General features: G+C 47.6%; 2 protein-coding genes and 1 long non-coding RNA gene across 4 annotated transcripts; 1 reads left to right on the top strand and 2 right to left on the bottom strand.

The window, feature by feature from the left end:
• Positions 1-11,823: 11,823 nt before the first annotated feature.
• FAM83F (family with sequence similarity 83 member F) lies at positions 11,824-37,594 on the bottom strand. The gene is made up of 5 exons (XM_024579508.4): positions 36,742-37,594; positions 21,014-21,181; positions 20,380-20,501; positions 18,446-19,128; positions 11,824-12,765 (listed from the first exon to the last, which is right to left on the bottom strand). Exons 1-5 carry the CDS (start codon positions 37,234-37,236, stop codon positions 12,716-12,718), a joined length of 1,518 nt encoding a protein of 505 aa, XP_024435276.3. The 5' UTR covers positions 37,237-37,594; the 3' UTR covers positions 11,824-12,715.
• Positions 37,595-50,402: 12,808 nt separating this feature from the next.
• On the bottom strand, positions 50,403-113,807 carry GRAP2 (GRB2 related adaptor protein 2). 2 transcript variants are annotated; one of them, XM_024579537.4, is made up of 8 exons: positions 113,538-113,807; positions 72,145-72,236; positions 65,446-65,537; positions 61,636-61,755; positions 58,529-58,697; positions 56,594-56,782; positions 55,285-55,407; positions 50,403-54,599 (listed from the first exon to the last, which is right to left on the bottom strand). In XM_024579537.4, exons 2-8 carry the CDS (start codon positions 72,220-72,222, stop codon positions 54,420-54,422), a joined length of 951 nt encoding a protein of 316 aa, XP_024435305.1. In that variant the 5' UTR covers positions 72,223-72,236; positions 113,538-113,807; the 3' UTR covers positions 50,403-54,419. The 2 variants fall into 2 exon arrangements, with proteins under 2 accessions (XP_024435305.1, XP_045043099.1); XM_045187164.3 differs by lacking the exon at positions 113,538-113,807 and adding an exon at positions 81,842-81,906.
• LOC123478614 (uncharacterized) lies at positions 94,033-98,360 on the top strand. The gene is made up of 3 exons (XR_006653873.2): positions 94,033-94,171; positions 96,135-96,210; positions 97,451-98,360. It is a non-coding gene; the product is annotated as an uncharacterized lncRNA (long non-coding RNA).
• Positions 113,808-129,775: the final 15,968 nt, after the last annotated feature.

The following is a 129,775-nucleotide window of genomic DNA, read 5'->3' as shown; positions in this document are numbered from 1 at the left end:
CCTTAGCATCCCAGAGGCCGCTTCCTTGGTCGCGGACCCGGAGAGACGAAGGAGAAACTAGAGCATGATGGCGGCCGAGTTCAGTTGGCGCAACCATGGTCTTTTTTCTTTTTATTTTTAGCTCATTAGTGACTAGCCTTCGGGCACTATCCCCTAAGGTCCTTTCTCCATCCAGTACTTCCTAATAACGGAATGTATACGTGCCGGCTCCTTGATTTATCGCCTCCGAAGTGCTGAGTGTGGGCTGGTTATGCGTCATTGGGCGGTCTGGATGTCACTCCCTAGTTAAATCCTCGAACTATTGGTGGAATAGCAAGAAAGCCCGTCCAACAACAAGAGCCGTTGCCATTGGTTTGACTCCTCTGAGTTTTTTTTCCAGGCACCTTATTGGGCAAATAGGCTCGTCAGTCGGCTCTTGATTCGCTGTGCTACAGTTAATTGTTAGCTAGATAGCGTGGATTACTCTGGTCTTTTGGCCTATAGTTGACGACTATTGCGTGCCGTCTGTGTGCCAAATACTGCTCAGAGGCTTTTACAGGGATTATCTGGTTAAACCTGTGAGTTTTACATTCTCCAAATTTTACAGATAGGAGACAAAGGTGCCAGAGAGGTTGGGAAACTTGCCCAAGGTCACCCAGATAGAAAGAAGTTGGGCCCGGCATTTGGTCCTAGATCTGACTCCAGAGCCTCCTCTCCTTTCGTTGTACTTCAGTTCCTCTCTCTTAGCCCAGAATCATACCTGTCAGCCAACCCAACATCTTTGAAAAATTTCATTCAAAGCCCAATTTCCTCAATCAGTTTCTAGAAGTGACACTGTTGGGAACTAAAGCTATGAAGAGGTTTCATTGCTTCTGCCACATCCTCCTTTCCAGGGCCCATTCCTCCTCACCCTAAGATAAACAGTCTTGGAGCTTCCTGACCAGAAGCCCATCTATCTGTACGTTCATTTTCTCAGCTTTATAAATGAACATTTCTTCCATCCTTGAGTGCCAAGCCCACCTCCTCATCCCCACCCCATCTTTAGAGAGAATCCTCAAGAGCTGGAAACAAGGAGAAACCGTCTAAAAAGAGAGAAAGAATAAATTGCTTTACAAATAAATAATTAATTGCATGCAAAGGGAACAGCCCTTCAGCTCTTGGAAAGCTTCCAGAGTCACCCTGATGCGGTGCAAGACGTATGCTTTTGGCTCTTGGCCATTTGATTCTTTCTCTGTGGCAGCTTACAGCGAAGTGAATCCACTATTCCAGCCAAAGGAGGGCAGGATGCTTAGGACCCACTGTCAGAGAGCCTGCCTCAGCCTCTGGGACTGAAATGATTTCCAGGAGTACGGTGCTGGACTCTAGCCTGCATTCCTCCGTCTCAAGTAATTAACATTTTACCATCCCAAATCCCCATCTCTTGTAGCTTCAGTGGGATCAACGCCCTTGTTTCACTTCCTGATCCAAGCTGTTGTGTAACCTCATTGGCACTGCTTTAATAATAAAACAACCACCGTAACACAGTAATAATGCTCAACACTTCAAGCCTTTCAGCAGAGAAAGACAACACATTTCACAAACATCAATTATGATTAAATGACAGATATTCCTAGGACAACTGATGGCAGAAAATCATGAGTCAAATTCTAATAAAGGCCCTAAAATCCTGAATCCTTATAACCACATACACATACCTCACATTAACATTCCAATATGGGATTTTGAGCTAGAGAACAGAATGAACCAGAAGTGTTCAGGGTCCAAAACCTTCCTTATCTCTACAGTTGGTTGTTTGTATCTCCATTTTAACCCTTAAACTAGTACTTGATTTTATAGTCAATTGTTGGACACATCTGTCTCCCCCAACTCAGCTGTAAATTTCTTGAAAATGAATGGTTTCTTTTTCATTTTTGTCTCTCTTACATTGCTCTGATTAGTAAAGTTCTCCGAATAATAATTGTTCAGTAAATGAAACATAGCTGGAGGAAAATGACAGAACTGAAGCTGTCCTACTTCAGGCACATCATGAGAAGGCAGGGTTCTTTGAAAAGAGAATAATGGTGGGAAAAATAGAAGGCAGAAGGAACAGAGGAAAACCAAATAGGAGGTAGATTGACTCCATCAAAGAAGCCATAGAGATGAATCCAAAGAAGCTGAGCAGGACTGTTGAGGACAGGACATGGTGGACATCCATCACTAGTTAATAGGGTCTCCAGAAACTGGAGCCGACTCAATGGCACGTAAGGCATGTAAACACACACAAATGTTTATTCAGCCTGTTGGCACTTTCCTAAGGTACAAAGGCTACACAGATGAATAAAACACTTCTGCCTCCAGGGACCTCAGTCTAGTGGGGGTGACCAACAGGTAAACAAATCATCACAGTGCAGGTGGCTTGAAGAACATGGGAGGGACACAACTCAATCTCGGATGGACAGGAATGACTTCCCAGAAGAGGTGGCACCTACAAGGTGAACTGAAGGATGATTTGTGGTTAGCTACGTCAGAGACTGGCAGTGTGTGGTGACTTGGCCCATTTGCTCCCTGAGGGCAGGAAGCAGGGTAAGAATATCCAGGAGTGACCAAAGTTTCTTCCTATAACCTTTGTCTTTGAGGGCCTTTGGCTATCTGTCCGCCCCACCTCGTTGTACTTCTTCCCTCCCCAGGAGAAAGCAGGAGGGTGGAAATCCTGTCATGTTTGCCTATTCGAGAACAGGAAAATAATTTTCACATAAGATTGCTGGGGGTTTTTTTTTTCTGAACATAAAAATAACATTGAGTAAAGATTTCAGATAATACAGATAGTTTTACAGTAGAAAATAAAATCTCCCCCAAATCCCACTACTAGAGCCAACCACCATTAAGGAGAGTATCTCTCTGGACTCATTTATGAATAGACTCACACAGGGATTTCTTCCAACAGCAGGGTGTGGTTTAGGGTCTTGTCTGCACTCTGAAAGCTCTCATTACTCAGAACTGAAACTTTGGAAGGAACCTGTCCTCACTTTCTATACTTATAGGAGGGAAGCCAATAAATCAACCAAATATTTATTGTAGAGGATGATGGTTTTAAATTCCTGTTGCAGCAAATGACAAATCACCGCCTGTTACAGGACTTTGGGACTTGCTCAGCCTACTGCAGAGTCGGTGGATGGCAGGGGAAACAGACTGCTGTGCCTACTGCTCCAGGGCTTACCGGCACGCCATGGTGGCTGCAGAGTCCATCCATGCCTAGAAAAGGCAGCCCAGGTCAAACAATTGACATGCTAGGGTACTCTCCTATGCTCTTTATCACATCTTCTCTGAATGCTACTTGGAGAAAATATTTTTTGTTTGTTCCAACCCACCTGGCTTAGAGAGTAAAAAGACTTGTCAAGCCCCGCACACCTGTATACAGGCCAAGTACAGTGTGTTCTTGGAACGCTATACTATTCTTAGGGCTCTATATGTGGTGCTCTATGCAGCTGGCTTTTTGCTGGAGGGAAAGACAGATTTAATGAGTGATAGCTGCCTTGGATGGCTACCAAAAGTGCTCTAAGCCATTCCAAGCAACAGGCCTTCCTTTTTTCCCTTCAGCGAGTGTTCTGTGATCCCTGAACATGCTGGATAAAATCCAATGCAACAGGAATTTTCTGCAAACGATTCTGCAATGACCCACAAGCTTGGGATGACGTAACCAGCTGGAGCTGCTCCAGTCTGACTTCTGTGGCACAGGAGAACTCCCTCTACCCTTTGCACTGGCCTCTTATTGCTATGAGACATCTGAAGTGTTTGCAAAGCATTCTTCAATTCTCCCAAACGTTATAAACATGGGAAGATCCCTGCAGAGGAACCTAATCCCAAAAGACGAGAGAACAGGGGATAGCTGATACTGCTCACTAGGGCAGTGGGTGTGGTCACAGCCAAAGCCAAGAGCAGTGGGGGAGGGGAACTTTCTAGGGGGTGCTGATTACAGAGGACATGCTTACAAGTGTTTATTACATGTCTGGTAGCATTTATTGTGCAACAAAGCCCTTGAGACAAACTCTGTGCCACTTCTAAATCACCTCTCATTTCTTATGACTACACTTCCTGAAAAGCTCGGAGTGAAGCAGCAGATGCTGAACTGCCCCTGCGTGCTGGCCGATGCTAGACCCAGAGGAGTTTCCCAAGAGAACCAGGGGTGGGGGTGGTTAGTAATAGCTACCCTTTCGTGAACGCTTGCTGTGTGTCAAGACACTGTGTGAGGGCTTTACATGGATCCTGGCAGTTAATAGTCACAACAAATATGGTTTTCCCTATTTCCAGATAGGGAAACTGAGGTACTGAAGGGTTGGCTGACTTACTCCAGGTCACCACAGGTAATAACCTTACAGTTGAACCCTGGTAGTCTGGTCTGACTCTTGAGTAAACCCTTTTCCATGCTGCTGTGTTGCCCCTGAGATGGCCGTCTTAAGAAAGCCACAGTACTGCTGGGAGACAACCAGCCTCCCAATAAACTAGCCTTTAGGAGCCTAACCCATTCCTTTCCCTACAGACTCAGGGAAAGAAGAGCACCCTTCCTGGCTAAATTACTTCCCCTTATGGTCTTTCCTCCATTTCCTAATTGAGATCTGGCTCTCCTGCTCCCCCCAATCAAAATTCCTTCCTTCCTTCTTTCTTTCCCTCCCTCCCTCCTTCCCTCCCGTCCTTTCGTCTTCCCCTTTTCCTTCTATTTCCTTTTCTTAGCTCTAAAACTTGGGGCTGTCTCCACCATGGGTCCTCCTTCATTCTTTAAACCAGCTTCTAGCCCTAACTCTCTGTTGAAATTCATTTCTCTAAGTGCATCTATGACCTCTTGGTGGCCAAGATCCGAGAGACTTTCTCAGCCCTTGTTTCCATGGCTTCATACTATGTTTTACCCTGAGAATCTTCTCTTGGCTTCCCAAAATAGCCAGATTCCCTCCTACCTCTACAACTGTTCATGCCCTTTTTCATACCACCTCTTTCTCTTAGCTTCTTCAAAGAAATCTGTCCATTCTTCTCTCCTTATGTCACCCTTCTGGGGGCATGGGGGTGGGTTGGGGAGCTGGGTCGTCGTCCTGCCTTCCCCTCTAAGATTGATTTTCATCTCTCCATCTCCAGCCTTCTTTCTGCAGCCTGCCTGCTGTGTGACCCTGTGCAAGTCACATGAACTGACTGAGCTTCAGTTTCCTCATTTCTAAAATGTATATATATATTATATTTATATGTATGTAAATGTATATATGTATGTATACACTTATGTATATATATACATAAATGTGTGTATAAAATGTATATATTTATATATTCTAATGTTTTTCTAAAGTTTTTAAGCGCAGACTATGCCAGGCAGGACTAGCCACATAATCTATGGCCATGCAAAAGGAAAGCATGGGGCTGCTTCTCCCAAAATTATTAAGAATTTCAAGACAGCAGCAGCAGAGCATCGAACCAAATGTGCCTTCTGAGCCTCGTGGCACTGCGCAGGCTGCATGCCCATGAAGCCAGCCCCACTGCCAGGCAGTGCTCTAAAAACTGTGTACGTATTAGTTTATTCCATCTTCACAACAACCTGATTAGATATAGATGCGGAAGCTAAGGCAGAGGGAGGTTAAGTAACTGTCAAGGTCACAGTTTTCAATTGCTGTAGTTGAGAAAAATACCACCTGTCTGGTGGGCATTGTTGTGACATCCACACAGAGAATGATGGTTCCCTCCCGGGGAACCCTCGGGAGGACTCCCTGGTGGCCCCTCAGCTGGGCCACGTCTGTTCTGTCCTCAGTGAGTTTGCACATGCAGTTTCTGCCGCCCAGGATGCCCATTCTTCCTTCCCTGCGCTTCCATTCAAGCTCCTGTCCTCTCAGGGGCTTCTGGAGCAGAGAAGCCAGGCTGACATCTCTTCCCCCAAATCCTCTCAGGGCCCTGTGTGGAGTCAGGCCCACCCCCAGCCTGGCCCTGGGGATTATGCAGAGTCCCCAGAGTTTACCTTCTCAAGGCTCACTGATAACCAATCCTATAAGGCTAGTGAGAAAATTTTCTTTAAATCTTTCTACACAACATTATCATAGCTTGTGATAGCCCATCTCACCCACCAGGCTGAGGGGCCTTGAGAAGAGATACTATATTTGAATCTTCATTATGTCTCTAATACTTATAATTCTCTTGAAAGAATTCTTTTTAGTCTCTGGACCTTTTCCTGCAAAGTCTTGCCTCCTCCTCTCTTCCTCCATTCATTCCTTAGGTTTCAGCTCAGACATCACCTCCTCCTCCAGGAAACCCTCCCTGACCTCCACCTCCAGGTTGAGTTTAGTGCCTCTTCTGGGCTTCTACATCCCTGTGCTCCCCCATCATAACACTGCCTCCCTGGGTTCATCACCGCAACCAGGTTGTGAATGTCTTGAGGGCAGGGACCAGTTCTGTCTTATTACAGAGTCTGGGACACAGCACGTTCTCAGTGTTTGTTTGACTGAATGAATGAATGGCTGAATAAAAGTAAATGTCAAATATTGGTTAAAACTCCAGGCTCTTTGTGGCCCTCAGCACAGGGCTGGGCACCCAATGGATACTTATGAAAGCTTATGAAATGGTTGAAAACCAAGGACAACTCCATAATTTCTACTAAGAAGAGGCAGCAGTGTGGTAGGGGGGAGGATGGCTCGGGGATTCCTCTTGTCAGCACAGTGAGAAAGCAAGGATCCCAGGTGTACCAGTGGGGAGTTAGCACTGGGAATATGGGGGAAAGGCAGCCTGGGCCAGGGGTCTGCAAACCAGGGCTCATGGGCCAAATCCAGCCATATTGTTGCATGGCCCATGAGCTAAGAATAATTTTTATGTTTTTAGTGGTTGAAAAAAATGAAAAGAATAATATTTTGTGACGTGTGAATTATATTGAAATTCATGTTTGTGGCCACAGTGTCACTGGAACACGGCCACGCCTACTCGTTTACACAGTGTGGTTGTTTACTGTTACAGCAGCAGTAGTTGTGACAGACACTGCGCGTCTGCAAAGCCTGAAATATTTACTATCTGGCCCTTTACAGAAAACGTTTGTCCACCCCTGGCCTCTGCCGTCTTACCTGGAGGAAGAAGGGAATGTGCCACCAGCTGGCCACAAGGTGTCAGCATTTCACAGCAGTGGATTCAACTCTGTCAGCTCCTCTAAGAAACTACAGCTGGTACCTGGCGCTTCACCCTTCCCAGTCTGGCTGGACCCTCCATGGAGGGTGCAGGACTGGTTTGGGAAGTGCTGTGGCTTGGTGCAGATTGGCAGGCTTTTCTAGATATGCTTTCTTTGTTTTTGGTTTAATTTGTACTTTATATTTGAGGGATTCTCCAAACAAAAGTAGTTAATTTTACCCAAAACTATAAATCGAGAACAGTTTGTGGGACTTTTGCACAGCCAGGCAGGACTGTGGCTGTCTTCCACGCCTGGAACCAAGAAACCCACGGAGCCAAGGTAGGGACAGGTGTGCAAGAGGCAGTGTGGCTCATACATGGCACCTCTGGCCGGTTTTCTCCATCTTCTTTCAAAACGTGGTCCTGGATACTTCCTCTGGGTGGACAGCCACGTAGCCCTATATGCCAACTACTCATCATGAAAGTGGGAAGTACACAGGGAGGGAGCAAGGAGGAAAAGCCAGGAGAGACTGTCCCAAGAGGGAAATGATACAGCCCCCGATATAACACACCACCCAAAGCACCTCAGGTTACTGGGTTACTGAGCTCCTCCCACATGTCAGCCACCGTGCTAAGTGCTTTACTCCCCAGCGCTTGCCCATTCTGAAGACTGTCCCTAAGAGCACAGCAAGCAGCATGCCCCCACCCCACCCTAAGTCCACCAGCTCCGCCAGGGCCTTCCTCGCTCACCATGCTTCTCCAGGCCTACTGCACAGTAAACCTCCACTGAATGAACAAATGAATACTACTGCAGTGAAGTGCCTTTCCTTGTCCAATCCCTTCACTTCCAGGAAGAGATGAACCAGGGAGGCCACGCTGCACACAGGAAGTGAGAATCACAAGGCACAGTTCTTGGTTCTTAAGAGCACAGGATGGGCTCTCTCCCTTGCTGGTACCCAGAGGACCATGGCCTCTGTGGCCACACTGCCTGTTCTTGCCTTTTCCTCCTCCAGGCTTCCCACCCGCTTGCTGGCTTCTGTGGCAGGTTCTAGCTGGTCTCCTATGACATGACACCCGTTCCCAGAGATGCTTTTTGGAGGCTGCAAACAATGCCTAACTTCTAGCCACCTTTCTGATGAAAACTTGCCTCCAGCTGGCTGTCACTTGGAGAGGCCACATGACAGTGCTCTAGGAGGGTCTGGACAACCAGATTCTTGTCCTTCCCATAACTTGTTGGTTGACGTTGGACAAATTTCTTCACTTCAAGGTCTATCTCTTCCTCCCATGCTTTTGTGTTAGCCTTTTGAACAGAAGTGTGCGGACAGGGTCATCCCTGAGCAGCCTGGAGACCTGGGCCCACCCATGGAACGATGGGAGATGGAGACTGTCTACCAAGGACACACATTGAAAGAAGGAGCTTTCCCAGAGGAATGGGTTGGGTCCGGATGGACTTTTGATAAACCCTTACAAAATTAAAGAGCAGAGAGCAGAATCCTGTTTGGCTTCCATGTAGTCTCAGAATTCACGAACAAGACTGAAAGGGTCCTGATAGACTCTGGAGGCCCTGACTCCCCCCTTCCCCCAACATTGATCAGCCTGGTCTAGTCTATCAAGTGACTGTCAAGTTTTTAATCATTTAACAAATAGGTGTTAGGCAGAGACAGGCCCTCAGGCTCAGGAGCCCCAAGGACAGAATGGGCACGTACTGTGCCATTGGCAGCACATGCTGCCAGAGTGGGTACCAGGAAGCAGGGCCTTCCTCGATTCAGAGCTGAAAAGGCACAGGTTTGCAGGGAAGGTGAGAAGTTCAGGCCATCCTAACTTTTCTAGGCCTTCTGGAGGATGTAGCGATTACTCAGCCTCCGAACACTCTCCACCTGCACCCGCCACCTCTCAACCTTAAGGTGCATGTCCTTGCAACCTTGTTCTGGTTCAGCTCACTGAGCCTGGGGTGCTTGCTCTGCACCAAAGCTCCTGCCACTGAAATAGCAGTGCAGATGATCACAGTGACAGCCTCTGGGTCCTCTAGGCAGGGAGGCTGACTGGTGCACAGCCAGGTGATAAACTATATCCATGGTGCGTGGTAGCTGCTGAGGGGCCTTTGTGGGTGTTCACTCAGAGCGTGGTCCTGATGCTCCAGGTAGTGACTCTCACCTGGCCTGACTTGAGGAGTGCAGAAGACTCTGCTGTTGGCCCTGGCTGCCTTCTGACGTGGGGACACTGCTGGGCACACACGGTATGTCCAAGGATGTTTTCCATGCAGGAATGAACTGAGACTGAAGGAAGGGGACAGATTGGGAGGAAATGTGATAGGGTGCTGAGTGGAGCAAGGCAAGATGTGTATGTGTGTAAACACACCTGTTCCGGGGGGGGACCAGGCAGTGCAGAGCTAACAAGGTAACTGGAACAAAGACGGAAGATGCTATTAGGTCGTAGAAAGCACAGCCTTTGACAAGTCAGCTAACCTCTCTGGACCAAAGCGCGGTTTTAGGGGGGTACGCACGTGAAAGCACTCTGTGGCCCTTCAGGCTGCAAAGCAGAGTCATCCTTCTCCACTGGAGTGACCTGACTTCTTCCCTTCACCCTGGAGGACATTTGACATCTGCAGACATTTTTCCAAAGCACCAAGTACGGTGACTGGCAATAGTAGGCGCTCAGTAAATTAGAAAGAGAAAAGCAGCATAGTAAAAGGAAAAACAAAAAGCCCACTCCCTCTCTGGCCTGTTTCCTCCACATCCCAGGGCTGCCTTTTCGTCTAGACTTTCTATTAGGTTCTACACAGAGAGGGCCATGGTGTTAGCAGAGGCTGTTTTTGAAGCACCTTTGAGGGATCAGGGCTAGGACCAACCACACCTGAGGATGGACACCTGGCAAAAGACTGGGAATTTCTGCCAAATCTCAAGGGGAAGCCTCCCAGCGCCATGCAGGAGTCCCATGCTTCCTGTCCCTGAGGGGCGGGATCCAGGGTGGTGGCAACCCCAGGGACTCAGCCCTTGGGGACCTCTGCTCCTAGGAAGTCAGCCTTCCCAAGCAGCCACACCAGTTGTGGACACTCAACCCGCAGAAGCCAGACTCAGAAAGTGGGCAGCTTGCTCGTGGCGGTGGGGTGGGGGCAGTGAAGCCAGCCCCGCACCGAGTGCTCTCATCCCTGTTCCTCCCCAGCCCTTCTGCTGCTACCAGTCTTGTGCAAGCTGCTGCAGAGGAACCAAGGGCATGATCCACCCTTGAACTTGCAATCCAACTGGGAAGGCCAGATGTACCCTTGAGATTTGATGAGGGAATATTTCATGAAGTGAGTGCAAGCGCTGGAACAGAGGGCAGACATACTAAGAACTGAGGAGCCAAGAGGCAGAACAGAGTTGGCTTGTGCTCAGGCAGACAAAGGAACCTTAGGAGCCGCATTTTAGGATTTCAGGATCCCTGGCAATCTTTAGACTACTGTCTCTTCACAAGCACCTCAGGGATGGAGGAGCCCGAGGCAGCCTTATCCAAACCTCTATAAGGGGATGAGGAGGCTGGGACTGCAGGGTGGGGGTGGGGGGTTCCCAGGCCAGCACTCTTTCTCATTCCACTGTGTTCACCTCTCTGTTCCTAAGAAGGAAGTGAGATTTGACATTTGACTCCACCTTGGCACATGGAGAAGCTGGGCCAGGAAGGAGGCTTGGCTCAAGGCTGCAGTGACTTGGAACTTCCAATCCAGACACTCCCCCATGTCAGGACAGGGAGGGACCTGGACCTGCTCTGGGGCAGGAGAAGGGGAGAGGGAAAGAGGCTGCTTGTCTCGCAGAAGAGGCACTGGAAGCCCTCCCAGAATTGCTTGGGAACTGGTTCCTCCCTGGCCTCCTCCCATGTCACCAGAGTGGTCCCCTCTCCTCTTCGATGGTGATCTCTTTCCCCCATTGCAATACACCCACCTTGTGTTCCACTGTCTAGGTGACAGCTTAGAGCTGAGGTGCAGCACCACCGCATCCCCCAGTTTTCCATCTCTCCCTCCCTTCCCTTCCAGAATAAGCACGTGCCACATTGCCAGGCCTTGGTGCATAAGGAAGCACTTCCCAGAAAGTGTTTAATCCTCACAAAAGCTCAGGGAGGTGGGTCAGAGTCTGACCTCAGGATGAACAGAGGGAGGAGCCCTGGGAACCAGGTTATCTGCATCTCCCCCCCCACTCCCCCCCCCCCCCCACCCCGACCAGGTTCTTCTCCAATGACAGCACTGTGCTGTCCACTTCCTGCTCCTCAAAAGACCCCTGGTTCACTTCAGTGCAGCCAGGACCCTCCTTATACCAGCCTCCTCCCGACATCTGGGCCCCTCCCTCAGGTGCTGCTGGTGCCCCAGGATTTTGCAGAAGGGAAGACACAGGACGAGAGTTTGGTTCAAAAGTGAGAGGCTGAGCGCCAAGCGGCCTGGTGCATTCAAGGTTTTCAGGGCAGTGGCCCCCTGCACTCTCCCTGAGGGGCCCTGCTCACAGAGTCCACAATTCAGCAGCTTCTCTGGTGTGTATTCACAGACTCTCTCCTCAGGCACCCCAGTCACACAAGTGGGGTGGGAGCAGTGTATGATTTTTAGGCAGATCTCTGCCCTAGCATCGTGGCCTTAGGCCCTTTGGAGAGGCTGAGGGTCCTAAGCACAGCCTGACTTTTGGCAGGGGGCTAAGGCTGGTCTTTGGATATAATGTAACTAGAGAAGGGACCTAAGTCCTGGCTGGTGAAGGGGATTGCAGACCATCTCGGGCGGGGGGTGGGGGGGGGGTGGGGGGGGGGTGGAGGTGGGGAGGGCAAGTGCTCCTGTCCAGCGGGCCCAGCCTCCCACACCACTGGAGTCTACTCCTTGGCCAAGCTCTCTCCCTGCCTTGGGCTGCAAATCAAGGCATGTTAAGGGGAGGGAGCGGCTCCAGGGAAAGGCACGAGAAGAAACCCGTAATGGTTTGCAGCAGGCAACAGCCAAGGAGGCCTGAAAGGAGACCTCAGAACAAGGGCTAGTTGGCAGTGTCAAGTTCTCCCACTGTCTCCCGGTGAGACAGCTTCCCCTTGATCCATTCAGTCTAGTGCAGGAGCCTGCTGGCACCGACCAAAGGCCCCAGGAGCCAGTGACCTGGCTGACCTAGCATCTCCTACATTCAGTTCAGAGGCTAGAGCAAGACTGGATCTCTGGCTCAGAGCCCTGTCTTCTTCCCTTTATTCCACCAAACCTGGGGGTGGGGGGGCGGTTGGGGGGCAGAAGCACCAGGAAGCGCAGGGAAGGAGAAGTCAGGGGGCTGGGGCTGCCCTGGAGACCCTATCACACTAAGGTATAAAGATACAGGCTCATCCCATCTGGGGCCCTGCAGGGTGAGGCTGGCCCAGTGAAAGAAGGGGGTTGGGCATGAAAGAGAGTGGACACTAGTCAAGCTTCCACTTCATGTAAACAAGGAGGAGTGACCCCTGCCCAGCCACCGACAGTCTTGTGGAGGTGTATGACTGCCTTGAGATGCGGCAACTCCTCACATCTGGGATTCAGGGTCCTTGAGGCCAGGATGGAGGCTGCTGGGCAGGAGGACAGTGGGGGTCTGATGTGCAAACTGGTGCAGAGTTTGACCTGTGTTCTCCACAGGGCAGGACAGTGGGGCATCCACAGGTCCCGCCACCACTGGCCTGCAGCTCAGGAAATCACGCAGTTGCTGGTCTTGGCAGGACTGGGACTTGTTTTACCTGCAGAGACAAGGGACACAGGCAGGGAAGGATGTAAGTGAAGTGCTCAATGGACTTGTCTCCAGCCTCTGTCCTGCACATACATCCACACTGCCCACACCTCAGTGGCCGGGACCACATGATCAGGGAGGCAGATTTCACGTGCAGGATGGAGGAAATACATCTCATCGAAAGGAAGGGGAGAGAGAGCTATGTTCCTGCAGGCCAGAGAAGCACAGGTCTCCTCTTCCCAGGCCCCTTCCATCTACTCCCACTTCTTTATAATCCCCAGCAGAGGTTGGTGGCTTCTTTGGCTGGATTCCTGCTTTTGAGGCAGAGGTTGACACCTCTGGGCCTGCCTGCTATCCATGTTCTCCTGGCGCACTGGCTGCGCCTCTCCCAGGTAGAAGCTCTGAGCTCCATCCTGCCAGCTCCTTTCTGCACTGCAAGGGCCGGGCTGTCTCCCTGATGCTCACTCCGCCTTCCCACATCACTTCAGCTGTGAATTTAATTAAGGTGGCAGCTGCCTCTTCTCCTGGGCCATGAGCAAGATAGACACTGGACAGGCCTGAGCAGGATCCCTCCCTGCTGCCCTGCTCCATTTAGCCACTCCTTGGGACTTTCTCCAAGTCCAGCTGAGCTCCTTAGAGACTGTGCTGACAGCGTTTAGAGCCCAGAGGAGGTGGGAGGGGAGCTAGTGGCTGTGCCCCTCCCTCCCCAAGGGCTCCCAGGGTCAAGAAGCTCAGCCATCTTCCCTGGCGGTGCAGAGGCTGCCCGGGTCCCCTCACTGCTGCAATGGACACGTTGTCCCTGCTTCCTCTCCTCAGGGGCTCCTTTTACTTGCTTGGCCTACTGAGCAGATGCCAAGCTCCTCCACGAGGCAGCAGCAGTTTGGAGGCAGGTACATGAAACAAGCTCGGGATCGGGAGAGGGACAGGCAGGGGTGCGGAGCAGCCGGCTTCCTGAGCCTGCATGGCCCAGAGGGCAGGAACGCCCACTCTCATGCTTGTTTGATTAGGCTGGATGAAAGCCTGGGGAGACCCTTTATACCCGGAATTCATCTTCATGCCACAGACAGAGAAGCTGTTTCAGGGAACATTCTTTGTGCCCCATCGTTCCTTCAGTGCACGGAGACGGGGAGCCCATTATATGCAGGCATTCGGCCAGACTCTGAGGCGAATCAGACCTGCTCTGGTGAATAGGGAAGAATCCATGAACAGCCAAATTTTTTGCAAACTATCTGTAGCATGGATGCCCGGAGGAGGCTTATGAGAGAAAGTCACACTTCAAAGGGAGGTCACAGTGGAGTGAGCCTGAAATTGGGGCGGGAAGTAGGAGGAGTCAGTGTGAAGGAAGGGCTGGAGGGGGTACATGGCCTGGGGGAGGCGGGGATGCTGATTCGGATACTGGACCAGGACAAGGGGCTCTACCTTCCTTCAGGTTTCAGGGCTGCACCTTCCCCTTTTCTGGAATATTCTTCCCCTGGAAGTCCAATTTTCTCTCTCCCTCTCCCTCCATTCAAGTCTCTGCTCAAATGCCCCTCTGTCAGAGGCCTGTCCCAACCGCCCTTCATCAAAGGGCCAGTGCCCTCCCCGCCCTCTCTCTGCAGTATGGGGTTCACTCCACAAGGGCAGGGACTTTGCTTTTGTTCACTGCTGCATCGGGAACTTAGAACAGTGCCTGGCGCAGAGCAGACTTTGCATAGATACACATTTGTTGAGTTAAATGAACGATCGGGCAGTGGCAAGCTACTCGAGGTTTACACCAATACTAACAATAGTAAGTGCAATCTTGGCATCAATAGATGGTGACGTATGTGCCCTCACTCACCTAGATGGTGACGCAAGCCCTGGCTAGGCCCAAGAGCAACCAGAATGGCAGTGGGGTTGTCACACCTGCCAATGAGAACAAGGACGCCTGCCTCTCCCCTAGAGCTAGTGGGGTCAGTCCCTCAAAGGAGGCTCCCTTGGCTCCCCCACCTGTGCTATGTGTCCTGGACCCTGGCTCAGACTTAGAACCCGGGACTGCAGCTGGAGTCAGGACCCACGCTCCTCAGGAATGATGGTGAATTTTGAAATTCTGCTTTGACAAGATATCTCAAGTCAACTTAGCCAGGAACTGGGGACCCACAGGTCCCTTATGGAACTCTGAACCTCAGAAGCATGTCCCCAGCCTTCCATCCCAGATAGGAGAGAGATATGAGACCTCCAGCTTCCAGGGATGACAGAGGCGAGCCTGAAGTCCTCAAATCCAGGAACCTAGCAGCCACATCACCAGAAGCCAGGCCACACTGCCAGCCAGGTTGTCCTGTCCACGCATGAATCAGGGGCACCCAAGAGAGTTCTGGAAAGGGAACTGCCACTGGAGTTACCTCGAAGAACTCCAGAAAGAAAAGCAGGGGCCTGGGAGGACCTGGGAAGGTAGTGGCCCAGGGGTCAGCGTGGAGGACCACTCTCCTCTTCCTGTGCTGGTGGGATGCCAGGGGAGAGGTGATTACTAGCCAGGCTTCTGGCCCTTCCAGTTTCTAAAGACGTAGGGAAATGCTGCCAGCCCTAACCCTCCGGCACAGGCTTCATGCTTCATGCTGCGCCCTGAGAGGCAGCAGGCCATGCCGACTATTTCTCACTCTGGGACCATGGACACAGGGCTCGCCTCTTGTCTGTGAAGTGATGTCACCAGGCAGGAAGGTTGTGAGTTCTGTGTGAAAGCACTCAGCATCACGTCCACCCAACACAGGCGCTCAGCGTGTCTGCGCCTTTCTTCCCTCTCTTAACCGTGCTCAAGAGTGTGGGCCATTCCTCAGTGATTTCCCTGGGGGAGCTGGGAGGGGCTTCAGGATGTCACCTGGAACCTCCTTCCCCAGCCTGGCAGCCCCAAGGGCAGGGCCTTGTCCCAGAGCCACAATAATCTGCTGCTCTGGGGACCCTCCACATGGGAAACACTCAGGGCACTTGCTTAAACGCAGATCCCTGAGCCCAGCCCAGCGCTACAGAGCCCTCCCTGCATTTCAACAAGGCTCTTTGGGGACCACTGTTCCCTGAGGAAGGGAGCTCTATCCCAGAGGGCAGGTGTGGCGCTCCTGGATGGAGTCTCCGCCCAGGTGCAAAGGTGTTGAGTGCACCCAGAGCAGGACCAAGTTCTCAGCAGAGGGAAAAACCGGAAGGAAAAGGTGCTCAGCTTCTACCAGTAGAGGGGGCTGTGGGCCTTCATACCACCAGGTAGCACCACCCACCCCACCCCTGCAATCCCAGGCCTAAAGGAAGGGATTTCTGAAGGTCCTCCTCCCAATGACCACACTTGGATTTACAAAATTTGCATGTTTCACAACTATATACTTCTTATCAAGCAATTTTACAGACTGTCCGTGCTTAGCTTTTCTGTTTCTCTTTCACCCACCCTGTCACTAGCCCATGCTCCCTTCCTTGCCAAGAGGACAGCAGAGATGGGAAGGACAGGGTCAGAATCAGAGCTCAAAGGGACCTTGGGATCCCTCCCTGGCTCAACCCCCCTTTTCTGGACCAGGAAATGGCCCTGAGGAGGGTAAAAGGATGTGTCCAGCAGGCGGACAGCAAGAGCCTGTCCCTAGACGGGGGCCCTCAGGTAGTAGCAAAGTGATTTCCCCCCAGCTGACAACTCCAAGTGCACCAGGATTACTAGTGCCAACCCTTGTGTGTGTGTGTGTGGGGGGGGTCCCCATGCTGGCAGGAGCCTGACCCTCTGGCACACAGAGTCCTACAGACCTAGACCCTAGGGACTGAGAGGAGGCACTGAGATGCCCAGCCGGAGGAGAGAAGTCCCTGCTTCTTGCTCTGCCTTTGAGGGAAGAAAGCAGCAGGGAGAGAAAAGGTCTCGTAAGGGACTTGAATGTCGGGCCCTCAGGTGCTGGACGCTGACCCAGGCGGGCAGAGGCCTGCTGGACGAGGCCACTCTGTATTTCCTCTAAAGAATGAAGAGGAATAGTGTGATCTTGTTGGGCACCCCTTTATGTGACTCCTGAGTTCGCTGTCCTCTCTCTCAGAGTGCCGTACTCTCTCTGGGTGGCAGGCCCTCAGGAGTCCAGGGCACAGTCCAGGTCTACTTGGCCGGCTGCTGAGCACCATGCGAGTGGTGAAACTGAGCAGAGACTGTCCAAGCCATCCAAGCAGGGAACCGGATGCTGAGAGACTCGTGAAAGGCAGCAAGAAGGGACAAGACAATGGGCCTTTCGTTTCTATGGAAACAGCATCTCAGGGTGAGGGGTTGAAGGAAGAAAAAGCTTCCACTTCACCTCCATCAGGACTTGAGAAATGGCCCCTTTTGTGGTTGGGCTTGTCCCTCTCCCTCCCTTCGCTGCCAGGTGTTCACCATGGCAACCCTGCCTCCAAAAAGAGGTGCAAAGCAGCAGCAGCATCTGGTGTTGGGGGAGCCAGGGAGCCCAGGGGAAATGGGATGGGGCTGGTCATCCCCTGTCCTGACAGGACACAGGCCCTTGCCTGGTGTGAGTCCTCACCCCAGTACTACTTACTGTACCTGGGGACCCCTAAAGTCACCTCTCCAAGCCTCCACCTGCCACCACTGAGGTTGTTGTGAGGACCAAGTGAGAGAGAAAGCACCTAGTGAAGGAGCTCAATAAAGGCTTCTTGGCCAAACAGTGGCATAGCACTGGTGCTGTGCTGTGCCCACATTTGCCGAGACTCCCAAGCCTGTTCTAACTGTAAGAAGTGCGGAGTACGTCAGGTCTGTAGCGGGGATGTGGAGTGAGTGGAGGGGAAGAAGGTTAAGATTCTTGCACTTAAGCCACTCTCTACTAGGTCAAAGCTGGGGCTGTGGGTGATGCAGGAGTCCTGGAAGGGCTCAGGTTGCCCAGGGCACGACCTCAGGGCCTGCCATCATTACCTGGCTGGCCAGGGAGCCCGGGCTCATCGCAGCAAGGCCCCACAGCCACAGAGGGAGAGACCCACATGGAAACCTTTCAGACTCAGAGATGCTGACAGGAGAAAAGGCATCACCAGGCCCCTAAACCTGGCTGCACCGCCAGCCTCTGGAAAGGCCAGACTGGAAACTGCTCCAGAGAAAGAGAGAAAGGCCAGGACCTCAAGGGGGATCCCAGAGAAACAGCCAGAAAGATATCACTATCAGGAACAATCTCTCCCAGAGGTAAGCAGCATGGCAAACACCACTTATCAAATAAACACAGGGAGGAACCAAGGCAAACTATTTACAACAGAAACAAGGAAAGTGGGTCAGGGCGTTGGTGGGGCACAGGTGAGGGTGGGGTGTGTGTGACCAGGTTAGATCCTGATGACAAGGAACGAGCTTTGCTAGATTGAGCCCTAGGCTCAGAGGCAGGGCCAAGCCTTAGCCCTGACGCTCAGCTATGCCAGGCCTCTGTGGCTTCATTTACAACAGAGAGACTTTCCAAGCCTCTAGGCCAGACTACGCTATGCCCAGCACTGTCCCAGCACCTTATATCCTCAGAACGGCTGGGCAAGGCAAGCATCATTCTCCTCTTTCAGAGAAGAGGAAACAGAAACTCAGACCTGCAGGGGCCGGCCCAAGGCCACGAGGCAGATGAAAGCCAAAGCAGCGTGGGCAGTGAGGACCCTCTGACCCCAGACATCAGCTCTCTCCGGGCCAGCACACTGCCATCCTGCAGCTATGAGGCAAAGCTCTTTATTAAGGGCAGAGGCGAGGGCACCCTCGCCCAAACTGGGGGGCTCACCTGAGGCACCGGTACTGCAGCTGTCATTGGGCCTCTTTCCCGTCACAAACGCCACTTCAGCAAAGGTCTCAGTGGAGAGGGAGCTGGACATGCCGTTGGGTGCTGCAGGCCTCTTGGCCCGGCGACTGAAGACCCTGTAGCTAAAGCGCTTGCCCGCCTTGGCTGGGGTGGCCTCCCCATTGGCAGCTTCTCCCTTGCCATTTTGGGCGAGCTCCCCTCGGGGTCTGAGGTCCACATGTAGGTGAGGGACCACCCTGCCATCCTTCCGACGCAGCTCTCCCGAGGGTATGGGCTCCACAGGGGGCAGCACCTGCTCCAGCGTGAACAAGTCATTCAGGAAGGTCTCCAGCCGCCGGGCTGACTCGCCTCTGCTGCCCTCCTCCTGCCCCTCTGGGTTGGCGCCCTCCGCCCGCTGCCGCTGGGCAGCCCAGCGCATCATCTCCCCCGGTGGGTGGCGGCTGCCGGACACCAGGGCGTACTTGGGGTTGATAAGTTTGCGAGCCACAGTGGAGGAGTTAAGGCCCATCCTGCCTGCACCTCCTGCCAGGCCCAGCAGCTGGTACAAGTTCACCTCCTCAGAGATGGCGTACAGTTCCCGGAACTCCACATCGAAGGGCTCCACGTTCTGCCCCGTCAGGAGGAGGAGAAGGTTCCTGTCCATGTAGGAGGAACTCCAGGTGAACCTGGGAATGTGGGGACAGAAAAGCAAGGCTCAGGTGCCAGGCCAGTGACCTTGCTGCGCCAGCAGCCCCTGGGCAAGCCTATCCCAACACCCCGCTGTCCCCACACCGGCCTGATCTGCCACTGAGGAGGGATGCCTTGCTGCCTGGCAGAAGGCACTGCTGGGCCTTCGCATGGGGGTGCTGTCTCTCCACTGACCCAATCCCCCCCCACTTTTCTCCAGGACTTGGCCTCAATTGCAGAAAGCAGGCAGGGGGAGCCAGGCAAGGACATAAGAAGTCAGGCCTGGGTTCAAGCCTGGTGTCTACCCTGCGCGCCTTGGGCAAGGGGGATCCCAGGTGCACAGTCAGAGTTGTGGGGAGGCTTGAGTTGAGATAACATGTGTAATAAAATATTCAGCGCAGGAGCTGGCACAATGCACACACTTAATAAGTAGTCACTGCAGCTGCTACTGTTATTAATATCATCCCATTCCTTACTGGTTCTGTGCTGAATTTTTAGAGCACAGAGTGTCTGCAAAACCCCGTATTTTAAACAGGTAAGAGGACTTCACATCATTTATAAGTGTGTCAGGTGCCCAGGTCTCTTTTCTGCACCTAGATTTTCATTTACGTGGAGGGAAGACACCTGCTCAGATACAGCCTCTCATGTTCCTGGTAATTTACTTCTGAATCAGAATTTGGGAGACATTCCTTCCACACTACACCCTCATATTTCCTTCCCAAACTGGGTCCATTCTGCTTCCTGTTTGTCCCACCTAATAACTAGCCTCAAAATGCAACCATTCACCCTGACCCAAGTGGCTCCGTTGGTTGAGCTTTGTCCTGCAAACCAAAAGGTTGCGGGTTCAATTCCCAAGTCAGGGAACACGCCTGGGTTGCAGTCAGAGCGTGTACAGAAGGCAGCCAGTCGATGTTTCTCTCTCACGTCAATGTTGCTCTCTCTCTCTTTCTCCCTCCCTTCCCCTCTCAAGTCAAAAATAAAATAAAAGAAAATAAACCCAACTATTTGTTGTGGACCATGAAAAGCATGTGCTTATGTTCAACAAGAGTTGGCCCTCTTTCTGGAATAATCCAGTGGCCACAAAGTTTGAGGGAAGGGACTGAGCAGGACGTTCTTCTTTGCCATCAGGTCAGACAATACCTCTTAAACCCGTGACCACAGAGGCTCCAGCCCAGCCTTTTCCGGAATATGGACACTTCTTACAGTGAGTAAAGGCCTCTCCAGCCCTACTTGGACCTGGCCCAACTCACCTGTAAGATCCTGTGGCTACTTTTTCACCATCTACCATTAAGAACTTGGATGACAAGGTCCCCTTGATCTTCCCCATGGGCATGTAGAAGCCAACGCCTGTCACAGAACGGACACGGATGTTCTGTTGAGAAGAGAAGAAAGGTACTGTCACCCAAGTTGGGGCCTGCAAGGCTCTGAGCCAGGTCTGCAAGGTCTTTGCTGGGGCTCAGAAGGAGCCCTCCTGTCCCTGGGACCCTGCCTGCTGGCTCCTGTCTGCGCTAAGCTCTGCTTCCCTTACAGGTGGGGCCCCATTGAGGGAGCAGGAGGAAGTCAGCAAATCTTGCTTTGGGAATGGATAAGCTCAGGGTGGTTCCTGCCTGTTCCCAAAGCTCCCCAGAAGAGAAACACAGCCCTAGCTTTGACCTTGGACTGCAGGCTGACCACCCTAGGACTGGGCCAGATCTGCCTCCTTAGCCTCTGCAGGCTTGTATGGAATTTAGGGTTATCAGTGCATGAGACAAGGGTTTGGATAGAAGTGGTTGAGACCTTGATGTTCATCTGAGGCCCTGAACTGGAGAAGAGGCAGAGAAAGGGGCAGGGGCAGTCTCCGTCTCAACTCTTGCTCCCTGCACTCCCCACAGTGGTACAACTCACCCGGATACGGAAGTCGGCGAGCTCTAGGCCCTGACACATCTCCAGGAAACACTTCACACCTGCCTCGTCGAGGATGATGTACACGGGGACCCGGCGCTTAAACGCAGCATCCACAATATCTTGGAAGATATCGCCATCTGTGAAGAGGTCCATGACCACAGCGATGACCTGGGTGGGGAAGGGCACTGGTGAGGCACGTGGTGACTACACACCTACAGGCACACACCTTGGCCCAGAGGGGACCAGCTGGGCCTGGGGTAACTGGTGGCCAAGAGTCAAAAACCCCATCTGCACCTCTCCTGGGTTCTCCACATCCTCACCCACCTCGGAGCGCACATCTGAGCCCAGGAGATGGGCTTTCTGCCCTGGGAAACGCCTGAGGGTGTGGGCCATCCCTGACAACCCCACCGCTCCACCCGAAGGATTCTCTTCTCCAGCAGCTCTTCAGAAGCTGCATCGGGGGAGATCTAGAGGCTGAGGACAGCGGCTTGGGCACCCTATGGAGACAAGCAGGCTCAGCAAGCTGTGATGACGGAAAGGCACGGAATGGACGCCTTCCCACGGGCCTGCAGATCTGCTCCAACACCACTTTCTCTGCAGGCGCTTTGATCTCCCTGCATCCTCCCTGAGGGCAGAGCAGAGGGAGAAGCCCTGCTTCTGGGAGGGCCCATCTGGGCAGAGTTCCAGTGAGCTTGGACTCCCCTGGCCTCCAGGTGTCCAGACCATCCCACTCTGTCCTCAAATCAAGGTCGCTGCCTAGGACCTTTGACTTCCAAAAGTCAGTCCTGATTATCCATGCTGGAAAGCGAGATCTGCCTTTCTGACCTTAGCTTCCTCCATTTTCCCACCCACACAGCCCCCTGCCTGGCCCAGCTCCAGGGCAAGGGTTTTCTTGTTGGCCCCAAGCACCGTGCACGAGATACAGAAGAAAGGGCAGGCCTTGGGGTCAGAGAGATCTGGTGATATGACCTTTCCACTTAAGTGACCTTAGGCAAATCTTGGTGAGCCTCTTATCTGCAAAGTGGAATGCCCAGCACTTTCCCCATTAGGATCACAGATAACGTCTGGGAAGCATTGGACACAGGGCCTGGAACGGTATGAGTCCTCAATAACTGGTGGCTGCTGTGTGCCCCAGGTGTCTGCTAGTCGCTGGAACTGAAAGCCCAAACTCTGAAGTCAGACAGACCAGGCCTGGGACCAACTCGCTGCTGACTTGTCAGAGCCCTTGTTTCCTTGGCAGCAAAATGGAGCTAGCAGAAGCACCTCTCTCAAAGGGTTGTCATGAGGGCTTAGGCCGATAAACTGTGAAAGCACTTAACACAGTGCCCGGCACGCGGTCAACTCAGTATGTGGTGCCCTCCATGCCACCACTGTCTCTTTCATCACCACCTTCACACACGTGCCTTACCATTACTCCTGCCTCTAAAGAACCGCCCCCGACACCATTTACTCACTATTATTTAAGGTTCCTCCTAGCTCCGACATTTAATACTCGATCATTCATACAAGTAACATTTACTGAGCTGCCCCGTCAGGAGGATCTAAAGACAAGCTATAATCCCTAACTCTAAGGGCTTAGTCCAGTTGGAACAATAAGGGACTTGCACAAAATAAGTAAGACATAAGTTAAAATGAAGTAAATGCCTTTAAGAGATGTACAAATGCTATGTGATGTGAATTCAGGGGGCGGGGTGTGAAGAGAAGGAGGGAGAGAGGGAGAGAGATCTATTACTCTCAGTGAGGGGAGTACAAGAAAGGCTTCAGTGAGGAAGCTGAAACCCAAAGAATGGGCAACCTGGGGCACCCTGAGAAGTGAGCAGAGAGGGAAATTGGTTGATTCTTGTATGTGCCCTCACTGGGGATTGAACCTGTGACTTTGACGTATTGGGATGACACTCTAACCACCCAGGACTGGGATCCCTGCAAATTGGCAAGAGAAAGACAGGAAATTAATTAGAAAAATGGGCAAAGGATATGAATCAGCAATTCCCAGAGGAGAAACCTGAATGGCTAATAAATATATAAAGAGAAGCAGACCTCATTAGCAACCAGAAAAATTCAAATTGAAGAAATGAAAGGGGACCCTCATTTACTGCTGGGGGGAGGGAAAACCGGTGCAGCTATTCCCTAGAGCAAGGGAGAGATCTTAGTGGATTTAAGGATATGCGTAACTACAGTCAGCAATGCCACACTTGGCCTCGCAGCCGGGGAACCTCTGGGATCTTTGCACAGGTCTATGAAGGGGCAGGAACAAAGACATTCACTGCAGCTTTCTTTAGGATAGCAAACAGCTGGCAATGACTTAGATGTGAATCTCTAGAAGAAAGCATACAGTCAAAGTGAGGAACATACATGACAAAGTAGCAGACGGGAGCAATGAACTAGTTCTACGTACAGAACTTGAACGGTTTTCTTTAAAATGGGTGGTTTGAGTTAAAATGCTAGAGGATAAAGATATACAGCCTAATACCACTCACGTAAATAAAATAACACTGCATGTTTTTCAAGGATACAGACATGTCCAAGGACATATGCTAAATACATCAAGGATGGCTGCCTATGGAAGGAGAAGGAAGGGGAGGGAAGAAGCAAGTGAAACAGGAGGGGTCCTTCTATGGGTTGATGATGGCAGTAGAGCATGAAGTGAGGTTCACAACCAGCTCGGCGTGGGAGGTCCAAAGCAAACAAACACACATACGCAGAAACAAAGAGTTGGCCTGGAACAGTTCGGGGTGGGTACGGCCGGCCAGGTTGGGCTTCATTACAGGGGGTTGTAACAAGACACTTCAGGCTTCATTCCATCAGGACACGGCTTCCCACCATCTTGGAGGGCTCCTGACGTCTTATCTCCCAAGGCCAGAGTCCGTCATTTGCTCATTTCCGAACTCTCCACAGTGTCCAGCTTAAAGTGGACTCTCAATATATGACTGAGGATTGCCTGACTGGCTTATTGTGTGTCTGTATTTTATTCTGTGATTGAAAGAGCAGACAGGGGGACAGCTGCCTTGCCCCCATCTGAGAAGGCTGTGATATGAGAGGATCTCACACTGGAGAGAGAGAATCCCAGGGCTCTGGCTTTAAGGAGGCTTGGTCTGGGGAACCCTGGTGGGAGGCGGCCACCAGCCAGCTGTGTCACTGCCAATTAAACAGTGAACTATCTGTAGTGGAAAAAAATCAATTGCTCGCTGACTCCTGCAATCTCGTTGCAGAGAGGAGGTGATAATTACCCTCCCTCTTTGGTCTCCCAGGGCTCCTCTTGACATCCAGCTCTGTAGCATCAGACCTGGGAAAACCAGCTCCCCACTCCCTCTGCCCGGGTGTTTAATGTGCCACGTGACCCTCCAAGCCAAACCAAACTTCACGACTCCCGGTGTCAGTAGAAAATTGGGTTTTAAAAGAAGGACGTCACAGGTTCAGGACCAGGAGAGACAGATTTCATCAGGAGAAAACAGTCACTCCCTTCCCCAGGCAGGCTCACAGCGTCCTTTACTGGGTCACCCACTGATGTGCGGCACGGGGCAGAGAGGTTAATTCCAGGTGGCAAGAGTTTTTAGAAGCAGGCGCTGGCAAAGAGGCTCTGATGCTGTCATTTCTCATGGGGTGTTAGCTTTGATATCCTGCCGCAGTGAGGGAGTGGGAGAGCAGGGTGGGCTAGGGACCCTCAGAAGTCCCCTCTGTCATTCACCTTTAATTAAACTGCCAGCTTTTCAGGTTCTCTTTCTCCACTCCTTAATTACCATCAGATAATAATAACAATGAGGAAAAGGACTCCACCTTCCCCCACGCATCCCACGGCTCAAGACAGCCAGTGCGTGGCGCCCCTATGTGTTTAGATGATCCAGGCCAAACCTCAGGGCCCGCAGGCACCTGCAAAATCAGTATCCTCTGAGTTACCCACACCCACGGACCAAATCCAATCGGCCACTGAGTCGAGCAGCCCTCCCCGCTCCCCCGCCCCCATGCACCTCCTCCGGGTCAACTCCTTTCCGTTCCCAACGGACTGCTGCCGTACCTCAGTGCCCCCCCCCCATTTCTTATTGAACTTCTGGAATAGCTTCCTCACTAGTCTCCCCTTCCTGCTCCATCTTTGTGCTCCAATTCATTTTCCACAGCAATGATCCCACCAGAACAAGAGACCGATGAACCCCAGAGTCCCACGGCCCTCAAGAGAGGTCCAAACCCTTAACTTGGCATTTGAAGGGCCTCCTCTGCCCTTGTCTGCAGCCATGCAGATGACCTACAGTTACCCTAACACAGGATTTCTTGCCAATAGCGACCCTTCGGGGCCAGTAGTTTTTGCTGTGAGGGGCTGTTCTGTGCATTGCAGGATGCAAGCAGCATGCCAGCAGCAGCAACATCTCAAATGGTGACAACCCCAAAAATGTGTGTGGACATTACTAAATGTTTCCTGGGGACAAAATTCGCAGCATCTCCCCCACCCCCCACCAACATCTTTTGAGAGCCGCTACACAGTATCAGGCAGTTTTGAGCCCTTCTGTCCCTACCCCTTCCACACCCTTGGGAAACACCTATGCGTCTCAGCCAAGAAATTCCTCAGCTTCCACCCCCCAATAATGTCCCTGCACCCTGCCCACACAGTCTTCCAGGCAAACAACAGAGCTCCCTGACTCTGCACGCAGTGTAACATCTGCTGAAGGGCTCTGTCCCTTCCTGGGCTGTGGGCTCCTGGATGGCAGGGATCATCCGGTTTCTCTCAGAATCTCTGCCCTCTGGGGACACCTCAACCCCAAGCCAGTTCTCCATGTTTGTGGAATGAATGTCTAAATGGAGGTTGTTTCGTGCCTATTGTTTTTGTTTGTTTGTTTGTTTGTTTTTTAAAAGATTCCATTTACTTATTTTCAGAGAATGGAAGAGAGGGAGAAAGAGGGAGAGAAACATCAGTGTGTGGCTGCCACTCACGCATCCCCTACCGGGGACCTGGCCTGCAACCCAGGCATGTGCCCCGACCGGGAACTGAACCAATGACCCCCCAGTTTGTAGGCTGGCGCTCAATCCACTGAGCCACACCAGCCAGGGCTCCTGCCTATTGTTCTATTTGTAGGGTATGGATATAGGTTTAAAGTTATCTCTTTTATTTCATGAATGACAAGGCACTGGGGAGGAGAGAGAAAAGCGTGCTGAGCAAGATTCCGAGTTAGAGTATCTTGCTGGAAGGCAGAGTTGAAGTTCCTTCTCAAGGGTGCAGACAAGGGAAATGAAGTTGGTGCCTTTTGGGACTGCTGCCTGAGCCCACAGCTCTGGGATCTGTCCTCTCCACCTCTGCCCCACCCACTTAAGACGTTGAAGGAGCAGCCAGCCCACGAGTGAGGACAGTACTTCACCAAGGAGTAGCAGTCCACACCAAGGACATTAGGCTGGGAGGCAGGGCTGCCACTAGCAAATAGAGCAAGTGCCTTTGTGCAGATTACAGGACACTGTCCTCTCTGTGACGGAACACAAGCCAGTGAGTGGAGCATGGGCTGCATGGCGGCTCCACAAAGCCCCTTGGCTGGGCCCGCCTCAAGGGCCCAGGCTGCACCTCTGCACTTGGCCTCTGCACCGAAGGACATTCCAGATGTGTAGAATCTCAGAGCTAGGAGCAGACTTAGCTAGAGCCTAGTCTGGAGGTTAAGTTCTCCATCTGGGTCTTGGCAGAGGTGGGACTAAAGCTGGGCTTCTGACCTGAGTCCAAGCTATCACCCCCAGAGGATGGGGTCACAGCAGGCTCTGGAGTCAGGTGTACTCTGGCTAGGACCCCAGGCCACCTCTGGTCACACAAAGCCAAGATGCATTGGTAGAACTGCACTCTACCACCCTCTCTCTCACTGGTTTCCCCATCCCTGCTGACCTGCAGCTCTAGGTACTGGGGCGGGGGTGGCTGCTGTTCTGGCAAAGATCCACCCCCTTTTCACTCAGCTGCATGGTGGGGAAGAGCAAGAGGTCACAGGCCAAACCTACTCATTGCAGGGGTGTGCTGGTGACAGTCACTTCTTCCTGGGGAGGAAGTGAGCCAACCGAGGTGCATCCCTGCTTTCCCACTGATGGCCCATGTGAGCCTTGGGCCTGACTTGGACCCCCCATGCCTCCCCTGCCTACTCCCTACGCCTGCTGGGCGGTTCAGATGAGATCATGCCCAGGACATCCCAGGGGAAAGCTGTGCAGTTATGAAGGGCCATTAAACTGACTTGCTACAGAGGAAGGGTGCTAACTCCACACACCACAAACCCTAAGGTCCCTCGGGGTAGGGAGGGAAGCAGCTGGGCGATGTGGTCAGGCTGCTGCCTCCCAGAACAGCCACCTGTCTGGCAGCCCAGGGGAGTCACCTTGTCTGGGACCGGAGAGTGGTCCTTCCTGTTCCCATGGAGGCTAGTGCCAGGCTGGCCCCCGGCCTCTGAATCAGTCATCTCCAAGGGTGGAACATTCTCTGAGGGCTCAAGGGCTACAGGAACACTGAAAGGCCAGCGCATGAAGACTCGCCTGCAGTGGGGTGTGCCTGCTGCTGAACTGTGGATCAGAGCCTCATCCTCAGAGATTCTGACGCTGCAGGCCGTGAAAATGCATTTGCACAGTGCCTTCCGCTCAGGTGCAATGCGAATGCGGGTGGTGGATGGATCAGACTTGATGTAACCGCTGGTGTTGGGAGGAGAATCTGCCCTCTGGAAGCAGCGAGTCTCCCTGCTCTGGACTAAACCCATTTAGTCTAAGCCTGTTTCCTCATTTAACATGGGGGAGGGGGGTGACACCTTCACAGGGTTGTTGAGTTTTAAGCGAGATGGTGCGGGAGGCACTGTGTTCAGCCCATGGGGAGCTGTGGGTAAATGCCAAGGCTTCCCTCCCCTCAGACAGGGAGCCCAGAACAAAGGGTCATCGATTCAGAGGAGGGGGCATGAGAGGAGGGAAGGGAAGGGAAGAGCCAGTGTGGGGACACCGTGCTCCCAGGGAGCCGGCAGCCAGCGCGCAGACATAAAGGCAGCGAGGTTTTGCTTTTGCTCAGTACGGTGCCCAGCAGGCCGAGCCTGGCTGCTGACTGAAGGCTGGGTAACACCACTCGCCCAGAAAGGTCGAGCTTGAACTGAGTGAGGGGAAGGGCGGCCCAATGAAGGGAAGAGGAGTCCAAGCGGCGCGCTGTTGGGGGAGGAATGCTGGGCATCTATGCCCACACCCCAAGCAGCCGGCAGGCACCACTGAGAAAGCCTGCTGCTGCCCAGAGTAGAGACTGACAGCAGGTGGGCTCCCGGAACCTGCTGTGGGAGGATGGGGACAATTCACCTCTGGGGGGTGTGGGGCGGGGCTCTAGGTACACAGCAGAGACTTTCTTTGGTCATCAAGGCTGCAAAGGTCCCCATCTGAAGCATCACCAATTTCTGCACCAGGAGGGAGCAAATCCCCACAGTCCAAGAGCCCACGCAGTGGGGAGGGCCAACGCTGGAGTCTGGAGTCCCACACCGGTGCAACCACGGGTGAAACCCCTCTGATTCCACCTGAAAAGTGAGGCTGCCTCGTGGCTCTGGTGAGGATGCAGACAAATGCTGTGATGCCTAGAAGGAGTCTGGTGCCATGTGCACCCCATGGCCAGGCTCTGCCCTTCTCCGCCGACCGCGTCAGGCACAAGGGGGGTGTGCAAGGTCAGCTTGGTGGGCACCAGTTTCACAGTCCTGGTCGTGTTCCCTCTGGGAAGGTAGGTGGATCCAGTAACACAACCCTCAACAGGCTGTTCCCCTGCTGGCCCCCACTGCCTGCAGAATCAAGCCCTCGGCCTGGCTGAAGGCCCTCCTTGTACTTCCAACCCACTCCCTCCCTGGCAGACACTGTAAATTCTCCAAACACACCCGCAAGGCTCTGCCCTTCCCACTTAACTGCCACCACCCTATTATTGTGGGGAGGGGCGCACCCTTTCCCTGGTTTTACTCTTCCCTGCGGCTGTCCCAGGGCCCTGCTCTGTCCCCAGGCCCCAGGGCAGTACGTGCCCTTCCAGGGGTGCTTGTGTGCTCTGGCCTGTGTCCTAGCACTTAGGGGGGCGGGGGAGGGTGTGGAGGGCGGAGACCTGTCTGTCATTCCTTCCCTCCTGCACAGGGCCTGGCGGGCAGTAACTGCTTTAAACAGAATCCCTCTGCGGTAGGGGCCTCCCCTGGGGATCTGTGGAAGCATCTTGGACCAGAGCCCTGGCCCAGAGAGAGGCCAGAGCCATGACCAGTGGGGTCCTAGTGTCTGTTTGGGGGCCAGGCCGCCCCTGCCCCACCAGCAGGGCATCTGCACGTTGTTGGTGGAGGCTTCCTGGCCGTCTGGAGCTGTGTCACTCTGTTTAAGGCTCGCTAATTAGACACCATTAAACACCAAGCTCCCTCGCTGCATGGGCCGCCACTGGAGCCCAATTGTGCCCCACCAGGCGGCTTCCTCTCCCAGACCCCTGGCCTCAGAGCAGGGCTCGGTGCCCAATCCCGTGGGTCGTGCCTCCCCAGCACGCACCACTGGGCTCATCCCCCGCTGGTCTGACCCTGTGAAGCCGTCACTCTTTCCACTCACGCCCCAAACGAGGATGATGAAGGAGACCTACAGGGGGGACCCGGGCTGGCTCTCCAGAGAGAGAGAGAATGTCCCGAAGTGAGCAAGGTCAACTCATTTAGCCATGAAGAACCGTATGTGATTCACCAGGGAGTGAGCACGGGAATTCCTTTTAAGATCCTAGGCCAGCTTCTCCCTGCCCGATGGCGTGCTTCTGGGACGACTTTCCCTGCACTAAGTTGATGTTAATTAGTGAAAATTATCTAATGCAAGCTCATTTTAACATTAGCTTAAAGCTAAACATAATTAGGAAGATAAATCAACTGCTAAAAAAAATCCAGTGAAGATACACAAACGATTCTTAGGAACCGCTGCTGGTTTGGGTTACTGGCCTGGGGTTCCGAGCCCCGTCCAATACGGGGCAGAGCCAGGCAGGGCTCAGAAAGTACCTGCTGAGGTGTTTCCTGATGGATTCATCAGAGCAAGACAACTGGAGCTGGCAGTTTGCCTGGGAGTTTCTGAGCAGAAGCAAGGATGACTCTGTGGCTGCCATCAGGTGACAATACCGAGGAGGGGCTCCCCTGAGGCGGGTGGAGGGCGCAATGGGAGGCTCAGTTTGGGAAGGTGGTCAGGAAGGCATCGGAGTGAGGGTAATAGCGCGAATCCACGTGTTCCCAGGCCTCCGTCCCTGCACACGCCTGCCCGCTGCCTACCCTTTCCGTCTACACTGGCTGCTCCGGCTGTCAATTCCTGGTGCTTCTCTGGAGCTCGGTGGGAACCAGATTCAACTCGGTCCCCATCCAGTTCCACTACTCACTAGCAGAGCGTGCTTATCCTCTCCGACCCTCAATTTCCTCATCCGTAAAATGCATTATTGTGAAAATTTAATGAAATAATAATACATTCTTCAGGGAGGACAAATGCTGGCATTTAAGTGCTCAATAAATAATAGCTATTAACATACCTAGCTGTTCTGCCATTTATTTTCTTTTTATCTCCCCCATCAAAATTAAGAGCAGGGTCCACTTTCTATTCATCTGTATTTCTGGAATCTGGCACAAGGTGGGTCCTCAGAAAAATGTGCTGAGTGAACTACAAATGTGGGGCAGCCCGGGAACCCTCCTGGGCAGGGTAGTTAAGGACCCTCCCGGTCTCTCCTAAAGGTAAGGAGCCCTGTCCCCACCCCCAACCCCCCACCATCTGTTGACTCACTGCTAAAAACCAGGACAAAAAGGACATTTATGCAGAGGCTTCCACGTGCCCAGCCAGTACCGGGAGTGGCCCAACAGCAGGATGACCACCCAACTAGCTACACCAGGGTAAGTTCACAGATTACTGGGAACTTGGGCCAGAGGGACTAGTAATTAGAAACCCTCTTCTCCAGGGCTAAGATTCTGGGATCAGTAGCAAGTCCACAGACCCCAGGGATTCCAGAGAAGGGGAAGGAAAACAGGAAGGCAGCAAAGCTGACTGCTAATGGTGCCTGGGGCGGTGAGGTATTGGAGGGGCAGCGGGGGCGGGGATCCCTGGAGTGACTCAGCCTGGGGGTAGGGGAGCTCAGGACAGTGCCAGGATCCACCCTGGGCTTGTTTGTTCTCTGCTTTGCTCCCCCCACCCCCATGGGAAGCTTGCCCCAGAACAGGCTCTGCCTTGTATATATACTCTGAAAGAGGTGAGTCTCCTTGGTGCTGTGAGCTGCTGACTTCAAGACTTCACCACACCCCTTGGGCATGTGTACCCAGCTGCTCACCTGGATCAGCTGCCCAGACCTCTAACAAGGCTGCTAACCTGGCCAGGCATGCCTCCTGCCTGGAGCCTCTCCCCAAACCCCTCTGACCCTCTCACCCTACCCCCCACCTTATAGTAGGCTCTGCTGCCAGACAGCTTGTTCGGATGGCAGTTAAGGGGGCCCTGGGTGGTATGCAGTTCAACAGGGGACTTCACGAGACACTTGCTTCTCTAGAGGGACAGAGGGACAGTGGCCAATAGGAGACAGTTTCTAATCATTGAAACAACTCATTGACCTCCTGTGGACTCTGCAAAGGAGACAGAGAGGAATAAGGGGGGGTCTTCGCTCTTCCAAAGCCCCCAGTCCCCGAGGACTACATGGGCTCTCCTGCAGCCAGCTCCATGCCAGCCACACAGGGGGCACAAACAAGGAGCCACATCTGAGAATTTTAAAAAAAATCACTTTTGGATTGAAAATTTGATCGAGTGCCCAGAAGGAGGTGACATCTGAGTTGGGCCCTGAAGAAAAGGGAACAAACCCATCAATAGGCAGAGATGGGGAGGGCCTGGGTACGCATGCCCCTTTGTCCCCATCAACCAGATAGGCCTATTCCTCCCACTGCAACAGCAAAAACAGGAACAGCTCCTGGCTAATAAAAGCTGCCTCGTCCAGCAGTCCAGCGGCCTCCCTCTCCTGGGTCGTGCTTGTAATCTTTGTGGGGTCGTTGATAATGTAGCCCAGGGGCCTGAGGAAGCTGTGTCATTTCCCTGTTGTTGGTCTGGAGACAAGTCATTTCACCTTTTGGACCTCAGAGGACGTCTGTGAAATGAAGCTAGCACTCTGCCTTACAAGGTGATTGAGGCTCAAAGAAAATGGGGCGCAGATATGCAGAGGTCAAGGTCAATCTTGGGGGTTGGGGAGGCTCTGTCCCTGAAGCACAGGAAATAAACCCTCTCAACCCACCCAGCAGCCTCTCAAATGGATACTGCTGGTTCCTGGGTCACCAGGGAGCATGGAGGATGGGTGGAGGGCTCGGTGCAATCTCATTCTTCCTGCTGCGTTCAGACACGCTTGCAGACAGATCCTCAGCATCAAAGGTCCTGCCCTAACCGGGTTCAGGGACTGGGTTAGTGGCCCTCCTGCCACACCCTCTAGTCAAGCACTCATCATACTGTATCATAATGATGGCTTAGTAGACTATTAGGCTACTTAAGAGCAGAGGTGAGTTTAATATGTCTGTTCTTTACTGAAGTACTTAGCACACAGCTGACCTCAAAATATCTGCCCAGTGACCGTGAGTGTGCTATCCTTCCAAGTCAAAAGCCCGTCCAAATGAGACTTGTTGGAGCCTCTCCCTCTGCCTGCTTACGTATGAACCAAGAGTTTCCCAGTCTACACGTGGTGCTGCTGTCAGCCCGCCCCCTGGCCCTTACAATGATCTTAGCAGGCCAAGGAGCAGCAACCTCCCCTGGTCATTTCCGCCAGTGTGGGGCAGACCAGGGACTCATTTCTGGCATCCCGAAAGCATTCTTTCTGCCTGGAGTTTATGCTGACAAAATACAACATTCAGTGACACTAAAATAAGCAAATAACTCAAAGGGGAAAAAATCATAAAAAAACGCCAAACCCACCCCACAAGTAAACATGGCCGAATGTTTGAGTGCTGGCTCCCCAGTGTGACGGGGAGGGCCTTCGGACGTTTGCAGAGGCCCAGAGAGCAGATTAGACTGACGACCTCAAGGACCTCCTCCCATTCCCCATGGGTCCCACCTCCATACCTGCTGGGCTGTTTCCTCACTGGTCACTGCCTTCCTCACCTCTCCTCCCCAACCCCCAATCACATTTTCAAAGTGTCCCCTAGTTAGGCTCCTTTCTCTGAATCCCTGGGCCCAGGCTGGGAAGCCTCACTTGTCTGAAGCTATGGTGGTTAAGTCATAGCCTCAGAGCCTTAGTTTCTTGTTCTCACTCCGGAATAACCTCTTGAGAGTATTCTGAGGATTAAATGAGATAAATTACAAAACTCTGGCACACAACTGGACACGTATGCCCTCTGCCTCTCCCCCAGTCACCCTGTCTCTGCACTTGAACTATCTCACAGTCTGCCCCACCTGGCCTCACAGCAGCCGGACTCACTGGAAACAAAGAAACTTCACACCTCTGGGTGAAAAGGAAGGAGGAGGAATCTAGTAATGGCAATGAAGGGCTGCTTGCCAGTTGGACAAGTTGGGGTAAGAGTGGGGTTGGGCAGTGGTCGGAGGCATAGCCTTTACAGCAGAAGCTAGGGATTAGCACCTTTCTATAACCAGCCACGTGACCTTTGGGCAAGCCCCTTTCCTTCTGTGCCTCAGTTTCCTAACCTGCCCTACCTCCTTCACAGGGTCTTTGAGAAGAAGGTGCTATACAGGTGTGAGCCACAGTGAGGAAGAGTGGGGGCCCAGAGGGCCTGGGAGTTGAGTGGGCACCAACAGGGTCAGAAGCTGCTTGTTCCAGGGCTGTGGTCAGCTGCTTTGAGACCAATTTTAGGACCCCCACACCAGGCCCCACACAATACTCAGCTCCCACCAGGACAGCTCTTTCCTTCTGCCAATCAGAGCTGCTTGCTGTTTTGAAGCAAAAATCTCTTGCTCCTGCTTCTGAGCATCTTATGGAGAAATTATCCCTTCCAGTTTCCTTCTCTCTCCTTGTTTAAATCAGCAATTTACCTCCCTCAGGAAGCCCTCCCAGACGAAGCACATCCAGCCTCAAAAGCTCTTCCTTGGAGCACATCCCCCAGCATTTAACCCTTGGAAGGCAAAAGCCACAGATTATATCCTCCTAGGGCTAGCGCCTGACAGACATTAGGCACTCTGGAAATAACTACTGGTTAAAGATGTATGGATTGAAATACTGGGTGAGTTCACAAATGTTAACATTTCTGTTGTTAAATATTTAAAGAGTTTACAACATTCCACTACACAAGAGACTGTTGACATCTCACGTGGGACTGTAAGCCCCAGCGGGCAGAGGCCCTGTCTCTCCCTTCTTGTAACAGGTTGTGACCGGGCTAATTCCATTCAAGCTCCTTGGTTTAACCCTGCTGCACTGCCCTCAGACTGTGGGCCAGGGTGCCGTGGTCGGCACAGACAGACTTGAGCACAGCAAGGACGATGAGCCAGGAGCAGGTCACCGCAGTGGAAAGCCCCGGTGCCTAACTGGGCAAACCTGGGAAAACAAGGACCTTGCCCCCAGGGTAACCTCTCCTCCCTTAGCATATCGCTGGCCATGCGGTTTGGACCCCCCGACCTTTCATATCCCTGGTCGTGCAGTTTAGACGCCCTCACTTTTCCTCCCTAAAGATAACATCTAGGCCCCAGCTGTACTTCAGATCCAGGCCCAGAAAGGCAGCAAAATCAGACAAGCAATGCTATGGCTGCCTCAGGACCAGCTGCACTGACCGATGGCCCCCTGCCCTGGCACTGACCAGTCAGTGGAGCCACGACCCTGAAAAGAGCACACCTGGAAAACTGATTAATATTCTATTGAGATCCTCCTCTGAGGCCTCCCCTAAGATTCCCGCCTGCAAGAGAGAGAGAAAAACCCTCAGTCCAGAGGACCCAGAGCTGGCTCTTCCTCTGGGGAGCATGCCCACGCCCTTCCTTTTCCTCTCTCATTTCCCCACAGGCACGCACCTCCTAAATTCTAAGGGTCCCCATGAAACTTGCAAGCAGGGAGGCAATGAAAAGCGGCAGTTCCTCCCAGGCTAACCCCCTCAGCCTGTCTCCAAGGCTCCCTTTTCTGTGACTTCCCACTGAGCTAAAGCAGCCCTGCCTGGGCTCTCCTGTTGCTTCTTCTATGCTAAGTCCTTTCTCAGGACTTCACTGACCTGAGTGTGCATTGGCCGAGGCCAATAAATTCTTGCTTTACTGCACTTTGTTTCTTGACTGAAATCTTTCAAGAAGACAGGAACCTCGCCATGAACAGTCACAGTGGTCAAGAGCAAGGACTCTGGCACTTGAATCCTGGCCCAACCACTTACTAGCTATGCTGATCTTTGGCAAATGACTGTTCTGAATTCAAAAGCAAGGAAAATTCCCATTTCTCCCAGTTGTCGCAAAAAGCAAAGGAGAGAATGCAGGCACATGCATGCTAATAAACTGAGGCCCGTTAGTATTATAAGGCTTGACCCCAGCCCCCAGCTGTAGCCTCCTGCAAAATAGTCACCCACGTCCATTTTCCTCTGTTCAAACTTGCCTTTGTCTTTTGCAGAATGCAATAGACAAAGGCAGCTCAGGCAGACAAAGAGGAATTGCTTAGAAAGAGAGGGAGGAAACATGGACAATGCAAGTTAACCCTTCCTTCTGGTGGCCAGTCTACCAACGACCTGCTTCAGCACCCCTTCCTGGAAGAGGGGCTCCCCCAGTGGTCTTTCAGGTCAGTCTCCCCTCGCCAGGCCAGTCAGTCTCCAGAGGTAACCGAACTCCAAACATTTCCATTGAGTTGACTTAGAACAGTGCACCCGAGCCACTCCCGTTGTATATTGTGAACTGGACACCAAAGGCTATTGGTGCTTCTTAGCAAATCTTTGTGCGGGGAGGCAGATTTAGTAAATAAAAACACAGATGCCCATTAACTTTGAATTTCAGATACGTAATGGTTAACTTTATAGTATCGGTATGTCCCATGCAGTACTTGGGGGCATATTAACACTAAAAAATTATCTGTGATTTATCTGCAATTGAAATTTAATGACGTATCCTCTATTTTACCTGGAAACTCTACCCAAGGGCACAGAGCAAAGATTAAATCTCTGCCCCACAACCTACCAGCCCCAACCTGCAAGCATTCCTTCCTTTCAGCCCCCAAGCACAGCAGACTAGATAAGTGGGAGCTTTTCCTGAGCTGAAGTCCAGCAACCTGTCTTGTCCAAGTGCTAGCACTAAGCCAGGCACACAGTAGGTGCTCACAACACATTCCTCACTGATTCCAGGCTGCTTGAGCTCTAGTGCTGGGCCCAGTGGGGAGTGTAAATGGGCTGGGCCAGGCCAGCAGTGACCCAGCTGCAAGGCCAAGAACAGCATGGCTAAGATGGAGTGGGGAAGGCAAGCCACTGGCTTCCTGGGGCTGTTCTGCAGATCCTATGAGAAAATGGCCAGGGTTGTGTTTTGTGAATCCCTGGGCAGCACAGAGGCATTATCATGACCTCTGAGTGGCCCTTTTTTCCCACAGGGCCCCACAAGCCCACACTCATCCTCATGAAGAGAAACTCACCAGGGACACGACAGATGGAAGCCAATGCCTCTGGACCCAACGGTAATGGCTGACAAGTCCATTACTTTGTCATTCGCCAAACTCGGTCATACACATCCTCTGGGGCCTCACCACGGCCCCACGACATGAGTGAGGTTTCCTGGACCATTTTCCGGCGAGTGGTCAGGGCGGTCTTCCCCTGAGGTGGGGCCTGATCCCAAGGGACTGGTCATAGGGTCCCACCCATGAGGCGGCGGGGTACAGGGCCTACCTTCTGGGCCTGTTGGATCATCTGCCTGACCACCTGCTTGAGGTGGGGCGCCTTCTCCTCCTTCGGGGGGTGGGTGAAGAGGGTGACACGGCTCACACCGCGGTAAAAACCGGTGTCAGTCCAGCCCAGGTCCAGCGGGGGCACCTCGGTGTCGGAGCGGTCGGGCCAGTAGGCCAGGGACTCGCCGGGCTCTGCTGGGGCCTGCGGCGGGGCCTTGGCCTTGGCCTTGCTTTTGCCTCGGTTGGTGGGGCCGGCGGCAGGGGCGGGGTCCTCGTAGGGGCTCCATGAGGCGCGGAGGGCCTGGCGCTCCTGGCCGGACAAGAAGTCCCGCAGCCGTTCCTTCTTGACCCGCTCGCGGTAGGCCTGCTCGCCGCCGCCCAGCAGCGCCTCCAGCGCGGCCCGCCGCCGTTCGCAGTAGTAGAAGGCGGCCTGCGCCTCGGTCACCCGCTCGTTCACGTGGGTCTCGTCCAGGCAGCTCAGCTGGGACTCGGCCATGGTGCCCCGCCGCCCGCCTCCGCCCCAGCAGCGGCCCCGGTCCCACCGCCGCACCTGGAGCCGCCGAGGGGCGGGGCGCCTCACCTGGCCGCGAGGTGGGCCAATCGGCGGGGGCCGGGGTGCGGGCGCGGCCGTCGGGCGGGCGGGGAGGGGCCGCCTCGCCCTCCGCCTCTGCAAGCGCGAGCGGCTCGGACGACCTCGGGGGTTCCCCGGGGCCCGCAGGGCCTAGGCTTGCGGGGTCCGGCTGGGGTCGGGAGCTCCAGTGTGGGCAGGAACGTGGAGCGCGGCCGTAGGTGGACCCACGTGTGGCCTCCGGCTTCCTTCCACCTTCTGGCCCGACCCTTCTAGCTGGAAAGGTGGGATAGCTAACTCTTCCCGCTGCCAGGCCGAGCCAGAGACGCCCCAGGTGCACGTTAATCGCCCCGCCCCGCCCCCCACGGGTAGGCCCGGAGCACGTGCTCTGGTCGGGGAGCCTTTGGGGGCTGCGGGTCTGACCTCTCCCAGTTGGAGAGCCTGGGGGCCCTGCTGCTAAACCGGATTTTAACGGCTGAGGAGGGGCAGTTAGTGTACAAAAGCAAAATACTAATAAAACCACCAGCTCTCGGCCCACGCATCCCAGTTCTGAGATCAGAGGCTTCCCTCCAGAGGCTGTCAATCCAACAACTTCACCACGATAAAAATTTCTTAAACAAAACAAAACCCCACCAAAATACAGCAAAGATGTAAGCAGCCGCGGTGGAATTTCCCCCCATTTTAATTTGAAGCGGGGTGTGTGTGTGTGTATGTGTGTGTGGCAAGACAGGCTGCCAGAGGCCTGATTACTATATTAGTGATTCAAAATAGACATCTGAGCTCAAGGAAGAAAGCAACACACACACACACACACACACACACAGAGGACACCACCACTAACAGCCGCTCTGCTGTTTTCCATTGGATTAAACAGAATCTTCTTAATCCTCAACGTATTATTTTGTTCAAGCACAAAATATTTTCAGATCATAGCAACGAAGCGTTCACATTTCTCCCATTTTATATCGCAGCGTCTGAGAGCTGGAAGGCAATTTAGAAACTGGCCCTACCCCCTCATTTCACAGAGGAGGAAACTGAGGCCCAGAAACACGTGCTTTGCCCAGGTCTCCCTGTAAAGAGAAACAACCTTTGGGGTTCTATGTCTCGGAGATCTTTGCCCCACATCACAGCCACCTTTGTCCTTCTATTTCTCTTGTGGAATGACAGAATTTGATTTTAACTCCAGAGACTTTGAAGGGATCTCCTGCTGTTTCTGGGTCAAGGTTCCCTTCATGGTCTGAAAAAGTGAGGGTTAGACTTTCAAGTACAAGCAACTTTTGTGACAATAGTAAGTCGTGCCATCCTGTGTCAGCCCCAAGATCGGGGTGGTGAGCACTGAGGTACCTGTCACCTCACCTGTCTCCTTTCCTACTCTGGGGAATTGGAAGAGCATCACTCCTGGTAATACTCTATTCTGAAGTACAGCCAAATTTCACCTTTAGATTGGAGAGCCTTTAGTCTGTTTCCTAATGACCAGAGGCCCTACCAGATGCCAGACTCTGTGCCCTGGGGAGCAAGCATTTTCTCAAGGCCTACTATGTGCCTGGCACACAGTATGTGCTCAGTACAGATGTCTTTGAAAAAGAATGACTCTGGGATGTCAAGTGCAGCATAGGGAATAGAGTCAATAATATTGCAATAACTAGAGATGATGTCAGGGGGGGTCCTACCCTGACTTTTCAGGTTGATCACTTTGTAAGGTACCTAAATGTCTCATCACGAGGTTGCACACCTGAACCTGATATAATATTGTGTGTCAACTGTAATTGAAAAATAAATGTTAAAAAGAGAGAATGGATTAGGGCCAAGAGAAAGGAATGGGCAGGGAGCTGGGGGGACTCTGAGGGAAGAAGTAATTAATCAAGGAATTAATCTATCCAATGGGCTGTGGATAAGAAGGGCTTCACCCAGCAAGAAGGGACTTGAGTGGAGCCTAAAAGTGGGGAGGGAGTGAGGACATTCTATGCAGGGGGAGTTGAGACTGGGTCGGACAGAGCATCCTGCTGGTATCAGGCACACAAGGGGTCAGCCCCAGATACAGTCAGGGGCCTCATAGCGACGTTTTGGTCGCCGATGGATGTTGGTAGTCCCATGAGGTTATAATGGAGCTGAACGTTCCTGTAGCCTAATGTCGCAGCCGTCGTAAGGTCGCAGTGCAACTCGTCACTCGTGTGTTTGTGCTGGTGCCGGTACAAACCAACCCGCCGTGCTGCCAGTCTTATAAAAGCACAGCCCTGTCCGTTGTGTGCGGTGCGCAGTGCGCAGTGCTGGAGAAGGATAATGGATGACGATGCTACCACTTCATGCATTTTGCTATACTTTTTGTTGCTATTTTAGAGTGTGCTCTTTCTACTTTTTACAAGTTTGCTGTAAAGCAGTATGGTGTACCCTGCCAGCAGTAGCCTCATACAACTCAGGTTTACTGTCCCTGGATTGTATCATTTTCTCTTGTGTTCGTTTAATTTCTTGCTGTTCTGTACAGTCCCATGTAGTACAGGCTTGTAGCCCATACAGCCTCAGCTTGTGCTAGGCTATGCCTTTCAGGTGTGTGAGAGCACTCTGTGACTTTTGCACAATGATGGACTCCCCTGAGGCCGTGCTTCTCAGGGTACATCCCCATTGTCAAGCGGCCATGGCTGTACTTAACCCTCCGAGTTCACCTCTGTAAAAAGGAACAATAACTCCGACCTCCCATGACCCGGGATTCTGCATCCCTAGCAAACACCCCCCCCCCCCCCCCCCCCCCCCCCCCCCCCCGGCGGCCTGGTTGATAGACCACAGTTTGCATAGCGAGGGTTTCAGAGGCGGGTGAATAGGAGCGTGAACTTTAACATCAGAGAGTGCTGGGACGCAGTCCCGCTTTCCTGGGATAAGCTGTGTGTTCCTGGGAAAGTTACTTCCCCTTTCTGAACTTTGGTCACATCATCAGCGAAATATGGGCTATTTATATAGTCCTACCTTACAGAGCGGCGTGAGAAAGGAAACACGCTGATGGATGTCCATCACTTAGGGGAGTGTCTGGCAGCTGGTAAAAGGTAGTTAGTATTAAGGTATGGGAGGATGGGACTGGAAAAAAGAGACACTGGGGCCAAACTGTGGGGATCTGGGCTTTAGATCTTATTCTGTAGCTAGAAGGGAGCCACTGGAGGTTATTAATAGACCAACAGGTCATTTTAAAAAATAGTAGCAACTCCTATGTGCCAGGGACTGTGCTAAATATCTTATGTATCCTTCCAGTGAATTCATGTAATCTTACTAGAAAAATTATCATCCTCATTGTATAGGTAAGAAAACAAGCACAGGGTGGGGAGTGGGGGTGGAGGGATTGAGGAAGAAAGGGAAAAAGAAGAAGAAGGAAACTGAAGCAGAGAGCGGTTCAGTAGTAGCTCGCTCTAGGTCGCCCAGCCAGTGAGTTAGAAGAGCCAGGATTAGAGCTTCGACCATCCGACTCCGGAGCCTGTCTACCTACCCACCTTGTTTTACAGCCTGAGTGGAGATGCTGGAAAGGAACATTAGTAAAAGACAGTGTTCCCCTTGTTTAATTATTTACTCATTCAACACATATATGCCGGATGCTTAGCACAGTGCTATGGGTTACAAACCTTTCATTCACTTACCATGTTCTTATTGAGCCTTACTAAGCACAGGGCATGTCCGAGGCCCTGGGGATGCAGCTGCCAGAAAGCCACGTCCTTGCCCATGTGGAGCTTACACTGACATGGAACGATTAAGATGTGGTGTTTGCTCTCAAGGAGCACAAATGTTAAGTGACACAAATTGGAATCGAACAGAAGGTAAGAATCAGAGTAGAACACTTTATTAACAGTTCACACTGGACAAGATCTTTCTTAGCTCTAACTGATCGAAACACACTGTGATCTTTTTGTAATATTCCCTTTACCAATCACTTATTTATTCAATCAACATTATTGAGCATTTAATGTGTACTAGGGAACACGCTTGCCGCCAAGAACAAAATCAAGGACTCGGACCTGAGAGCCAGCTGCCCTGGTGGCTCCCTCAGTTTAGCTGGTTGACCAGCGAGGCTCCAGGCTACGGGGGTGCTTTGTGTACCATTGTCTAATTTGACTGCCCCAGTCTGGTGAAGTACGCTGTGAGAGGGATCGCTGTCCAGGGTGAAAGATGAGTACACGGAGGCTTTGGGGAAGGAGACTGAGGTGGTCTGTTCAGGGTTATCCGCTGACGAGTGAGAATGGAGGGATGCACCCATGCAGCCCAAGCCCGAGTGCGGGGCCTGCCAGCCTGCCACACAGCTGTGCCACACAGCTGAGTACTCTGTGTGTGCATCTTTGCTGAGATTCTTCCTTAAAAAAAAATCCTCATCCAATGAAGGAAGAAAGAGAGAAACATCAATGTGAGCAAGACACATTGGTTGGTTGCCTCTCATACTCGACTGGCCCCCGGAACTGGGATTAAACTTGAAATCCAGGTAGGTGGCCCGACCACAGAAGTCAAACCCGCAAGCTCCAACCAACTGAACCACACAGGCCAGGGCAGTTACTGAGATTCTCAAAAAGCCTTATCAGCCAGGAAAGGGATCCTATTAGGCTCAGGCCCTGTTGTGCCTGGGGACAGACCGTGAATCTCTGACATCCGAGGAAAGCCTCTGGCCTTCTACCCGTTCCTCCTGCCTTGGGTCTGGGGTTCCCCTAAGTTAGGTGGGGCTCCTCACAGTTGCATTTCCAACTTTTTCCAACTTTGGAGGCCACCTTGGCCAAGGTGACCTCGCCTTCCTGAGAAGCCGTGCCTCCTCCTGCTCCCTCCTCCTTCCTTGGCAGCCGCCTCTCCCTCCTGCTTGGGTACTTGGCTCTCATTCCCCTGCCTCTGGCCCGATGCACATGGCTGGCTGCATGTGCAGTAAAGATATGACACCTTGTAATTAACAGTAATTGTAGCTGTGTTCATTCCCCCACACGGCTGCTTTCCCAGGCCCTCCTGTGTAATGCGCGTCCCAAAATAGCCCACCTCATGGGAGGGGCTCAGAGAAGTTCCCCAGGGCTGACTTTTTCCCTCTGTGGCAACTGGCGTCCTGTGGGCCTGTTATAAAACTTGGGGGTGGGGGGTGGCTCTCTCACACCTGTGTAAAACTTGTGCTTGCTGCCCCTATTCCCAGAGAGGATTCAAGAAGGAGAGGAAGCGGTTACATCGGGCACTGTGTCTGCTGGCCTGCTCCCCTGTCCTGGAGAAAGGAACACACAGAGCTTCGTCCAGACCGACTTACCTGAGGCTTTCATGTCTTCATTCAGCAGGGGTTTGTTGAGCACCTATTATGTACTGGGCAAGTGCCTGCACTCCCAGACCTTCCCGACTCGGGGACAGCAAAGTCCCTGCTTTGTTGTATCTGCGGCTTTGAAAACACAAAGGCTCCTCTCCACGACCACATTGCAGCCTCCCAGGCTTCCCCAGACACCCTGGCTCCCTGGTTTTTCTGTGCCTCCCCATCACTCATTCTTAGTCCCCTTTGTTCACCCCTTAAAAGTCGGTGTTCCGGTCCTAGGGGCAGCCACACAGAAAGGGGAGTTCCTGTAGCCGCACACCCTGCAGGTGGCTTGAACGCCCTTTACACCCTCGGGGCAGAGGGCTGCTGACAAGCACCTCCTCCTCCCACCTGCAGGCAGAGCCAGGAACTGAGGTGTGTCTGAAACATTTTTAGACACTTTTAAAACAGCTCTGACCCCAAACAAGGGACCTGAGCTGGGCTTATTTATCTACTTGGTGCCTGCTCATTCCTGTCTTTGGGGACCAGAACCTAAATGTCGCGGGGCCCAGGCCCGGAGCACACAGCCCACTCTGGGGCAAGGCCAGAGGAGCTCACGCCAGGAGACTTCAGCAGACATACAGTTGCTCTAGGCCACGGGTGGAACCAAGGAAGACTTTGTGAAGGAGCTGACATTCTCCTGCCCTCACAGGCTGGCCAGGGTGTGGACAGAGGTCGAGAGAAAGGAAGGGGCATTCTAAGATGGAGGGACCTGCATGAGCACAGTCACCTATGAGGGACAGTGCAGGGTAAGGTTCAGGGCGGAGAGCAGCCCATCTCCACCCCCTGCTCCCACTCCGGGAGGCAGCTGGAACCCAAGCCAAGGATGGCAGGGGAAAGGCTTCTAGCGGCGTGAGCACCTGACCTGGCGCGCTGATGTCTAAGTGCAGACAGCTGGAGGTGGCCAGACTGGCCAGAGGGAGGAGGGGTGGCTCCCGCTGCTGCTCACGCCCCTGCCTGGCCCGGACTTCTCCCTGCAAGAGCCCCCGCTTTGTTCTCTGTAGCTAGGCTGTAGTTAGGGGGTTGTTTCTGTGTTGTTTGTTCATTTATTTTGATTTTATTTTTAAAATTTTAAAAATTTATTCATTTCTAGAGCGGGGGAGGGAGGAAGAAAGAGAGGGAGAGAAACATCGCTGTGTGGGTGCCTCTTGCACGCCCCTTACTGGGGACCTGGCCTGCAACCCCATCACTGGGAATCGAACCAGTGACCTTTTGGTTTGCAGGCTGGCGCTCAATCCACTGAGTCACACTGGACAGGGCATGTTTGTTCATTTAATTTTAGAATCCACATATAAGTGAAATGACGAAGCATTTGTCTTTATCTTATTTCACTTAGCATAATACCTTCTAGGTTCATTCATTTGGCAAATAGCAAGATTTTATTCTTTTTTATGACTGAATAACATTCCATTATATATATGTACCACGTCTTCCTTATCCATTCATTTGTCAGTGAATACCTAGGTTGCTCCCATATCTCGGCTATTGCAAATAATGCTGCAACTGATGGTTGCCAGACAGGGGGCGGGTCAGGGGAATGGGTGGAAAAGGTGAAGGGATAAAGAACTACCAGTTGCCAGTTATAAAAACAGCCGTGGGCATGTAAAGCACAGCATAAAGACTATAGCCCATAATATTGTAATAACTATGTATGGTGCCCGGTAGATGCTAGACTTATGGGGGGGATCACTCTGTAACGTATGTACATGTGTAATCACTATGTTCTACACCTGAAATCAGTATACTATTTTATGTCAACTGTAACCAAGAAATAAATTTTAAAAAAGAATCATTCCTTTATTTGGCCAACACCCTGAACACTGCTCCTTGCTGGCCATCACTACGGACAGCCACCACCTGGAAGAGGGCGGGTGAGGCCCAGGGAGGGGACCTCTTCCAAGATTGATTTACTCTATCAGCAAGTTACCAGCTTGATAGATGCAGAGAGACTGACTTACCCTGAGCAGAGCTGAATATAAGACCATTTCAAAGGAGAGGAGGACTTTGCCGGAACGAGCCCCTGCGGGTGGGGCGGGCTCAGGTAAAGAAGGCTGTCTCTGCCATCTGGAAGGCACGGGGGGCGGGGTGGGGGGCTGCCCACCATTGCCGGGCCCTGACCACGCAGCTCCTATAATTTTGTTTGCCTCTCACGACAACGCAGAGCTATGGCTCTGGTTCTCTAGAGCAGCTCGGAGAGGTGGAGTGACTTGTCCAGGCTCACATGGTCCATGGCAGAGTCTAGACAGGGACCCCATGGGTGCAGGACTCCAGGACGAGGCTGGGAGGCTTCGGAGTGCCTCACAGCACGACCAGCAGTGGAAAGGCAGCGTACCCAGATACCCTGGTGGTTCTCATTCCTTATGCACAAGGTATGAATTCCTCCTTCTGCTCCCAATCAGGGGGGCACTTGGCTGTTGAGTGGGGGTGGGGAATGATAGCTGATATGACTCCAGCATCCTGAGTCACGCTTGGACACACCCTCTTTGCTCTGTGTGTGTGTGTGTGTGTGTGTGTGTGTGTGTGTGTGTGTGTGTGTGTGGCAGTAGGGAAGGACTGGGAGTGGCAGAGACTTTTATCTGGACCTTGGAGGCAGAGTCTGAGGAGGAAGGTAAAAGACAGACTAGCTACTGGGGGTGGGATGAGGTCCAGCCTCTCTTCTGGGGTCACTGGGGCCACGTGTGGCAGTGGGCATCAGGTGGTGGCGGTGCCGTGCCGCCAGCAGCACCAGCGGCTGCAGCTGAGGTCATTGGTGTGGTGAGGGGTGCCTCACAGACGGGGAGGGAGCAGCGGCCTACAGAACCTGCAGATTCCGGCACGCAGACATCAGGATGGCAGCCAGTGTTGGGAAGCTTCAGCAGGAGGAGTCTGGATTCTGGGAAGGTGAAGGCCTGCAGAAGACAGGGGAGGGGAGGAGCCGGTCCCGCACAGGGCCCAGCGTCTGGGCTTGGACAGGAATCTCCTTATAGGAGCCAGGGCAGAGGGTGGGGCCGGGTGTCAGAACAAAGATGACATCAGGCAGCAGACCCCAGAGGCTTGTGCAGAGCCCCGCACTGGAGGAGCCAGGGCTGGCCCCAGTGACCTGGGAACCAGTAGACTCTGTCTGATAGGACAACACACTTTAGCAAGCCAGGGACCCTAAGGTGACATGCCATTAAGGGGACTTCCTTAGGAAGTCTGGATCTAGAAAAGGACCCAGGGAGCTCCAGGGACTCATGAATGTTGATTCCAGAACCTACAGAAGGGAGAATCTCCGTAACTTTTATCTGTCCTAATGGAGACGCAGGCTTGCTAGTTTTTCTGTTTTATTTCAAAGACAAATAACCCAACCCATCCCTTTTCTGCACCTATCTTGAGTCATCCTTACCTAAGAGGAGTCTGAGGGTCATTTAGTCTGTGCTGGCTGCATACATCAGCGGTTTAGAGTAAGAAGAGACCCAGCCTCTCCTTCGTTTTGCTGGTAAGGAACAGAGGCCCAGAGGGCTGCAGAGACTTCCCTAAGGTCCAGTAGCCCAGAGAGAGTGAGGCAGAATCCAGGCTGCAGAACCCCTGGGCAGCACTCCCTTTCCCCTGAACCCCCCATCTTATCTGGACTTGCCATGGTAACCAACCCTCCTTCAGCAGTGGGTAGCAAAGGCTGCCTAGCAGTTACCTAGCAACTCCCAATAACCAGGTCAGAGCAGGGGGAGGGAGGCACCAGGCGCTGCCCCTCCTGGGGAATTCTGACCTGTTGAAATGGGATTGCCCACATCAGAATGTGTCCACAAATGACCCTGGGTAGAGCCATACCTGGAAGAACCTGCGCTGGGGAGACTCAGGACGGGATCAGTGAGTTGTTGGGACTTGACACGGATCCGGCCGGCTGTCCCCACAGCAGACACAGGGCCTCATTATGTGCCGTTCTGGCTTCTGTGAATGGCATGGACTCTGTCCCCACTGACGTGCTGGCTCCATCTGCATGTGGGAATCCAAAGAAGAGGGCTCGTGGGGGTGGGGGTGGTGTGTGTGTCCAAGTTGGTAGCTTAGAGCAACTCAGAGGGGAAAAGCTGGGGAGCTGTGTGCCCTTACACTGCCATCTCATTCCTTAACTATCTCAAGAAATGTTTATGGAGTGATCTTGTCCTTTAATATGTGAATCTTCTAATATTCCCTGTAGGTTGGCTTTTGACAGCCATTGCCCACCACCACCTTACCCCCACCGTTTCTTTCTTGTGGGCAAAAGTTTGCCCGGGTTCCCAGGTTCTGTCTCCTGTAGGGTTGCACCAATCGGTCTAAGTCAATCAGAGTGGTCTTATTCTCTTGGAAACGGTTGGCTTAGGAACAGCATGTGATCCCGTCATTGCCAATGGGATCTGAGGGAGTGGCTGTGGAAGGACGCCTGGGAAAGGTTTTTCTCAGTAATTAGAATTGTGAAGGAATGCCTCTCTTCTTCATTGGACACTGTCAGTCTGCACGTGACGTCTGGAACTGCAACGACCACTGAGACATCCCTGACACAGGGGAAGGTGGTGTTGAGCCATTGAATTCGGCAAGCTGGGGACTGCCCTCCTTCTGCGCTTCCTGCATGGGATAGCAGTAACCCTTGTGTAGGATGCTTCCGGTCAGGGTTCCATTTTCTTGCAGGCAAAAGCCTCCTGACTGATACTCCTGTCCTCATAGCTTCAAGTTCATTCACTTTATACTAGTCTGAGCAGGGCCCTCAGTAGGGGCCTGGCCAAGGCATGGTATTAAAAGTAAAGGACCCAAAAGAAACCCTCTTCCACAATAAATCAAAGATATGACTCCTTGGTCCTTTATATCCTGGGTTGGAACTGAAATAGGACCTGCAGCTGTGTGCACAGCTTCTTGCAGGTATGGATAGATTTCTTCTTAATGAGCCCAAAGGTTTCTCTTATATTCCTGGTGTTTAGCTTCCTTCCTTCCTTCCCGTGGTGTGCTGGAGCTGGTTCTTACCCATTCCCAAGAGCCAAGGGTGCACATCTCTTCCCCACTCTGCGTTCAGCAATGTCACGTTGGTAGCTTGAAATCAGCCATGGTGGGAGGGTGTTCTTTCTTTCTTTCTTTTTTTTTTTTGAATACACTTAATTTTTTTTAGAGCAGATTTAGGTTCACAGCAAAACTGAGCAGCTGATAGAGGCTTCCCTATACTCCCCGTCCTCCAACATGCACAATCCCCCACATTATCAACACTTCCCACTAGAGTGGTTCATTTGTTGCAAACTGATGAGCCTATATCAACACATTATTTTCGCCCAAAGTCCGTTGTTTACACCAGTGTTCTTCTCGGCGGTGTACATTCTATGGGTTTTGACAAATGTGTGATGACATGTAGCCACCCTGATGCTATCATAGAGAATAGTTTGGCTGCCCGAAAAGCCCTCTGTGTCCCCTACTCTTCTCCCCTCCCACCCTTGGCAACCTTTGATCTTTTTACTGTTTCTTTAGAGGTTTTTTTTTTTCCCCAGAAGGCCATATAGTTGGAATCACGCAGTGTGTAGCCTTTTTAGATTGGCTTCCTTCACCTCGTGGCTTGCATTTAAAGCTCCTCCATGTCTTTTCATGGCTCAATAGGTCATTTGGTTTTCGTACTGAATGATATTCCACTGTCTGGATGTCCCAGAGTTTATTTATCCACTCACTGACTGAAGGACTTCTTGGTCGCTTCCAAGTTTTGGCAGTCATGAATACAGCTGCGATGACCATTCACGTGCAGGTTTTGTGTGGACAGAAGTTTTCAGCTCCTTTGAGTAAATGCCAAGGAGCACAATTGCTGGATCCTATGTTGAGACTATGTTTGGTTTTGTGAGAAACGGCCAAACTGTCTTCCAAAGTGGCTGTACCATTTTGCACTTTACCAACGGTGAACGGGAGTTCCTGTTGCTCCACGTCCTCATCAGCATCTGGTGCTGTCTGTGTTTTGGATCTTGGATTTTCTAAGAGATGTGCAGTGGTATCCCATTGTTTTAATCTGCGTTTCCCAACAACACACGCTGGTGAACATCTTTTCACATGGCTACTTGCAATCTTACATCTTCAGAGGGTGTCTGTTCAAGTCTTTTGCCCATTTTAAAATCGGGTTGTTCATTTTCTTATTGTTGAGTTTGAAGAGTTCTTTGCATATTTTGGATAACAGTCTCTTATCAGATATGTCTCTCACAAATATTCTCTCATTCTGTGGCTTGGGTTCTCATTCTCTTGACATGTGGTAGGAATATTTACACCACAGACTTGGCAAACACAACAAATTAGGGCTTTCCATCAGAGAGCCAATTGTTAAACCTTTACCAGCACACCAGTGTATTCAGGCACCTACCATTTATTGGGTGAACTGTTTTCCTTGCCCTCAAAAATATTCAGTCCAGTGGAAGAGGCAGGTCAATGAATTCCTGACTCTGGTGCGGGGTCCTGAGTCTTGGGACAGACACAGAGCAAGGATGCTACAGGAGTGTAAAGGAGGGGCAGCTGTATCAGCCGTGAAATTGGGATGGCTTCCCAATGCAGAACTTGAGCCTTGAGCTAAGCATTTCAAAGTGAGTAGCAGTTGTCTGGATCCATACTGCCCACTAAGGTAGTCAGCCACTTGCCTCATAAGGCTATTAACTCCCACTAGCCACATTGCAAGCACTTGACAGGTGCCTGTGGCTAGAGGCTACACCATCAGACCAAGCAAATACATCTGAGACAGTCCTATTGGACGAAAAAGTGAGAGAAAGGTGTTCCAGGCAGAAGCAACAGAACGGGAAGGCACGGAGGTCTGAGAACATGACTCATTCCAGGGAGGGGTGGGCGCTGTGGCTGAACGAACACACAGCAGTCAGATCACAAAGTGTCTTCAGTGCGAACTCTGGAGTTCAGACTCTAGTGTGAAGCTCTGTGGAGTCCCTGAAGGCTTTCAAACAGAAGCTGATGTCATCTGCTTTGCATGTTAATAAGGTTCTCTGGCAGCCAGGCTGATTAGAGGGGGCCACCCGGATGGCAGGAAGAGCAATTCTGAGACTGTCCCTGGGAGAGGGGTGACAGGCGTTTGCAACGAGGCACTGACCTGCCTGCTGGATGCAGAGAGAGGGCAGGGCCTGGAGATGGGAAGGGCCCACTGGCTGGCTGTGTCTGGTGCCTGCGAGGTGCTTTGTAATTATTCGTTGATTTAATGAATTAGTTCTAGCTGAGCCCAGATTGTACAAATGGGTGCACATCCCCTGAGGCCCTAGGTGGTATCTAGTACACAATTGAATAGGTAGAGGGGCATTTCTTTTCAGCTGGAGGGGAAAAGGGAAATAGAGAGAGAGACAGACAAAGGAGATGTAAGGGAAGGTGACATCCCCTGTCCTGTTGATGGCTCCAGTGACAAGGGAACAAGCTATGGTCACGAAAGACTGTGAGGGACCTCTTTGGGACCCAGGGACAAGAGCTACTCAGAGTTGGGTGCAAGCCGTTCTCCACTCCACCCCTTCCCTAACCCCTTGCCACGTGGACTGTGGGGCAGCTTTGGTTCCCTGAAGGATCAGGCGAGCTCACCAGCAGACACATGCAATACACAGCATCAAGAAAGACATCAGCCAGGAATGTTCAAGGCAGCAAACGTGGCCAGAGTAGAAGACAGACATAAGCAGACGGATACTTAAACACACAAGAAACACCAGCCTCCCGCTCTTGGACTCTCAGAAGTAACTAGAGATTTTGAGGGCAGGTGGCTAAAAGCTACTGTAACTTGGGCTTCAATGTTAATATCACCTAGTTTGCACCTACGGGTCTATAACGAAGGGAGCGTCTGGGTTACAGAATGAATGATACAGGTGACATGAGGTGGGTTTCACTTCTTCACTCATTTATTGAGCCTCCATATGCCACGCACAGTGCTGGAAGCTGGGCGCACAGCAGTGGACAGAACCGAAGGGCCCTGCCCCCAGCGCGTACAGTCTAGTGGTGGTACACGTCAGTCCAGTACCACCGCCCGTGTGCTGTTCAGGAAAAGCACTGGCAACCATGAGATGGTCTAATGGGAAGGGTTCCTTTAGATCAGGGGTCAGAAAAGAACAATTTGAGAGAGTGACATTTAAACCAAGACCTAGAGATGCACAGAAGTTAGCCAGGTGAAGAACAGGGGGTGTGCATTCCAGGTAGAGGGAATAGAAGGTGTGAAGGACTTGGGCAAATCCTCGGCCATCTGCAGGCAGAGAAATGGCCAGTGGGGCAGGGGCATGAAAGCAAGGAGGGGAGAGGCACAGGAGTGGGCTAGAGAGGGAGGCACAGGCCAGACCTCACAGGGCCACGTTGGGACTTTGCATTTTAACTCAAGTGCGCTGGGCAGGGGAGTGATGTGATCAGATGCCTATTTTACAAAGATTGCTCTGGCATCTGTGTGGAGAAAGGAGTGGGAACAAGAGGGTGCGCAGGGAGAAAAGTGTGGAGGCTGATACAGTTGCCGAAGAGAGAGTGGTGCTGGCACGGCTGCGGTAATGGAGAGAAGTGAAGGAACTGGAGCAGGACTTAGAAGAATTGACACTATGTTTTCCTCACGCCCTTTCCTTGCTATAGAGAAGCTGAAGTGTTGAGTTTAGACAAGACGAACAGCAGATATTTTCACCATGCCAATCTGTCCCCTGCGCTGCCTGTTTTGCTCTGGGCTAGTGCAGGTCTGATGATGTCACACGGGCCGTTCCCCTGCCGCCTAGCAAGCCTGCACCTGATGGGAATCAACGTTGTGTATGAAGATTTCCTGAGAAAGCTTTCGCAACCTCTGCTCATGTTTGAAATAATTACTGTTAGGAAACCCCTGTTTGTACTTCACCTGAATGCCTCTCACCCTAAAATTTCCTGACTCTTGATGGAGATGACGATGCTAAAATAATAAGTCACCTGGGCAAATGTGATGTCATAACGACAGTTCTGAATCACGCCTGTCTCTCCCACAGCTAGAGCAACCCACTTGTTAGCAACAAAGAAGATGCCCCAGAAAAGGAAACCAATTTAATTTTTGCAGCTCGCTTCAAGTTCTTGGCCCTTGCTACTCAAAGTGTGGTCCTGGACCCAGCACCCTAACTTCAGAGATGGGTAGAAATGCAGAATTGAACCAGGACGTACATGTCAACACACTCCCCAGACAATTCACAGGCACGTTTATTTTGAGAAGCACCCTGGCCTTAGATCGCCCTAAGGCTATCTAAAAGTGGGTGGGCAGGGGCAGTGCCAGATCTTTGAAATGCAGCGAGCCTCAGCAAGCAGTGAGGGAAACGGAACTGGTCCAACAGGAACTGGATTTTCTCTGGAAGTTCCCTGCTCCCAAGTCACACAGGGCATTTCCGCCGAATTCAGAGACAACGTGCTGTTTCCTGGCCGTGCGCCTGGCGAGCAGCGCTGGGTGGACGAGCCCCTGGTGCTGAAATGCTGTCAGGTGGGCAGCACCGAGTGGGTGCCCCCCACCCCCCAGACAGCACCAGAGGCCAAGCAGAACCAGCTGCCCCTCTCCCAGCATGGAGAGTTTGGTCCTTGTCCTCTTAGCTTGGTCCCTAAGGGCCCTTGTTCTCTGGGCGTTCAGGGTGACATCTGCTTCCTTCTGTACTGAGCCACGTGATGAGCAGGCTGTTTTAGCACCTCAGTGAAAAATACTCCCACAATGGCTTCTGGTGGAATAGAAGGCCCAGTTCAGGGGTCCTGAAAGCCCTGCCCACACTGTGGTCAGCCTGGGCAGGACCGGGACCCTGCCCCCACCCGGGCAGGCACCAGGCATAGTCTGCACAACAGGGGTCCTTGTTTTGTTACTGCTTCCTTGAGAAGTGTTTCAAGGCGTGAAATCCAGGCCAGAACCAAATCAGTTCACTCTGTCCTCACTGGGGCTGAGCCTCCCACATAATCGGACAAATGGATCGAGTTGGTGGGCTGTTTGTTTAAAGCACATGGTTTAGATATGGTAAAATCAAACATTAATGTTGGCTTTCATTTACCGTACCATGTTCGCATTACCTAGCACCAAACCCCTGATTCGGTCTCCTTTGCCTTTGTTCTCTTGTCTTCATTCCTGTGGCGACTTTGCCCCCTACCTGCTGGTGTTCATTTCTCTGCTCCAGTTCCTTCTCCCCACCTGCCTCCGCCCCTCCTCCCGGAGCCTTGTCTGCCTGCTGACTCCAGCATCTTCCTCACCTGTCCCACTTAACCTCTTGCTCCCTTGCCTCCCTTTGTGCCTCTCACACTGCTCCTTCATCTTTTGAAATGTCTTCTGGCTGCTAGATGCTCCTCACTCCCCATGCCCCCTGCTTCTCTCAGGCTCTTTTCTCTCCCTTCCTGAGACCCACCACGGAGTCCCTTCTTTTCCTGTTTTTCTCTGAAGGTGACGTGGGGATCAGAGAATCACAGAATTCAGAGTCAGAGAGACACAGCCCATGTTACGCTGACAGTTACTTCTGAGTCGTGAACTCTTTCTTTTTCTTATATCACCTTTGATGATGGCTGCCCCTGTCCCTCCTTAGAGCAGGAAGGGCTGGGGAGGAAGGAACAGACCCCCACTCACCCCATAGGCCCTCTCACTAACACTTTTATCCCAACCTCTTCTTTCGTTTCTCGGAACACTCACACATACACACACACACACTCCTAGGTGTCCTCGGTGCAGATGTGTGCCCCCAGGCTCCCCTATGATACTGAGCTTCCTTCTCCAGTGTCCCTTGTTCCTAGCCAGGCTAGTCTGTGCTTCATGCCCTCAGATGAGTGCCAGGAAACACAGTTCTATTTTGAGGTTCTAAGAAGTGACGGGGGTACCATGTGGCTCTTCTCCCCAGGTGCAGCTCTCGGTTTGGGGGAAGGTACCAGCAGAGGTCCCATGGTCAGGGAAACAAGAAGCTCATCTGAAAGCCAGGTCCCACCCAGGGTCATGTTCAACCAATCAGTCAGGCAATCACTGGTCAGTGCTCTTGGGGAGGGGGCTTCTCTATGTGCCACTGGGCAAAGCATCTTCCAAATGCAGAAAACCGAGAAGGAAAGCAAGTAGAGCCCCAAAGAGACACCTTTGTAACCATAGAATAATGACTCTAACATCCGGCACTCTTGGCCAAGGCTTCTCCAGGCATTTTACAGGATCTAGGATGCTACTTTCTTAGACGCTGGGGACATGGAGGTTACAGCCAAGTAAGCCACTGGGAGACTTGTGAAAAAATCCCTCCATTTCCCAGTGCTTGGCTCCCCATGGTGCCCCTGTTCCTTCATGTCAGCCACGAGAAAGGGGACTGGCCAAAGAGCAAGTCTCTTGAAGGAGATGCAGGTCCCGGCCTTGCCCGTCCGTCCTCGGGATGCCCGTGCTCCGGTCCTGTCCTCGCACCCTGGCCTCTCCAGCCCAGACTTGTGTGGCTACACCCTAATTCTCCATACGGCAAGGCTTGCCCTTGGAGAACAGGAGCGAAGCTGCCCTGCAAACCCTCGAGGGGAGGAGGGCTTGCAGGTAAGCCGGAACATGCCCTGCCAAGTCCAACTCCACCCTGCTGTTCTGCAGCCAACGCTGGGGTGTGGACCTCTGCTGAGCTGCCCGGTGACAATTCCCAGGACCAGGAGGAAGTGGTGCCGTCTTTAGAACAGGAAGAATTTCAGTTCCATTTCACTGCCCCCACTCCCCCTCCCCACCACCTTCTGCACCCCGCTGAGGGGAGTAGAAAAACAAGTATGAATATAAGCCTCCACCTAAGTTACTTTCACATCAGCTAATTAACCAACTAAACTGCCAATAAATTACTGTTATAAAATGTGTGTATACATAGGCACATGTGTGTGTGGATATAGTTCCAGCTTTTCTTCCTTGCTTCCTCCCTTGCAGGCAGCTTCGGCCAAAGCCTCTGGCCCCTCCAGAAGGGATTCATCGGATCATGGGTGCCACGTAGTTGGCGGGGAAGAGGCCCAGTTTGTTGTGCAGGCGGCCAGTCCACCAGGACGGGTTGGAGCTATCCAGGACCTCAACCACCTCTCCAGAGCGGAACCCCAGCTCGTCCTCCTCGAGGGCCTCAAAGTCGTACAGCGCCCGGGCCCACCGCACTCGCTGTTGGGGGAAAACAGAGGGGTCCCACTGAACTGGGGGCTGGCCGGCTGGCCTTGGGACCAGCGCACGGAAGAGACTCTGCTAGCTCTGGCGTCCAGACAAAGTCCTCCGTCAGCAGCCTGCCCCGAAGGCTGCCGTGTGGCTCTCCAGAGACATCTCAAACCCCGCCGCCGCTGAAAGTGGATGCCGGCTGCACAGCCGAGCATGAAGTTATCAGAACTCCCCAGGGTCACTCTGGAGACTCAGGACTTGGGCTGACAGACATGGAACTCTCCAAGCCCCTCAAGAGAATCCTTGAGAACTACTCTCCCTCCATCGACAGGGTCCTTCCACTTTCTTCAAATGACAAGCAGAATGGCAGCGTGCCCACACTAACAGCCCTCAGGACCAGCACCCCCGGGTCAGACGGCGCTCAGCGACCTCTCCACCGGAAGCAGAGCCGAGAAGTACGAGAAGAACAGGGCAAGGCCGCCAGCCGAATGAGAACCAGACTGGATGGTGCCAGGCTGAGACCAGCCCCACCCTGGGATGCCCCCCGCCCCCCCCCCCCACCCCGTCACTCTCTGGGTTCCCACCACCTCTATTTCAGCTCTGTGGACTTTGACGTCTCTCCCGGAGGAACAACCGTTTCTCTAATTACCCATCTGGCCGCCACCATTGACCCAGAGCGGGAGAGTTCACGTACCCCAACCACTTGGAGCTGCACCGGGTCTGTGTGTCTGCGGTGCATGAGGGCCGCGTTCATCTCGCCGCCCAGGCCTATGCCACAGTGCCCGTCGTTTATGTCAAGGCTGCCTCCGCGGCGATCCTGGAGACAGATGCAGGAGAGGGCCTGTCACCACACTGCCAGAAGCATCCCTCCCAGTCTCCCCAGTGCCCTGCTCAGATGCCATAAACACAGCCAGTGTTCCAGAATACTTGCTGATGGTGACAATAAACGCTAGGTGATGGCAAGAGGAGGAAGTGTGACAAAGGGACCTTCGATTCTGAAGGCAAAGATGGCGGCAGGTCTCGTTTATTCAATCAAGAACAGTTTAGCAGGAACCAACCATGTATCTAGTATTGTACTAAGCACTGAGGCTATGCAGCTGGAAAGAGAAGGTCCCTTGTCTTCGTGGAGCATCAGTTCATAGGGGAAATTATGCACATTGAAGTGATAAGTGAACAGAGAGAAGAGTGTCTACGTCTGCCTGGGCAATCAGGGAAGACTTCAGAGAGGAAGTGATACTTGAACTCCAGCTTAAAGGATTGGCCAGGAGAGGGCATTTCAGGCAGAGGGGACAGTTATATAAAAGCCTCGAAGGCATGAAAGAAGATGCAATACCCTTCTGTCAATAGGGGTAGTAGAGGTGGCATTGCTGGAGGAGTGTTTGTGTGGGGCGCAGAGGGAGGCAGCAGGAGATGAGTCTGGGGAAACAGATATGAGAAGCTCACAAAGGACTCTGGGTGCCCTGCTAAGGAATTCAAGAACAATGTTATCTGGCTATATTGTCCATCTCAGTAAGCTGCCTAAAATCCCATCTGGAACAAGGCAGGGAGAGGGGTGGATAACTAACGAACTAAATAAATAAATAAGCAAGGCTCCATGGCAGGTGTTAATCCGCTTTTCTTGTAGATCTCTGACGGCCAGGTGGGTTAAGCGGCAGGAATAGATTTGAAATTGTGCTGATTGGAAAACCACTGAGTCCTTGGAGGGAGAAAGTGTGCGTGTGCGTGTTCAGGCAGGCAGCCGTTCGACTCGTGGCTTCTTTGCCAAGGCAGTCTCCCTAACCTGTTTCTGCCATGTGGGGGCCCCGGGATCTTCTTTCTGAGCTTAGTGAGACCTGATGAGGCTGGGCCAGGCCAGCAGCCCCAGGACCACAACAGAGCCCCAGCATTCATTTGTTCGGGTTGTTTCCAGCATTGTGGGGCATTTTCACACAGGAAGTGGCGGTGGGAACAAAGTGTCCTGAGCCTCCAGGGGAAGGGTGCCCTGCTCCATCCTTCCCAGGTACCTGATGAAAATGGTGATGTTGCGTGTACCGCTGCTGCTGCTGTGGTGGGGCTGGGGGGTACTGCGAGGGAGGGGGCGGTGGGTGATCCGACAGCTTCCGGTTCATCAAAGGCCGAATTTCTTCTCCCACCGCCCCACTGAGCTGTGGGCCTCCCTGGGCCCTCTGGTCCAGGCTGTTGCTCCGGCGACCCTGGGAGAGAACAAAGATGATTGGATCCATCCTCCTCCCACATCTCCTGGCCCCACCTCCCCACCCCCCTTCAGGCAGCTGTTCCCAGACTCTGTTCATGACAGCTCTGAGAAGCAGCTGACGGGAGGGGGCAGCTTAACGAGAACCCATGGTTCAGGCCCTCTGCGTTCTCAGATTCTCCCGCTTTGGGGATGTCAGGTCTCTGGGTCACAGACTGACACTTTCCACATGGTATCCGTTCGGTCCATTCCCAGGGGGCTTGCTGTTGTCTGTGTAATCAAGCTTAGACATCCTATTTTACTGACATAATGCCACCCCTCCTTCCCGCATGTTGCCACACCGCTGGACCCCATACCCTCCAGATAAGCCCTGCTATTGCCTTTGCATGATTTTGAACTGTCATTTAGAGCCTGGTGAAAGAGACCAAAACACAACACTCTTGCAGCACCATGGAAACCAGGCCTGCACTGGGCATGATGGGAGGAGCAAGGTCTTCTTCATGCTACAACCGCTTCAGGAGTCAGAGAGAGTTATTTTTATTTATCAACTTAGAGAGCCCTGGGCTTAGTTACTACATGCCAGGCACTGTTCTAAGCACTTTAGAGAGATGAACTCATTTAACCCAGTTTAAGGCAGTTTTATGTTGCCTTTCTTATCTCTGCATGTACATCCTAGTAATTAATACCTCTGTCCACTTCCTGCTTAAAATAATTGGTTAACCTTTGTATTTCTTTCTGAACTTCTGTGTGTACTTGACGGGAACGCCCTTTTCTCCTTTGATTGTAACTGCTCAGGCTTAAAATCAGACAATAACTAGAAAGGGATGGTTTTCTTCATTTCCCCAAAGCATGTGTTGCTTTGAAAGTCTCAATGCCTTTTCAAAAAAACCCGGCCCTGGGATTTCAACTGTTCCAGTCAGTGCTCCTTCCGATACCTGTCTTCCTATACCATGTTATTTCCTTTGAAAAATATTTTACATATTTTGTGTGTATGCATGTGTGTGTGTGTGTGTGTTTACTTATGGAAGGCAAGTTAGTATTTCCTCCGAGCCTATTGTGGACCAGACCCTGCGGCAAGTGCTGTAACTATATTTTCTCATTTGACTGTCACAGCAGCCCAGGGATGGAGGTATTACATTCTCTCCATCCTGCAGATGGGAAAACTGATACTCAGAAAGGTTTTCTTCCCTGGGCTAGGTGATGAGGATAGCCGGCCATAAAATCAGGATGTAAAGCCAGGTCTGTCCCATGCATTTTCTAGGAAAATAATACTCTGTATTCCAAATTGTTCCAAGAGCAAGAATTCCAGGGATAGTTTTCTCCTAATGCCTGCTCCCCGCCCCAAATCCTGCCATAAAGCTCTAGCGAGGCCACAAACTGTGACATGGTCATGTCAGTGACAAAAGAATGGCACCCACAATCAGGGCTCCTGTGCACTGAGCGCTTTTGGTGCGACCGGGATGATGTGCGAGAAGGGGACAGGTCACTTCCAACCTTCAGCCATCCTACGAGGTAGATGTCACTATCACCCCAATGTTATGGAAGAGGAAATGGAGGATCGGAGAACTTTCCAAAGTCACACAGCCAGGCAGTGTTAAGCTATGATCGAGGCTGAGATCTGACTGCAGAGTTAGTCTACCTTTCCGAAGCCTCAGAGCACCTGCCTATCAAATGTGCCGTGGTTCCTGGAAGGCTGCAGCTGCCTAGTTTAGTCTCTAGACCGGGCAGGCTGGGCCCAGAAGCATACCGGGTCCTCTCGCGCTCTGTCCCTCAGGAAGATCTGCTTCTGTTTGGAGATGGAAGTTGTCCTGTAGTAGTCCACCAGCTTATTTAGGGATGGAAACTTCTCTGTCCATAGGAAGTAATTACCCTTGTTGTCTCTCATGACCTTGAAGTGCTGAACATCATCCTCGTGCCTAGAGATGAGGACAAATCCAAACTGTGTTACATGGTGGCAATGTCCCTGCCCTCAGGGTTGATTGCATCCAGCAAGGGGAGATCCTCAGGGCAGGACAGGAGAAGTGGGTGGCTCACTTATTACTGGGCTCTAGGGGCAGATCTGGGACAGGTCCGCTCAGGACACAGGCTGCGCTAGAGCAGAAGTAACTTGTCTTCTGACACTGGAGCCGATCTTTTATAAGAAATGTTCCAAGAGCTTTAAAGACTCTGAGGTCAAGGACCTTTTAACAATGTACCATAGCTAAGGGCTCTGCCAAGACTCAGGGGGAGGGGCTTCCAAGCGCTTGTTATCTTTCTGTTATCAGAAACACTTTAAACCAGCTCCTTCAAGCCCATAGACTAGTTCTGGACAGTAAGGCACTACCTCGAGAAATCCGTCACGCTTTGCTCTCTATGTAGATCTCTTGGTCTTGATTTATGTTTTGTGTAAATAAGGTTGCAAAGCATTTGGAGCTTTTGAGGAAAGAAGTATTATATAGAAGTGTAGAGTTTTAATTGGAAAGGACTTTGGAGATTGTTTATCCCTATGTCTACATGTTACAGCTGAGGAAACAGAGACGGAGGGCCTTGGTCAAGGGCACCACGGGTGAATGGCAGAGCTGAGGCAAGAACCCTGGGTCTCTGATTCCAGCCTGCCACACCGTGTACACACGCTGACTTCTTTTAGATGGGCATCCTTCGACACCAGCTGGTCTCACAAGTGGTTGGGCATATTGGTAGTGGGGGTGCAGACGTGGGATTTTACTCACTGGGAAAGGGGGCCCTGGGCCTTTATTAATATCTCCAAGCCATTGTCTTTAGGATATCAAGTTTATTTGTGAAATGGACATAAATTTATATCTAAAAATTAACTGACGTTAATCGTACCAATTGCCTGACCCAAAAAGTCAAGACTTTAAAGGGTGTTGGAGAGGAAAGATACCTAAAGGAGGTTTCTTAGCGGTGTATTGAGCGGTCTGTGTTCAGAGGGGACAGGAATTCTGATCGTCAGCCTCATTTGTGTGCTGGGCTCCGCTCAAGGCCAGGTGAACCATGCGGTGACCCTGCCGTGCTGCTCGGGGGTAGTGCCAGCACTCTGCAGTCACCGCGTGGCCTTCGCCTTGGTTTTGGCCGTTAACAGATGTTTTCTTCACTCGAACGCCACATGGCTTGACTCACAGCCATTACCCCTCACATTTGGGTGAGGAGGAGGAAATATCCTTGTGGTATAATTATTCATCCACCCCCTCTGGCTGAAGAACACAGAGTGAGAAGCATTAACCCTTTCACCCCCGTGAGCTGAGAGGGTGGATGCCAGGGTTGCGTTTGGTCACCGGCGCGATGGAAAGAGAGCGCTCTGAGAGGCGCGGAGAAAAGGCTACAACCCAGCGCCCCAGACACTGAAGTCCAGTGTTTCAGACCCTATCACATGCTAAGTGATGAAACCACAATTAGTTTCTAATTATCTGTGCTCGTGATAGAAAGCAGATGTACAAATAAATGAATTAAAATGACTCACTCTGGAATACATTATACTACATTTCTGCAGAATTTGTGGTAATGATTATGGTAATAATCACTGTACAAGAAGCTGCATTGCCTCAGTAGCAGGGGAAGACTCTGGCAGAAGTCAAGGCTGACCGTTTTGTAGAGTTTACTTTAATCAAGGAAATATAAACCGTGGTTTGTGGCTGAAGAAACCAGAGTCAACTTCATGCAAACCAAAGGCACCAAGAGATGCCCTTCTGTCTAACAATTTACTCGGTCCATTCTATAATCAGGGCGCTCAAGAAATAGGTTTGACTTGTAAGATTTATTAAGTTTAAAACTTCATTAATGAAGGCCTGACAAGCTTAGAGGTTGTGACGCATCAATATTGGCCTGACCTAAAACATACCATCACCCAAGCTGAGGACGAGAAAGGACAGTGAAGAGTTTGAGTGAGACTGCAAGGGCACCGTGCACAAGTCCAAGCTATTTGCGAGCACTTTAGGGGCACCTGCGCATACAAGTGTTTGACCCATTATTCATAAGTCCCTGCTATCTATTCCTTAAAATATCCATTCTTTCTAAATAATCAAGTGACCTCAGTTTATCACCTGAGACCAGATTTATGTGCTTAAAGCACCCAGGCTACATGCCTTCCAAAATATGCTGAGTAGCCCAGACCAGCATTTCCGGGCAACTGCCTTGGCCACCACCCTCCTTCACTGCCATCGGCTTTCATTCCTGCATTTTCCCATGTGGTCACCACATCTGAAATGTGACTGGCAGCCCCTGACATGCTGACCACACGCAGTGTGTTCAGACTTGGGGCTTCGGAGTGAGGGGCTGTGTCATGTGTGTGCCTGGACTGAGTCACTTCCTGCACATCAGAGAGATTTTGCTCTTAGGCTCCACCTCCGCCTCCACTCAGCTCCGCAGCCCTCAGTTGTGGGTGTCTGCCCTTCTTGCACGGTTGTCACAGCTCCACGTGTACCCTCCAGCAATGACCTGGGGCTTTAGTTTCTCTCTGACCCTGCTTCAGGCATCCATCAGTGGTGACAGGCTACACTGTAGATGAGTGTGGACAGTTCTTTCCGACCTCTTTCCACAAACTCTCATCGAGCACCTAGTGGGTACAAGGCACTGTTAAAGGTATAGAGGTGAAGCAGATAAAAATCCTGTCTTTCCAGAAGCACCTGGGCTAGAGCCGGGGGGGCAGCGCAGGTAAGTGTACACACAATTTTGGCCACAAACCAACCGATGTGCTAAGGAATTACATGCACGTGTTATGGGAAGGAAATGAATAGTATCACAGTTGGGAAGATGCCTGGGCCCTGTGGCCACCGTGCTCCTGAGCAATAGGTCATGTGCAAGGTGCCACCTCATGGCTTTGGCAGTCTGGGTCAGGGAGGTGTCGGGAATGGCCAGTACCTGACAGAAATGGAGAAGTCCCCCGGGGAGCTCTGGCTGGCCCGAATGATGAAGAAACCAACCTCCTTGCCCATGAGTAAGTTCTCTGCCTGGTGTCGCGAGAGGCCTTCGTGAAACCATCTATTGGGTGAGAAAAAACCGGAGGGTCTTGGTGAGATGCCAGAGTGACAGGAGGTGGAAGTAGGGGTGAGATGACCCAAAGGGAGACGCTGGGGTCTCTGCTCAGCAGGGAGCAGAGGAAACCGCTGCAGGCGGTTTTCAGGCGCTGCCAGTGCGATGCTCCCTCTGTGCGCCTGGGGAAGCCTCTGCAGCCCAGAAAGCGTAATCAGGGAAATGTGCCACCGCACCGAATGGGGCAGGGTGGGAGTCACTCCCTGCAGGAAGCAGCCTCCTGCTGGCAGCTGTGCGAGGGATGTTGCTAGGAAAGAACTGCAGGGACATCCAATGTGACAGGGGGACAGGGATCCCTTTAGTCCCTGGGGGCGGGCAGCGACCTGGCAGAGCTGGGAAGGGCCTTGGGCACTGGATCCCTGGCTAAGACCTCAGTGGCAGGGACTGAAGGGAGAGTTCCAACCCAGGGCCCTGTGCTCTTGCTCAGGGCATGGGGCAGAGGCTGTGAGGCACCGGGGGAGCATCAGTGCGGGAACCACGCCTACACAGTGGGCTCCTGGGCCTCCTCAAAAATCCAGGCTGGAATGAATCTTTCCTGTGGAAGAGAAAAGACTGAGGAGAAACTGCTCTCTCAGGGGTGTGGTGAGGGTAGCAGCCTCCGGAAGTGTTGCCACAGGTAGCCTGTGGCGTGTGGCATCTGAAAAAGGCCGGGTGTATTGTCGCCGCAAGCGTATTGCCATCGACATTGCCACCCCATAACTAATTGGCTGTAAGGCAATTTGACATAAAAAAAAGTTGAAATCATGAGAAATAAAAACAGAAAATTAACAAGGCTTTATTTGAATATGTTTAAAGTGAATGTAGCAGTACTGCGCAGATAGCTGATTTTAGCGTGTGGGTCATACCTAAGCCCTTGCCTCCGTTCTGGGGGACATGTGGGTTCAGCTCTGCACTCTCAGAGAGGGCCCCGCCTCGCCTCCCAGTCAGCGTGCTTCAAAGTGAGAACAATCTTTATCCTCCGGGAGAAGCGCCATTTCAATGCCACCACCGCATTTACTCTGGCTGTGCAGACCATTAAGGGGCTGGCGAAGGTTTACAGATAATACGGATCACAGATAATGCCACTGCAAGCCCTTGTCGATAGGAAAGAACGAAACCAAACTGACAACTAGCTTGAATGGATTATGTCTGTGGAAGGCAATTGATTGATTTATCAACGGAGAAATAAAACCAACTAACCAAACAAAAAAATCAAAATCAAACTGGCAACCAGTTATTTTCTTTTTTATGGCAGTAGATTCATCAATAAAGAAATGAAACTAAACCAGAGGGAAAATCCAACTGTCAATTGTCAACCAGTTATTTATCTTAAAAAAAACAACAACAACAAACTTGTGTTTAGCCAACCCATCATACCGGGAAAATGCTTGCAGCACAAATGCTTGCAGCAAAAATATCTATGGCAAAGAGGCAAAGACTCTACTAGAAAGTACCTAGAATGGAAAAGGGCCAAGCACTTCCACAGGGCCAGGCAAACAGTGGCTACAGCCTCAGGGCAGGAGGCCAGAAATTTCTCTCAACCACAGGAAAGCAAAACAAGTGTTTGCGGTCACTCAGGGCCAAAGGTGGGACTGGGTCCCCTTGCCCCAAGGTGGCCGTCCTGATTGCAGCCACTGGAAGGCTAGTGTGTGTGCCCCTTTAAGGTGAACGTCCAACAGGAATTGCCTGGATTCCTTTGTGAGCAATTCCTGTGTTCTCTGGAATCTGGGAATCTGAACAGACGGGGGTGGCAGGAGGGCTACCCGTATTCCAGACCAAGGACTGCCGGGGAAGGCTGGTTGGGCTCTGAGGGGCTGGAAGCCGAGGGTTTCTGGTGATCACTTGCTTGGAGATCCTGCCAGTGTATGTGCCATACAACCCTACGGGGGTCTGCGTAGGAAACCTAATGGGGATGGGACAAAGAATGGGACACATTCCACAGCAGCAATACCTCAAAGGAACTGTGTTAGAAGAGGCAGCAAGCAGTGATGGGATTGTTCAGAAAACACACATTTGTCTCCCAAATGGAATTTGATAAGTGACTTTTTTCAGGACTTGCCCAGCTGTCCACACATGACATATGAAGTGAGTGGCTAGGATTTCAATATTACATATCATTGCAAAGATATTCATTCATTCATTTAACAGCTTTTATTAAGCAAGAAGTGCTGGGCCCTATTCCGGGCACTAGGATAAGTGGTGAGCAGAACAGACAAGAAAAAGACCCCTGCCCTCCTGGAGCTTACATTCTCATGCGGGGCACACAGTAAACAGCGGAAGAGTTACAATACATTGTATGTCAGATGATGGTAAGAGCTGTGGGGACAATGAAAACCAAGAGGAGGGATGGGGAGTGGGGGAGGGACTTAAAATACCTTGATAGGGAGGAAGGAGATTAGGAAGATGAGGAGAAGAGCAGCCAGGAGGGTGTCCCGGAGCCAAATGAACACAGCGTTTCAATGGAAAGGAAAGGTCCCCACACTAAATTGTGCTGAAAGGATGGTTGAGAGCGGACCAGGGTCCAGTAGTTCACTGTGACCTTGACAGAAAGGTTTGCAGGGGTCTGAGGATTCTAGAGGGAGTGGGAGGAGAGGAGCTAGAGATAAGAAGTATAAACAATTCCTTTGAAGAAGTGCAGTGGTAGCTGGAGGAGGATTTGGGGTCTGGAGTTTTTTGTTTGCTTTTGGTTTTGGTTTCTGGTGGATGGGAGACATTGCAGCATTTTTGTTTGCCAACAGGAATGACTGAGCAGAGAGGGAAAGAAAGTTGATGTGGGGGAGAGAGGGTAGAATTTTTGCTAGAAGCACAGCCCGTTGCAGGAGGTGGGTGGATGCCGTGAGTCAGGTTGGGGGTGGGGGAGAGGGGCCTTTCTGGTCACTCCCACTGTCCCAGTGAACCTGGAAGCAAGGCCATGGGCTGAGAGTGTGGTGGGGGAGGGCGTACAGGTTTGAGGAGTAGGGGAGGTATGATTTCATCAGCACCAAAGGCCCAGTGGAGGTTAGTGTTTCAGTGGTCAGCGCTGGTTCACGGTGATACTGCTGCACTTCCCCACACTCACCAACACCACTTAGGTTTTCTAGCAAACTTTTGCTCTTTGGGCTAGTCCCTGACTCTTAGACAAGACTAGATTTCTATCTAACCCTTGTGGTCAATTCTTGAGACAACGAGATTCAATCTCAAATTTTCATTTCCTCTTTATGAAGGGAATTTCCCTCTTTCTCCCACTGACTTCTCTCTTTGGTGCAAGCATGGTTTAAGGACGGTAGAGAGTGTCCACGTGTCTGATCAGGGCCCAGAGCTGTTTGAGATCCCTGGTTAGAACGGAAGCCAGGTTGGGAGGTAAGTGCTTTGAAGTAGCAGCTCTTGAAGTGGGGTGGCCAACAGCTCTCCCACTGCAGTTCTTGGAAACCCTGTGATTACAATTATAGATGATTTCAGTTTATAAAGTTGAAATAGGCATATGAACACATGGTATAAAATTCAAAAGAGAGTGCAGTGAAATGAAAATCTCTCCCACCCCTGGCCTTCAGCTGTGTGTTTTCCTCTCCAGAGGCAACCATTTTTGACAGTGTCTTGGGTGTGCCTGGATAATTTTAGTGGCCGAAGAGGTAAGGGGCGTGTGTGTGGGTAGGCCCATCTCAGCAGGCTGGAAATACTTACTCAGGAAACTGGATGTCAATAAAATTCTTAGGCACATATCCTTCTTGGCTCCCGAGCTCTGCCTTGAACCACTCCTCCTGGTTACTTAAGATCTACATAGAAGAGAATAAAGGACAAAGACAATGTAGGGAGTACACAAAGAAGTAAAAGAAAGAGTCTGCAAGGCAAAGAGTGCCCTTTCGGGTTTAGAGAAAATAAACCACAGAAACCACACAGCTGCCCTAGTAGGGGAGCAGCAGGGTCATCTTTGGAGTTTAGCTTTTCTTGACCCCAAGCTATTTCTGTCCACCAATGCCACCTACACATGTGACCCCACCATGGTGTGGCCTCCAATACTCAGTACTCAGGGGCTTCCCTAAACCCCTTGCTCTTTATTTGGAAGTTCATACGTCCCAGACCTCAGCATCTAAGCTCAGCATCTGGGCTGATGGTGAGAAGACAAGAGTGGCCACTCCACATTTTTCCTTCTCTGCCAGGTAACTAGGAACCTTTTAAAAATTTAATTTGTTTTATTTTATTTTTCTTGAACAAGCAGATTAAAACTGAAATGTCCAAGTGGGGCCTGCTTCGAAAACAGTAACTCTTTGTGTTCACACTCCTAGTGCTTCACAAACAATTTGGACACAACTCAAGATATCTGGAATGCCTTTTCTAAACTCGCTTTTCAATCCAGGTCACAGACAAAACCAGAAGTTCTGTCTATTACTGTACGGTCCTACCTTGACCTTGATTCCAAATGTTATCACCTCCCTTGATTACTTGTCTAACTGGCCAGACTCGGCTTTCTGTGGCTTCTGGTTGTTTCAGGAAATATTTCACCATTAAAAAACAAATACTTGCCCATACCCCACTCTGGGAGTGTTTCTAAAATATGTGGCATAGACTTGAACAATAATTCAGAATGAAGATGGCAGAGCAAAAAGACGGAAAGAACCTTGATGATGTCATTGAGCCACGCAATCAGCCTCCCAGGATGCCACCTGCTTCTAAACTTTGGGTGAAAAATAATACACCGTTGTTACTGTTTAAGCCATATTTAGCATCCACTTCTTGTCTGAAAATGTCTAACTGAGAGAAGTGCTATGATGAAGCAAAAGCAGAGGATGGATAGGAAAGGCTGCCCGGGAGCGAGGACGTCTGGGTTGTCCAGGCAATGACAGGAGTTACCCAGGAGAAGCCTGATGTCAAAAAAACTACTTCTGGGATATGAGGAAGTGCACTGCCTTCTGGGAGTGAAGAGCCTCAGTCTGGTGGGAGTTTCGATCATGGTCCAGAGGCAGAGAGAGGGGGAATCGGGAACATCGGCCTTGTGGGCCACATTGAAAGTTTGGATTTTTATCTTGAAATCTATGGGGAGCCATTAAAGCAGAGAAATAAGACAGTAAGAGTCAGAGTTAAGGAAGAGTGTTGCATCATAGTGGAGATGGATAGGAAGGGTAAAGTCAGTGGGGTGGGGGTGGGGGGTACTGTAGGAGGAGAAACTGTAGGCATTGACTGTAGGCATCCAGGCGAGAGACGCAGGGGATCTGAGCTCAGAGGAGGTGAGGACATATTTTAGAGGAATCAGGAAGCAAAATGGGCAGGATTTCATGACTATTCGTGGAACTAAGGGAGGATGTGGGTTCTGGGATGGTTCTGGAGTTTTGGCTTGGGAGACTGAGTGGGTGGTGAAGACTTTACTAAAATAGAAAATAGAGGAGGAGGAGGAGCAGGTCTAAGGAAAAACTCCTGGACCTCAGATCGTGTGTGGGTGGGTCCAAGTTGCCCCTGGGACCATCGGAGAAGAAAAGCCAGTGAGCAGCGGGAGATGTGCGTCTGGACTCAGAAGTGAGGAAGGGGTTTTAGAATCATCGGAAAAGTGGGTGAAGTCGAAGCCATGGGTCCCCTGGGTTTCTCTCTCCCAGACATGAAAGGAGAATTAAAGAGAGCTAAGTAATTGAGAAGCAGTGACAGCCTATTTCCAATATCCCTCCTGAGGGGAAAGGACAGGGACAGCACGTTGAGTTTGGAATGAGAAGACCTGGTTTCTAGTTTGGCCCTGTCACTAGCTGCGTGACCTTTGGCAAGTCCATTGACCATCTGGAAAATGGGGACAAAAAGACGGGCTAACGCCCCCCAGAGTTGCTGTGCGGCTCTAAGGAGCCCTGTGCCTGGGATTCCTTTACAAAGTGTGTGCTGCTTTCCAAAATCCCAATTCTGCGGCATGTGATAGCATCACAAGGGAGGACCCCAGCTCTGCAGGACGCTGGAGGGTTTATATGTTCTTTAAAGTGTTCAGTACGCATGTTTTGAATTTAATCATTTGTTCTGAAGAAATAAAAATGTGTCCCAAATTTGAGTTCTAGAATTGCTGAGAAAAGAAAACTTTATAGTTTCTAACATCACATGTGACTGTTGCTATCGCTGAGGACATGTGGGTATGTGCGTGCTGAGGGGGTGGGGGGAGCAGAAAATCTAGGTCAGAAGAACTAGGAAGCTCGGCACCAGTGCCTGGTATGCACATACAGTGCCCGAGGACATTTCACTCCATGCCATCTCCTGGATTTGTGGCTTCGGAACTCCCTCCTACTGTCACATGGGAATTTGGAGTTTGGCCTGGGTGGCAAATGTCAAATAGGAGAGTGAGCAGGGATGAGATAAAAGAAGCCATTTGGAAACTGGCTTTTCACAGTAAGAACCACACTTTGTGCTTAGTTCTCTGACCTGAAACCAGCTGTAATTTTAGTAATCGTGGCTCACACCCATCTACCTCCTCCGGCAACTGAAAGATTATCTATCGCATGATGCTGGTCATTTCTCCCCACCACCTGGCGTTCGCTCTGCCCAAGACTGTGTTCCCAGGGAGGTGAATTTACAGGCTATTTTGGATGTCTAGAAGACAAGGTCTTAAAAAATCCATTTTCTGCAAAGAAGAGTATTTGGGGGGAGGTGGTTTCCTCCTGCCGTTGTTGGCACAGGGCCCCTGGCTTCCTGTTCTCATCTCTCCATCTATTCGGTTCCCCTATCTCATGTCCCCATCACGTAAACCTGAGCACGGAGTTCAGCCTAAACACATGAGGTTTGACACTTTACTGTATCTTAATTCTCACAGCGCTGCCTCCCAGAATACATGTGCGGGTCCCATGGCCTGAGACTGACTTAGACATGGGAAGAGGACAGAATGTGTGGTTGAGAGAATTTTAAAATTGGATGGAATTACAGCTCTTAGAGGCACAGCAGAAAAGTGAAGTGCTGAAGAAGTTAATGATGTAGGGCTAATCCTTGGTGCTTTTAGGTCCTTGTTTTAGTGGGAAGAAGTGGGGTTGAGCTAGACGCATTACAGAAGCAGCCAGAAATCAACTGGGTCAAGAGACATGTTTTGAGATGACTGACGTATCCAACTGACGCTGTGCGCAGCTGCAGGCCTGGGGTTTGTGGCAGACACGAGACACCACACTTCTGCCCTGTCAAATGTTTCTATCTCAGAAGCGGCAGGACCAAGTCCCTGGGCAGGAGTCCCCTGTCCGCCACCTTGTTCACCATTCTGTGCTCGGCATCCAGTGAGCACCTGCTGTTTGTACTTAGGTGCGGGGAATGCAGAGGTGAAAAGCTGGGGCCTTTGCCCTGGGGAACTCATAGTCTGGAGGAGGTGGGTTGGTGGTGAGCTGGGAGCCATCTCTGTACCCTCTAATGAAAAAGCCTGCTTAGTCTTTTAGCGCTGGAGGCCAAACACAAGAGAACATCCCAGGAGTGAGTTGCGGGGTCGGTCAAGAGATGGCTTTGAAAACATTTATGAGGCTCCTGGGGCATGTTACCCAGCTCTGGGGAGGGGGGAAGGGACTGACGCTGCACCCCATGGAGAGAGAGCCACAGGCAGGGCCACTGACTACCACAAGGCAGACATTCTGTGAGGCTTGGCCAGAGGGCCCCTCTCTGCCTTTCTCTTCATTGCAACAATTGCGATGCACAGACTTTGAAAAGAAGGAGGAGTTTGGCCTTCTGATGGAATTCCGAATGAGCATGCAGAAGTGCAATTCGACAATTCAAGGAATGTGTCCAGGGCACCTGTTTGGGGCTGTGCTTTGTGTTAGATGCTGGGAAGACGCAAAGTCGACCCCGGCATGGCTTTGCTCTCAGGGAGCTCACAGACCAGTGGAGGAAACAACCATTCATCCATTCACAATGTACTAGCGAGGGTCACCTTTCTGCTGCTGCAGCCACTGAGACAGGCCCGGTCCCTGCCCTCACAGAGCTCTGTCCAGCAGCCAACATGTAAATGACAAGCAGGATCCCATGGGGCAAGGGCAGTAATGCGAGGTGGATGTACAGGGTGCACGAGAGCATGGAGGCTTGGCCTGCCCATAAATATTGTCATATGAGGCGGGCTCGTGAGTGTGTTGAATGAAGGGTGTGTGTGTGTGTGTGTGGGTGTGTGTGTGCATGAAATGCTGTGAAAATGCTGAAGACACAAGGATTAATTTCCCCAGGGAAGTAGGGAGGGGGACTGGGAGGGTTCTGAGGCAGAGGTGGTCAAACGTATATGGGAGATGGGCATTTGGAGGAGGGGGGAAGCCTGAGAAAGGATGGTAGACGCAGTGCAATGTGACCCAGGGGCATTAGTACACAAAGGTGTGTGTGTGTGTGTGTGTGTTCATGTGTGTGAGCATGATGAGGTTGAGGTCAGATGGCTTAGATTTCAACCAACTGGTTATGGGGAACCACTGAAGGCTTCTGAATAAGGAAGTGGCATGACCTGATTTGTCGCCTAGAGAGATCCCTCCGGGAGTAGGACACCGCATGACTGAAGGAGGAAGACACAGGGGGCAATGAGGTCAGTCAAGGGGCTGTGGTAATACCCTGAACAGTCAGAGAGCTGGGGTGAGTAATACTGATAACACATGGTGGCCATTTACTGAGCATTTGCTTTGGGGGCCATTACTTCTAATCCGTTCTATGACCCTGCAAGAGAGAGAGAACCTCCACTTATAGAAGAAGATACTGAAGTTCAGAGGAGGCAGTGACTGGCCCCAGGCCACACAACTAGTAATCTGGGATTCCAACTCAAGTTTTATCTGGTTCCAAAGTTCCTTGCTCCTTTTTACTGCATCAGGCCCCTCTCCAGCAAAGAAGGGGGTTGCTCGAGAGATGTCAGGGGAGAAACATCTTTAGAGCAGAGGACAGCATTCGCGTTGTCAGACAGAGCGCCGTTCAAGTCCAGAAGAGGGACAGCTAGCAGTGTCACATTCTACAGGCGTTTTGGTACGGTCATTATATTCCACACTAAGGACATCATCAGTGGATTTGAAGGGAGAACTGGGGGGTAAAAGTTGGATCCCAGAGGGTTCCTGTGGAATGAAACCAGAAGGGGGGCAGTGGAGGCACCCAGCAGAGAGGATCCGTCCCAGTACAGGCAGCAAAAAAAGGAAAGGAATGGAAGCTGGATTGAGAAGCAGAGTTGAGAAGAGTTTTTTTTTTTCTTTTAACTTTTCTAGGAAACAGGGAAAACTTAAGCAAGATAATAGGTTCTGTTTGCAATGGGAGATGAGGAGTGGGAGTTGGCTCCTCCCCGACTCTAGAGCCCCATCTTCACAATACCCCATAAATTAAGGCAAGACTGGTCACCAAATGGCAGATCTCTTTGTGATCTTGGTAAGATCCCAGAGAAATTGGGATTTTTTCTGGGTCAGCAGTCCAAAGACATTTTGACCTTGAGAAGCTCCAACATTGAAGGCACACTTTTGGCAGCCACATTACTAGATCTTGCAAGGTGAGAACGGTTAGGAGGATAAATACTGGGGGTGTTCAAGTTCCAAACCAAGTCATCACCTGGTTCACGCTCCACAGACACTTTCTGAGTCACCCTCTCACATACTGACAAGGTTCTTCCTATAACAAACGTAATTTTTAGTGGTGAGACAACGGTGGCCTCAGTGCTACTGGGCTGGCCATGAGGGTTGCTGAGCGCCAGGGGTCAGGATATCTGTGGGTGCTCTGAGGACGGGCTGGGGGTGTTGGCATCACAGACTCCTCGTGCCCTCTTGAAGGGCTTGTGCTCTTTTGCACAAAACAGGGGCTAAGATGAAGAGTCTGTGAGTGTGGGCATGAAATCTGGGAGCGGTCCAAGGCCTCATCAGTTTAGCAAGTGGCCGCTATGACTCAAGTGCAGGCTGGGTATGTGTGGCCTTTGTTGAGCCCCGTCTCCTCCAGCTGCCTTCCCCAGGCTGTCTCCAGCTGCACCCTCCTCTTGGAAGTCATAGCCATGCTGGATCCGACAATGCTCATGAAACTCTGCACAGGCTTGCTCATTTCCAAGCTTTCGCTAAAATCCTGACTCACCTTCATTACACCCTGAATGATTGATGTTGCCACACGTGCCTACAGACCCATTTTTCAAGGTGGGATCGCTTGTCTCCTCCCCTGTGGTTCCCAGGCTCTCAGATAAGAACATCTATAACAGCCCTTTGGGTGCATTTGTTTCCCCCCCCAGAGACCTCGAGCATCTCAGGGCAAGGATGGCGGCTTATGCCAACTGGACTTCCATCACCTGGCCTGATAGCTGGCACACAGGTGCAGGAAGGAACCCTCCTGATTGAGGTAAACTTCTTTTTTGAAAGGAATGGTGTGTCGTTCTTAAGAAACAAAGGCATGGATTGTTGGATTAACTTGGTGAGCAGAGCAACCTAAACTCCCCATGGAGCCCCTGGGCCCCAGGTCACCGACCTTCAGGATATCTCCAGTGTGAAAACTCAGTTCATCCTCACCCGAGGCGGTGAAATCAAACTTGGCGATGGCTTCCATGTTGTAACACGAAGCTGGAAGAAAAATAATGTGGTCATTGTGCCTTTCTGCCAGGAGTAGGGTAGCCGAGCAGGTGGGGCTGCGTAGCACTCTTAGCAGTTGATAGGCAAGGGGTCGAATGTCTCCAGGACAGAGAGAGAGACACAGGCACACAGTGAGAACTTTTGTTTTTGAGAAGGACTGGAGCCTTTAGGACCTGCTTTCTGGCATCTTCCTCTGAATGCCTAGATGCCAGGAGCAGAAAATGAGAGGCAGACTGACTCTCCTTTCATCTCCCTTTGCCTGTCACCATTTCTGGGGCATCTCCATGTCTGGTTAATGAGGAAAAGACTCATCTCTAACTTGAGGCCTGAGGGGCTGGAAAGGCTGTTCTGTACCATGGTCCCAAGGCTGCCCCTTGGCAGCTGTATTTAGCCAGGCAGTGTTAATTAGACAGATGCCTTTGTATCCTTTACGTCTGAATCATTTCAGAGAATTGGACAGCGTAGGCCAGTGGGGAGCTTCAGGGCCTTCTGCATGGTTTGAGAGTAGAAAGCACTCTGGTTTTAGAGCTGGCAGGCTCAACAGGTCAGCTTCCTTATTTATTTTATTAATGTAGTAAAAGCCAAGTACATTTGAAAACTTTTCATTTTATTACATCTGAATTGAGTTAAAATATTGCCCCCTCCTAGTACTGGATGAGACCTGGAAGATAGATGGGTCAGCCTGCAAATGAAATGGAGGTTTTGGTTTTAGGGTTCAGTGGGGATACAAGAGAGAGCTGAGACCTGATTTTGTTGGTGAATAGCTGGCGATACGATTTTGTGCAAGTAATTAGAACTCTTGGAGTCCTAGTTTCCTCATCTGTAAAATGGAGGTCGTAATAGTTGACTAATAAGGATGTGAAATTAAATAATAGAGGCAAAATGTCATAGAAGATAAAGTTAAGTAGCATTTTTATTTTAAAATAATTTGGTGGGGTTAATTTATCCTCAGCAAGGGTAGCCTGGCTAACAGCAGCCCAAGTTTCTTTCCAATTTCTCTCATGTCCTGGAAACTTTTCTCAGTGACATTTGATGTTTGTTCTCCATGACCCTCAAACCCCTTGGCCCTCCGCTAAGACGGCTTACTGTCAGGGCGCAGTCTGGAAAGCTGTTGTTCTGTATTTATGTTTTGCAAAATTTGCCTAAGTCCCAAACCCTTTAGATTAGTAACCCCTAAACCTAATTGACTTTCAGTGACCAGTAAACTGGAACCACAATTGTCCCTTCAGTGGGGATTTCTGCCCAAGTGACCAGATCTGGGTAAATAAGGAAGGTGGCCACTGCTGGTCGGGTGCAGCGGCAGAAATCCGGGGATTAAAGCCGACTGCAACAGCGGTGATAGCGACGGACTCGTTTCCTTGATTTTCCACATTTGCTTGGTTGTCCAAAGGCAATTTGTAGACATGAATATTACTAATCCCAAAAATATTAAGCAAAAAATATTTCAGCAGCCAAAGTACAATGTCATCACTGTCTGAGCTTCCTCATCAGCCAAAACTACCCTCCCCCCAAAAGTATACTTTTTGTACACTTTCTTCAAGATCTGCCCATCTGAGGCACATTAAAATTTTTGTGACCTAGGATGACCCACTCCACAGGGAGGCATACTCTGCCCTCCTTAGTGAATGCTGAATGTCTTTGCTGATTTGATTCACCCCATTACTTTAACATGCAAAGCGCCCCCTAATTAAGGCCTTGCCTCTAGTTGGCACCACATTAAGATGTGGTATCTGTGGGTCACCCTCATGGTGTCAAGAGTAGACACTGGTGGCCTCAGGAGATCAAGTGTCAGGTGAATGGTCCTGAAAACCAACATCCCATTTCTATGCAAATTTAGCTTAATAAGCAGGAGGGAGACAAGGGGAGTGCCAATGCTAAACATATTAGAAAGTCACATAAATTAGAGATGAAAAGAATGTTAAAGGCATGCTCTAGATAATGACCTTGAGCTTGGGAAGCTATTTCTTATATTATGTGTGATTCAGATCAGGCCTTGGTTCAGGCTGGCTACAAGTCACTTCAGTAAAGGGCTGAGGCAGAAGGAGAGTTGCTTCTGAATGGTGGCACTTTTCTCTGCCTTTCCCCCAGGAGGCAGGTGGCACAGCAAAGCCAATGACACAAGCACATCACAGAGCTCCCAGCTTATGATATTAATCCTGGCTCAAAAAACCCAACTAAATAGGTCTACTCTTTATGAAATCACTTTGAAAATATTTGTTTGCATCCCATTTCCATTTGTGAAATGAAATCTGTTCAGAGGCTGTTTGGTCGGAGGAAGATGTTCAGGGTGAAGTGGGGTATGCTCTGTTTTTGTTCAAATCATAGAGCTTTGCAAATTCCTCGAATCCACCATTCTCTGCTTCCCTAATAGCAGAGGATGGTAAATGTGCCACCCCTAGGGGTCAGTCTCCTCTTTGATCATAGAATTGCATAGAAATTTAGATCCCATTCCTCTATAGCCATTCGTTTTTTTTAATCTTCACCCCAGGACATGTTTATTGATTTTAGAGAGAGGCACAAGGATAGAGAGAGGGAGGGAGAGACAGACAGACATCAATGTGAGAGAGAAACATCTATCTGTTGCCTCCCATATATCCCAAATGGGGATTGAACCTGCATCCCAGGTATGTGCCCTGACTGGGGATCAAAACTGCAACCTTTAGGTGTTGACACTTTAACCAACGCTAGCCAGGGCCATTAGTTTTAATTTTGAAAAGTTTAAAGTTGCCACCATGGAAAAAGAAAACTGAACTAATGTAGTTTATTCAGTATTTATCTGTTGTTTTGCAATCTATACCTTCCAACACGGCATACTGCATCTGGGAAGCAAAATATATGTGATGGAGATAAAACACAGTGGCAACAATTCCAAGATGGACAAGAGGAGAGAGAGTGGTCGTCTCTACAGTTCGAGAGCGCAATGGCACCTTCCTGATGCTGTTTGCAGTCACAGTGCTTCTGACCTCACGGGCAGACAAAGCCAGGGCCACCCATTCAGAGAACCTCCCAGATGGATTAGACATGCTTTTCCCGCCAGTGATCAGCTTTAGGAATGGCTAAAGTGCCACCTGCCATAGAAGGTGAGTGAGAAGTGACAGGATCCAAGGGCAGCGAAACCACCCCCACCAACCTCCCCGTACCTACCCCAACCCCGGGGGAAAAAGCCTTTTGTCAAGAAATCCCACCTCAGAACCATGCAAAGTGCTCCTGCCCCTACTGTTCCCTCTGCTTCTCACCAGCCCTCTGCCATGGTCTCACTCCCCCCCAGGGATTGCACGTAATATCCATTAGCAGCCCCGCAACACAGAGCCGCTGCACCACGAGGCAACCCCCACAGGACTTCCCAAGGCATGATTTTCTCTGCCCTTGCATTTCCATTTAAGCTTCTTTTACCAGCAAAAGGACCTGAAAAATATTCAGACTATATACCAGGAACGCTTACCTACTTCTAAAATACAGTCACCACAGAGGATGCAAACAGAAGCCATGAGACAGTCCTTTAAAATATCCTTCATTGGTGTCATTTACCTAGATTTGAATGCCTGTCACACATAATGTCAACACATACAGGAATTTTTGTGAAAATGTAGCTGATGAAGTGTCTTATCACCTGTATTTTCGAACGCCACTCTAATAACAGAATCATATAATATGAAATTAGTCAGATTGTGCAAGAAGAGCTCTTACAACAGAACTCACAGCTTTTCCCCCTCCTTCCTTCAGCAATTTAGTATCTAGAGCCATTAATAATTATTTTTTTAATCCAGAAGGTATATAGAAACATTTTCAGATTTTTCATCTGATTTGCTCATGCAGATGTAGTTCTATCAAAATACCTAGTTTTTCCTTCAGGTATTAGTTGCACAGGCAGACACTTCTGTATGTAGAAATTTTGATTTCAGTTCATTAAAAACTGCAAAACCAATCTGTATCATGTACCAGACTGATTTAAAATACAACTACATGTTTATTGGGAAAAAATATCCTTAATTGAAAGCCAGATTAAGTGAATGTGTTCAGAAACACATAGTTACCATCAAAATGGTGCCAGGCAAGAAACTTCTTGAAAGATGTCAGCTCCTCCTAAGTGGGCTATGAATAGCCAAGGGTTCTGTTTTATGCATCTCTTAAAAAGAGCAATTGCATAACATCAGAAAGCTGTTTGGAGATTCAGGCTCAGGACCCAGCAGAAGAGGGAGCCTAAACTGAATCAGTGACACCGCTTCCTATTTTTCTGGGGAGGGTTCTAATTTGAAGACTGTATATGACTGCCCCGGTTCATGTTGTAATTCAGTTAAGATAATGCCTCGGGGGGGGGGGGGGGGGGGGAGGGGGGGGAGGGAAGAGAGAGAGAGAGAGAAACACTGCTCCTTCTAAGTACAGTTGACTCCTGAACAGCAGGGGGGTTAGGGGTGCTGACCCCACACTCAGTCAAAAACTCGCATATGACTTTTGGCTCCCCGAAAGCTCAGCTGTCCCTCGGGACCCTGGGGGATTGGTTCTAGAACCCCACAGGTAGGAAAATCTGAGGTTGCTCAAGTCTTCTCACTGAAAGCGATATACATGGCAGGCCCTCCACCTCTGGGCACTCCGAGCCTCGGACTGAAAACAGTGTAGGTATTTATTGAAACAAACAAAAACAAACAAACAAACAAACAGCAAACCCATGCATAAGTAAACTGGCACAGTTCAAATCCGTGTTGTTCCAGGACCAGCTGTATTGCCGGCAGCATATTTATCAGGACATCAGCAACAAATGTAATTTTTATGAATTTGTCTTGTGCATGAAATAAAGTGATAGAATAGTGAGGAGTTAATATATTTTAGGGTTTTGGCTGTAGCTATGAGAGGAATTTGGCTAAAAATGTGAAGTTATGCCAACCATTGAATTTCACCTACGCTTGCACCCACGGCCTTTCTATTTGCCAGGAGAAGCCCCTCCTGGAGACAATGAGGGGGTGAAGCATCCACTGCCCTCTGCAACTGCTGGGTCAGCTCAGTGACGTTGCAGAAGTAGGAAACCTTACCCTGCCAGGAAAATGATTAATGATTACAGCTAAGCCTCACTATATACAAAAGATAAGTTCTTGAAAAGTTATTATGAATAGAGTATTTGTAAATGGAATCATATTAGCATGCATATGGAAGCTCATTGCATAAAAGAACCCTGTGGTGAATCCTTTTACAAAATGAAAGGAAAAATTGTTATGCAAATCCCTACCTTTTAATTTATCTCTTTTGGAGTCTGGGTTTTCCTGCACTGAGTCTTAAAACAGAGCACACCTGTACACCCTTGTAGCACCTCACACCCTGGGTTTTGTAAATATTAGTTTTCCCTCTTCTTAACTCTCAAAATCCTTTTAAAAGCCTCTCCTACAGATATATAATATTTCACTTGGAGTATAGACTAGGAATCATCAAATCTTTTCTGTAAGGGCCAGTGAGTGAATATTTTCGGCTTTGTGGCCATATGGTCTCTGGCACAGCCACCCCACTGTGCTGCGGTAGCCGGAAGGCAGCCGTAGAGGAAAGTAAAAGAATAGGAGAAGCTAGACTCCAATAAAACTGTATTTATGAAAGCTGAAATTTGAACATAATTTTTACATGCCACGAAGTATTATTGGTTTTCTGATTTTTCCACAACCATTTACAAATGGTTTTTCCATTTGCAAGATGGTTTTTCCTCTTAGCTCATGCTCAGAAATACATGATGGCTTGAATCTGGCCTACTGGCCATAGCTTGCCACCCCCTGGCATACGCATTTATACCTGTAATGTGTCTCTCCTAATAGTTTGTAAACTTCTTAAGGAGAAGGGTTGTAGCTCAGAGGACAGAGTGTGGGCTTCAGAGTAGATGGACCTGGATTTGAACCTGAGATGTGCCCTTTGCTTCCCAGGTGCCCTGTTTCTTCATCCAGAAGACAGGGGTAGCCACACTTACTGCATGGGTGTACAGTATGTTAATGTGTATAAAGAACTTGGCACACAGTAGGTATCCAATAAGTGCTAATAGTAGCTGCTATTTGTTCTTAGATGCCCTATAATACCTACCCAGTGTTTAGCAGGCACTTACGACACGTTTGCTGAGTGAATAAAAACATGATAAATGACCTGCCATCAGAGTTACAACCGTCATTGATTTCCTCAGGGAAGAAGGGGCAGCAGATAGGACCCATTTACAAGGATCAATTAATTTCCCACTCGAAGGTGCCCTGACTTCTCAGCAAACTCAGCCAGAGATAATGAAGTACACACCAATGCTAAATGTCTGATTTATTTAATCCAATAGAGGGCAACGGTGCACCCCAAACCGCCGATTCCATCTGGTAACTTTTCTTTGTATCTTGAAGCCCCACAACCTTTATCTAGACACCGATTGTCCTCATTGTCTCTTGTGCCTGCGAAGGCACATAAACTTTGACATTTCAAAGAGTCTAAAACCCATAAAATTCAGAATTGCTTCAATGGAAAAGATTGGAAACCATCTGCTCCTACACATTTCCTGATGCTTCAACTGCCTCTGAGTTTCCCGAAAAGGGGGTGCCTGTTAATCTCACAGTGACTGGTCCCTCACTCCTGCTTTTGATTTTAGGTCCATGGTTTCTGTTGAAACCCCTACAGCACGCTCGCCGTGCGTGTGTGAAGCTTATGGCTGTGGCTGGAGCCTTTCTGCCTTAGTTTATTTCAGTGTCCTGTCCTGATCAATGCCCGGGAAAAGATGACAAACTGAGGCAGAAGGGCTCCAGTTATACTTGTAGGGTTCAGATTTTAAAAAAAACACGCAGTCGGGGCTTCAACACAAATCATTAATCTCAAAAATTCGTAAGCATAGAATGAACAACTACCTATAATTCACTTGTCTGCTGCTGCTTAAACAGTCCTCTGGAAATGCAAACCAATCCAATCTGGAAAAGAAAGTGAAAGAAAGAAAGCAAAAGACGGAGCATGACCAAGAGACTGAGGGCTGGCTTTTCCTCATTTTGGGTTCTCATATGACAACATTCTTGCTCTGCTCTAAACCAGCAGAATCCTTGCTACAGCAGACCTCTTAATCAGCTGGCTGTATTAGACATGTTAACCTTCTCCCTGAACATCTAACAAGGCTTACACATTTTTTTTTAAACTGTGCTTGGTCTTGAATTACTTCTAACTCATCCTCTGAGATAGAGGCCCCCAAATGCTATTCTGGTAAGATCCTTTTTCTGGGCTCTCTGGAGACTCAGTTCTGTGGCCAGGTGCAGAGGGTGAGGTGGGAGTTGAATCAGGGAGGCTACAACCCTGCTTGCAGGTAGCCACGGACTTGGGAGAGGCCTTCAGGGGCCACTGCTTTAAATGATTTCCAACCAGCAGTTCCTACGCTTCTCTAGACCTTGGACCTCCCAAGTCAGATGCAAGACCATTTCTTTTTAGGGTCAGGATTCCAGGGGAATAAATGGCCTTCTCAGGAGGACCTGGTCTATTTCCACAGGTGCTCTTTCCGTGGGGTATAAACATTTCTGATTTTATTGCAACCAGAGTAAGTCAAGACAAGTGAAATACACCCTACCAAACCATATCTGGTTGGTTGGCTGAGATTTTAGTGCCCACTAAGCACCTCCGTTTTGTGTGCTTTTATGCACATGGGGCATTGTTACTTTCCTCTTATCCCCAGGCGACTCATTATTTCCTCTTCCAAAGCCCCAGGAAACCCTAAATACCCTGGCACAACAGGCAGGGGTGAACACGTGGAGCTAGAGGGTCTCTGAGGCTGGTCTGAGAACAGCTACTGCTTGCGCTGACCCGATGCCAGTCGTGGAGACCACAAGGTGGTGGCTGATGAAAGAAGCCTTCAGGGCGTTCCCCATCTTTCTGTGCAGGTGTGTCCCCCACCTGCAGTCATTCTCTGGCCACTTCACTTCTGAGGAAAGCAGCAACAGAGCCGTCCCTGGTGACAGGTCACTATCGGGCACTGGGTTTGCAGGTGAAACAGGGAACTTGGACAGAAGCGGTGTGCTGTCCCCTCCCTGGGCATCAGGCTCAGGCCAAAGGCCCCTTCGGTGAGGAGGGCTTCACACCCCCTGACCCGACTCTCTCCACCAGACCCTCTGTCAGCCTCCTAGGGTGTCAGTACCACCCTTTGGCCCCACCCTGAGATTTCTTCCTATTTTCCCAATGGGAACCATCCCTCCAGCTAGAAGGCACTTGGTTTCTAGGTTTGGAAGCCAAATAAATATATTTCAAAGACTTACAAACTTTATACGACTGGAGAGTCCCTCTAAATCCCGTATATCCTTATTTAATCAAATTGCTGTTCTGCAGGTCCCTGTCTGTCACTGCGGATTCGGGAGATTTCATTGGTCTCAAGGACGCTTCCATCTTTTTAAATTAGCTCCTCTTTTCCTGCTTAAGGTTTTTTTTTTTTTCTCTTCTGGGGGTGGGGTGGGGAGTGGGGAGCAGTATAGTGAGCAGAGGGAATAGAAGAGGAAAGAAAACAAATCAGGAGCTTGTCCCTGTACAGTTCCCCTCCCCAGCCTTATAAATTGAGTGATGTCCAGATGAAGGGTCATTTGCTTTTCTTTTTTCTAGTTTAGTTTTTAAAAACTATTTTTTGTTAAAGCATAGTTGACATACAATATTATATTCCTTGTTCTAATTTTTTATTACCTCGCTCTTCTTCAATCAACACCAGTCTGGCTTATAAAACATAACTTTTTTTAAAATTCAATGCATTTCACATAAACTCTTTACTTGTTTGTCCTCAACATTTTTGTGAGAAAAAGATCTTCTTCTTTAAATGTAATGTATACGTTCTATCAGACTCAAGCAAATCCTGCCCTTTTCTCCCTAACTTGCCACTCTGCGTGAGGCGAGGTTGCCAGCAGCTGTGGAGGTTCGTGGGGCCCGGATGTCAGAGGGGCCTGTTTCAAATCTCAAGTCTTACTTGGTAGCTGGGGAAACTGAACTTCTCCGTGCCTCAGTTTCCTCATCAAGAATCCCGTCATAATCCTCACCCCACAACATTGTCGGGAAGAGAATGGAGAATGCTCGGCTCTTCTTTGGTGTTCGACAGTTTAGCATGTTTCTCTAAAACATTTTTGCATCTCTGCTCTCTACCATCCTCTCTTGTAGAGGAAAAACTTCCTAGAAAGTGTATATCCATCAAGCATATACTCCTTTTCAGCTTTTCAAGCCCCCATTTTTCCTTATTCACCCTGCACTAGTGCCAGCGTCTCTCCGCTCACCACCGTGCCCTGACTGCAAAGCCATCGGAAGGTACAACCCCCTTGTGATCAAGACAGTCCAGGAAGAAAAGAGAGAAGATGCCGCTAACCAGAGGGAAGTGCAGAAGCGGAAGGCTGGGAAACAACACTGACTTGGCTTCTAGACCGTGCTGTCAGCCCAGAGCTCGGTCCCTGTGCAGCTGTCTTTAAACAGGAAGCCCTTGGGCAGCCACGCCGGGACAGCACACAGTGAAGCCTCACCTACATCCAGGCACGACTGGCTAAGACTAAGCTCCATGTACTGATACGGTCTACCACTATTATTATTATTACTATCACATTTAGAATTAATGTGGCATTCTATAGCTGAGAAACTGAGGGGAGAGAGGAGCGTACCTGTCTGCTGGCTCTTAAGGCTGTGCGCTCTGCTTCCACATGGGGCCTCTGCCAGTGCTAGCAAAAGGGCGCGAGTCCTGAGCTAGTTCAGGGTAACTACTAACTAGCTCAGGGCCCCCTGAACCTTCCTGGGTGCTGTTCTTCAGTCAAGCACTTGAAGGCAACAGTTCTCACATACCCACGAAATTCAAGCCCATTACTCCTCAGTCAAAGAGGCAAAGACTGTGATAAACTTGGCTGACCTCAGACCAGGCAATCATCTGCTTTAAGGCAATTGCAGAAATGGAAATGATCTCAGCTAATACACTTACAAGCTACAATTCTCTTCCTTTCCTTTCTGCTCAGTGTTCTCTCTCTCTCTCTCTCTCTCTCTCTCTCTGTTTTCTAACCTTTCCCACAGTCAACTGTCCCCATAATATTTTTTCAAGTTCTTTTTTTTCCTCCCCAAAACATTACTCACTATAATCTAATTAGGAAAAAAAGTATATTTAAAATGCTTTTGTTTTTGAATCTCTTCCACTTTGCTTGTTTAAGTGGCACCATAAGCAAACATCAATCCCACACAACAAAAGTGAAAGGGAAAGAGCGCACCGACCCTGCTGGAGCAGCTCCCTCTACCCTGCTCTGCTGCAGAGCTGATGGGGCGCTGGCCGTTCCCTCGTTTCACCCTTATTGCTTCCTGAAGTAGTGACAACTGTCTCCCGAGACACCATGAACCCTGCTGTCAACACCCCACCGTGAAAGAGACGTTAATCACACCCACCCAGAATCAGAGGTTATCTAATGAGCCCTATAAGAAGGGTGGGAGGGGTGGTGGACGATGCAAGAGGAAGGCAAGAAGGAGACAGACAGACAGACAGATAGATAGACATTTTGCAAATTTCCAGGCTTCATTTATTTTTTCACTTCCTAGTTTCTATTCACGTCGTGATTTCCCCTCATGCGTCAGCAGGATTTTATGGTGCCTTTACGTTCTCTTTCCCTTTTTGCTCCTTCTGTTCACTCCATGTTTGTTTTCATTGACTTTTGTGTTTGTTTCTATTGATTTCGGGAAGCATGGCTCGTTGATCATAAATCTGAAAGCCTTCGTGGTCTTGCTCCGTCGTCACCAGGGCTGGAAGGTCATTCGCAAACGCTGTACATAGGCTTGGTGTCCTCTCTCCTTTTCTTCACCGTCTGTGTTGCCTTAACTCTTATTTAGGTGAAGCTCAAAAGGGAACAGCAGATGACTGAATGACCACAACCACTGTAATCTTCTTGTCACTTTTTATTTATATACCCAAGCACCCATTTATTATTGGAATGCAGTCATTTTTCAGTTTGCTGGGCTTAAAATTCACAGACGTGGACATTAACCCATGTAACAGCGTCCCTTGTTTCCCCTGATATGTCTGTCCTGAAAAGTTGGTGATGATTACATTTTAAAATATTAAGTCACCCATAAAGGCACTAAAAAGCTGTCAATTAAAAGAATGACAGCTCAGATTACTTCCATCAACTGGAGATTTAGATCTTAATTTGAGTTTGTTTAAACTGAGGAACACCTGTATTTGCCTTGTTTAAAGTAGTTCTCTTTCTCTTTAATTGCCAGTTTTGATTTAACCTCTTCCCCAGGCTATTGAGTTGAGGGCCGTACAGCAAGTAGGACCCTCAATCTTAGGTTCCCAAAGTTGGAAGTGACCCCAAAAGTTGGTCCAGTCTTTCCCTAATTTATTGAGATGTCAGAGAATGGGCACAGGGAGGGGTGGAATTGGGAGGGGACGAATAACTTGGTGAATTGCTATAGTGAACCACTCTATATTTCACTAGAGCTCACTCTAATTTTCAGTCTGAATTCTGCCCTAAGAAATAAAAGCTTTGAATATATGAAGAAGATGATCACAAGTCCCGATTTCTTATTTATAAACTTAAATGTCCCCAAGGTTCTCTACAGCCTTCCATGTGAGAAGGTTTGGACCCCTTGCTCTCCTGGGCATTGTCTTCAGGTCGCATCATTGTTTCTCAATGTGCTTCTCCAAACCTGTTACCTAGAATGAACCCAGGGGTCTGAGCCGGACCGAGTATACTTGGACTATTTAATTACTCATCTGGACAGTAGATTTTTAATGATGTGTTACACTCTGGGCCATTAGGCAGTTCAACAGCTATGACAAAACCCCAAGCGTCCCCACTGTGAAGAGGCGTCAGGCCAGGCCTCTCCGCTTCTGCAGGGGGTTTTGAAAACCCGAACATGAGGCTCATATTTAATCTTTCTGACATTCATCTTGTTTTTGTCCTTCCCTGTTGGCAGTTTCTTCCGTCAGCCACAGTTCTTTCAGGCATGGATTTGTATTCCTCCCCTCTGGTTATCTCTTCCAACTCTTTTTTTCCCCACAGGCAAACTTAATGCCTTTTTGGTCTTTATTCCATAATAAATAGAACATGGGCTTTGGAGTCAGGCGGAGCTGAGTTTGGATGCTGACTCTTCCCTTCTCCAGCTGCGCAATCGTAAGCAAATTGGTTGTCTAGGAACTCAGTTTCTTACCTAAAGTCCCCCTCCAGGTTGTCGTTAATCTATGAATTGACCTACTTTGAGTATCAACTCCAAATATACCAGATTAAGTAGTTATCATTCAGCCTGCCTTCCTGCATTTTGTTCTCTAGGATATCAGGACAAATGTAACCAGATGCCTCGCTACACTCACTGCGTGTGCCTGTGGCCCTTTCCTTATCCGCCAGACTAATAACCCTCTCAGGAAGAAAATGCACCAGAACAGGGGCAGCTCTTCCTTCAGGGCCACACTGGGGAAAATGCAAAGTGGAAGGCATTTATCTTCTCACTCACTTTCCTCCTTGTGTGCTTTCTGTTTCCAACTTCTTGCGCTTTCCAGGCTATCAAGTTTCCTTTTGATATCTTTGAAATGGTCTGCTGTCACCTTACCTACCACACCTTATTCCCATCCTGTTCCTCCTACTTGATGGGGCCAGGACCCCTGTGTGTTGAAGCATTCCTTCATACACGTCCTTGGGTCATCTTCCCATTCAATTCGCCACCTCCCAGATCCACTCGGGACCCTCCTGTTGTCATTCTGGGCCTTCAGCAATCTGCCCCCATCGTGTCTCTCTGAACTAACTTCAGAAAACCACATACCCCATGCAATGTGCTTTAGTAAGTGGTTTCTAATTATTCTCCAAGCGCCCCATCGGCATCTTTGCCTCTGCGCTGGTGTTTCTGCCGCCATCTAACGCAGGCTGCTATGTAGAGTTGTGCAGGTTGCTCACTGTACGGGCCCCAGTTGAGACTGCGGTGGGGTTGAAGTCCACCTTCTATTCGAGCTGTGAGTCCTGGTATGGGACTGCATCTGTCTAAGTTAGGGGCATGCTTTTCTAACTTAAACAAAGGCACCTAGTTTAATTTCAAAACTGCTCCTTTAAGGCCTTACTCAGGACCTGCCCACTATACCCTGTGCTCTTGCTCTTTTATTCTTCTGGAGACTCAATGTTTCTACCCCTGGTGGTGCTATGGCCACGTCAGATGAGGTGGGCAAGCACATGGGCTTTTGGAGTCAGGCTGCCAGGGTTCAAATCCCAGCTCTACCGCTACCTCTATCTGGGTGACCTTGAGCAAGTGATTTAACCCTCTGAGCCTCCGTTTCCTCATCTCCAACACAGGAATAACAACAGTGCCTGCCTCATAGTGTTCTTGTGAACGATGTGTGAACTATGCATCTGGATGCCTTAGCATGGCGCCTGGCACACAGTGGGCATTCAGCAGTTGTTAACTTCTGCTCCATCGTGCACCGGTAGCTAATGACTGAGACACGCTGGGGCTCTCGGGAAGCACGGATGACAAAGTGCTACCTCACTAGGAGGCCTGCTGGATAAAATTCAACAGAATTCAAATACACAACAAATAGTTTTCTAGTATTTCTCAAACTTTGACCTTTTTGATGGAAATTTCAGTGTTAAGAATTATGACAAGGAATCATTTTATCTTTTCAACATCCCATCTTGATTTTTCCCTGCTGCCCCTTCACCTCACCCAATGCCTGTCCCACAAGTTCTCTTCCATGAAAACGGGGAAGTGGGCTAGCCCATGGCATGAGACCTGAGGTCCTGGAGTGAAGTTATCAGGTGCTCTTGTGAAGGTTACGGTTTGCACGCAGAAGTATATATTATCTCATTCACATATCCTATGAGCTTCAAAATATCCTACTTCCTTTCTCTACCTTTCTTGTTTTATTTGTTACTTTTAATATCGCGTAGGTCAAAAGGCGTCCTCTTACCAGTATGTATTCTGGAATACTATGCGTTTTGATAAGTGGGTTTTATATATTGAAATTTCTGTTTTTATAAGTGAATTTTCTTGTAATCTAAACTTGCAGTGAAGCAGGAACCCTCTAAACCCTCTTACATATTCAGATATTCCTCTTGTGATTACTCTGGCATTTCATGTTGTTATTCTCAAATTCACTATCTGCTTTCTCATATCTATAACTTGTCAAATTTTTCGATGCTTGGCATTTGCGCCACAGTAAAAAATTCCTGGGCAGCAGCCCCAGTAAATTATTAGTGCCATCACGTAGTCACAGGTTGACATTTACTTGTATCACCATGTATTTGTCCTGATGACAAATAATCCTCAAATCGGTTGCTGATACCTCGTCCTTTCTTTACACGTTCTGTGCCTTCCTAGAGCCTGTCTCTTCCTGGAACCACGGTGGAGGAAGTTACTAAGCCACCAGCAGTACCAAATGCGGTTCCGTTTTTTGCATGATTTTTTCTTTTTTAGAGTCTTTCACTTCAAATCCCCCATGACTGACTCCTTGCCTAGATTTTTTCTCTCTTTCCCAACTCTGTCTGCATGGCCAGGAAGCAGTGATTTCTCCCTGGGCAGGTCATCTTCAGGTTTTCTGCTGCGTGATTCCACAGGGCTCTCATGCTCCTTATCTCTCTCAGGAGTATCTCCTACACACTTCATTCATCTGCTCAACAAACATCTACTAGGCCCTTCTTTGTCTGGGGCACCGGGCTCAGCACAGAACTGCAGAGGGGACGAGAGGCCCATTCTAGGCCTCAGCTGGCTCGCAGTGTTGTGGGAAGGACAGATCAGTCGGCCGGACAAGTAAGATCGGTGTGATGATGGAGCCAAACCTCAAGTGGTTGAGGAGCCTGAGGGAATGGCTCCTCTCCAGCATGGATGGGCACGGGTGCAGGAAGGGCTAGGGGAGTTTCCCAAGTGAGGTGACAAACTCAGCCTTGCGGACAAGTAGATGGCATGTACGTCACAGATGGAGAATGGCTTGTGCCAGGAGGAGTAGGGGAGCCCATCTGGTTCATTGTGGCCATCGCAGACTGGCAGGGTGGGACTGGTGATTTGGGTGAGGGCAGGCCACGGAGGGACTTGTATAGTGTGCCAAAGACTTTGGACTTTATCCCAAAGGTGATAGGGAATAACTGAAAATTTCGATAATGCACATGTTTAATCTGGTGGCAGTGTGAGGGCCTGGAAGGCAGGTGAACTGGAGATTGAGAGACTATTGTAAGTAACCTTGGTTACAACTGATGGGGGCCTGAAACGTGACCGTGAGAGAGCACACTCTTTCTCCTGACACTGGGCCTTTGCACATGCTTTTATCTCCATAGCAAGTGTAAGAACCTAAGGAGTAAGAACTATTTTCTTATGCACCTGGCAGATGAGAAAACTGAGGCTCAGAGAGGTTAAACACAAGCCAAGGTTCACATGCATCAAGAAATGTGGAGCCAGGATTCAAATTCAGCCTGTGCACTGAACTAATGTTGTCCCTTCTCTTGCTCGACTCAGGAGGATCGCTGTGACTTTCTGACCAATTAGGGGTGACCGGAAGGCAGATAAATCTAGAGCAGCACTATACAACAGAAATATTATGAAAGTCACATATGTAATTTTAAACAGCCTAGTAGTACATTAAAAAGTAAAAGGAAATTATCTTTAATAATTTGTTTTATTTGACCCAACATATCCAAAATATTATTTCAACATGAAATTGGTGTAAAACATCATTGAAATAGTTTGTATTCTTTTTCTGAACTAATTTTGTGCGTATTTCACACTTATTGCACATTTCAGCTTGGACCAGCCGTATCTGAGGTACTTAACAGACATGTGGCTAGAGGCCGCACACGGGGCAGCGCGGACCTAGGAATGGCTCTCATACTTCTGCCGAGAGCAATTCGGTAGATGGCGACGACATTTTCAGAGATGAGGGAATATAGGAAGAAAAGATGAACTGGAAGGAATTTGAAATGTGAACACCTAGGTAGAGATTCCCAGTCAGGGGTTGAGTACGTAGGTGTGCACCTCAGCAAAAAGGTCTGAGGAGATGTATAAATTTGGGAGCTATTCTCACATAGGTGGTTGTTAAAACCCCAGGTAAGAAGGAACTCACAAGGGGAGATTATGTAGAAGGGCTGAGCCTTTGGAGACAGCAGGAGCGGATGGACGCCTTGTGTGTGTGAAGGAGTTCATTTGTAGCAGCAGGTGAGGCATTTCCCCTTGAATGGGAAGGAAGGAAGGACAGGTGAGTGAGCATGCAGAAGGTAAGTTTGTGTAGGTAAAGGGGGTGGGGAGAGGCAGGAAGTAGGACTTCTAATCAGATGTTGGCAGGGGTTCTTTGGGCTCACTCTGCTTCTTTCTTCTCTTCCATAGAAAAATGAGCCCTGGCTCTCATCCAACTACTCACAAATTCGATATGTGAGGAAGAGGTGAACAAAATGTAAATATTGGTCCATCGACGGACTAAAACCAAGATGAGCACTCATTCCTCCTAATTGCAATCCCATTCATATTTATTCTCTCTCATTAATTTTTTTATTTTGAAATAATAATAAATGTACAGGAAATTGCAAACATAGTATAGAGAGTTCCCCTGCACCCTTTTAGCCTGCTGTCCCTAATGGTGACATTTTATACCACCATAGTATAGTATTAAAACCAGTAAGCTGACGTTGGTATAGTACTATTAACTAGACTGCTATCTTCTCTTTTACCACTTCCTAGTAAGAAGTACCCCAAGTAAAAAGAACCAAATGATGTAAGATGTAATGTCCAACCAGATCAAGAGATTTGTGTGTGTCCGAGAGGTTTGATCCCCTTAACTAAGTGGCATGCATCAAATACAACACTAAATGTCACCTAAAAGCTCAGGCCAAAGAGACCATCTTACTGCCACATGCAGTTTGTACCATCATTACGTAATCAGACCAGGCTCTTCATTGTCTGTTTGGCTTTGTCTCGTTATGGAGAACAGCAGAGAAGAACAGACTGTTCTGTTCTTCCCATCAGCATTCATAACGAAGAGTGCGTGCCCAAAAGAGAGAAGCAAGGTGCCCACGGTTGCACTGCTGTAAAACGCAGGTCTCGCAGATGACAGGTCTCAAGCTTAGCTGTGACACCCCACTGTCCCTTGGTCAACAGCTATTTCCTACCCCCATCTACACAGCAAAAGGAATAATGGATTTGGAGGGAGTTAGCATTCAGATTAGTGACTTTGTCCAACTTCCAAATGGGGAGCATTTCACAGGAACCAAGAACCCCCAACACAACAGGCTACTTGATAAACGTTACAGGTTTAATCCAGCCAACTCACAAAACAAACAGACCCAGAGGAGGCAGGCCCACTCCTCAAAAAGCAGAATCGAACAGAAAGCCAAATTCTATTTGCTATAAGTCAACAAAAACAAATGAGAGAAAATTAACTCAACTTGGAGGGAACCGTGGCCAAGGTTCAGCCAAGGCGAATAAACCATTTATTAACGAAGTGAGAGAGTTCTTCTGTATTTTCACTGTAAGTGGTAATTTGTTAATGGGTAAATATGACTTTCTTTCTGCCTTGGAGATAAATGAGCTCTAGTTCTCAAAAAATAACATATCTGGCAAGACATGGGAGACAAAAAAAGAAGTGTTTTGTCCATAATGATCTGAAAAGCAAAGGAAATGCTTCTTTCTGGTAGCTGGGTGGAGAGCTTGGCCTTACCATTTCTGAGCAGCTGAAGAAGGAAACATTTAGCAGAAACAGGCTGAATGAGAGTGGTCAGATGTCTTCAGGCTAAGTGATCTGTACAGATGACATTTCTCTTACACGGGCCCCTTATTTATTTTGTGTATCTATAACTTCCCTTTTATGGCCACAAATTATATCTGCGCTACCAGTAATAAAACAGTTTTTGAAATATTCAAGAAGACAGGCTGAGAGCCATTGGCAGCTGTGAAGATGAACTGAAGGGAACAGGACCCAGGGAAGGGGTTCCTCACTCTGTCGTAGCCACTGGGAAGCACCTTCAGCCCTCAGGGGTGGAACAGAGGTGCTGAGGAAAGAAGTTGAAATCAACTCAGCTCTAGAACTGCTGTTATCAAATAGTCAAGGGTGAGAAGAGAAAAGTCACGTGTCTGATGGACCAGCTCTGCACTGACCAGAATTCAAATTCAGCCATGAGTTGAAATTCAGTCATCGATCCCTCTGTAACAGTGACTTCAGCCATTTGTTTGGGGGTGAATAGGTATTGCCTGCATTTTTAAATGTGTGCAGATGCTTAAACAAAAAGCATCCAGTCAGACAAAAATGCCACCAGATGGGACTTAAATGCCGGCCCTCCTTTCTCAGCTGTTGAAATGTGAGACAACTAGATGTGAGACATTCCTTCCACATCTAGTCCACTGCAGGGGACTATTTTTATTGGGCTCTTTCAACCCCAGCTCTGAGACACATCACAGATATCCCCATGAAAGTCCCACAAGTCCACAGTGAGATGAAACCCCGTGCCAGACAGACTTGCACGGACAGGCAGGCAGAGAGGGTGGCGAGCCCTGTCACAGCGCTATCCCAGCGATCACTCTGAGCTGCAGGTAAGCTAAGTGGGGGCGGTGTGGACGACAGGGCAGAATTAAAATTTGATCAAAGTGGCATCTGGTTTCTCTTCTCTATTCAGCTTTCGCAGAAACGAACATGAAAAAAAGGGAAGAAGCAAGGAGGAAAAATAAAGAGAGACAGGGCCCCTTCTGGGAAAAACCAGTTCTAGTCCTGAATTCTCAACTGTGCCACCTTAGAAAGCCCGCGGCCGCTTTAACAGAGCCCCGAGTGACAGACTCGCTGAGCCTGATACAAACTGGAGCCAGGCGAGGGGGGGGTGCGGGGGGGGGGCCTCTGCCTCAATCTTCCTGCTGTTTCCTTCCCCATTCTAATCACAATAAATATATTTATACTCACTTGATTATGTCAGCCAGACAATGCTCCCCTAATTGGCAGTGATCAGGGCTCCAGAATTGCTTGGGTAAACCTGCTGTGTCTCTATCAGGCAGAGCAATAAGGGGCCGCTAATGCCGTCCCCATTAACAATTTCCAGTGGAATAAAAACCAGTCCCCTGACTCCTGCATGGCAATGAATTTTCCTAACAGCTCCTAAAGCCAACCCTTGAGGAACTCAGACTTACATGAACCTGCCCAGCATAGAAAGCTTTGATAAATCTCCCCCACCCCCGGCTCAAGTGCACAGAAAAAAAAACATAGCCACTTCCTTCTGCTTGAGGTTCTTTTGTTCTTTTGCATTTTTTCTTTTTTTCTTTTAGAGGGCTTATGGAGCTAACTGTCATTTTTGGTTCTTGGGTCTTTGTAAATTACAGGGACATCTGGCATGCAGTTTACTGCATTTGCTAGCTCCGGTATGTGTGGTTATGTACGCAGTTCCTGCTGCGTGTGCGTGTTAACACCCTACATGCATAATTGATGCATGCATAATTTGGAGCTTGAGTGCATTGGTATATTTTGACATTTAAGGGTGACTACTGAGGTGCTGATTATAAGTAATTGCTCAATAAATATTTATTAAATGAATGAATGCACCAAGAAGACAAATGTCATTCATTCATTCAGCAGATGTTTAAATGCAAGTATGTGCCACGCACTGGGCTAGATATGGGGTGTTCAGTGATGCAGCCCCAGAGTTCCTGCCCTCTGGGAGCTCACGGCTGAAGGGCGGGAGGGAGGCAGGCGCATCAACAGCCGATTATAAGACATCATGGAGACGCAGTGATAGAACTCTGTGTGTGCAGTGTGGAAGCTCCGTGGAGGAAGACCTTTGTCTGCTTAGGGAAGGGGCTGAGGCCAGGGGGCATTTCCTGAAGGTGGTATGCCCTAAGCTGGGGCTTAAAGTGTTCCAGACAAGTAGGACAGCACAGTCGATGGCAAGCCATGAGAAATCACAGGGTGTGAGCAGAGAACGAGAAGCCTGAAGGTGCTGCAGAGCAGCACAGAGGCAGGGAGTGGGCAGGAATGAAGTACAGGCTCAGGGATGGACTGGACTGGAGTGGGAGGGCCTGGGGAGACTAAAGGAAAAGAATTTCAACTACCTCAGTTAGGGGGCCAAAAATCTCTTCTGGATTCTGCCAGAATTTGTACACACACACACACACACACACACACACACACCTCAAAGCAGAATTTGGACCAGCTTTGGATGTGTTGCTGGAGTGCAGTAAGAAGGTGTGTACACACCCTGGCTCTGTCACTGGCGAGCTGTGCGAACTGAGCCCAGGCCGGCTTCTGAACCGGCAAGCGGAGGAGCTGGACCTTGCAGGCTCTGAGGTTCCTCCCAGCTTTTGTACTGCCAGTTGCCTAGGTTCTGAGGTCTGCACATAGACCACACCTGGGCCCGTTCCACATACGAACCGCGGTGCTCTGTGCAGTGCACAATAATATCATGGTTTCACTGCCTTAGAGTGAGGAGACTGCTAGGTACACCGAACACAGTTTTATAGGAATCCCTAAGAAGCCTTCACAGAAATGTAATGTATGATGGAGATATCCTACTGTCCTCAGCCTGGGTCAGCGCCTCATTATCTCAATTCTGAAACCACCCCCGCCCCCAATTAAATTCATAGCACAGATCCCTGCTTGATTTAGTTTCTGTAAAGCATTGCTTAGCTCACATCCTTTCTGCTCAAAAACTCTCAGTGGTTCCAGTTGACTTATAGAATCAAGTCCAAAGTCCTTAGAGGGGCTGGCATTCAAGGCCATACCCAAGCTACTCCCTCCTTCCCTGCCACCACCTCTGCCTCAGCCACATGGGACCTCTAGCAATGGCGTCCATGAATGTTCCCACCGCTGTGCCTTTTCTCAGTCCGGACCCCCACTTAAGGTCCAGCTCAAGTTCAAGCCCATCTCCTCAGCTCTCTGGTCACCTTGTCCTCTTCTGAGCCTTGTGTGACACCTACTGACCCTGTTGTTCATTTGTGACTATTAATTGAACTTTGTGGGTTGTGTCTTACCTCTCCAGCTAATGTGGAAGCCCAGAGGATAGGAGCCACACGTCACCCTTCTTGGTAGTCTGTGCCCCTAGCACGGTGTCCTGCTCATGGAAAACATTTGCTGCTAATACATTTTCTACCTTGTAGCCTCTATGAGACTATTGAGTAAAATCCAGGGGAAGTATGATGATTATTATAATCATAGTGCTGTAGCCTGAAGTTTTTTTTTTTTTCTCTCTTGAAAAAAACCCCCAGAAACTTGGAGAGAGTGGTTTGGTGCAACCATTTTGGAGTAATGAGATTGTGAAACATTTCTCCCATGATTCATAAACAGTATTTCATATGTGTTACTTTGGAGCTTAAAGTTCATCCAGGAATGAGCTATTTCACAAATCAAAAGGAGCATATGTGCAACCCACCAGGACGAATAATCACTCGGCTAAATTTAAAAGGGAAAACGACTAAACACTCCAGACTGAAATTAGAAATGGTTTAATGTCACCTGACTAGAGAGGAACATGAGACTGAATTCTGGTCCCGATGTTCAGTTTTTATTGTCCGTGTTCCATTGAGCAGCACATGGGATTTTTCACAAAAGAGGAACTGGCATTAAATCAATAAGGAAAATCAGCACTTCCTTACTGATCCAACAGCACTGAAGGAAGCTGAGCTTCGCCAACATGTACAACTGCGCAGAATTTGTAACCGGGCGGTTAAAACCGCCACGTAAGCTGGCAGCTGCGATTTTCCCAGAAGTAGAGCTTCAGGAAGAAAGATAGCTTTTAAACTCCAGTTCCATTTTTGCAAATTAGATCTGTTCATGTAAAACTGTTTTAAGCCCAAGTTTTTTTTCCTCTTTTCTTTTCTTTTCTTTTCTTTCCACATTAGTAAAGGATAGAATTGTTTCTTTTTACCCACATGGAAATTCATTCGTTTTCCTCAACAAATATTTACTGAATACCTATCGTGAGTCAAACACCATTTCAGGTGCTGGGGATGAAGAGGTGAAGAAAAGAAGCACAGTCCTCGACCTCACGGAGCTTGTTTTCAGCTGGGGAGACAGATAAAAAGTAAGCGAACAAGCAGATCTACACTGTCAGGCACAGGTGCCTGAAATAATGCAAACACTGTATTTGGAAAATTAATTTCCAGACAATTAAAAAGTAAGAGTCCTGTATAAACATTATCTTAGCTCATATGTTACCTATATTAAGGGGTGTTCTAAAAAGAATAACCCATACATGGCTCCTTGCATGTGATGTTGATGTTCCCCAACGACTTGCAATGGGACATGTGTCTTTGAGGGACATTTCTAGGAGAAGGATTTGCGCCAACTTGTATCCGCTCCATTATTGCCCTATATGGTGCCATAGCCCTCACTGTGGTCTGCACAGGAAACCTGGAATTCCTTCTGGACCTCTCCCTCTCTTTCCTCCTCTTCACCCAATTCTAGCAGCCCTCTCTCCTGGGTCTTTAAACCCTGTATTTTGAATATACTTCAAATCAGCTCCCTTCTTTCCATCACCCTTTCCTTAGCGCAGGCTTTGTAATTTCTCTCCATGACCCCTGCAACCTACTTCTCCCTGATTCTAGGCTCAAATGCTCCAGTGCCCCCTCTTCACTGCTTCCAGAGTGATTTGTAAAACATGCCCTCCCCCAGCTCCCCGTGCCTGCCGAGGGAGCTCAGTCTTCCCGGTCTGGTCACTACCAGCTTGGCCCCAGCTGACCCAGGCAGATTTATGTCTCTGCACCCTTCCTAGATCCTGGGCCCCACTCATACCTTCACCATAGAAGGTACCCTGGCCACATAACACACAAATTGCTTCTTCTTCCCTGAATACTCTCTTCCTCCTTTCCTCTCAATTCTTGCCACTCTTTCATATGGTTCAAAAGTCACCTTCTCTGTGTAGTCTTCCTGTTCCCACCAAGCAGAGCTGAACTCTCCCCCGCTTCTCCCCCAGCGTTACCCTGACACCTTCTTGCTTCCAGTACAGCACTAATGGCAGGATTTTGCAGTAGTGTGCTTATGTCTGTGTCTTCCCTCCTAAGCTGAAAGCTCCTCCAAGTAGGGAGTATCTTATTTGTAATCTGAAATGTAGCACAATGCCTGGCACGTAGCAGACCCTCAATAAATATTTGATGAATGAGTGAATGACCTGTGGCCTCTTCTGGTTTGGCCTGTGCTGAACTATGCTTTGAGAATTAGGTGACTACGGCAATATATTGCAACTGACCAGTTCTATAAAGAACTTAACTTTGCTCTTATGAACAATGGATTTTAAACATTTGAGCTAACAGATGGAGATGATAAGGAATTTCAAAACCAAATTTCCTAGATAATATTTCTGCACATACTATAAATCTGGAGATGGTTGAGAAGGTCAAATAAATGATTAAAGCATGTAAAACAGAATAATTAAGTAATCTGTATCTTTTGCTGCAGAAAAGAAACTTGAAGAGATTTAATAAGGGTTTTTAATAAAAGATTGTACTCCAAGGAGGACTAACCATGTTCCTCCTGCATGCACATAAAAGAAGAAATGAGACTGAAGTGCTACAAAGGTTAAAGTTAAAAACAAAAAAGAGCTCAATGGTGTCCTAACTGGGATATGTGAGCCCACTTCGTTACTGCAACAAACAGCTCACATGTGTTGAGGGCTTACTCTGAACCAGGCATTGTTCTGAATGCTTTACCATTTATTTCATGGAATCTCCATAACAAAGCCAATTGGGTTCGTTTTAGTTATATTACTTCCATTTTACAGGTGAGGAAATGGAGGCTCAGAGTGGTTAAGTAACTTAGCTGAGTGGCACAGCTGGAAAACAGTCGAACTGAAATTCCAGCCTGAGCCGCCTGGCTCCTGAGCCTTTGCTCTTACCTCGTCTGCTTACTGCCTTACCAGGGAGGCTGAAATCGATGCCCCCCGAGGATGGAGGCCTAAAGCTAAGCTCACAAGAGCTCAGTAAGTTCATGTGACTAGTTTAAATTTAACACGAAAATCCCTGAAAGCATTAATCACCCTTCATTGCCAGGGCAACTAACCGTCTTGTGGACTTCACTACACCAAAGAGCATGTGTGTGGAGGAGTACCCCTTTGCCTTTATTCTGGTGAGTTGGCCTGCCCGCTCTTATCTTTCTTATGAGACAGTGTGTTTTTTTGTTTTGTTTTCAGCAGTCTGCATACATGGTTTAAGTCTCCACATGTGTTCATGTATTAATAAGACTTGACATAAATTGAGTCAAATTTAGATGTTATGATTTACTAGCTTCAGAGAGACGGAATTTACCCTTGGGGCTAAAAAGCCAGCATCTTCTTCCTTGCTGTTTTTTCCAAGGCAACCTTGTTCAGCCTGCCTTGGGGACATAAGCAGTGGGGTCACTGTCAGACGAGACAGGGGCAGCTTGCTGAGCAACTCAAACGCCTGTGCAGAAGGAAGTCAACGCTCATCTGATCCGCAGTGCAGATGATCAACCCTGAGCTGCACTCCAGCTGCAGGAGGCCTGGAGGCTGGCTCAGGAGAACCAGGGTGGCCCAGCAGGAGCTCTGTGAAAAGGCTGTGAATGAGTCACTAGACTTTTCAGGTTGACTGAGATGACTGCTGTTGATTTTCTTCGAATTTAGATGTGTTATCAGTGTTCACACATTGGGCATAACGGGAAAATGAGTGAACATTTTCTTCATAGTGCTGGCCTTCTGCAGGGTTGTGATAAGATTTGGGGTAAGATGTGACTCTCCAAGAAGGCGCCCCTCAGTGTGCTGGCCTGCATCCCAGTGTGTGTTAGGGGCCTCACAGGGAGCTTAGCGTCTTAGCGTCCTGAGCTGGGAGTAAACCCAGTGTGATAGGCTCACGTGCTTTCTGACGCGATACACAAGTTGGCTTGGGTTGATGTTTACCGTTTGAGGGCATTAGGAGGCACTGCTAATTGATCACACTAATTGGTTCATGGTCTGGGGAAAGCGCTTGCTTTCTAACAGCGGGTCCCCACAATAACAAGACAAATTCTTAGTGTCTTGGTTAAGTGTTTGGGCTCTAGAAGCTCAGTTGACTCCTCTGGCCTCAGTTTTCCTCATCTTCAAAATAAATAAAGCAATGAAATCTACCCCCTTGGGTTAAATAGATTAATACACGCCAGGCACTTGGAGCAGTGCCTGGTCTGTATAGTTAGCGCTGAGTTTGGACTTATATTAATGCATGCATTTTTTGTTGATACAACTTCATGTTTGGCAGAGGACCGACTCCACTGCTGGCACAAAATAGGTGCCTGGTAAATATTTGTTAACTGTTGGTGAAACTAGAAGAATGTGTTTAGTGGAATACACATATAGTAACCTGTTCTGATTTCTCAGTAACCAGACTGGCAAGACTGGATGTTAGATTTGCTCTCCTATAGAGAAGTATTTCCAAATATATGGAGTGCTCTACAGTCAGACATCTCTGCAGAAAACAAGGGAAGAGAGAAGCCAGTTTTGTGTGAAGATCATGAAGGAAACAGCATGAAAAAACGACTTGGGGAGTATCACATGGAAAATGGACAGCAGGTTCGTGACTCCAAGTCAAATACAGTATCTCATGTAATCAAAAACTTTAAAACTATAAAATATATGCTATTTTCGAGTCTACAAAACTAAATATGAAAAGCAGGAGTCAAACCTCTGACCTCTGTTTACCTTCTGTTGATTGTCTAATGACTGCTTCAAGTTGAATGAATCATTTAATTTAAAAAACAGAAAGAAAATGAACAGCATAATGTTTTAGGAACTGGTATAGCATGACAAGAGTATCTTAATATTAGGTCAAATCATGGAATTGCCACTTCTTTTGGTAAAAAACTGTCAGACACTGTCGATTTCATATGGTTCTGTGCTATATGTAAGCTGTTTTGACACTAAATCAAAACACATATTAACTTGCCTTTTATTGCCTTTAATTATGGCTGTAGAGCAAAATTAGCCAATTTTTTTTGTCTCCACCTCTTTTGCCTCTCAGAGTTTGTGCACAGTAGGTGATAAACAAATGTTTTGTTAACTGAGTAGTGTTTTCTGTTATCTTCTCTTAAAAATAGGCCTACATTCTGCGGCACTCCCCAGTGCTGAGACTACCTTTAAAATCTAATTCGCAAAGTGTTGGCTTTGTTTCGTGTTTCAGGGTTTAGATGGATCCTTTCTGTCCCTTGTTTGGGCAGCACTGGAAAGCTAATTAATACAGTATTAATGTATTGTAGAGACAAACTAGACTCTACTTGCGCACACAGCCATGACAAGAATAAATTTAGGTCAGAAATATTTGTGCAATTAAAGAAAAATGTTATAATAATGAGAAATTATCGTTTATATGATGCATCTCTGTGCACTAAAACACATTCTAGACTTACAAACGAGGTGAATGACAGAATCAGGCAAGTGTTCTCCCAAAAGTTTCGATCACTTAGGGCCCAACTGGGATGCCCCAGCTGGAATGAACTAGAATGGTAAGCTTTGGCATCCCGGGATGAGGAGCTTCATTATTATTCATTTAAGGTTGAATAACCGTTGGGATTGGTCCCAGACTTAGGCGTACACCCTGACATAGCTCAGCAGGCAGCATGAAATGGCCTTCGGTTCAGAAAATAAAGAGCTCCTTCCACGGTGGCAGAGATGAGCAGTGTTCACGGAGCAGCGTAAGTAACCGGGGAGCGGTTGCGCCTCCATGGGCCCCAGTTTTCCTGCATTTGCTAACTACCTCCTAGAGAATATTCATTCTCTATAACACCTGCTGTTGAAAGGATAAATATTATGTCTTAAAATTCTTTGCATGTCTTGGGGGGAAAAGCCCGAGCTCTAAAATGAATGATTTGGGTTTTGCTTGACCCTGTGACAGCAGCTGTGTGGTAAAAGCAGACTGCTGGGAAAACAGAGTTGCTTTCATTTTTCAAACAGAAAAGCCACGACCCTCTCTCTGTTTGGATTCTTACACAAACCAATACATGAGCAAGAGAGGGCTCATGAAAGCGTTAACGTTTCCTCCAGCGCCACGGATTTTTTTAGGAGATTCTTTGTTAAGGCATGGGGCATGCTCAGTTTTGCTCGATTCCTGCTGTCTAATGAGATCCCAGCCCCAGGTGATGTGCTCCTACAATGGTGTCTTCACGCTAATTACACTTTAGAATGGTTAGAGCAAGAATAGTTCCAAACATACTTGAGGTAATAACTAGTCATATATCCAGAAGGTCAACAGTTCAATCAGAGAGAAAAAATTAGCATATCTTAAGAAAGAGTTCAGTGGTTTTATACAAGAGCTCTCATTTCAGTCTACAAGAATACTTAAAACACTGATAGAGCCAGTTAATTCTATATTTCCCTTTTTAACTCACTGAAAGCTCCCAATTTCAGGGTGTAATGTCTGAGGACAAGAAGCCTCTGGCAGGGGGAGGGGAGAAAGTGCGTTGTCAGGGAAGTTGGCCCAGTCTGAGGTTAGGTGTCTGTGCCAGGACTCGGGACTCTGAGTGAGAGAGAGGAAGGCCTGGGCTGCTGCAGGAAGAACTGGGCGATGCTAGAGGGTTTGGCATCGGATGAGGGCTCTGGGCCAATCTCCCATTATAGTAACAACACAGATGACAACAAAACCCTCAAATAATTGGGTATCAAATCACTATAAACAAAGTTACAATCTGCTCGCACCAGTACAGTTTCCATAACAGTGACTAATTTTTCCCCTGAATTCCCATTTTTCTGTGATTTCTAATGAACATAAAAGAGCAGCAATGGGGAACTACACCCATTGGGTTCTGTTTTAAATGACTGAGGTTGTCTTTTGTTCAGAAGTGCAGAGCATTTTGATTTATTATGAAGATATTTACTGAGCACTTATTATGTACTTGGCAATAGTTATATGGTTGGTTTGTTCAGAGATGACTCCTAAAAAATACTTTCTGCTCTGCTAAAGTATTAAAATACTAAATCAGCTCATGGGTTTTAAAAAATATGCGAAAAAGTGACACTTTTCATCCTCCAAAAGCCTCATGCCTCGCACAAAGAATTCCTTTCAATAAAGGTGCAATGTAACCTGTTGTTGTGTGAAACACAGCCTAGGAACTACCGATTTCAGGAGGACCATGTTCAATAGATAAATAAAGGTAAGCTGGGAAACGAAGAATGGCTTTTGTAATTTAAACTACAGAGGAACTTTTAGGCTTGAAAATCAAGTTAGAAAGTTACTCAACTCATGAACTTTTTAAATAGGATGCAGCCTTTTTAAGACCATTTTTAAATAGAAAGCATTTAAATGTACAGAAAAGCACAGAGAAGAAATAGAAGCTTCCATGTACCCGTAGGGTTTTTATGAGTCTATTTAATTGACCCTGTTCCATTTCAGAGGGGTCTTTCTTCCCAGACGTTGCTCACCCAAAGACATTTCCATATTTGAGACCAGCCTCTGGGAAGAAAACCTTTTTGTGGACATTTTTGGTTCATGGAGTTTTCTCCTTTATCCTCTGGCCATTCTCCTCTGAGCTGTTATTCAAGGAGGGTGGGGACGGCCAGGAAGATGCCCTTCAGCAGGTCACAGTCAATTCAGGGAGATCGATACCCACATAAATAATTCCACCATAAGGCTGCCATGAGTGCTGGGGAGAAAAAGATTAATTCTGTCTGGGGAAGAGCTTGGGAGAAGGGGTAGGTTTGGGGCTTGCCCTTGAAGGTTGGCTGGGATTTTGGAAGGTGACTGTGTGGGGTATGGGGGAGCTCGAGCCAGAATGAAGGCCTTGTTCCAGGATGGTGAGCAGACGTGGTCTGTGGCCCAGAGTGCATGTTCTCAGGGCAATGCGTGGACTTTGGCTGTAAGAAATGTTGAAGGCCTCTAGCTTGCGGATGGAGGGGTCAATGTCCCAGATTTTCTGACTTCCTTTTTCAACTGTGCTATCGAGTCTTACTAAATTTTAATAAATATATCACCCAGCTGCTTTTCAATCCTAAAATCATAAAATGTAGAAATAATTTACCTTTGGAGAGAATGTTACACTTTACTAATGGCTTTTTTAACACACATTATTACATTTGATTCATGTAACAGCCCCGTGACACCCCAGGCTCATTTCTACAAGCTATTTCCTTGGAAAGTAACTACTAGTTATAGAAACTACCAGCTATAGAAATCAGAAAAATCGCCACTAGCAGCCTTCTAGTGTTAGAAGTGCAAGCCAGGGTAAAGCAGCAATTCGGGAGAAATGAAAGGCAGAGACTGAGAATCCCGGGAAGCGGAGACAGTGTCTGTGAAAACGGTGAGTGATGCAGAAGAGACAGAGCGCAGCAGAGGGGAGAGGACGGAGTGTGGGGGCGGGGGGTGGCAGTCCACCACTGGGTGGTACTTAGCACAGTGCTGATCACACAGTAAGCCTGTTCAACCACAAGTGGGGTTGGCTGTGTATCTTCAGCGGAGCCATGTGAAGAAATTAAAAAAATCCAAAATGGTGGCTTTTAGAACATGGGTATGGGATGAAATGAATATATATAAAATTTTAATAACATCAAGGAGCGGAAAGAGCGGTTCCCACACGAGGAAGGGGAGGGATGCTCATCTCATTTTGCCCGTCCGCATTCCCTCTCATTCTGCAACATCTCCAATCTACTGTGACTTTGCTAAGCTGTTTCCAATGCACCTACTGAAGGGGTGCACTTTTGCAACTACTTTACAGAAGCTAAAACCACCAGCCCACCACGACGGTTGTAATCTAGTCAGCATAAATCTTACCGACGTTGGACACATCAACACACCCTCTTAGCCTGCTGCCAATCAGTTTACGGTACTTTTCCACTTAGAGACATGATGTGAAATGGAATTAATCCAGTGGCAGCGAAGTGAGTGCATTGTTGAACAAATCCCTTTCTGTGGAAAAGAACTTGGTTGTGCAGCTCATTTGAAAAAAAAAAAATCCACATGACAGTACAATGTCTTCTCTGGAACTGAGCAAATGCATTTATTTCCGTTTTATTTACAGCTACATTCAATCAGAGCTATTTTATATGATAGTGTACTCTATTGTCCTTAGCTAAGGGCCATGGTGAAAGCATCTGCAGGATGTTTTCACTGTAACATTTCAACCAAAATGTTACAGTGAAACTTAGCCTAAGGACTATTGCTCCAGCTGGACTACCAACTTGGCAAAGATCGACAACATGGAGAGAGAAGAGAGACTAATAAAAACCAACCAGATCACATATGTCCTTTTGTATTTTCCCTTCTTTGCTTTCTGTGGTCAAAGGACGGTCTACATACAACATACACTTAATAAATACATTTTGTCGTGACGATCACCAGCAAACAAAACTTGGAGAGGGCATGGAGAATAGCGAAGGGATATGAGGTTGGGCAGACTCAGGGCGATGTGCTAATGGAAGTGAGGTTCTCAAGCCCGGAGAAGGGAAGGCTGGGCCTGCTTGGCAGGGGATTCAGGGTTAGGAATGTGGAAGAAGTTTTGGTTTAGATTGGATTAGGCATCAACACAGGTCCTGAAGCAATCTTTCTCAGGAAATTTTACATTTGAAAGTAGATACTCCTTCTAAAATGATTTAGGTGCCCTACAGTAGGGAAATGACCTGGAGGGTCCCTAAAGTACTATTCCAGTTGTTATCCGTGATTTTTCAGCGGCTGGTGCCAGGAACCAGACTGCTTTTTGCCCTCCTATCTCCATAGCTGGAAGCACTTGACCCCTTCCCGCCAGTGAACTGTACTGCAAAGAAACTCAGCTCAAAGCATTGCTCAGCTGGGAGGGATTTAAGAAGCTCACTTTAGCTGAAAGCACAGCTAACTCTGTGCACGGTCATCCCCTGCTGCTTCCTGGCCTGGCTCTGAGGTGTCCCAATTCCAGCAAGTGGGATTCTGCTTTGCTCCTAAGTCCACATCTTCCTGAATTTACCTGAAATCCACCGTGTACCCCTATGCTAACACCTGGAATCCTTTCCTGACTTCCAGGTCTCACGCGATTTTGAGATCACACCTAGTACCCACTCTCAGAGCTTTGCGTCTCTCTAGCCCACACCTCCCTCACATGCAGTCTCTGACCCCAGCCCTGGTCCCTAATGCTGACTGTCTTTGTGCACACAGCACTGGTTACTGTCAGTTCTAGAAGCCTCTCCTCACCTGTGACTGGATTTTCCACTCCCTTCCTCCCAAGCCCCCACCATCACCCCTCAGGCAGCTGCCAATCTCTTTGTTCTCTGCCTGGCTGTGTCCTGTCATGCCACATGGCTCCATTTTCCTATGACATTCTGTTGTATGTAGCTGCACATGTGACTCTTTCTCTGCAATCCATATACCTCTATAGCAGGACCTCTTAGCCTCGTTACTACGGACATTTTGGGCTGGTCATGTCTTTGCTGTGCGCCTGCCCCGTGCATTGCAGGGTCACCAGATGCACTGCTGGCCGGCCTCTACATACCAGGTGCCCGCAGCACTCCCTCCCCCATCTCAAACTGGGACAACGAAAAATATCTCCAGGCATTGCCAAATGTCCCTGGTGGGGAGGGGGTATCAAAATCCCTCTATGTTTTCAATCTGGGTTCTACAGGAACCCAGAAAGGCAAGAGTATTTTAAAGCCAGTTATATATATTTTGAGAAGTAGATGGATTATACAGAATATTTAAATCTGATAAAATTTTAACAACTCTAAACTCTTAATAAGCGCCAAATGGAATTTTGTAAGTCTTGTATTATGACACAAGTAGATGAAGGGTGAAGTGGGGTGAAGTTCCTTCACCCTAGGTTGGTTCTCAGATTTGATTGTGCATAAGAGTTACCAGGGGAGTCTTGTTAAAGTTGAGATTCTGACTCAGAAGGTTAGAGGCAGGGTCTGAGGTGTTCCTTCCTAATGGGCTCCCGGGTGGTGTCAGCACTACGCATCCCTGGAGCTCATGTTGTCGAGCAAGGCCCTGGACAAAATCACTGGGGAAGGGTGCGAATGGGGTTTGAATATTAATGACTTCAAGGTCATGAGCGACATTAAAATTTGAATTGTGGACATTGCCTGCACCTTTCTGTAATGAATGAAACTGCTCACAGAATGTGTTTTGAAATGTGATATTTCTATTAGCTTGAAATTATAAATATTATACGAGTTACTTGTCAGTTCTCTGCTTTGGCCAGGAATGAAAGCCTATGAACTGCTGAGCAATAGCTCAGAGTTTGGCAAGACTTTTAGAGGTTTCCACAGGTCTGATGGAAATCTAAACTTCAAGGTCTTTGTAGTCCTTGTTTTACTAATGAAAGAGGCAAGGGCTGAGGATAGGGCTGGAGCAGAGGACGAAGAGAGGAGAATCACTTTAAACAGGGCCTTGCAATAAAACAGATATACTGTACCTTATGGTGTTTACACAAACTACAAATAATTGTGTGCTGAAATTATACTGACATCACATGATGTTACTACAACCCCAAATTATACTTTAAAACATTTACAAAAATGAGTGTTATTTACTGTATCATATAGTGAGTGATAAGGATAATCAAATCTTCTGAAAGCTGCCAAGGACTTAAAATAAAAATTTATTTCTTTCATATATATTGCCTCTGAATAACTTGTACTTTGAGTTTTGTAGACAACTGATTCATTGTTGCATGTCCTTGGGATATGCAAATTCATATTTGTTTGCTTCTATTTTACAGTTACAAAGGGTGAGACTCACTAGTTCCTCTAAAGATGTATGAGAGATTTGTCCAGGGTTGCAGACAAGTTATTGACAAGAAGGAGATAACTGAGTCCTGACCCTTTAGAGGCCTCTACCGGGGATCCAGCAGGAGACTAGCTATATCCTCATAGTAAATAAATACCTGCTCATCTGCTGGGACGGAGACCTAATATGCTAGCTCTAAAATATTTCGATAGGTTGTTGCCAATATGACTAAGTATAAAAGGGATAAATTTCTCTACAATTAGACCTCTGTGGCTAGGTATGGAATAAGGAAGATCTGGCTTCACAGTGGTGCATGGGAACTCACAGGTTTTAGTTGACCACAATTTCACTATGAGTCAGCAGTGTGACATCAAAGCCAAAAAGACTTATGCAATCTTGGGCCATGTTAACAGGAGTATAAGGTGTACATCAAGGGAGGCTATTACTCCATGGTGTCCTGCATGGGTCAGACTGCTCCCAGAGAGCTGTCCCATTCTGGGCACCATGATTTAGGAGGGGCCTTAAACCAAAGTCTGGCAGAGGTGAACACTTAAAATGATGAGAGTTTGTAAAGCCACATCATAGGAGAGTAGTCAAAAGAAGAAAGGGTATTTGGCCCTGGCTGGGTGGCTCAGTTGGTTGGAGAGTCATCCTGTACACCAAAAGGTTGCGGGTTTGATCCTTGGTCAGGGCGCACACCTAGGTTGTGGGTTCGATCCCTAGTTGTGACATGTGCAGTAGGCAATGGATCAATGTTTCTCTGTCTCTGTCTTTCTCTCTCTCCCTTCCTTTTTTTCTAAAATCAATAAACATATCCTTGGGTAAGGATAAAAAAAAAAGAATGAAGGACATTTGTGTTTGAAAGAGAAGACTTAGAGAGGGGCATAACTGGAAGTGAGAGCAGAGCAGTGTTTCTGGGAAAACAGCTGGAGGTAGTTTCCAGTGGCAGAAATTTAACTTTTAGATCCCCAGGGAAAAAAACCACGGGAGCCTTCTCAACTCTGTCATTTGCAAAGTAAACAGATCTTCAGTGAAGAAGACCCTGCTCCTCCTATGATTTTCCTGAGATGTGCAAATTTGTGCATGTGTCTATGCTTCTTCGACGAGCCATCTCCCTCTGCCTGCAGGTGCGCCTCCTTCAGGAAGCCCTCTCCACAAAGCACCGCCTTGAGCCACTTGCTCTATATCCTCATTGTGGATGTCGCACTGCAGTAGCATTTTCTTTTGTTTGTCCCAGTTTCCCTAATAGCCTGTCAGCTCCTTAGGGAAAAGGACCCTATTTTGTTTTTGTTTTTATTACCCTAAATGTTCTCAGTACATCTGGGTACAGTGAATTGGGGACTAAGAGGCTATCTGTTGACGGGAGCCAAAAGATGAATTAAAGTAACCAGACAGGTAATTTTTTTATAGTGTCTACATGACAAAGCCTTACAGCTTGCTCTCTTGATGATAATAACACCTAATTGAACCTTCACTTTATAAAATAATGTGAGCTGACAGAGCTGGCTGTGTAGTAAAACTTACTTTTCCCTACAGCTTGCGTTTTTAAGATAAAAGTTATGTATCCGTGCTAGAGGAAAACAGAGTTTACATTCTAAGAGCTCCATCTTGCTGGTTCCAGGTCTTGGGAACTGCTCTCCCGCTGGGGGATTCTTTGACTTCGAAATTTCTCCTTCATTATCTGGATATTTACTGGGTACTAAGCGTGGAGTTGCAACATCACACAGTATGTGGTTTACGAAATGAGTTAGCGGTCCCTTAACACTATTGCTCTAGAAGACAGAAATTCCACAAAATGCGTTCGTTTAAATAAGAAACCATCATGTTACGCATTTTGTAAATGAAGTATTGAGTGTTTACATTACATCAAACATATAAAAACACTCTCAGGGTAACAATGCCTGCCTCTCCCTAAGTCTCCTGGGTGGCAGCAGGTTAAAGAACAGTATCATTTCACTCGAGGACAGAGGAGTGCACGAGGCACAATGAGTCACCCACGAGCCTGCCTGAGCTCATCCTCCGTCACTGTCATCCCCGGACAGTGTTCCCTCCCACGGTCCAATGACCTGACAAAGTACAGAGCAAATTGCACCCTTCTCTGTAAGAAGTTGATATAACTCCATTCGCCAGCCTGAAATTCTTTTAGAAAATTCAAAGAGCAAAATGACTGAGAAACAGGGCACCCAATTTCCTATCATCAGCCGATAATCACAAACAGAGATTGCCGCCTTCCTGGTTACTGAGGAAGCCAGCCTGTTCGTGTTAACGGTATTTGGCTCGGGTCAGTCCAAACGCCTAGAGCAGGGGTGGCGGGGGGGTTGCTCCCATGTGTAGCAGACCCTTGCCTTCGCAGTTCCACTGTTTGACAATTGCCGGTATAAAACCCTAGTTTACTGACATATGGACCATGAGAATTTTCTGCTTGTTTTAGCTTCCTGGAGAGACTCAGAATTAAACTGGGACTATATCATGGATTTGTGTACTTGGCAGCATATGCTCTGGACACTTTATAAATCTGAAACAAATGCTAACATACAAATGTGTCCTAATTATTCTGACTCGAAGATTCTCCAAATACTTCCAAAAGCTTGTCACATATTTCTTGTCTCAAGGCTTCTGCATTCAGTGCCGCAGACCATCACATAAATCTCAAATTTCCAAGCAATTTCAGGGATATTAAAGAAATATAAAAATAACTCTTAATAATGAAAAATCAGGTGGAAGGTTTGGGTACTTTAAGAGGAATAATGTTTTTAGAAGGATAAGGTCTAAGCCCAAAATAAGCCCATCAGCATTATTTATTTCCATATTATATACTCTGAACTACCCAAGAGAGAAAATAATAGATTGTGTTATGTCTGCCTGATGCAGAGCAGAGTTAGACCCAAATCACTGTGAGACAGCCCTGCAGAAAAATGAGGCGACCAGGAGAACGACACATAAACAGCCCGTCAAAGCACTGTTGATGTTTATAGTTTCTAACAGGATTTGGACATTGCAAAGGGACCCATCATGAATTGGATGCTGGCTCTTATGACCTACAGGGAAGGGTTGAAAGGTCTTGCCATCTATCATAGAACAAGTCGCTTCTGTTCTCAGCCCCAGGTAGTTTGCAAAAGAACCAAAAGGGCTTTAGAGAGCACACGGCCTAGCCTCTCACTTGACCAAGAAGGAAACCGAGGCCCAGGGAGGTTACATCTTGTTCAAAGTCACAGAGGTAGTTTCCAGTAGAGCCAGAAGGCAGATTTCCAGAAGCCCCATGAAGGGTTCCTTGATGCATCCCCGGAATGCCGTGCCCGGACCAGTATAGTAGAAGGCTTCCTGGGCTACAACTCACCAGCTCTGGTCCTGTCTTGGCCGACATTAGCAAAATCACCTTGAGCAAGTCGCTTAACCGCATGAGATTTGCTTTCCCCACTCTGCAACACGAGAGGTTAAAATATGTGGTCTGCCTTCCTCAAAGATCATAGCCAGATCAAATGAGATAATATGTGAAAACTCTTTTTTTAAAGCTTTATAAGGCTCAGGGTAACAGTTACACAAAACTCCAAATAAAGGACATTTTTCCTGTCGAGGATATGTGGACGGACTCCAGGGATCACTGGCCCACTGGAAGTTCTGTGTAAAGGAGCGTGTGATGAGCGCTAGGCATGCTAGTTCCCCCGGGGAGAATTTCTGTAGCTTTCTTCAGCTCCGTAAGTGTGTCTCTGACACTCCCCTCCACCCCACACCTCACCACCGCCAGTAAGAACCTATGTGCTGTCCTGGATAGCAAAGTATTTATGGTCAACTTACAGAGTTCAAATAATGTACTAAAATATGACAATTTCCCTAGATTTAGCATATGGTTGAGATCTTCCTGACAGCCTTACTGATTCAATAAGCCATATATTTTTAATATAAATCTATTTATGGGAGGTGAGCAAATCTGACCTCACGTTTTGCTCCATAAAGCACTAAAAACCTGTGGCCCGTAAAGTGACGAGTGCAGTTTCAAATTACAAAGCAGCCAGACTTTCTACTTGTGTGCCTCCCTAGTAATATTTCTTAGTTACTTAAAAAGACTTTTCTTTAAAACCATATTTAATAAAACTATCTATTATTTACTGAATTCCTACTGGGTTCTCAGCCAGTTGTTTCCAGTATTTTCTCAAAAAGCACCAGACAAAAGACACAAATCGTAAGCCATTTGTAGGCTGCCACATTAAACCTGTGGTTCTAGAAGGCTGAGGTGTGAAGAAAAACAAACTTTTATATTCACGACCAATTGATCAATTAGGCTGCTTTTCATTAAAAACACACACAAAAAGGCAGAACCAATTTAGCAATGACTGTGTTAGAAATGCAGGAGAAGATTATTAACGTTGGATTTTTTCTCATTTATTTTTAGTTCTCTTTAGAAAATTACTCTTGAGAGTTTTCTGTAGTGGCAGTCAAAGGAGCCAGTCAGCGCAGCGACCCTTCTGTCACCGCAGGGGCAGTGACCGGTGCCCAGCTCGTGAGGCCTCTTCTGTGTTACAGTTATGTTCCAGCAGCCACAGGCTGATTACAGAGTATCTGATGTGCGAGAGAACCAATTAGGAAAGTTACTTCCAACAAGACCCATCCATCGTCCCATGTGGTCTTTCATAAATCTGACAATGGCTATACTCTTGTGTTTCAGAGGTAAAATCTCATACAGTACAGAATTGTGAAAAATGAGAGGGTTTTTTTTCCCCCTTGACTGTATCAAAGTATCATCTTGTGCCCTCTGGCTCTGAGGTCTCATAAGTTCTCTCTCATATTATTCCTTTCAGTTTTTTTCCTTCCTCTTCTTTCATTTTTCTACATTTTTCAGTTCCTACTATTATCTCTTATGTTTAAAGTTTCTTAAGCTATATAAATACAATAGGTAAACTCATCTATGCCTCATAGAGTGCTGTACTTCAGAGAGACAAAACAAATATATTTTGGTAGCAACCCTCTCAGATTTTCAAGAACTTAACTTAAAACTTGGGTGGTGGCGGTGACTGGTGTGTGTGGGGGGGGGTGGTTCTGTTACTCATTTTCATTCTGTTTCATTTGTGTCACTTCTCATTACATGTGCCGGTCTTCAGAGAGAATACTCTGGAATCAGACCGCCTGGGTTCAAATCCAGCTAGTTAAGTGACCTTGTGCAGGCTACCTAATCCCTCTGTACTTGGTTTCCTCACTTGTGAAAGAAGGAGAGTATTAGCACTTAATTCATTGTGCCGTTATGAGAAGCAAATGAGTTAATACTTGGAAAGTGCTTGACAAATAACAGACACTGTTACAGGAAATTTGTATGTATCCACTATTTAATCTTCCAAATAATATGATGAGATAGGTGCTACTGTTATTCCCATCTTACAGCTTAAGAAACTAACACACAGAAAGAGTAAGTAACTTGTCCCAGTTGGCCCAGTGAGTAACTGAAGGATTGGTTTCAAACCGAGACTGTCGGGCTCCACAACAAGCACTCATTGAATGTTATTATTATTGTAGTTGTTGTTATTACCTGCACTTATACACTCAATAAATATCTGCTGTTGCTGCTGACAATGATGAATTTGTATGCCTAATCCTCCTTCAAAGTGTACTGAAATGTGTATGACCCCTAACGGAACAGTTGCTTTGGGCAAGGGTTATCATCTAAAGTCATTGGTGATAGTTTGTTGGGAAATAGTATATTACCACTGTCCCAAAGTGTCACTTGCTCAGGTTACTTGTTAATTGCCAAGGAGAAAAAAGTACCTTTGCAAAAGAGAGATCCCTGGAGTGAGATTGCAGCCTGGAGCCACGATCAGACTGAGCATCACAAGTAGAGGGACGACCTGTCATTATGTGCCTCCTGCTGAGACGCAATATGGAACCTTGTACCAAACAGTCAGTCGAAATCTAATCAATGCTTTAGTTCTAAATTAAAGTTTATAGGAAATACAAGAGGTAAGTGAAGAAATAAATGATACCACGAGGAAACAACAAATCCAGAACGTAGAACATTCCACAAGATAACTGGCCTAACCTTTAAAAAAAGTTCAATGTCAAATAAAAAGACATAAAAACCAAATGCAAAAACGTGCTTTCCTTTTTAAAAATCAGATTAAGGGTTTTTTTTAAAGGTATAGATGACATTTGAGGGGCAAATGGCAAAAGTTAGATATGGCCTAGGTATGAAATGATATTAAGGAATTACTGTTCATTTTCTTAGGTATAATGATGGCGTTGTGATTATGTAGGAGAATGTCCCTATTTTTAGATGTGCACTGAATTATTTAGGGTGAAATGTCATTTTGTCTGTAACTTACAAGCTGTTCAGAAAGAAGTACATACAGATGGAACATATATGGCAAAAAGTTCACAACTGTTAAATCTACGAGGTGAGTATAGAGGTATTCATTGTACTAATATTTCAACTTTATTTTTGAACATTTTCTTCACTTTCTTCACAGATACATGCCTTATCTTTGGCGAACATGTAAGACTTTTATTTTCATGTGCTTAGTAATAGCTTTTAACAAATTCTATAAAATGTTTGCCTCTGAATTCATATTTAAAAAGAAAACTAAAATATTTTACTAAGTTCCTATTGGCTCAAGCTTATTAAAAACTGGTATCAACATTGTTGAAGAGAACTCAGTGCCTAACACAGGGCCTGACACGTACTGAATGCCCAATAAAAGTTTGTAAATATTTATTTACGTTCTACACTTTCCTGAGGATTCTGAAGTGGCCAAAAAAAAAAAAAGAGAGAGAGAGAGAGACAGAGACGGAGAGAAAGAGGCATGAGGCTGTATTATTTCTTTACAGATCAAGGTATGCTGGGAAAATACTTGAGATGGACAAAATGGGGACCAAATGACCCTGTCCTTGATTCAATAGGTCATGAAGATTCTTGACCAAGTTTTGAGTTTGTTTTACAAGGGCATGAAAATGAAGACTCTGTCCCTAGGACTAAACCAAAAGCAACAACTATTGTTTAAGAAATCCTGAAGGAATCATACTTAATGACACATTTTTGAACAATTGTAGACTTTTCTAGATCCATGAAAAGAGGCAAATTCTGCTCAAGTTTAGGCACAAACCCTACAAGTCACCAACACCAGTGGATGTTATTCTCTGAGAATCAGCAAATATGCACGAACTAGGGTCATTCCCAGCTCTTCCAGAAGGCAATGGTTCTATAAGAGATGGCTTCAGGCAGTAAGGGAGACAGATATCTTTTGTATAAGAGGTGGGAGGAAAATGATCAAGATTCAAAGAAATAATTAATAATGATATCACTTTGCATTTTCCTAGTGCCTTTTTCCTAAGGCACTTCTTATCTACAGTGACTCACTTATTCTTACAATATCCCTATAACATAGACATAGAACAATTAAAGTTAAAAAAAATAAAAGCGATTTTCATCATGACCTAAGATGTGGAACATATTGAAAGGATATTATATTAGCAATAAAGATATTTCTTCATATTGAACAAACTGATCACCTCCTCCCCTTCTGCTTCAGTAAAGTCATTTAAAAAAAATAAAAATCTATTACAATTTAGGGAGAAAAATATTAGTTTATTACATGGGAGACACTCCAAATTCAATCTAAAAAGGTACTTTAATTCGATGATATAGAGCTGTCTCTCTTTACAAAAAAAGTTCTCAAAAAGAGTACAAATCAGAATTTTTTAAACTTGAAATTTAAACGCACTTATATGATTATTTACATAGTGTTCTTTATTTACTGATGGGTCTTTTTGTAAAGAGAATCACTTTAAAATTATTTTATAAATATGAAGTTTTGTAAACAATACTGGGTTGTTAAAGCAGAATATACTTACACTAAATGTCCTTTCGAAACCAAAAATAAGAAAGAAAGTTGGGGGGGCCACTAAAGAGCTAAATAATCTATTGCAGACGTAGTCGTAGGGAACAAAAGAGTCTTCAACCCGAGCTTTCCCGTTCTCAGATGACATAACATGAGCAACATGCGATCTTTGCCCTTGGATTTTTAGATCCTGAACATTTCCCTCTTCATTTATCTGAGGATGCACATTTTCAGTAATGCACAAATTAAGTAGTATATGCTTTATTAACAAGGCCCAATTTTGGATGTGTAAATACAATATTTTAAAGTTAGTAAAATCCTGGGTAGGTGTATTCAATTCTCGTTTTCAGGAACAGGTGGGGCAAAGAGCGCAGAAGAGTTGTCTTAAGACTTGATGCCTAAACTAAAGACAGTCTTAGCGCTATAGCATCAACTGTTAGTAAAGAGACAAAGATAGACAACGCCCTCTCAAAGTCTATTTCAACACTTTACAAAAAGTTTCCTTTTTGTAAAGGGATCCAAGTTGGAGTTATTTGTAAAGGTGACATAAATGCTAACAGAAGCAGAAATGCAAGCAACGAGAGAAATCCTGACCTCAGAGTACTAGTGTTCATTCATTGTTGCTTAGCCCCTCACCCCAATCCCCCAGTTTGAATTAAATGCTGACTATGGTGAAGTGGAATTTCACCCTTGTAATTCTCAGAAGCCATCAGTGGAGTTGTTTTTGTGTAATGGGTTGGGTAAGAAACAAGTCCTCTCCTAGTTCATTTGCTAGTTAGAAGTCAAATCTTATCACCACAAGCATTACTACAGCAAAAGATTAAGAGACCTTAGCTGATGGGACAACATATTAAAAGCAATATTTGGAAAGCCCACAGGATTAAGATTTGACTCATAGAGAGCGTTCTGCAAACTATAAAACTATTCAAGACCGCTAGAGTATGTGGACTGACGTTGCATAATGACATACCTTTTAGAAGAGAAGAGATTGAGTCTATGGCTTGGCTTTGACACTGAGTTATTAGAATCCTCTCTTGCAAGAAGAAGTTGAATTCACATCCAAATGACTGCCATTTCAGAGTACGGATCCACCTTGTGCTGTCTTCCGACTACCATGCTAAAAAGAGGGTTTACGCTCACAGATCCATTAGTGCCTCCTCCTCCCTAACTTCTTACTCCCTCCTCCAAACCACCCCCAGTCAGAACTGCAGTCTGTAGGCAAACCACACAGGAACTAGCAGACATGGGGCTTCAGAGAGTTGGGTGTGAGCCTTAGATTATGTGGTTTTGTTTTCTTGCTGCCAGAGTTGAACTAAAATGCAAGAGGTTCACTGAAACACTTTTGCTTCTTTATGCTTGGTTTCAGTTTTAACAATTTCCCCTCTGAACCATTATGTTCACATAAGAAAATTTTTAATCCTAGAGATAGTGCATTGGCAGGCTGCTGCTGGTCTTAAGGAAAACTCTCATTTTCCCTTAGTATAGCCATGCAACCAGAGAAACATTAAGAATTCTTAGGGGAACATATTTAATACCACTCTGGATCACTCACAATATTAAAATCCCAGGGAAAATGCTTTCTTAGTGCAATTACCCCATAATATTATCCTGAACCAAAAAAAAAGAAAAAAAAAAAAGGAAAGGCTCTGAGCTAGGATGTGTTCCAACCCCAGTTTAGCCACAATCAGGCATGAGCTGGGCCTGGGATTCACTTTCTCTTGAGTTGGTTGGACTAAAGGATTTCTGGGATTTTTAAGTTTCTGTCACCTTCAACTTTCTTAGTTCTTACCTTCAAATTTATAACTTACCCTCCCAAGTTCCTCCCTCCCATCACAAGTGCAACTTGTAAAGGCCTCTTCCTCTCTCTTTGCTCTTGCTAAAAATGGATTGCAACGTTGCATCTTTCACACAAAATTAGACCCGTTGCTACTCACTAAATGGCACCGTTCAGAGTTTGGAAACCAGACCCAAGAGGAAAATGTTGGCTCGCAGGATGTTCCCAGCTTTAATCCCTTGAAGGCTAAGACGGAGGGCAACATATTAGACGCGATTTGGGGTTCTAAAAATTGAAACATTCTACATTGTGAAATGGTATCATTTTCTATCTCTTTGCCCCTTTATACCTAAACCTTGCTCAAGATTTACCTTTTTTATAAAAATCCTTTTCTTTGGTTATAACTGCTCCTTTTTTAAATTGAAATAGTGAAGAAGACTGGTGTAGAATCAATAGAGGACCTTGGTCACAGCAGGCAGTGCTCAGTAAATATTTGTTAAGTGAGTTAAGAGAAGCAATTTGCTTCCCCTCACTCTTTAAAGAAGGACTTTCTTTTTAAAAATGCCAGCTTGTCAAATTTTCTTAAACTCAAGTTATGTCTGAACAGGGTCAGCATTACTTCCATGTTATAAAGATGGAAAATTCAAGATAAAACATGTTGCCGATCAAAAAGAGTGAGTGAGAGGGGAGGGGAGACAGACAGAGAGAGGGGGAGAGAGAGAGAAGCATCCATTGGTTGCCTCCTATTAGCACCGCATCCGGGGATCAAACCCACCACCTTTTGGTGTACAGGGATGACACGTTGCCTGTGGCTATGTTGCCAATTTTAAAACAATGACATCTCAAGGGTGGCCTCAGCATTCTTTGGTCTTCATGGTTCAAGGACCTGGGTCATCGTTACACCCCAGGGTTCCACTGCCAGTTTTCAAACTGTGCAATCTTCTCTCCAGTCCTTATCCCAGTCAGCAGTTTTAAGGTGGTCAAACACTGAGCCCGCTACACTTCCATGGCTGGGGAGTGGGAAGAAGGAGGAAAAGTTGAATAGTGCTTCAGGAAGTATCATGGCATTTCCAGCTTGTATCCTAATGAGGAAGCTACTTTTCCACAGGGTGCTGCACCCCAGGGAGCAGAACATAACCCCTTCCCTTACAAGTGTGGGGCAGAGTACAGAACAGAAAAACCTCAAAGACCAGATATTGTGGTAGTAGGTAATGATCAGCAGATGTGTTTCTAGAGCATATTGGGAGGGAAGCAAAGCCATCTCAGTGGTTTATTTCATTAATTGAACAAGTGAGAAGGCAAAACCTAAGAACAAAGGCTGTCACGTGAGAACGCCAGCATTTCAGTCCGCACCATCAGGGACGCTCAGAAAAATATCAGCAAAATTAGGAGGATTTAGGAATACATGAAATCTTAGCTTATCTACAGTGGAGAAATTTTCTTTTAAAAGTGTACTTGTTAAACGTTTTCAGCAATTCCTTCTGAGGAGATCATTGTTCATATCAGAATTTCTTGTGCATAATTGTGTTTAATCTGGTTTTATGGTGATATGTGTACTTCTCATTCAACAGTGTGGATCCAGACACTCTCTTTTCATTCAATCAGTAAGTAACATTTGAACAGCTCCTCTAGGTGCTGGGAATGTATCCGTGAACAAAACATAATCCCTGCCCTCCTGGATCTTACCTTCTGGCACAGGGAGAAACAATACGTATGTCAGATGGTTGTACTACGACGGAGAAGCGTAAAACGAGGCCAGAGTCATAGGAAGTGTGACTGAGGTGGGGGGTTGTGATTTCACTGGGAGATCAAAGGACGTTTGAGCAAAGTCCAAAACAAAGCAAGGAGCCCCTAAGAGCTCTCTGGGCCAACAGCTTTTGCAGGTATAGGGACCAGCAGGTGCAAAGCCTTAAGGTGGGAGCAAGCCTGACGCATGAGGTGGGGAGGAGTCAGTATGGAGGTTAGAGAGAGCAGGGGCCAGAACACTTAGGGCCTTGCTAGTTACTACATGATCTGACTTGGATTTTAAGTTTTAAAGGAACCGTTCTGGTTGTTGTGTTGAGGCTAGATTGTAAGGGAGCAAGAGCAGAAGCAGGGAGACCGGGTAAGAGGCTCCTGCGATAGTCCTGGTAAGAGATGATGGCAACTTAGGACAGATGGTGGGCAGTGAAGGTTGTGGGCAGTAATTAAGTCTGAATATACAGGTGACCATAAAGTCTGGAAACACAGATATTATTTTATTGTGTGTTAGAAGGTGGCATTGATAAACCATTTATTACCTACTGACACGTATTACCCAGACTTATTAAAGATGAACTGATGGATAATGATGTGTGGTGTGAGAGACACAGAGAGGAGTTGATGACTCCAAGGTCATGGCCTAAGAAACTAGAAGCAAGGATGTGTCACTTACTGAGACGGAGCAGGTTTGAAAGATCAAGAGTTTGGTTTTAGACGTATTAAATATGAGATGTCTATGAGAAGTACCAGTGGGGAAGTCAGGACAGATTAGGGCTGATGATAAAGTGTTGAGAGCTGTTGAGAAAGAGAAGGGTGTTTAAAGCTATGAGACTGGATAAAACCACCTAAAGAAGAAATGCAGAGAACAGACCCCTCCAAAGTTGAGAGGTCAGAGAAATGAGAAGAAACCAGCCAAAGAGATGAGAAGGAGTGTGATGCCCTAGAAACCAAGAGAAGAAACTGTTTACTTTGATAAAACTCTGAATTCCGGGGATGGGGGAGGAATACACCAAGTTGTTATTGTAAAACGGTGTCTGTATTTAGTGACGTCTACAGTATTGCAGCTAAATTATGGTGCCCCCAAATGGAGGAAAGCAGAGAAAAAGGACCTCTTACAAAATGTCACTTTAACAGTGTTAATTCCTCTAAGTAGGTAACATTACACTTTGGGGAGCCTAATACTCTTTTAAACTCATTCAGAGATTCATTCTGAAAGGAGGAAATGAATGGGTTTAAAAAGAAAAAGATGGGATTTCTGACCACCTCAAAATATAACAGGTAGACCTCTGATTGAGAATATCGATGGATTTCAATGTCAAGGACCATCCTTAGGGTAGGAGAAAGGGCACAGCATTGAATGCAGAAGATTTGTGTTCAATTTCTAGCTAAATAACTTGAGGGATGAATAATTCTAAGCAATTCATGTAATCCACTTGTTCCTGCAAACTCAGCCCAAGTTCCCCTACTCCAGGAAGACTTCCCTAACTTTGTGGATTTAGACAAATCCCCTTTTTACTCCCACATCACTCTATATTTGCCTTTGTCATGGCAACTTATTATAATTGCTGATTTATTTCTGTCTCCTCTGAGACTGTTAGACTATAATAATTTCCTTGTAGTCCCCTAGCTCAGCATAATGCAGGGCACACAGCAGGTGCTCAACAATGCAGAGCAAATGCACATTCTCCAAATTCACTGCCTCCATGTAAAACAGGGTCATTAATGCCTCCTTTTCAGAGTTCCTTTGAAATGTACACAAGATATCCTTAGGAAAAAAGTCTTCACAAACTATAATTCAATATATAAAGTACTTGTTTGTCCCCTCCTCCCCCAACATACAGACATCATAGAATAACACCTTAACATGTCATTCAAGGCCCTGAACGATCTCCTTCCAGGCCCGCTTCGCCATTTCCCTCTGGCTGCTACTCCACTTAGCCGGCTAAGCAGTATTTCAAGCAGACCGACTTCTTTCATACCTCCTATCGTTTTATATCATACTTACCTATCTTCACGTCAGTATCAATAATGTGGGCTGTTATAATCATCGTCCTACTTGAAGTAGTAAGAATTGAAAACAAAGTTACTTTCCCCTATTAAATTTTCCCATTCTCTAAGTCTTTTCCCTCCGTCCCAGTGGAATGCTGACCTAGTCCACTCAAGCACCAACACGCCTTCAAACAGGTTTGATTTTATGTTCAGTGGACAGAATCACCTGGCAGTCTAGTCGAGGTCCTTTGTGACCTAAGGATCCTCCGCCGCTCTGCTGAGAGCCTCGGCCGCAGCCGTGGGACTACGGTGCGGACAGTTTTCCTGAGATAACGAGCCCTCTCAGCTTTCAAGATTTTACCCGTGATGAGTCCTTCGCCTCTAATGGCCTCCTCTACTCTGCTATTCAGCGAACGCCCTGTCATTCTTTCAGATACAAATCAGATGTAAACTCTTCTGTGAACCCTGCCCTTCGGTCCTCCTTGGCCGATGAGGTGCCTGCTCCTCATCGATTCCAGGCCTGTCGCCTCCACGCCCAGCGGCCTGGTCTCCTCGCGTGTCTGGGTCCTCGCTGCTGGGTGGGGTGCCCGGCCCATGAAGGGTGTGCCCTGGAGGTCAGGTGAATATTTCAACGACTATACGGGTCCGTGGCACCTGAGGCCGTCACTGCCCATGACACACACCGCTCTCTTCATCTCTAGGGACGACTTCTCCGTTCTTTGTGCTTTGAGGTGGAAATCAGCAGCAGATGGCATTTCCAGTCAGTTAAAATTACACCGACACGGGTTGTAAAACTTATTTTTTTTGAAAGGAGAATTAAGGCAGCACCAGAGCCGAACAGATGATTAAATGAAGACATTTACCTTCATTCCATTCACTCCCCCCCCCCCTCCCAGCTGGGGTCTTTTCACCCCTCGCAGCCCTGTTCTTTGGGGCCCTGGGCCCGGCAGGCGCCAGACCTGGGAAAGGCCGGAAGTGAGAGGCCGGAAGTGGGAGGCCGGAAGTGAGGAAGCGGGAAGTGGGGGCGCATGGGCACTTGGGCCTGGAGGAGTCCGATGGCCCTGGGAAGCAAGGGACTGAATTGGAGCGGGGAAAGGCCCAGAAGCGCGAGCTGGACTTTCTCCTCAGGTAGACTCTCTTTAGGAGGAGGGTCTGGTAACTGGTCGGCCCGAGGGGGCCTGCTGCCCCGCCCCGTGTCCCAGCCACTGCCAGCCGGCTGTCCCAGTGCCAGTGCCGGCCACAGGGGGTTGAGGCCCGCCCAGTCTTCGTGAGGGAAAGTCTCTGCTGTGTGACGCCAACATGTTGCTCCCGCTTTCTAGAACCTTCTCTAAGCCCAGCTTCCGTCTGCAAGTAAACTGCGAGCTATCAGAGGGCAGTTGCCGGAAGTCAATTCCCGCTCAGCCTCAGCCGTTCGTGTTCAGAATTCTTTCCCGCGCACCTCATTGCTTCCTCTCAACCGTCTTCCCTTTGTGATTAGTCCTTTTCCTGCAGATGTGACACAGGCCCAGAGAAGTTGTAACCTTTAATTAGGAAATGGGAGAACAGGACCTCAAATCCATGCCTTTGGAGTCGCAATTAAAATAATGAGATGAGGTATGCGAAGGTGGGCGCGCTGTGAGCACGCGGTAAAGAGCAGCCAATTACTTCTGACAGGGGTGACTGGGTCTTGTGCAGCTGTGTCTCCAGTTCCCAGAAGGGGGTCTGTCGGTGGTGAACTCTGGGAAACTCCCAACTGAGTTCGTTAAAGACCCCCCGGGGGGGGGGGCCCTCAAACAAGTTGGTGTCTGCGCCGCTTGCAGCGCTCTCTCCGTCAGAACAGTCGCATCGCCTGATGTCAGGGCGTTCTCTGTCATCGCTCTCCCACGACGATCGGCCAGACCTTATTTCCACCCCCCCCCCCCCCGCCCCCCCGGCCGAACTCGTGTCTGCAGGCAGAACGTGTCCAAACACGAGCGCTGCTTTCTCCCTGTCACGGCACTGCCCTAAGTTCTCTTTCTAGAGCTGCTTCTTGGCACTCAGCCTCCTAGGTGCTGCTGTTGTCATTGTCTTAGGTCTCTGGTAAAAGTCATTTCAGCTTCTTTAATCCCTTACTCTCAATTCTAACACACAAAAAGTTTTAAAAACCAGTTTTCTCCCAGAACTTGTTTGGTGGAAAGACCTGGACTGACCGAGCCAGTTGTCTTCATGTGTCCCATACAGTTACAGGCTTTTGCTGCCGGCGTGTCATTGTGTCTGGTTGTTGAGAGTGGCCCCACACCTCACGGTGGGCGTCAGGTAGTATACGTTATAGACGTGGCATTATCCTTCAAAAGTAAAAAGTAAAATAAAAACTAAATGCGTTTGAATCCCACAACTCAACTGGCCTCAAAGGATTTGGGTAAGGAATTGGTGCACCAATAGCTTAATGTCAGTTGATAACCTAAATGATCTCCTGTCATGATTCAGGTGAAGCTGTGGGAGTAAACAGCCTTTGGCAAAGCTGGATAAACATAAAAAGAAAACAGAGACCTCTTCTACTACCTCCTCGTTTGTTTATTTTGGAGTTATTTAAGGGGAAAAGCTCCTTAATGATGTGTTTTTAATACAGGGATTTTGTTTTATATTTCTTATATCTCTCACAAAACTGTATAAATGGTAGGTATTCAAGAAATATTGATTGATTTGCAAATATTTGCGCAATACTCTAGAATTTCACTTGACAATTATAAGAGCTAGAATACACACACACACCCACACACATACACATATATAAGATTTTATTCCTTTATTTTTAAAGAGAGGGCAAAGGAGGGAGAAAGGGAGGGAGAGAAATACTGATGTGTGAGGGAAACATCAATCAGTTGTCTCTTGTACGCTCCCCCTCGGGGCGGGGGGGGGGCAGCCCCCAACGGAAACATGTGCTGTGACCAGGAACCAGCGACCCTTCAGTTTATGGGATGACACCCAACCCACTGAGCCACACCAGTCAAGGCATGGATTATATTTTTAAGATGTCATGTTTATAATCCAAAGATGTAGCATCCATGCAGGTTTATCCCAAGGCAGAATCATTCAACCATTTGGCCATTCACCCAACACCTGTTTCGTGCGTACCTACTATGTGCTAGGTACATGTTAGTCAATAGGATTACACTAGTAAATAAGATGGTCATGGTCCCTGCTCTCAAGAGCTAGTCTGGTGGTGGAGAAAGACGAAGAGCAAATGACAAATACTTATGTACAGATCATGATAAGTCCATGAAGGAAATACAGCAGGTGCTAAAAAGAGTTTGATGGGAAGACATAAGTAGTTAGCAAGATCAATGAAGGCCTCTCAGAGGAGGTGACATAGATTCGTGACACGGAAGATCTTACTTCCCTCCAGTTCCACGTACTGTAGGGATGTGGGTGGCCAGACTACCCAAATGTGCAAAAATTTACCCTTTTCGTCTCATCATTTACCTAATTTTGTCTCATCATCATGATAATAACCTCAAGTTTTTGAAAGTATGAGTAAACTGAACGTTTGCGTGTAGTCAGGTGTCTAAAACACATAATAAACCAACATGTAATTTGCGACTACAATTAATCAAACTTCTTGGTAGTGTGAAAATATATCGGTAGTAGAATTGTCTTACATATTCTATATTCATGTCACAAAGTACCATATATTAGTAAATGATACTAATTCACTTAACTAGATTTTTTCTTTTTGGTTCTCTGATGGTTGGGAATGTGTTTAATTTTAGTATGGTGTCAACAACATCCATCTGAGACTACTCTATTGAATTGAAGGCTATTATTTAGTTTTTTGGGGCAGAATAAATAAATTAAAAAATGCAGGTTGGAGAAAACAGAAAAACCTAAAACTTAGGGTTTTGTCTCTCTGAAATGTAGATAGGTAGCTATCCAAAAAAGAAAAAAAATGGGTTTTAATGACTCGTTCAATTACAGCAGGTTGTGATTCTAATAGACTGTTTTTGTAATAGACTTGTGAGAAAACAGGTCAATATTTGTTGCTCTAAGCCAGTGTCACAGTGTAGCTCTGCACTGCGTGAGTTTGACAGAGAAGAAGGACAAGAGAAAAGGAAAACCGTCGTTACTGAAACTTTTCGTAGAGTATTGAAACACACTAGAAATTGGGTTTTTGCTGCAGTAGTGAGTCAGATGAGAATGCTTGTATTTAAAGTGCAAACAAGAGTAAATCAGAAAAATTTGAAAACATGCAACTTCTTTTTTTCTTCCTAGGGTTGATGATAGTCTCTTTCTGAGAAATCTTAATTAAACTGATAGATTTTCTGTCCTGCTTATTTGAGGATGTGTTGTACTTTTACAAAAAAATAAAAAAGTTAATTATCTTCTCTTATTTTTTAAGAAAGACATGATAGTTCATTTAGGATGCTTTTGAAAATTTATGTCTTCCTTTAATACACACACAGAAATTAATCAAGCCTGAGCTGGGAGTTGAAAAGGTCAAAGAAGAGAAGCAAAACAAAACTAAAAGTGAATTCATTTGTTATGAATTTTAGCCATTTTATTTTATATGTGTACAGTTTCTTTAGCAAAAACTGATTATAGATTATGGAGCCTTCGATGGGTGTATGTGCTGCTCACAGGGCTTGACTTCAGTTTGTTGTGCACTATTTCGATGGTCATCTAGGGAATCACTAGGGAAATTGCAAACCAATGGACTCACCGTAATGAGAAATAATGAAGAAGAAGAAAGGGAATAGTTTCATATGAATTTGTGAATTGATCATTCACAAGCATCATTTAAAGTTTTGGCGCTGCATACCCTTTTGAGTTTTCAGGTATTTTTGCATCAGCCCACATGAGCCTTTCTTTGTGTACTTGTTTCGAGATCTGAGAGGGACTGCTGATCACTTCAGCTTTTAGGAAAATTCTGACACTATATGAATCATACTGTTGACACTGTTTCATTCTAAACTCAGACTTTCTTCTCTAAGGTTGAGTAAAGAAAGTAATTTGACCTCTTCCTTGAACTTACTAGTCTTACCAGGACTAAAATATTGGTCTAGGACCATGAGTCCGATGTGGAGCCAACTGGTAATAGTTGGTGACCGTCCCCTTTTTGATTAACAAGAAAGCAGGCCATGTTTAGATCTGATTCTAATGACTTGTAGTTCTAAAAAGAATGTGACCATAGGGTTACTTGGTGACTCTAAGACTCAATTTTCACCATCTTAATTACTTATAGAACTTAATATTTCTATACATGACAACAAGTCCTAAGCGTGAGACGTCAGAGCTCAAGTTCCATTTTCTTATGCTAAGTTGTCCACTGCCCATGAAAAGCTTCAAAATGATTTTATTTCTGGCCAAAGAGGATGAACGATATTTTCTACAGGAAACTTTAAGACTAGAAAGACCACTTATATTTCTCTAAATGAAGTAGGCCAATCCCTTATGAGAGATTTTCCCAAAATGACCCTGGGAACTTTTCTATGATACCCTCAATTTTGGCTGATGTAAGTGAGGGGCTGTTTTAGAAACTGAAGCTTGATTTTTCAGACTGACTTGGTGTTCTATAGACATTAAAAAAAATTAACTTACATTTTTGTGTGTGTTTTCCTTTGCAGGAAATTGATGCCTCCTCAAGATGATGATTAACTATTTGTATTTGGGAGCAGCAGAAACGGGGATCGACTATCTATCATGGGTTTTATAAACCAACTCCTATTCCATTGTTCACATCTCCTATCCTACCTTCAAACTTGTCTTACTTATGGCATTCAAGAGGCAAGTGAAAAACTTCGTGAAAAATTACTCAGATGCCGAAATAAAAGTCAGGGAAGCAACTTCTAATGATCCTTGGGGTCCTTCTAGTTCTCTGATGTTAGCTATCAGTGACCTGACTTTCAACACAATTTCTCTCTCAGAGATCATGCATATGCTATGGCAGAGACTGAATGACCACGGGAAGAACTGGCGCCACGTGTATAAATCCCTTACGCTATTGGATTATCTCATCAAGAATGGATCAAAGGAAGTTATTCAGTTTTGCATAGAGGGGTTCTATAACCTTAAAATGCTAAAAGATTTTCAACACATAGATGAAGCTGGAAAAGACCAAGGTAACAGTTAAAGAGGTTTATACAGTGTGCCAATAAAGATTAGGAATTTGGGAGGGAATCATTTTAAACCAGAAGACGGCGGTGGGGGGGAGTTGTTCTTAAATGTATTAACTACCTCTCCTCTGGGATAGCTGTGGTTTCCAGTTTAATCCTTTGTGTTGACTCTTGAGAGCCTTAGAGATCAATATTTTTTTTTCAAAAGGATATATAAAATCAGCACTTAGGCTCATGATAAAATGATACCTCACAGGAAATAAGCAAAGCGAATAAAACAGGAAGCATGGCAAATTGGTATAATAATGTCACTGTAATTCATAATTATAATTCAATTGGAATGTAGGCATGAATGTAAGGAAGTTTCCCAAGACTGGAATCTTCAAAGACTAGCTAGATTCAAATAGTTTTATGAATACAAAAAAACTAGGTCATAAAATAACTTTGTTGGGGCTGGAGGAGGAGGTGAAGCAGGGGAAGGGTGTTACAATACTGAGCTGAGATGATTCAGGAGTGCATGATTTTCTACAATGGTAAAAGCATCAGTACTTCCCATCCGATGTAAAATTACCATTTGTGTATAAAGTGAAGAGCCTCATGAATCATGAGAAAAGGATAAAATTCAGTGCAATGTCTGTGTTAAGTACATTTTTAAAATAGACTATTTTTTAAGAGCAGTTATAGATTTACAGAAAAATTATGCAGAGTGCAGGTTCTTATGTACCCTTCCCTACCCTCACGTGGTTTCTCCTATTAAACATCTTGCATCAGTGTGGTGCATTCGTTAGAATTGATGAACCAATATTGATACGATTATTAACTAAAGTCCTTAGTTTACATCAAGGTTCGCTCTGTTCTACATTTCTGTGGGTTTGAAAATGTATAATATTATGTATTTACCATTCCATTATCATACAGAATAGTTTCACAGCCTGGAAAGTGCCCTGTGCTCCACCTGTTCATCTCCACCCCACCCCTCCCCCAGCCCTTGACATCCACTGACCTTTTCACTGTCTCCATAGTTTTTGCCTTTTCCAGAATGTCATATAGTCGGATCATATGGTGCGTAGCTTTTTCAGACTGGTTTCTTCTACTTAGCAATATGCATTTAAGATTCTTCCATGTCTTTTTATAGCTTGAGAGACTTCGTTTCTCTTTTTTCCCTTCACTTTTTAAAAAACAGTTTTTATTAAGATTATGTCATGTATGGCACCATATAATTCACCCTTTTAAAGTGTACAATTTTATGGCTTTGGTATATTATTAATTTTAAAATGTAAAATATATACATAACATAAAATTTACCTATTTAAATGTACAATTCAGGGACATTAATTACATCCACAATGATGCAATAACCATCTCCACTGTTTCTAAAACTTTTTTTTATCACCCCAAAAGAAACTCGGTAACCATTAAGCATAACTCCCCTGCTAACTCTAATCTAGTGTGTCTGTATATAAATTTGCCTATTCTGGGTATACCTCATATAAGTGTAATCATACAGTAGTTTCCCTTAAATGTCTGGCTTCTTTCACTTAATATAAGATTGCATTGTATGTACATACCACATTTTATTTATTCTTTTGCTGATGGATTCTTAGGTTGCTTCCACCTTTTGGCTGTCATGAATACTGCAATGCACATCAGTGTACAAGTATCAGTTTGGGTCCTTGCTTGCAATTCTTTTGGGTGTATACTTAGGAATGGAATTCCTGGATCATATGGTAATTCAATGTTTTAGCTTTTTGAGGAACCACTAAACTGTTTTCCTTAGGTACTGCACCATTTTACATTTCCACCAGCAATGTAAGACAGTTTCTATTTCTCCATATCCTTGCCAACACTTGCTATTGTCCATCTTTTTTTATTATAGTCATCCTGCTTAGTGGATGTGAAATAGTATCTCATTGTTGAACATCTTTTCATGTCCTTGTTGGCCAATTATATCTTTGGAGAAATGTCTATTTGAGCCCTTTGTCCATTTTTACCAGGTTATTGTTTTTATTGTTGGCTTTTCATAGTTCTTTACATATTCTGGATACAGGAAACCTATCAGATAGATGACTTGCAAATATCTTCTCCCATTCTCTCTAGGTTGTCTTTTTGTTTTCATGATTAAATTTTAATGAACTCCAATTTATCCATTTTCCCTTTGATTGCTTGTGCTTTACATATCATATATAAGAAATTATTGCCTAATTGAAGGTCACAAAGATTATACCTATGTTTTCGTCTAAGAGTTTTATCATTTAAGTTTCTCCATTTAGATCTTGGATTCATTTTGAGTTCATTTTTGTATATGGTATGAGGTAGAGGTCCAACCTTATTCTTTTGCATGTGAATATCCTGTTGTCCCGTTACTATTTGTTGAAAAGACTATTCCTTCCCCATTGAATTAGATTGGCTCCTTTATGAAAATCCATTGACCATAGATGTATTGGTTTATTTCTGTACTCTCAATTCTGTTCCATTTATCTGTATTTCTATCATGCTAGTGCCACATTGTTTTGATTACTATAGCTTTGCAGTACGTTTTGAAATAAAGGATTGTGAGTCCTCCGGCTTTGCTCTTTTTCAATATTATTTTGGCTATTCTGGGTCCCTTGCATTTCCATATCAAGTTTAACATCAGCTTGTCAACATCTACAAAAAGTCAGCTAGAATTTTGATTGAGATTGCATTGAGTCTATAGTTCAATTTTGGGAGTATTGCCATCTTCACAACCTCAGTTCCTCCAATCTATGAACACAGGATGGCTTTCCTTTTATTTAGGTCTTCTTCCATTTTTTTCATAAATGTTTTGTGGTTTTAAGTGTACAAGTCTTATTCTTCTTTTGTTAAATTTATTCCTGTGTAGTTCATTCTCTTTGATGGAATTATTTTCCTAATTTCATTTTCAGATTGTGTAGTATTCATGTATAGAAATACAACTGATCAACTGATTTTTGTATATTCCTCTTGTATCCTCTTGTAAAGAGTAATTCCTCTTTAATTACTCAAAGTAATTAAAGTCTATATTTTATTATTTTTAAAGAAACAACCTCTATTTTCTACTTATGAACCTTATGACTTTGGGAGTTTCTTACTCATTATAAACTTACTTTCTTCACCTGTAAAATGGGCTTCATAAACTCTGGTTGTTATGAAGATGAGAGGTAATGTCTGAAAGGCAGTCAGTCAGGCACCAGTCAATGTTAGCTAATACCATTAGTCCTTGACACATTTTTACTTTTATTATTCTTATTTCCTGCAACATATATTCATGTTGAAATAAAGCTCAGTGCCAGTATTCACTAGGACAGTCTCTCCCACTGTCTCTACCGTGCAGCACTTTCTGCCCTCCTGGACAGGCGGGTCCACCCGTCCCCTGCAGTCACATCACGCAGCTGTAATGACTTAGTAACGTGGTGGTCCCTTTCACTGCACTGTAGGCGTCCGGAGGGCTGAGATCACTGTATTGTGTCTCTGTTTCTTCTCTTGGTTTGGTGGAAGTGTCAAGTAAATGTTTGCTGACTGAATGGCTGGTGGGCTGTTGTAGGACCAAAGATTTTCTCTTTATCCTAAATGTTCTTCTGTTTTTTTGTAATGTTTCCAAGTATAGATTTGTTTATCCTCCTTGGTCTTTGGAGATCATTTTTGATTTGAAGATCCACGTCTTTTCTGTAAAATTCCTTGGAATAATGCTTTTCTTTTTTTGCAATTACCTTAATTTTCTTCTTTGAAACTTCCTTCGGAGTGATTATTGGGTCCTTGCAATCTGTCCTTTGTTACTTTTAATTAATCTTCTTAATCTTGTTGCCTCTCTGTGCTCTATTGTAAAAGAATTTATTAGTACTATTCTTCAATTGCCAGTTCTTTCTATTTAGATTCTGAAGTTTATCTTGGATATTTCTTTTTAATCCCAGTGAGTATAGTTTTCATTTCTAGGATTTTCAGTGGTCCCTTTTCATACCCATCTGTTCTTATTTAATTTCTGCCTATTCTTTTAACCCTCACCCAAGGATATAGTCACTAATTTGAGAGAGAGGGAGAGAGAAATATCAATATAGGAGAGAAACATAGATCACAGTCTGAGTGTCCATCAGTGGATGAGTGGATAAAACAACCATGGGACATTTATACAATGGAATACTACTTGGCCATAAAAAATAAGAAAATTTTACCCTCTGCAACAGTATGGATAGACCTGGAGAACATAATGCTAAGTGAAATAAACCAGCAGAGAAAGGCAAATACTATATGATTTCACTCATGTGTGGAAACTAATGCAAAAACTGAGCCAACAAGGAAAATGGGGACAGACTCATAGACGGAGAGCAGGGTGAGATCTGGAGGTAGGAGGTGAGGTGATGGAGGGATGAACAAAAAGGAAAAAGGACTCATGGACATGGACAACAGTGTGGTGATTGCTGGGGTGAGAGGGGTATTAAGGGACTAAATGGTAATGAAAAAAATATAATAAAGATTTTTTTAAAAAAAGAAACATTGGTTGCCTCCTATACACGCATCAAGTAGAGACTGAAACTGCAACATAGGTATGTGCCCTGACTGGGGATCGAACCCGCAATCTTTTGGTGTACAGGATGATGTTCCAATCAACTGAGCCATCTGGCCAGGGCCTGCCTGCTTTTGTTTTGTAATCTCATGATTTTGTTATGGATATGATGCCTGTGTTACTCTCTCTTGATCATATTGATTTAAAAGTCTGTGAAAATCCTGTAACAATATAGATTATTGATTTATGGAAGATCCTGTAGAGTCCTGTAGCATACTGATTTCATTTGGTGTGAATTTGTTTTGATTGTCTTTTATTGGCTATTAGCATTATATTTTTTAAAAATCTATTTTGAGTGAGATGTTATTCCCCAACCACCCATGTTCACTTTTCCTTTTCTGTTGGTTTTCAAGTCACCCAGATCCCTTAGAGTCTTCAGCACATCCATTATGAAGGTAGCTCAGGGTGCATGCCTGTGATAATGCGAGGGCAAGCGCCAGGGATCTAGTCACCGAGCCAGCATGTGACTTCGTTTACTTCCAAGCCTGTGTATGTGTCCTCTGGCTTCTAGACCCCCAGCTACAAATAAATTATGGCCCAAGATGCAGTTAGTGGCTTTTTTCTTTTTCATTTTCTCCCCAGAATTCTCTCACAAACATGGGCAACCCTAACATCAAAGAGTGAGACTGATTCCCTAACTCCTGAGGAGCTGAGCTTCTGGTGTTAGATCAAGAGCCTAGCAGCCTTATGGCTTCAGCCCTGCGCACTGCCTTTTCATTTTTCTTATTTCTGGCTCATGGAGATTTTTGTCTTGTCTTTGAGACTGGTGATGTCTATTATTGCTGTGTATTTGGAGCAGAGCAGAGGGGTACTCTGAAGCATGGACTCACTGTGCTAACTTGACTGGAGGTTTTTTCCAACTGGAAGATAACTTAGATATGTTTGAGTTGCTTCTCTCCCTCCCCATGCCTTCCTCCACTCCCATCCCTGATGCATTGTGGAGGGTAGACTGGAAGAGAGGCTAAAAATAAGTAAATAATCTGGAATACCACAGAAACAAATGACCAGGGAGATGTAGAGGAGAGAGTGGATTTAACAGATATTTAGTATGTACAATCAATAGACATGGATTATTAAAT

This window comes from Desmodus rotundus, chromosome 3 (genome assembly GCF_022682495.2).
Source record: "Desmodus rotundus isolate HL8 chromosome 3, HLdesRot8A.1, whole genome shotgun sequence".
NCBI classification, from domain to species: domain Eukaryota; kingdom Metazoa; phylum Chordata; class Mammalia; order Chiroptera; family Phyllostomidae; genus Desmodus; species Desmodus rotundus.
The sequence above is the reverse complement of the archived record's forward strand: the minus strand, read 5'-3'. Positions and strand labels throughout refer to the sequence as shown.

What these genes read in the sequence shown, in the direction of transcription:
- FAM83F (XM_024579508.4), bottom strand. Translation starts at nt 37,236, where the DNA reads ATGGCCGAGTCCCAGCTGAGCTGCCTGGACGAGACCCACGTGAACGAG. An exon ending in GTAGCCACAGGATCTTACAG is followed by an intron (nt 19,129 to 20,379) that starts GTGAGTTGGGCC and finishes CCACATTCCCAG; the next exon opens with GTTCACCTGGAGTTCCTCCT. An exon ending in CTGCAGTACCGGTGCCTCAG is followed by an intron (nt 12,766 to 18,445) that starts GTGAGCCCCCCA and finishes TTGTCTCTGCAG; the next exon opens with GTAAAACAAGTCCCAGTCCT.
- GRAP2 (XM_024579537.4), bottom strand. Translation starts at nt 72,222, where the DNA reads ATGGAAGCCATCGCCAAGTTTGATTTCACCGCCTCGGGTGAGGATGAA. An exon ending in GACTTCTCCATTTCTGTCAG is followed by an intron (nt 58,698 to 61,635) that starts GTACTGGCCATT and finishes CCTCATCTCTAG; the next exon opens with GCACGAGGATGATGTTCAGC. An exon ending in ACAGAGCGCGAGAGGACCCG is followed by an intron (nt 56,783 to 58,528) that starts GTATGCTTCTGG and finishes GTTCTCTCCCAG; the next exon opens with GGTCGCCGGAGCAACAGCCT.